Source organism: Sabethes cyaneus, chromosome 1, assembly GCF_943734655.1.
Source record: "Sabethes cyaneus chromosome 1, idSabCyanKW18_F2, whole genome shotgun sequence".
In the NCBI taxonomy this organism is placed as follows: Eukaryota; Metazoa; Arthropoda; class Insecta; order Diptera; family Culicidae; genus Sabethes; species Sabethes cyaneus.
The window spans coordinates 65195248-65339426 of record NC_071353.1 but is presented as its reverse complement, the minus strand read 5'-3'; the positions used below and the strand labels follow the sequence as shown (position 1 = coordinate 65339426).

General features: G+C 39.0%; 3 protein-coding genes across 20 annotated transcripts; 2 read left to right on the top strand and 1 right to left on the bottom strand.

Annotated features, from left to right (window-relative positions):
* Positions 1–7065: 7065 nt before the first annotated feature.
* LOC128745773 (chorion peroxidase-like) lies at positions 7066–9728 on the bottom strand. Its single transcript, XM_053842849.1, has 4 exons — positions 9566–9728; positions 8894–9512; positions 8534–8694; positions 7066–8474 (listed from the first exon to the last, which is right to left on the bottom strand). The coding sequence occupies exons 1-4, from the start codon at positions 9726–9728 to the stop codon at positions 7066–7068; spliced, it is 2352 nt and encodes a 783-aa protein (XP_053698824.1).
* Positions 9729–23593: 13865 nt separating this feature from the next.
* Positions 23594–33867, top strand: LOC128745772 (chorion peroxidase-like). The gene is made up of 5 exons (XM_053842848.1): positions 23594–23904; positions 31908–32999; positions 33059–33359; positions 33418–33737; positions 33801–33867. Exons 1-5 carry the CDS (start codon positions 23594–23596, stop codon positions 33865–33867), a joined length of 2091 nt encoding a protein of 696 aa, XP_053698823.1.
* Positions 33868–40091: 6224 nt separating this feature from the next.
* Positions 40092–142152, top strand: LOC128733200 (afadin). 18 transcript variants are annotated; one of them, XM_053826881.1, is made up of 19 exons: positions 46731–47173; positions 47232–47394; positions 74444–74726; positions 74794–74902; positions 74972–75165; positions 75385–75535; positions 75979–76262; positions 76380–76461; positions 106230–106582; positions 113205–113326; positions 113644–114081; positions 123195–123401; positions 123465–123930; positions 124023–124547; positions 125953–126313; positions 135757–135883; positions 135949–138205; positions 139924–140042; positions 140105–142152. In XM_053826881.1, the coding sequence occupies exons 3-19, from the start codon at positions 74613–74615 to the stop codon at positions 140283–140285; spliced, it is 6090 nt and encodes a 2029-aa protein (XP_053682856.1). In that variant the 5' UTR covers positions 46731–47173; positions 47232–47394; positions 74444–74612; the 3' UTR covers positions 140286–142152. The 18 variants fall into 18 exon arrangements, with proteins under 18 accessions (XP_053682859.1, XP_053682855.1, XP_053682858.1 ...); XM_053826884.1 differs by lacking the exons at positions 46731–47173; positions 47232–47394 and adding an exon at positions 40092–40505; XM_053826880.1 differs by lacking the exons at positions 46731–47173; positions 47232–47394 and adding an exon at positions 40092–40802.
* The last annotated feature ends 2027 nt before the right edge of the window (positions 142153–144179 follow it).

Sequence of the window (144179 nt, the reverse complement as noted above, 5' to 3'; positions counted from 1 at the left end):
AATGACTGCCGCCTTCAAGATGATATGGAAAATGGCGCAGAATTGTCTCACTTGGTGGCGCTAGTGTATATGTAGCATTCTTATACAAGCTGTATCTTGCGCTGTTGACTATCTAGAAAGTTGTGGTCTTCGGAAAAGTTGTTCAAATGACTGTCACCTCGGAGATGACATGGGAAATCGCAATGTGCGGCGCTAGTATATACGCGACTTCTGCTTGACAATGCCACATATCACGTTCAAATTGACCATGAATGTGTCAAATTTCTCTTTTTGCCACCTAACACCACGTCAGTTATAGCCACTTGACCAGGGAATAATATCGACAATGAAAAAAATATTATGTCAAACAAACATTCAAATTTATCCTTGAAAAAATTGAGGATGATAGAACAATGTCGGTTACAGAAGCGTGGAAAAGATTCACCATAAGGGACTGCGTTTATTTTATAGGAGTGGCTGTAGATGCATTGAAGCGAACGACTTTGAACGGCTGTTGGAGGAGTATTTGGCCAGCCTGCGTTTCCAAAAAGGAGCAGGAATCTGATATGGACATACAAATCATTAAAATTGGTCGAGCAGTCGGAAAAGGAGGCTTTGAACAAATAGATAAGGATGATCTCGATGAAATGATAAAGGAGACTTCACTTGAAGATGAGGAATTAATTCAACTAATGATGGAATCAACTAATACTTCTATTATAACCGAAGAAGAAGACGTAGGTCTATTACAGTTTGATCAGACAAAACTAGAAGAGCTCCTCGAACTAGTAGAAAAAATGGGAAACCTTGCTTTAGATTATGATCCTAGTGTAGAAAGAGCCGTACAATTTCGCAACGAACTGGAGAAGTTAATGACTCGTTACAGTGAGCTTCAAAAACATCAATCAGCTAGTGTTACATCTCGTGACAGCCATCAGTCGGAGACTTTGCAACTAATTACATCAGGAAATTCTGCTAGTGATCAGACTGCATTCCTTGGAAACGACGAAGAGATATTTCCGCCGATTAGAAAGGCACCGCGCATTTATAAGTGTGATAGCGAATAATTCAACTATAATAAACATGTTACAATATGTATAATATTCGTTTTTAACCAATGTTTAACAAAATAAACATGAATACTATTAAACAATGTTGTATTTATTAATGTACCTTTAATTTGGTGTCTGGAAAAATCTGCTACCATGGAAGGAAGAATCCCTTACGATAGAAGTGAAGGAGGTTATGATATCCAACATTCTGGATATGCAAATTATACCATTGGTCTATTTGGTGAGGTGAGGTAACAACGACGGTCGCTTTACCCGACGTCGTAAGTGTTGTGGTGAAAGAAGAACCTATGCTTCTGACATCCTCGATGCAGTCGAGAAAGCAGAAACGGAAACGCCTTCATTGGCGTTTGTAGCAGCAGAAACATAGAAACTCGTAAGAAACCGGCACAAGAGATGAACTAGGTCCAAATATCGCTTGACGCTTGCTCAAGGATGGTCAAACGTCAACCTGTTCAGTAGATAATATTCTAACTACCACCGAGAAGTCGTCACAGCAGAAGCAATAAGTCGGATGCCATATGTAGCATGCTAAAAATGGCCAAAAACTTGTCTAATCTAAGCCCAATCCTCAACCCAATTGTCCAAAGGTTTTTAAACTTTGTATCTCGGATAAATTCAACGGTTTCTTCCGCGGAGAGGGGGGGGGACTAATGGAGTATCTCATCGCGAAATGTAAATCACTGCTTTTCCCAGTGTTGTCGAATGTTCTGTTTTGTAGTTTGCAGTGCATCGGTTACTGGAATTGGGTCTTCTGGGGGTAGGTTTCTTGTATCGTTTGCGAGTCGATCGGCTTCCTCGTTGATTTGATATTTGTTAAAAGTTCATGTAAATAAACCAGCCAGATTTGTCATTTAGTAGCTAAATGACATCATCGTGATTTCAAGATTTCAGTCCAAAAACGCATGATATCATGAGTAAGATTCCACTTACCAGAAAATATATTGATAATTCTAAACTGAAAGATTCATGATTCCACTATTTCACGAGCAAGACAAGGCGGCCTGGCGAAGGGTTAACATGTACATTCCAGAACCTTTGTTCACCAACTTCTATCCCTACCTCAACGTGGTGCCGGCTGACGTACGTAACCTTGGTTGTCGTACGCTAGCAGGGAAGGGGGCACAGTGGCTCCCACAGTGGCGCAAGATACAGCTTGATTAAGAATGCTACATATACGCTAGCGCCACGTAGTGAGTCAATTCTGCGCTATTTTCCATACCATTTTGAAGGCGGCAGTCATTTAAGTAACCTTCCCGAAGACCGCAACTTTCTAGATAGTCAACAGCGCAAGATACAGCTTGTATAAGAATGCTACATATACGCTAGTGCCACGTAGTGAGTCAATTCTGCGCTATTTTCTATACCATCTTGAAGGCGGCAGTCATTGAAGTAACCTTCCCGAAGACCGCAACTTTCTAGATAGTCAACAGCGTAAGATACAGCTTGTATAAGAATGCCATATATACGCTAGCGCCACGTAGTGAGGCAATTCCATAATACATACAATCCGACGAAAAACCCTTGATCTGCTAAACAACTATGACGAAGACACCAACGTTCTATACGGTCAGGATCACGAGTTATTCCAATTATTGACGTCTTCTTTTTTTACGTCCAAAACTTGAATTAACGTCCTCTCGTTTTACGTCCAAAATTTGAATTAACGTCCTCTCGTTTTACGTCCAAAATTTGAATTAACGTCCTCTCGTTTTACGTCCGAAATTTGAATTAACGTCCACTTTTTTACGACCGATTTGATTTACGTCCCCCCAATAGTGGACGTAAAACGAGATTTGAGTGTATTCAAAAGATGGCTAAAGCTGGACGGATACGATGGGCAGGGCATGTTGCAAGAATGCCGGACAACTACCCTGCAAAGATGGTGTTCGCCTCAAATCCGGTAAGAAAAAGACAACCAGGAGCGCAGCGAGCAAGACGGTTAGACCAGGTGAAGCAAGAGCTGGCGAAGAGTACTCGGTGTCCAAGGAATTACATAGCGGTAGACCACAGCCGAGTAAATTGGACAAACTTTGTTCATCATGCTTTATCTTAGGACGGCAAGCCCACTAACACATCATTCCAATATGCACGATAAAATTGTATAAATTTATTGCGCATATGCTGCACTACTACAGAAACTGCTGACAACTTTTTATTTATTCTTTCGAATATTTTAGTTTGGTCGCTAAAACACTAATCAATCAGGATGAACTGACACTAAGCCCTCAATCACATTAACCCTTTATAAGGCAGTGGCAACTATATTGCCACCAACAAAAATTTTTTATTTTGCTTCTATAATTATATAGATGTCATTATAGACGCAAAACAAATATTTTTCGTTGGTGGCAAAATAATTGCCACGGTCTTATAAAGGGTTACAGGGTGTCCCACATCAAATTACATCACGGAAAAAACGCTGTGGAAAATTACCCATTGGGCATTTTCTCTTGAAAATTTGGGTAGAAATAGGTTAGAGTGTATCGTTTGCGCTGTATTTTTATCGCTGTCAGTTTTTCGAAAATTGGAAAAAATGGCGTTACCCGCAAAGCAACGTTGTGAATTGATTTTACGCAAGCACCTGGAAAATCCTCAACTTGCGCATCGGGACAACGGAAAACAACTCGAAATCGTCTAGTCAACGGTGAGTCGTGTGATTCAACGTTACCATGAAACCCTGAGCATCGAACGGAAGAAGAAAAGCGGTTAGAATAGACGTTCTATTAGTGATCAGAATCATAAGCGTGTCGTGAAAGCGTTGAAGCGGAATCCCAACGCTTCGATCGCTGCCACATCCCAGTGACTAAAAATCAGAGGGGTTGTGTAGACACGACCGCATAGGTGACGTACACACATAAAAAAAGCGCCGAAGTCGGCTAAATTTTGCAGAGTTGGACAGCCGAGCGTTCGGTAAAATTTTTTGTGATGCCAAACGTTAGTAAAGATCCGTAAACGTCGATTTGCAAAACCGAAATTTTTACCGAACGCTCAGCTGTCCAAAATCTCGGCAAATTTTGCCGAGTTTTTTAAGTGTGTTGAACTACGTAAGTCTCTGTGTAGCGATAGTACGATGTATCCATGTATGTAATAATACAATTCTTCATGCATGCATGCTACATGCGTTGTACGTAACGTTTATCAAAGTAGGAACATTGTATACGTTCAATCCTCAACAGATTTAGGTGTTATTTCTATGAATTGAAGTAAATCAGTTTTCAGGATCTGTTTCTACGTTGAATAGTGCTTTTCCTCTGGTAATCGGTAGACGGTACGCGCTAGTGTTCAGAAAGCTGAAAATTTTACGCAAAACTTTTCTGTGGCTTACAAAAGAAGAACACTGATTTACAAGCTGCAGACGTTTTGGAAGTGGTAGAAAATGTCGTCCGTGGCCAGAAAACTTATTCCCGCCATTTGTTGGTCGTCCGTAAAGACGAAAAATTCAGCTTTTCCCTCGTTGCCTGTGTTATTATCGTATTAACTGGACAAGAAAATATAATAAACTCTTCAATTGTTGCGTGGTCCTTAAAAGAACCGATTGTTTGATTATCATAACTCCAGCTTGCAATAAACTTATACTAACGCGCTTAACGTAATTTTCTAGTCCTATGTACAAATCAGAGATTCTCTTCATGTCTCCTCTCTTCCGCTTATTATAAACTGTTTTATTCGTACACATTAGGCCGTCATCATGGATGAGACTTCCGGCAGCTTCCGGGACTGCTATTCTTTACCGCCCAGCACAAGTTTGATGTTCCAGAGGTAATAAGGAAGCAGAAACTTTCAAAGTTTGCCAAGAAATTCATGATGAAGAAATGATTCAACCGCAGTTGACAGTCAACTTCAACGTCTGACCTACGCCTCGCGGACAATCTTGAGAGTTTCCTTGCACCCCTCAATTTATTCACACCACAGCTCTTTTAGAATAATCCGTCAGTCCCGCCAGCTCCCGAGCCGACGCTGATAGATTCTGCAAGTGACCGCACGTGATTGCTTTCATTTCTCCTCCTGCATGATGAATATCTCAAACCCAAAATATTCTTATAAATTTTTGTCCACTGAATTCAGAAAAAATAATAAAAATTGTCCATCACGTTACGTTTTTATGCAATACTTGTCGAATAATCTTGAAAGTTGGTTTTCGACATAAAGCAGCAGAAATATCCCGGATGTAATTTACAAAAAAAAAAAATATTTTTACATCAGGATTGTATTTATTAATGTAAGCCCTTCCATGTTTTGGAAGAAAACCATATGGGATGGAGAAACTATGGAGAATATTGTTTTAAAGCAGATTTGGTGCGCTCAAATACACCCACTTGTGCTCAGCCAACTGTATTGCCTTATAGAAGCAAATTCGGTAAAAGTCATGTATGAAACATTTGTGGAGCTGAATGCAATCTACAATATTTCTGAACTGAGTACTCCATTATTTATTGTATTCACGCCGTAATAGTGTTGCAACTTTATCCTTAACGCGAGCAAACATTCTATTTATATAATAAGGTTTAAAGGCCGTTTCTACTATAAATGGAAAAAATAAAGCAATACTCTGTTCAGAAAAATTGTAGATTACATTCAGCTATACAAATGCTTCATACATGTATTTCACAGATTTTGCTTCTATGAGGCACTGCACTTGAATATGCGTAAGTTAGCGTACCTGAGTAAAGCAACCCTGTATTGAAGAGAAAAAAAATAGTAAAATGCTACTTTGTAAATGTCACAGTGATTCGTTAAAGCGGTTTAAGTTTTACTACGTAGGGTATTGGATGGTATTTTGGGCATGTTTCTAATTTTTGCACCTACTCTGTTTTCATCTTACCTGAACCTGAAGAGCCAATTTGAAACGCCAACCATGAAACGAATGTGCAATCATTGTAGTGTTGCATATTAGTATCAGCATTTTTGGCTCGAGCAGCACGTATATTGGTAAGAATTAGTAATAATTTTTCCCCTAGGATGCGTAAAACAGACGATAGACCCAAAATAGAAGTAGGCTGAAAATCTAAAGCCGTACCTTATCTATACTAATACCAAAACGAGCATGAGAGAAAGGCAGAAAGTGTCCATATCTCTTTCACTGTTCCATCTCCACTGTTATTTTTCATGTTATTGAGTAATGAGCGAGTAATGAGACTGTACTTGTAGTTTTTGTCATGTACCAGACACGAGGGGATTAGCTTTCGTTTGCTCTGATCGATTCATATTTTGCTTCTGAAATTAATTCTAACTAGAGCGAGAAGCTAAATTGATTAAATAAATTGGCTTCATACACCTGCCATGAACGATTAATATTGACACGTGTAGCGTTTGAAGCTGTCTTATCGAATATGCACTAATTCATATTGTAATTCGAATATTTTTGAAAATATAGAGTGATATTTGTTTACGTATCGAAAATAATTAATATCGTCAATACTATCTGAAATATGAATTAGTAAAATGTGAAAACTATTACAGTGTTATGTTACACGTAACATAAAACAATATAAATAATATGTCAAGAAACTGAATCAAAAATAAAAATTTTATTATAATTTTTCAATATATGTATACTTACCTCTCAATGGAGCTCTTTTGACGAACGTTTTCCCAATTATAAGCACATTTTCAAAGTGAAACGGATTTTAAATTTAAAAAGTTTTAACGGCTTATTTATTGGGGAATCACAGACCAACATTCTCGAACGATGTCGAGCAATTTTTATTCTACTAGTAAGATAACGCTAGCAAGATGTACGCGCATCACTGCAATCACCGAACCGCTTGAATCTGGAATAAACACAGCAATTAAACTACGTTGAATGTGACGAATATTTCTTGATTACTTGACGATTGTCATTGCTGTTTATTAAACAAACAATTTCTTGTAAACGAAGATTTTAAATTTTATTGTAATTTCACAATAGGTTGATACAAACAAAGAAAATAAATGATACTGTTACACACGAATGAGTACAACAATGTGCAGCTAAACTGTACGGGCATGCAAAAATTCTTACTCCACTTTAAAATTAATGCCTCCAAGCATCAAAATCTAAACGGTGATACTGATTGCATGGACGAGGCAGATTATGTGGCCCAGACTTCAAAAAGGCACGCGGAGCTTGATAAAAATCTCTACGCTGGTCAATGTTGGCACAAATCACACTAGCCAAACTTATCTGCTGGATTTGCTTCAATTGATGTAAGGTGAAGGCGCCCGGGTTGATTTCTGGACTGTTGGCGTAATAGTAACGATCACCGTATTTAAGACTAGCAAACTGCTCCGCAATCAAGTGAGCAAATGTTTGTCCTACCAGTCCATCCGACAGTGCAGTTTCCAAAAGACCTCCAATCCAAAGATCAATGTCATCAGGAGATTCATAGACCTTGGCAAACTCACTGCCAATGGGACCAAGGTCATGGAAACTGCGAATTTTGGGTAAGCCAGCCCATGCACGGTAATCATTGTAGGGACGAACGGCATGATCGCGACCTCGTTGAACATTTAGAGAGGGTAAATCAGAACCAAAAGGAGCACGACCTGCAAAAAGTAATCCTGCCAGTCCAGTAGTAACGAATTCATCCAATTGCTGCTGTGCTTGGCTCCCAAGGGAAAACATGTAATCATCGAAGCTGGTGGGATGAAGTAATCTCGAAGGATCGTTGAACACTGTATGAATAGGAATATCTTCTGCTCGAGAATGCCGATGTTGGATATGAAGATGGCCATCTACAGTGGAATGGCCAAAGCGGAATGCTGCCGCGCTTACTTCGGTCAGTACGCTTGGTTCCACGTTATCATTGTACAGCTTACTATGGCCACGTATGTCGTCCACCAATCCATATTGCTTTGCTTTTGTTACCCCTAATATTATCGGCAGATACTCATTGTAAACAATATACTGAATTTCGGCAATAACGATTTTGCGTGCCTCTTGGTACAGTATTTCATCATTCCAGCTAGGATTTACTTGGCTTAAAATATTAGCTATGCGGTTATGCTCTCTCAAGAATAGAGTGTGAACTTGAACTAACGAAATGATTTGATTCGACCGATCATCTCCTGCTTCGAAGCAAACTTTTGCCCATGGTTCACATACACCCGGGTTTTGATTAAATGGTAACATTTCAATCCCTACTGGGAAAGAATTTCTAAGCTGTCCCTTCTGAAAGGTTCGAAGGGAAGCGGCTAGGTCCTCATTGGAACCATAAACCGTGGATGCGTCAATGAAGTGTGTCACCTTGTTGACCTGTTTTGCGTATCCCATTCGACAGTGGCCCTCGCTGGCCAAGGCAAGCCGAACGAAATTTAGACAACGAACGCCAAACCTCGCGTAAAATGGATCATTAGGACTAACGTCGATCGGTAAGCAAGCGAAGTGAGCTTGATCTAGCGCTCGTGAACCATCTGGCGCACAGCATTGAATCTCCTCGTTTCCTAGAAGAAATGTAAAATTCAGTTGACGCGTATGGTTTTTTAATTTGTTTTCTAATTACCCATTCTAATACTGGAACTTCTGGAGAAATCATGAACAATGAACTGACCAAATTGCATCAGTAGAAGATTCAAATGAGGATCCGGTCGATCAACGTCGTGTAGTATAGTGGCACAGATTGTCCTTGGGCTAGCCAACAACCTTCCGCTGACTGAATGTAACCTATAACAAGGAAATTACCACTAAATAAATATTGAACAACAAGCTAGGCCACCAGATATACCAGCTTGAACGATTTTAATTTTAATTGAGTAGAGCAACATACATTAACCTCAAAACCTATAGTTTGATAGTTTACTTTTAGAGCTACTCTGAGACTGTAAGAGTAAAGGACAGTAGCCACTGAAACATTTTCACTTACCTTGGTGCCCAAATACCATCCTCGTAAGCAGGTGGGAGAAGTTTTTTAAACGGTTGACCTGCGGCACCCCATGAGGTCCGCTGTGGGTGTGGATTGTTGCAAGTACCGTCAATGGTACGGTAGCGATTGTGTGGATTGCACTCAACTGCGGGAATGCAACGTTTCTGGTGATCCTTGGGTATCGATTCGAATCTATCTAGCTGTCGCTCTACAATCGACATATTGGTCATTTCAGCAAATTGTTTGCTAGTGAATACATTTTCATAGACAGCTTGCTGATCTTCTTCCTCCTCTACTGCGTAATGCCCAGGTTGTAGTAATTGATGGAAGGATGAATATGGCTTTTGTTGGTCCTGAAGCGTTTCACTGGGAATTTTGGAGCCTCCTAGTTTTTTGGCATACATCTGACGACCATCATGTAATGCATTTAAAAATACCTGGTCGAAATTCTTACATTGAATAGAGCGCTTATTTCGACCACGTAATAATCGATTTTCATCCAGCAAGCAGCACACGCCAGCCGTTCTGAACGCCGTTAAACATTGTCGAACGTTGGTCTTTACAATGGATTCTATTAGACATCTCTCAGCCAAGATGCATTCTTCGTTTTCATCACAATCTGTAGAAACAAACCAATTAATTATGGAAAAACAGGTCCAATTTATGACATACTATAGTTTAAGCTGTGTTCAGATTCTGCCACGTGCTCGTCCTGACTTGATGACAAATCGTCCTCTGTTCCGATCTGCTTAATAATCCGATCGCTCGGTACACACTGGCACGGCAGGTAACCAAGGGCCGTACAGAGACTAATTAGTAAAAGTTTTATTAGCATTTTCGCGTCTTTAAAAACTATTTTAACAAACACAATGCGGTAAAACCAAGAAACCTGGGCATTAGTATCGAGACTAGTAAACGTGTACCACAAGGACAAACTGTGCTTGTCCGCCACTTACGCCGCACAATAGAGAACTGTTGTAACAATGCGAAACCTACACAGTTTAGATCCATTGGATGTAAACCACTACCAGCTTAACTTATTCAAGGTTAATCATCCATGAACGTCAAGAGCTACATAAAATCGATTCCCGGAAGTATTCGAACGCTTCGACCGGTCGAAGGTGTGTGTATGATCTATCTAATGAGCAAACGTGGGCATTGGAAACGCAACGAGGGATTTTGGTTCGATTTATTTCCTGCAGTAGACCGTTATTTCAACATCGTTATCTATTCTAGTAACGGTTGGCCCATTCTAATTTCACAGAATGTTAATGTTAATATTTGTTAACGAATGTTAATATTCCACAAATCATCAGAAATAGTAGTTTATAAAATTAAACATATTTAAAAATGTTATTGTTTAGTTTAAATAACATTGGTGCACAAATTTCCGAAAATAAAATAATTTTCTACATTTCAAACTAATATATTTACAAAACTTTTTGGTAACAATGTTAATAATAGGAGACAAAAACGCATACCCACTCATCGAGCATCTACCTCCCAGTTGGCTTCGAGGTATGATGCTGATTGTACATTTTAATTGAGTGGAAGGTATGTTTCATCTCAATGTTCAGGAGTCCTTTTTAAAACGTTCTGTTAGTCTTTGTAGTTGCTTGGTGTACGGACTACCATCCTCCAGGAGAGGATTGATGCACTAGAGTAAGTTTACAATGTGTGAAGGAAATATTCCTTTTTTGCAGCACTGTATTAGGAAATTTTTGCGTCCTATCATGTTGCATAGTTTCATGTTATGTGTCGCATAGTGTGACACATATATATTCGAACAAAAATCATTTTATGCTTGCAGCGGCATATCCAATTAATACAATCAAACTAAGACCATGTGTTTGTGGCATCATGACTTAAGTCTTACTTGACATAGTTTCATTTTCGTATTGTGTCTCGTTCTGAGTGCACGTACCAGAGTTACGGTCGTTGATAATAAATAAATTGTGAAACGGTGCTACATGCGGTACTATTACGACCTCAAACATCACGGCATAACAAGAAGATTTGTATACCATACACTAAAAAGATTTGTCGAAACGGGATCTGCTGTAAACCGTAAAAAAAACTGGAAGAAAACGAAGTGTTAGAACTGCAGAGGTCAAAAAGGTTGTTCAAGAATGAATTTGTCGCATTTGCGGACCGGTCGCAGCGTACGGACAGTGGCAGTTCAGCTAAATATCAAAAGGAAAATTGGGAAATTGCTTGCTTTTAAACGCTGTATCTCGAGATCGGCAAAGAATACCTCAGGACGATAAGTGATTCTTATGTAAAAAAAATCTGCAAAACATGATGTAATTGAAATTTTTGAGATTAAATTGTGTTCATTGAGAGAAAAATGTAAGTTTAGTTTTCAAATTGAGTTTCAAAATATTTGGCAGCAATGGTGCTCAAAAATAATATGTTTTTCGAATTCCTTGGGTAATTTCCTTTGAAAATGTGGAAATAGTGTCTTTCTGAACCTAATATTTCCCAAGGCTTAGAGGTTTTGACAAAAACGGGTATTTTCCTTGAAAATGGAGGTGCTCCCATTAATCGATTTTTACTTCCTGACCCAAAACGAACAAACTGGCAAAATTTGGTCCAAATCCGTGAAGGTCGATTACACGGATCTCGGACACTTCGTGTGGAATGACCCATATGGTGTTCTTAGCAAAAAGGTACGTAAGTCTTCAATCTTTAAAATGCTTTAAACAGATTCAAAATTGAGTAATCCGATCAAAAAGTAGGACCAAAAAAACAAAACCTGTTTCACAACCGGGAACATTCCCCCTACTGAGTCATGATGAATGGTAGTTCGTTACTGTCTTAACCTATCATTAATTTTCACAAATTTAGCCTAGTTCACTTTCAATTTAACTACATGAGTTCTAGTATATGTCATAATATGTTTTCTCGGGAACACAACATTTGGTAAATGCATCAAACGCATTGAACAGATTGACAGATGAACATTGATCAAACGCAAACTTGAACAGATATTTAGGTTAATGAAGATAATTGTTTACTGTATATAACAATTTTATTTAAAATGATTTATAATATTTGGAGCGAAAATCATCGGATCGATGCTGTAAATTATATTTAATGTTCCAATGAAATTTTACAGTAATTATATTATCTGCAAACGAAGACAAGCTTTAACAGTGGAAATTATTTGTGTTATTTGAATAAACGATGTTGATAGGTAACATTGTCGTTTCAACCTAGATATTGTGGAAAGCTACTTTGCACGGTACTCACTCGAAAATCGACTTACGAACGAGCCGAAAAGGTTTTCAGCGAGATTCAATTAGCATAGACGCAAAAATTAATACTCATAAATTTATAATTGTCCCACCGAAAGCTAGCTTCATATCATCGAAATTGCCGCACCTGTCAAACTCATCCTGAGAAAAATAAAATATCATAATGAATCAACGCGGGTGCAACGTTCTGCTTTGTTTATCTTGGCAAAATTCTAAAGCGTTGTGGAATTAGTAACAGGATGTATACGATTTGTACTTTACACTAAGGGTAGGGTATTTAAAAAAACATTACACATACTTTGCGCTTTGATGAACTCTCAGTAAAGTTGAACTGAAAATATAACGTTAGTAACGTCAGCGTATATCTTGTTATTATAGCTTGTCTGACAACTTACACTTTGGAAACAGAACAATACCATTTGTTTTTGCTCTATGTCGCGTGCTTTAGTGTTAAATAAGGAATCGTTTCGTAAATTACAAATGTGCTAAAAATAACAAAAATGAGTGCTTTGAATCGAAAGTGGCCAATGGTAGTAATACTGGGTACGTTGCTCAATATTGCAGCGCTAACACAAGGTATGGATTCGGACAAAATATTGTATAGTATAGAATAGTGTGGCATAAAAAATGTCGATCAATAGCATTAAGTAACAATGTCATCTTTGAATTCGTGTATTTCAAACGTCAAACAATATCTACGATTCCTTCGATGCGGTTTATCCCGGAAATATTTACGTATTGGCGTTACTAGCAATATATAAGGGATACAAAAAACATGACCTGATTTAATGGTTTACGAGATATACAAAATAGTTCCTCTCCCCCACTAAAGAAGTAAACATAAAATTGCAGCACGGAAGAAACGCTGTAGAAAATTACCTAATTGACCGATCCTTTTCAACCCTTCAGATAATCAAATATAACCCATTGTTGCTGCTCACCAATTTCGCACAGCACAAATCCGATAAAAGCAAAACCAGCAGCAGACGAACGAAAGATACGCACTATCACTGTGCTTATCCAGCTTTCAACGGATAGCGAAATGGGACAAGTTTTCGGCAGAATAAAACAGCGAGTGATCGTACTTGACCATCTGTATTACGCAACTAACAATCTCAGACAACAAAATTCTATTTATACGGACGTTACATTGTTCTAATCTTCCTATATTTAACAAAGCCATTTATCTCGCAAAGAACCCAGTCATAGATTCCGTCGCACTTAATCTGAGATCCAATAAACTTTTGGCATTCAACTTCAATATCATAACCGTATGCTCGCACCTTACGCTTAACTCTACTCATAAGATTGTGTTCAACATCTGGCTGCAGCAACTTCTGTACGGAAACCCACTTTTTCTACATGTCTACATCAGATTGAACCTCCATGAAATGCTTCCGTAGTACCTGCTTCATAAAAGCCCAGTATATTCCTATGGGCCCTAGTTCCGGCACGTTGAAGCTTCATGTCCTTGGGCACGAAAGTAACCTAGTTGGTTTCGTGCCACTCTAGGACATCCTTTGAATAGTGGCATGAAGCTAGATCCGGCCAAAAGATCGTAGATGTGTAAATCGCTTGCCAAATCATGTAGGGTACGGGAGGGTATTTTCAGCAGGTTTCTAAATTTAGCGTATTTGCCTCTTCTTTCGCCAATAAAAATACTTTGCCGATATGCAATTTTAATATGTTATAGCTATTTCCTCAAGAGTCAAGACTGTAAGTAATCTACTATTTTTTATTCAAAGAACGTCAAAACCATCTGTTCTTTCTCTAGAACTAGGCCATAGGCCGAAAAAATAGATGCCATCGCTTAAAGGGCTGAAAACACCCTCCCGTGCCCTATTTCTTGGAAACTTTGAAAGTTTCTGATTCCTTATTGCCTCCGGTACATCAAACTTGTGCCGGTCGGTGAAGAACAGTAGCCCCGGAAGCTGCCGGAAGTCCGCCTGAACGCAAGTCTCATTATCCATGATGAGACAATGAGGCTTCGTCAGCATCTGGGTGTACAGTTTCCGGGCCCGTGACTGCATTTTGTACGTATGTAGTCCCTCCCGTTCCTTGGCTCTCTGAACGAAAGACTTGGACAGATTCAACAAGCCACATCCATGACCGAAGCATCGGGATCAGGGGCGGACTGGCCCACCGGGCAACCGGGCAAATGCCCGGTGGGCCAGTAAAAATTTCGTTGTTACACAAAATGAGATTTTCCAAAACTTTTATTTCAGTTAAACTCTTTCTACGACTCACGAATGTTCAATTCCTGGGGCCCCATGATTCATGAAATCAACCGATTTGTTGATTGAAAATTCAGCTTCAAATGGGATTGTTGGAGCCCCGAACTTTAAACCAAAATTTCTTTTTGAATTAAACTTTTTCTATGACTCACGAAAGTTCGATTGCTGGGGCCTCATGATTTATGAAATCAACCGATTTGATGATAAAAATTCAGTTTCAAATGGGATTGTTGGGGCCCCGAACTTCAAACCAAAATTTCTATTTCAAGTAAACTTTTTCTATAACTCACGAAAGTTCCATTGCTGGGACCCCATGATTTATGAAATCAACCGATTTGATAAATAAAAATTCAGCTTCAAATGGGATTGTTGGGGCCCCGAACTTTAAACCAAAATTTCTATTTCAAGTAAACTTTTTCTATGACTCACGAATGTTCGATTGTTGGGGTCCCATGATTCATGAAATCAACCGATTTGATGATTGAAAATTCAGCTTCGAATGGGACTGTTGGGGCCCCGAACTTTAAACCAAAATTTCTTTTTCAATTAAACTTTTTCTATGAATCACGAATGTTCGGGGCCCAGCACCCCATGATTCATGAAATCATTTAAGTTGAGCTTGGGGTCCAAGCTCCGAAAATATTACCAGCTTCAATTCTGAGTATTTAAAAGGAGAATTAGTATTTCATCTGCAGTTATTTGACTACTTATAAGTATTGAACTGTCGGCTTAAGCTCCATACTCAGTTTACTTCAGTGGCGACGGTCCGTTGTCGATCCTGCGCCGAATGAATTATGGTCCTACCTTTCTTCAAACCCCTCGAACACCAGCTGAACGTGCATCATCCTCGATAGCGCACATATATCAGTGCGATGTCTACTCCGAAGTCTACGGCCTCTTCTTGATTCTCTGCTTAAAATAATTTTGGCTACTCTTTCGTCGGGCCTTCTAGACACGTGACCAATCCAGCGCAGACTGCCACACTGTGCTAGCTTCATTATAACAGCATATTTGCATTCTTAAGATAGGTCGTGGTTCATGCGTCTGCGCTACACTCCATTCTGGATTTTGCCAAATTTTACGCTAAAACCCCAAGCATTCGTCGATCAGCTTCTTTTAGCGTCCATGATTCATGTCCATAAAGGGCCACCGAGAGAATTAGTGTTCTCTAGAGCGTCTGTTTTACGCGAATTTGCAAGCTACGGGACTTCAGCTACAAAATGTAATGCCTGCGTAAAGGCCAATTCGCAGTTGTAATTAGTCGTTTTAATTTACGACTTACATCGCTGTCACATATCACGAGCATACCAAAATATATTCAGTTCCTCTTCGACACCAACACCATTTGGATTTCCACGCCATGTACTTCGTTTTGACGGTGTTAATGGTAAGTCCCAATTTCTCAATAAATGACCTAAAGGCTTCTTTCGCTGCTCTACTTTTGATTTTGGTATATCGACGTCATCCGCAAAATCAAAAAGCACGTGAGGTCTCATCTGCTATTCTGACTCATAATTTTTACTCATCCAGCGTCACACGAATCAACGTAACTAGTCCTGTGGGAAAACCATGTCCTAGCGTTAACTGTCACAGCTCATTTCGTTTGACTGAATCGTATGCCGCCTTGAAATCCATATAAATATTATGAGTCTGCAAGTTGTACTCCCGGAACTCGTCAGTTACTAGACGCATGGTAAATATCTGATCCATCGTGAAGCGACCCTCATGAAAACCAGCTTGATACTCGCCAACGCAGAACTCAGCTAACGGACTCAGTCTAAAACACAGAATAGGGAGAGCACCTTATAGGCAAAATTGAGTAACGTAATGCCTCGATAGTTTTTACTCTCATGTCGATGTCCGTTTTTAAAATTATGGTAAATGAGGCCAATCAACCACTCCTCCGATATTTATTTTTCTCCCATATTCTGTTCCTGACAATGAGGTGGCGAATTGTTTCGTACAACTGCTCGCTCCCCGTTTTTAGAAGTTCAGCCAGGATACCATCCTTTACAGCAACCTTACCGTTTTTCAGCTCACTGATTGCTCTTTTGATCTCCTCCTGTGTTGGTGGCTCCACAGTTTGGCCTTCGCTCAAAATTCTTATCCTGTAGCTGCTGATCTTCGTGTTTACTTCTCTATTCAACAGCGTCTGGAAATACTCTTCCACCTGGCTGCTACCGTCATTTGGTCAGTAAGCAGGTTGCCAGCACTATCATTGCACATCACAGGCATGGCAAAATTCTTGCACCTGACCGTTTTGTGGAAACTCCGTGTGTTGTTGCTGACGAACCTCTCCTCTGGACTGGCGAGCACGTGCTCTTCGTACTGGCGTTTTTAGACGGTGGGTTCTTTTTTCCGCAGCTCTACCAGGATGAACCAAAGAGATTCGCGCAGAGTCTCGGGCATTCCTCACATTGAAATCGTGTGAAGAAATTCTACAGAGGATTCGCACAGAATACCTTGCTTATAGAAGCATGATTCTTACAGGAGAATCCAAGAGTTGAATCCCAGGGATAGCTATAACTCGGCACGGGAATCGCCTGCACTATGAGCTTTTCTGTTCTGACGTGTAGACGCAGTAAGCTACTCATATATATTGAACTATTGACATCATATCATTTATCACGCAAATCAAATCAAATGTTCACGCTGCGGCAGATCCTCAAAAAGTCCATGAATAGAGAATTCAACGGACAATTATTTCATTGATTTCAAAGTTGTGTATGATACCATCGATTGTAAAATCATGGCCATTCTAACTTCGCAGGGGACTTTATCAACGTGATGGTTCCTCAAGTGGGCTGTTCAACATGCCGTTACAGGATGTTATCAAAGAAGCAACACACAGGCACAATCTTCAGCAAATCTAGTTAGTTCGTCTGTTTTTCCAATGAAATGGATATTGTCGATAGAACAGCATCTGGGGTGGTGGCTGAACAAACTAAAACTCAAAGCAGCGAAGATTGGGTTGAAGAAAAATGCGTCAAAACTAAAGTACCGTGAACCGCTAATATGACGCACATGCTAAAAGCTGGTAACTCGGTTCTAATAACGACTGAGTTTGTTTTGTTTCGAGCATCGAGCCGCTATGCTGCCCGTTCTCCCGATACTCGACAGTGCCTGAGTCGAGTCGAGTTGCACGACATGACTTACAAAATAGAGCCCATATTCATTCGATTTACTGTCCTTGTAACGCTGATGTCTTTTGAGTAGATGTCTTTTTTTGTGTTAATTTACTATCATGAGAATATTGCAAACTGGGGCCCCTAATATCAAAGGTCCGGTGGGCCCTTTGGCTCCCAGTCCGCCCCTGATCGGGATTCTCCTTAAACGCTTCCACGACAGGTTTGTGATCCTGATCACTAATAGAACATCCATTTTGACTGCATTTCTCCTTCCATTCGATGCTCGGAGTTTCATAGTAACGTTTAACCACACGATTCACAGTTGCGTGCACGATTCCGAGTTGTTTTTCAATGTCCCGATAAGATAGTTGAGGATTATCCAGGTGCAAAATCAATTCGCGACGTTTCTTTTCGGGTGACACAATTTTTTCCAATTTTCGAAAAATACAGTGTAAACAATACACTTCGAACTACTTCTGCCCAAATTTTCACAAGAAACTACCCAATGGGTAATTTTCTTTAGCGTTTCTACCGTCGTTCTATCTGTAAAGAGAGAATCAAACGACTATAACGGGTGACAACTAAAATTTTGGAATTTTTTTCTCAAGCCATCAAAAAAAGACAAAGGTACACGAAGATGATCTGATTTACCGAAATTAAAGATACATTATCCATTGCTGAAAAAAAATTAGTGTACATTTGAAAACAGTCCGTAATCGGCTGTTCGGCGAAGCTTCCGTTTGATTCTATTTTAATTCTATCAATCAACTGTTTGCATTTCGTGGCTCTCCAGTTATTTTTGTACACCAAGGAACTAAACATCCTGAAGAAATCATCGATTGGGCGCACTGAGGCAAGTTTTTCGGGTTGTGGTTTTTGGTTACAAATAGCATCGAATGGGTATTCAGGAACGAATATATTTTTCTGGCTTAATGCGATGATGCTCTATCCGGCCAAAACACGTATTGTCCATCTGCATGATATTTTTGTAGAAACGAGATCAAAGTTTTCTTCAAACATTCGTTTGGTGCATCTTTATTGATAGCCAAACCAGAGGGCTTGTTGTTGAAAAGACGAGAAAGAAAACGATGTTCTTCTGCGTCTATAATTTTGGCTGGTCTTTCTTTACCTTGCTTGCGAATAGTTGTTGGGCATCTTAGGAAATGGTAAACAGTGGCAGTCGCAACATATTTGCTTTTTAAATGTTGTACCGTATACTTTTTGCCGAGATTTCTGTGGCAGTTCATAGAAGTGTACAACGCGCTCCCGAAATGCTTCTTGTTTCGACGTCATTTTAAGCAAAGCAAGTCAAGCATAAACAAAACAAAAAGTATTGTTAAAAAAAGGAGAGAGAGAGCTAACACATACATACTCTCATTTTTCTCTGAGCTCGTTTGTTGTTGAGTATAGGGGCCTCATAAAATTCCAAAATTTTAGATGTCACCCGTTGCAATAGCATAGTTTGGCATGTATGTTTACCGTGACGCAAATTCAATATGAAACGGTTTTTCTGTATTTTGTTGCTCTAAAATTTAAACTGCAATCTGTAATTAACGACAAAAGTTTCATTATGAATATCTGGACTTTTAAGCAGCGTTTAGGTGATACATAAAATATATTATAATAATTTAGCGAAGCTTAGTCTTCCAGTTATACTGATTACGCCAACTCTAGTACGAATAATCAACAAGAAGATCCGGGGGGACTGCTGACAGGAGAAGTGGGGTTTCTTTTTCAGGAAGGAGTGTTGGGGCTCTGCCCAGATCCTGATAGAGTTCGGGGCTTAAAACTGTAGCACCACGTTGGTTCCCCGGCGAGGCAGTGCGATTGATTACGTGCCTTGCATGCCATCATCACTAAAAATACTCAAGCAGCGAAAAATATATTACAAACTGGGTTTTTTTCTATAACTGTTGCTTTTACGGTGCTTTTACAATTCTGCTATCCCGTTGGTAGCCGAATAAACGTTCATTTGGTTACCCACGGAGTAGCAGCCATATATCATTATAAATACAAGAGATACACCCTAGTTCTACAACTTTTTAAAATTTTACTCGGCTGAGACAATACTGTTAAATGAATCAAAATTTAATCAAAGTGATCGAACCATCCCTGATAACAAGTATTTTGAATTGGAAGGAAAATAGACCAGGTAATATAATAGGTTAGACTAATAATATAGTGAAGCGTTGTGACTGTTTACCATATTTGTAGAACTCAACTGGCAGTTGAGCCGCTCCGAATTATAGTGGTCTATTGACCATTTAGTTAATTTTACAGGAGACGCAATTGTCTAAAAAACTCTATAATAAATTCTATACAATTATTTTCTCCAAACCAAGTGTCCTAATGTGTAGTGTATAAAGTGATTCAACATGAGAATACATAAAATTCCCAACTTTTGTCAAAATATACGATTTATTCACACCAATGTACATAGACCACTATGATTTCATATATATTTTCACCGTAATCCCCAAAACGTTCCGCACCATAGTGGTCTATCTCCATGAGATTTGTAAATGGCTGTATCTTGCGCTGCTGACCGTCTAGCAAGTTGCGGTCTTCGGGAAGATTATTCAAATGAGTACCAGCTTTAGGGTGGTATGAAAAATAGCGCAGAATTGTCTCACTACGTGGCGCTAGTGTATATGTAATATTTATATACAGGCTGTATCTTGCGCTGCTGACTATCTAGAAAGTTGCAGTCTTCGGGAAGGTTAATCCAATGACTACCAGCTTTTGGGTGGTATGGAAAATTGCGCAGAATTGTCTCACTACGTGGTGCCAGTGTATATGTAATATTCATATACAGACTGTATCTTGCGCTGCTGACTATCTAGAAAGTTGCGGTCCTCGGGAAGGTTATTCCAATGACTACCAGCTTTAAGATAATATCAAAATAGTACAGAATTGTCTCACTACTACAAGGCTATGAGAATTAGTTAACTTCAACACTCAATTTTTTTTCTAGCTGCGTTAACTGCCTGTAAAAAATTCATCTACCATCTATTAATGGTACTTCTAAAAAGGCCAAAAAAATCCCACCAACTCACTTAATCTATTGGTCTCAGTCACGTGAACACATTCCCAGTTACTTTCTAAACATTTTGCACGATTCATGAAAATTGTATAATCAAAGAAAATTCGGTACCAAATTTTCAAAAGGGTCAATCTGCAAAATGTCAACAAACCGAGTGAGAGTTATTTTCTGCTGGACTAGCATAGGAAAAAACCCTCCATACCATCTTGAAGGTAAAAGTAATTTTATAATTTGAGTCATAACAAACCTTTTGTTATAATTTTTTCACTGATGATAATGATGATCATTTAAAAAAAATTCTTCACCCGGTTAATCGAGTCTGAAATGCGGATAATCTTGTACGACAAGGTAGGTGAGGTAGCGTCTCAGTTGGCCTCGAGGTACGATGCTAATCTAATAAGCTAGTCGTCGTATATTCGAATCTCGGTTGGGAGGCGCTGTTAGAGTCAATAATCAATAGTCGCAGCAACTTGCCCTGCAATTGTCCTGTACTCTAACAGCTGGCTGCGAAGTTTGTCGTGTAAAAACTGAAGGTCAAGTTTCGATAACGGAATGAAAATCAGGAAAATATTGAGATAGAGATGAAATAGACGATAAAGTGAAGAAGAAAGATAACTACACTGTTACACTTAGATTTGTGTAAGAATACATCTTATTAAAGTTTCCAAACGATTTTATATCTAAATACTTTAACTAGACTATTTTCATAGATTATAGAGGGCAAACTTGAAGCGGAACAGTACATTTCATTACTCTGAGTAATTTCATATTCGTTCGAACGAAAAATTATCTCATACACTTTTGTTTGAATTGCAATTCAAATTTTCCTTGTATTATATTGAAAAGAATGTTAAAATATAAAATAATATTGAATAAATTGAAAATGGGTCATTCCACGTCAAGTGACCAAGAAAAAGTAAAACTTGTAATGGACCTTCTTGGATTTTTACCAAATTCAGTCAGAATTCCAAGTTTGATGCCCCGTTTTTATAAGCAAAAGCCGTCCCAAGTATGTTACTTTTACTGCACTCTTATTGCGGTTTTTAAGACCAAAATTGGTCATATAAATATTGGTCATATTGGTCATATCATAAGAGTGTTATAAAACCCAAATTGTTACTTGGGCTGTTTACGTCAATTCCACTTATTTTCTTTTGCTTATATCCCCGAAAACATTAAGTCTAGAAAGGCACTATTCTCATATTTTCAAAGAAAACTGCCCAATGAATTTGAAAAAATAGTATTTTTTTAGTATCAAGGCTGCCAAATATTTTTCGATTCGATTTAAAAACTATTTTTCTCCCAATGAATACAATTTCATCTCAAAAATTCCAACTCCATCGTATTTGCCAGATTGTTTATAAAATCCAAAAAAAAATTGACAGTGTTGACAAATTCCACAATTTAAACTAAAAAGCTGGCAACACTGCTCAGGAAAATGTAATATCTAGTAACATATACATGCTTTCACAACAGGGCATAGAGACTCACTGCTTCTTGAAAAAAATATTTTGCTCTTGGTTTTACATAAGAAATTGGAGGCCGCTTGCTTCAAAACGTTGTCTCTGGATCGGCAAGGAATACTTCGTGACGATAAGTAATTCTAATGTAAAAAAAATCTCTGGAATACGATGGAATCGGAACTTTTGAGATTAAAATGTATTCATTGAGAGAAAAATAGAACTTTAGTTTTCAAATCGAATAAAAAACTATTTGGCAGCAATGGTGCTAAAAAATACTACTTTTTTCGAATTCCTTGGGCAATATTCTTTGAAAATGTGAAAATAGTATCTTTCTAGACTTAATATTTCCGGAGATAAAAGCAAACGAAAATTAGCGGATTTGACGAAAACAAGACTTTTGTTGATTAGGGGTGGGGGGGGGGTCTCTAATAGAGGGAGGGGGAGTTCAATCGGCACAAAAAAAAACAATAGTCGACTTACGCTTATTAACTACTTTCATCTAATTATGGGATTATGGGAGTTTTATCTCAATCTCTGTCACAAGTAAGTCCCATGCACATAGACCACTATAATGCGGAACAGAATGGTCATTCTGTTCCGGACCTAAAATTCATCATGAAAAAAAGCAGGTTGGAAACCTACTATTTTGTAATTTTTAGTGTTTATATAGTACATCTATCGATAAAGATGCGATTGTTGCAAAAATCTCATTTTTGACAAAAATGGTCAATAGACCACTATAATTCGGAACGGCTCAGTTCTAGGTTGAACCACTTCTATTATAACGTCATGAAGGTGCATGGTAGATAGTTCTTCGCTAGTCAAACTGATAGAACTAGGCGTAATGTTTACCAAAGCTAACCCTTCTGTTTTAACAAACCTGGATTTAAGGTCAAAATGCAGAAGAGTTCTCGGCTTTCAACCCAGCAGATATGACGACAATATTTATCTACCCACTCCTTTATTGATTAGCATTGGAATGCGGCAGTGCTGGTCCGATATTGCCTATTATGAAGGCCAAGGATAGCAATGTCCACATAGTGATAATGGACTAACATGTGTTATTAAATCTCGAAAATCAATCTGGCAGCAACTGAAAACAATTTGCAGGCAGCGAACAATGCTGTTGCTTGATTCTTTATTTTCTCTGTCCTAAAAATTTTCATGGAAAGCATTTAAGATCATATTTCTCTTGTCTGCTGGAAAGGTTTGCTACATAATTCTGTTACACATTATTTAAAAATTTATATTATATATTATGCAGCAGTCTCCAGTACATAGTGTACCATAATAAAAAATCTCCTTAGTCTCCTCTTAAAATGATAATTATAAAATGTGCTTTTGGCTATTTTTAAATACTTGTGTATCCTTTCGTAATGATTTGGTAATGTAAGCTGTTTCCAAAAACTTGATATTAGTTTGATTTGAGCTATAGGTGTGCTTAAGTTTTGCAGACTAATAAAGTATATAAGCGAAATAGACGACGTATTTAATGATGATTTTTTTGTTTTCTTAACTAACGCAGACTCTAGATGTCCATTCGGAAGCACGTGTGTACATCCGCAGAGATGTATAATGATGATGGAGCAAGCTGGTTTGAAATCGATCACTCCGGAAAAGCACATCCATCAAACTAAACACTGTACGCTGAGTGCAAAGTTCGAGGACGGAGTTTGCTGCCAGACAACCGGCGACATTGAGAGCAACAACGATGCCGTACTTGATGAAATATCAGCTCCCGGCCGACCACCGCGATGGCGAACGGCGGCCGATGATGGTGCCGACGAGGATTCCTTGCTTTTTCTTCCAATTGGCAATAACCGTACCATCAATCATGACCGCAAAATACACAAGAGAGCAATTTTGGATTACGAGCAGTTATTCGGGTAATTAAACTATCGTTTTGTGTTGTTCGTTTAATCGATCGATGTGTTGTGATCAACTATGACTTAATTTATACGAATATCTATTTTCAGACTGAAATTGAGTATACGCGTTAAGCAACTTTTATTATATTACTAGCTGACCCGACAAACTTCGTATTGCCACAAATTAAACTGTGCTGTACATAAATCATGAATCTTGAATAATCTTTTTCACAATCTAGAGTTTTGCAAGTTTCTGAGGATTTCAACCTTAGATGATTCATTTAGGCAGTTACGTAACGTAACTGTGAAAGCATGGGTAATTTAAAATGCAAATTTGCAATTTTGCCTCACAGCAAAGTAGAAAACAACTCCCCCCATTGCTGAGGCAGAAAGCGGGTGGTAAATCGGATATCAATATTCGTCGTGATTGTATAACATTTCACCGAATACCATTTCGCGTTAAATCTTAAGCGGAATGTACCATTTCAAGGAAAAAATTTTCGCGGAAAATACTATTTCGCAGAGGTGATCCTCTCCTTACACGCTGTCGCTCGTTTGGGCCCAACTGAAGGAAAGTAATAGACGTCAGTAGCCCTAGGAAAACAAATAAACCTAGACAGAGGTGATTTCTGCGGGGGGGCTACCTTCCGACGGCGGGTCGCCAGCAAATTATTAGTTTTAAAGTTTTTGAAATTGGCTTCAAAAATCGGAGGGCAAAAAATAATTTGTGGGATGTAAGTCGAATTTTTTTTAATAAAATCAATTGTCTGTGGGTTCTATAGCTTAAATAACTTGGAAAATGAGTGTATGCGTCTAACACCAAACAGAAATGGAAATTCAAACTGTAGAATTTGCAAAAATCGCCATTTTTTCTTTCTTTTCGTAGGTTTTTGCATGGAAAACAATAACATATAGCAGGAACAGATTTGGTTTTGACGTTTAAACTTTAGGTAAAAATGCATTAGTTTTGTTCGATTAAAAAAATCTCCTTCCGTTCAGTTGCCCAACACGGGAAGGACAAAAACTTGATAAAATATTTGTAGTAGCCTTATTGACTAATGTTTTATGGAAGAGTCTAAAATTTCTCGAGTTCGATTAGTTTTTGAGTTGCGCAAAAATACCCGTTTTATTTGTATGAGAGTCCTTATCCCACTACCACAGAGGTGAGGAGTCTCAAACCATCATAAAATAAATTCATGCCTCTAAAATCATCCACATGCTAAATTTGGTTCCATTTGCTTGATTAGTTCTCGAGTTATGAGGAAATTTGTATTCCATTTGTATGGGAGCCCCCCCCCCCCCTCCTAAACAGGGGAGGAGTCCTAACTCATCAAAAAAAATTCTTGCCTCCAAAAATCCCCGCATGCCAAATTAGGTTTCATTTGTTTGATTATTTCTCGAGATAAGAGGAAATTTGTATTTCATCTGTATGGGAGCCCCCCCCTCTTAAAAGGAGGAGGGGGTCATAACTCCCCTCCTAAAGAGGGAAGGGGTCTCAATTCAACATAGAAAAAATTCTTGGCTCCAACAACACCCACATGCCAAATTTGTTTCCATTTGCTTGATTAGTTCTTTAATTATGCACAAATTTGTGTTTTATTTGTATGGGAGCCCCCCCTCTTAGTGGTGGGAGGGGTCTCTAATTATTATAAGAACCTTCCCAGGCCCCAAAAACCCCTGCATGCAAATTTTCACGCCTATCGGTTTAGTAGTTTTCCCGGCATTCCGACAGACAGACGGACAGACAGAAATCCATTTTTATATATAAGATAAATCCTAAATTAAGTTTGAATTTCATTACAACTGCACCGCAAACATGGACACAAAATGATGTGAAATTGAATTTACATCAATACATCAGACAGTTATACACATCAGAATATACATCAGACAGTTTTGACTGAGAACAGAGATCCAATAGGTGGTCATCTGGATGAAATATGTATCAAGCTTAGTTGAAAAATTAAACTACAGATAAGGTTGCTATCCTAATAACAAAATAGTTAGAAAACAGATGTGGTAACTAACATATGACTAATTTCAGTCATAAATAAGTTCCTGTAACTATTTGCTGCCTTGAAAAGACGCATATAAGTTTGCTATAATGCAGAGCCGGCGTTTAGGCCGACAAACCCGTGCAGTCGCACAAAGCCTCGCATTTCGGAGGAGCCTCGCGCTTGGTAATGACTAGAGAAAAATGTTTGAAAAAATCTAGTGGGCAATCCCTGGCTGTATATATATACACCATAATTGGCTATTCAGAATATATTTGCATGATTTCCATTGTTTCTTTTTCGCTTTTATTTAAATGCAAAGTGTAGTGTTAAGAAAAAATCGATGAAAGTAGGCCTCGCTGCTTTGGATTGGGTCGTACATAATGTGCCAAGCTACTCGGCTCAGCTTGTACGCCGATTGTTTACGGAGGTTTCGAGCAAATGGGCACTTAGATCTTTCGAATTAATAAAATCTCCAGGCTCAGATGGCATTCTACCCATTTTGACGTAAGACTATGTCTTACGGCAAGTTTTGAGATAGGGTGTCATTCCAAAAAATCGAAAATTGCGAGCGTCACGAAAAATGAAAGGTTTTGAGCGCTAATAGCTCAGCGGTTTTCCGATAGATTTTCAATATTCTTACATCAATCAATCGGAAAATCTTCTAAGAATTGACCCAAATGAAAAAAAGTATGGATTCTTGATGTTGAACTATTGAAAAATTGAAAATAATGAACCTATGTTTTACCAGAATTATCGCTTCGTGATTGGTTGGAAGATTCTTTGCAATGATCTAAACCTATACAAATTTGATATCTGTGCTTGGGAAGTAAGCTAAAACAAGTCACAAAGTTTCCTCATTTCAACAAGATTTCTTAACACCGCGGTTAAACCTAGACCATTTTGATGTCCTTGCTTGGGAAGTACGCCAGAAAGAGTGACAAAGCCCTCTCGTGCCTACAGATTTCTTACGAACGCGATTAAACCTAGTCCAATTTGATGTCTGTGTTAGGGAAGTGTGCCAGAAAAAATGACGCAAGTTCGTTCTCCCAACAGATCGCAAAATCTTTACTACGAGACGATTAAACCTCGGCGAATTTGATATCTGTGTTGGAAAAATGTGCTACAGCTGTAGTGTTCGGTTATAATACGACTCTGTATGAATACGCATGCTTGTCGTTTCATTAGAAGTGTAGTGAAAAGATATGCTGTTGATAAAATAGGATTGAACTGGTAGAATCTCTTCAACGGTGGGTAAAAAAACAGTCTTTAATTTCAGTAAGGTAGCAGGAAAGCAATAGTTTGTGTTCTTGATTTCGTTAAATTGTTTTCAAATGCAGAATCTTTTGAAAATTGAACGTATGCAATGTTACTACTTGGATAAATGTTACATACAACGCATGTAGCATGTATATATGTTGCATATAGCATGTACACATGGAGAATCGAATGATTACAAGCAAGAATATATGCTACTATCACTACAAAGAGACTTACGTAGTCCTGCGTCACCTATATATGCGGTCGTGTCTTGTACACAACCCCTCTGATTTTTTTTACAGAAAATCACTAAAATATCAGGAGACGGCACTTTGTCCTTTCCCTGATATTGAAGAAGCTTTCGATTACATGTCTTTCATTTCAATTATTACGGTTCTTTTTCAAAAAGGAATTCACCACATTCAATGAGCTAGATTCAAGCAATGCTCCCGAGCAGAGAAATCACAACATCATTGGAAGATACGTCGGTCACGATTTCGGTGATCAAAGGATGTCCACAATGAGTTCTCTCCCTGATAACCAAGCTGTTATGAGAGTGATGCTTAGGCCGTCAACACTCAACGTAGAACTTATCGTCAGAGGAAAGTTTAACGTAGTACGGTCAAGTTGTTTGTTAGCCCGCCAGTAAACACAAAGTTAGATTAAAACTTCTCGGTCGGTGGTCTCTACAGTAGGTGGAGGAAGAGGCACAATTTGTGTCTAAAAATAGCCCAACCAATGTCGCTACGTTAATAAGGGGGATTGTCCAGCGCCTCTGTGGCTCATAGGTATCAACGGGTACCAACGAGCCACATGCCCTGGCAGGTGTTGTGGGTTCAAATCCGGCTATAATCTCAGATTAGAGCTTGGTTCGACCAATACACCTTCCAGCATTGGACAAAAGGTAGAAGTCACAACGACAACTTGTTAAGCGTAGCTGCCTATTACACCCCCCCCCTCCCTCCTTCCTTTCCACTCTTTCTCCTCCATTCCCGAAAAAATCCTTCATTATTTTCCTTACCGTCCCTTCATCAATTGTAGAACCATCGTTTCAGAAAAAATATTAATATATGCCTGACCGCATATCAAGGTCATGACTAAAATCACGAAGTTTGGTCAATAAACAATCAAATTTTTCATCTCGTGCCAGAACCCATTAGCGGAACTAGGTAGGGGGGGCTAAGCCCCTCCTAACAGACTTTTAGCCCCCCCTAGAAAAATGGATTTGGCCGACCAAATAAAACTACGAAAAAAATGCCGGAGGCTACAGCCCCCCTTGAAATGAGCGCTAGTTCCACCAAAGCCAGAACCTTGAATACTTGTGGATATAATTCCTTTAAAAACTCAAAATAAAGTGTGAATCGTGATTACGTGATCGTGAATCGTGAGTTTGTAAGTTGCATGTTGTATGTATGTTCCGCCAACTCCAGAACGCCTGGACCATTCTCCACGAAACTTGGCACATATGTTTCTTGACATAAAGGAATCAGCACTGAGGAGTTGATAAAAGGGGGCGGTCTCTAATAAGGGGAAGAGGTCGAATTTAATAAAAGACGTTGCGTTTCTCTTGTATTTAGACCGAGTAGCTGGAAGACCAGTCGCGCAAGGAGCTGGAATGCAGGACGGACGGGGTTAGGTCCATCGAGGTAATATATATATATGAAAAAAAAAGAGTTTGTTTCTTTTTTTGACGTAGGACTACGTCTTTGTTTACTATACTGGGACTGGGTAGCACTTTGTGAAAACGACAATAGAAGTGTAACGTTTGAATGAAAGATTTCAAATGCTAATAACTACTAAACTACTGAACGAATTTGAACAATTTATATGTCGTTGGATAGATAAAATGACCAACAATTTTATAGAGGGTAAGAGAGTAATTTTAAGGAGGGCGTAAGAGGGGGGGCTCCCATATAAATGAAACACAAATTTCCTAATCAACTAATCAAGCAAAAGGAACCAAATTTGCATGCAGGCGTTTGTGAAAGCATGAATTTATTTTAAATTTATTTATTTTATGATGGTTTGAGACCCCTCACCTCTGTGGTAGGAGGATAAGGACTCTCATACAAATAAAACAGAATTTTTTGCGAATATGCCATATTTTCTGCTATGTAACAAGCGATAAGCTGTGAAAGTAAACTAGTAAACCCTTCTCGAAGCAAAAGACAGTGGATCGAAAAGAGAAGGACATTCGAATGGAACGTCATATTTGCGATGAACGTGCTTTGGCTTCAATGTTATTTGTCACCAATGGCTCTTTTAAAAGCGACAAGCTAGCTAAAGTAAGATTATTGAAACATATCAAGCTACGCATAATCATATTGAATACATTAGTCTGTGGACTGGTCATTCATTACCATTTCAAACTTTATGATGCACACAAGTGATTTTCAAAAGAAATCTCTATGTCTCAAAGGTTGCAGGCGTTGTACTTATGAATCCTCGTTCACGTATTATAGCCTCCATTGCATTCAATGAAGAATTGATCCTGAATATTTCGCTCTTTTCTTTTAAACATTCACTTAAACAATAGCACTCACAGTTTCTTATAAACAAACATATGCGAGAAATGCAGTTTACATTAGTCTTTGATCTGATTATCTGATATAGTCCTACGTCACCCTTTCGTACAACCTTTAGGGCCGTATACCTTGGAGTTTTTTATATGGATTTTCAGAGAACAAACAGATGCATAATTGGCTACGTGACAAAAGGTGAAGTTGACTGGGATAAAGCCAACAAGGCGCCGACGAGGAGCGTAAATATAAATGCTTCTTCCACCATAACTTCGGAACTCCTGGACGGTTCTTCAAACTTGGCGCACACGTTCTTTAAAATAAAAGAAACAGCGCAGGGTGGGACAAAAGCGGAAGTGCAGTTGGGGCGCGTTTCGCTTGCGTTTGGATCGATAGCAGTTGTACAAGCGGCTGGATGGAAAGAGAGGGTTTCTGAAAGGGAGGCATGGAATGGCCATTGACAAGGGAAAGGTGTAAATACTTAGAAAAGACTGTCTCGCTTTATAGGTAGCTCAACTCTGATACCAGAATACACTATGGAAGCCCCTTCCCCTCCGCTTCAGTCAAGCGAAATCATTGGAAAACTCCTACGCATCTCGTCTATGATGATATTAATTTAACTTATTCGAGCTATCCCAGTCTTTCAGGCCCTGAAGTCGGGGATCGGTAGATGGGCTTCCAGCATCCCTTCTCAGGCAAATGTCGTGATATTCCTTCATCCGGACTGCCTGAATTGATTCCATCTTCCAGCAAATTTCGTTCTGCCAGCTTAAAACCATACTCTCTTCCCAGTAAACCATTTGGTTTATATATCTCGATTGCAACTGAGAAATACGACATCATATCTGAACGAAAAAGTTATATTTCACGCCAGAACAGATTTGGAACATATATGTACCAATGTGGAGGCAATATTCGTGCGAAGCGTAATTCTATCTTGCATTTTATACAGTGGTTTTTATAACACGCAACTTAATACTCCTGAATATATATTAAGATATAACTTAATGTTGTAAACATCTATACTGCTTTATAATTCACAGTCATTACTTGTATATGAGGACACACACGACTGCAAAACAACTTATTGTTCACTTTGTTTTGACATACTCTAATCATTCTACAATTCCAATGTAAAATTGATATGAAAACGATTTAATGTGAACTTTCTATTACGATTTTGTGTTATCTGGGAATTGTCGCTTGTTTAGACGAATCGTTCGATGTCATCGTTCTTACGGATATTTGACTCTGTGCGCGTACCTTGTTATGCCAAATATTTGGAGACTACTACGAAGTTTTTCGGTCTGATAGGAGCGCACAGAACAGTTCTAGATCCCACGGCGGTGGGGTGCTAATTGCTGTTCACCGATGAATCAAGGCACAAGTCGTGAAGAAAAGCGCTTGGACAACCATCAAGCAAGCCATTGGGTGTAACTCAAACTAGAAGGCTATTCACTTTACCTGAGCGTGCTCTACCTGCCACCTGACCGAACGCGCGCCCTCGCGCTCATGAAAGCTCATACTGAATTGCGGCGTGTTATTTGTACGCAAGCACTGTCTGTCGACGAACTATTGGTCCTCGACGACTTTAATCTTCCCAGCGTAAAGTGCCAGATCTCCACTGATATATTCTTGTATGTAGATCCATTACAATCTACTTTCCATAACGGTATGCACACACTGCTGGACAGCTACAATCTTAACCTTGCATATGTGTCAGCATCTCAGAATACGACAATTTTTTTTGTTAGATTATAGTCACTTTAACAGCTTGGGTTATTCATGACTTCTGCAGGGCTGGGATTTGAACCCGGGTCCTCGGCATGAGAGGCGTGAATGCTAACCACTACGCCGGAACTGACCCCTACAACGACAAATTGTTGTGAACATATCTTTTGGTTTAAGCATAAAAACTGCTTTTGAAATCCCAGAAATCAATGACACGTGTATGGATTTTGAAGTATTTTTTCTCGAAAAGACTCTTTTGGAACTGCATTGATTTTATTTCAAGAATATCATTTATATTTTTATTAGATAAAAGTTATCTATTCTATCCGATTGAAATGTTGTTGGGAAAATGACATATAAGCGTTACGTGTACTTTATCGCGACCACTTTCATTTGATTTTGCCGTAAATGTCCAAAACAGGATACGCGTAACGTCTGTCCGAAATAGATAAATCACCCAAGTAAACAATTTTTGTTCTACCATATTTAACATAATTTTGGTTTACTTTCATTACAGAATCAATACAACCGATTATGGAATATATTCGATAACTAATCATCGCAGAAAACGTTGCATTATTGGTCCGAGGTGCCGCGACGAGCACCTTCGTTACCGACGCTTTGATGGACGCTGTAATAACATTGGTCCTGGTCAGAGTCTTTGGGGCTCGGCAGGATATCCAATGGAGAGAATACTTCCACCAGCGTATGGCGATCGTGTGGCTTCAGCGCGCACATTGGCCCGATCCGGCAAACTACTGCCGAGCGCTCGCAAAGTTTCCGCTCATCTTTTCGATGACATGCATGTTCCGGACAAACATCTCAATGTATTGATGATGCAATTTGGTCAGTTCATTGTACACGATATTACTAAAAGTAAGTCAGCAGCCGAGAAAGTAGAATGCTGTCTTCATGGTGGAAAACTTGCGTCATCTAACCTACACGTGGCTTGTTTTCCTATAAGCGTCTCCGCAAATGATCCGTTTTATTCCCGCTTCGGTGTTAGATGCATGGAATTTCTTAGAACTGCCACTGTGCCAAAACATCGTTGTCAAGCAGGACATGATAGACAAATATCATCAGTAACGCATTTCATTGACGGATCTGGAATTTATGGAAATTCTGCGAGTGAATCACATAGTTTACGATCGCATGTTGGAGGTCGTTTAAAGTCCTTGGTGCATCATCAACTTAAAAATGAGTTACCTCCTCTAGAAACAACAACGAATGCCTGTAGAATAAGTGCTGACATGTGCTTTAAAGTTGGAGATGATAGGGTGAACCAGATAATAACTTTGGTTGCTGTTCATACACTTTTTTTAAGGGAGCATAATCGAATTGCCGATTTTCTACATCGATTGAACCCACACTGGAATGATGAAATAATTTTTCAAGAAACACGTCGTATCATCGGTGCTGAGTTGCAACATATTGTTTTCAACGAATACCTTCCTAAGGTAGTAGGGCCACGCTTTATGAAAAAATATAATCTACACGCACCGAAAGGACACAGCAAGTTTTATAATTCAGCGATAAATCCTTCAATTACAAGCGAGTTTTCAGCAGCAGCATTCCGATTTGGTCACTCAACGATCCCTGGCCAGCTGGAGTATGCATTAGCTGGTTAAGCTACTTATACGTTTATAACAAAGTATATGAACTTTTCAGGCTTCCGAAAGGTGTGCTGGACACACATAAAACCTTCTTCAATCCTTCACTGATGAGTGATCCTGAATTTTTCGATCGTCTATTCCAAGGAATCCTTGCGCAACCGATGCAGAAAGTGGACGATAAATTTTCGCACAGTATATCTTGGTTCTTAAACTCGCAAGAAGGAAAACAGTTCGGAAAAGACCTTGTCTCCATTAATATACAGCGTGGCAGAGATCATGCTGTTCGGCCTTACAACCATTACCTACGTTTAAGCGGTAAACACATGAAACTAGATTTTAAAGATTTCGATTCGAAGGTGAATGTCAATCATCAATTATATTATATCATACCATATTTATTAGTCTATTTAATAGATTGGATCGAAATTGCACCAAATCTACGATTCTCCTGAAGATGTAGATCTTTTCGTTGGGGGAATCCTTGAGCATCCCGTTGAGGGTGGAATTGTTGGTGAAACATTTGCTGAAATTATCAGTGACCAGTTTTCGCGACTCCAGCAAGGAGATCGTTATTTTTACAGTAACGGAGAGCAAACGAATCCGGGGCATTTTACGAAGTTGCAGATAGATGAACTTCAAAAAGTAACGTTGGCTGGCATCCTGTGCGCCAATATGAACAATCAAAATAACTTTGACGTTCCGTTGCATGCTTTTAATCTACCACATTCCAATCAGTGAGTGTGATAGTATTGAGGTACGGGGTATTAATTTTTATTAAAATTTATTTTTATTTTTAGCAACCCACTGGTACCGTGCAAATCCAACAAAATTCATAAGATTGATTTGAGATGGTGGAAAGATTAGTTTTTGATTCAAAACGCTTTCACTACAAATAACATTTCCAAACTGTAATAGAAATGTTATATCTTCCAATTATAAGTTGAATTGTAAACGTTCATATATGTTTGAAATAGTAAAAGTTCTTAATAAACTGCAAGTCTTAGTTTCAACATTGGAAAACTGAAGTGTATCTAAAAAAATAAATAAATCTGAAATTATAATTTTCGTTAGAATTGTTACTCAATCCGTTATACAAATTAACCCACCGCTAACCCTCACCACCAAAAAGCACTTACAGAGCCCCCTGGTGACGGGCACCAGGGTAATAGTAATAAAAAGAAAAAGGAGTTAAGATTTATCTATATTATTATACTGCTACCAAAACAAACTTTGAATATATTTAAAGCAGTGAAACAATCGATGAGAAATACAATGAGTACCCAGTGGATTAGTAATCCTTTGAAGGGTTTGATGATTTAAAATAGTTTATAGAAGTTGAAACGGTTATAAAACATACTTCTTCTATCTTAGAGGAATGTGTTTAATCTTAACTTGAAAGTGTTGTAATTTTGAATGGATTTAAGCTCGCTGGGAAGAGAATTGTACAATTGCGGTCCTTTAAACGTTATTCGCCTTTGACCTAGTCAGTAGTAGTAGTAGTAGTAGTAGTAGTAGTAGTAGTAGTAGTAGTAGTAGTAGTAGTAGTAGTAGTAGTAGTAGTAGTAGTAGTAGTAGTAGTAGTAGTAGTAGTAGTAGTAGTAGTAGTAGTAGTAGTAGTAGTAGTAGTAGTAGTAGTAGTAGTAGTAGTAGTAGTAGTAGTAGTAGTAGTAGTAGTAGTAGTAGTAGTAGTAGTAGTAGTAGTAGTAGTAGTAGTAGTAGTAGTAGTAGTAGTAGTAGTAGTAGTAGTAGTAGTAGTAGTAGTAGTAGTAGTAGTAGTAGTAGTAGTAGTAGTAGTAGTAGTAGTAGTAGTAGTAGTAGTAGTAGTAGTAGTAGTAGTAGTAGTAGTAGTAGTAGTAGTAGTAGTAGTAGTAGTAGTAGTAGTAGTAGTAGTAGTAGTAGTAGTAGTAGTAGTAGTAGTAGTAGTAGTAGTAGTAGTAGTAGTAGTAGTAGTAGTAGTAGTAGTAGTAGTAGTAGTAGTAGTAGTAGTAGTAGTAGTAGTAGTAGTAGTAGTAGTAGTAGTAGTAGTAGTAGTAGTAGTAGTAGTAGTAGTAGTAGTAGTAGTAGTAGTAGTAGTAGTAGTAGTAGTAGTAGTAGTAGTAGTAGTAGTAGTAGTAGTAGTAGTAGTAGTAGTAGTAGTAGTAGTAGTAGTAGTAGTAGTAGTAGTAGTAGTAGTAGTAGTAGTAGTAGTAGTAGTAGTAGTAGTAGTAGTAGTAGTAGTAGTAGTAGTAGTAGTAGTAGTAGTAGTAGTAGTAGTAGTAGTAGTAGTAGTAGTAGTAGTAGTAGTAGTAGTAGTAGTAGTAGTAGTAGTAGTAGTAGTAGTAGTAGTAGTAGTAGTAGTAGTAGTAGTAGTAGTAGTAGTAGTAGTAGTAGTAGTAGTCAGAGCTCTAGTACGTAGCAAATGATTAGCTTGCCTAGTGTTTAGTGAATGATTTGTCTTTGAGATTGGGAGATTGTGATGCCTGTTATTATTATGCAGGCAATTTGCTACCTCCAAGTTTCATTTGCTGTTTTTTTTGCATAATATATGCTTTTTTAACTGCAGCGCCTCAGTGAAATAGAATTTAAAACAAGTGGTGTATAGAGAAATTATAGAGTTAAGTATTATCTACAATATTGTTGAAAATAATCTAGCTTTATCTTTTGTATTTATGGTGTTATAGAGCTGCAATACCGTTGCTAGCTAAAAGAGCGCACGAGCCTGAGAGGAGAAGTAGAGTTTGAATCTGGTTATAATTGGTTTCCATTATAGCTTGGTACGATCCGTGGATCCCCCAGCTTAGGTAAAGAGGACTGGTACACATACTTAGTAAGCGTTGCTTCAATAACCCTCCTTTACCTAATTTTTCGCTCTTTCCCCTTCACGCAAGGGAGTGGCAACCCTATCCTTACCCTATGTGTTTGACAGTAGCCAACATCTACTGTCGGTACGGGTATTATTTTCAAAAATCTGGCTGAGATTTGAAAATAATACCCATCTGCCAGCATACCGGCTTTGCAGAGTGAAACGAACAGAACGTATAGTAGTGTCATGTTCTCTCATTTACGCAAATGGTTAGATGTTGACTGCAAAAACATGACTGCCTAGCAATACCTTGCCTTCACGTCTTGTACCACTCCACCATTTTGATACTATCCAGCTTTTTACGAACCATAATGGCGAACGTCCCAAGTAACATTCTAAGCTTTATGAATGCCTACAAGAGCGCTACAAAACAATCTACATAAAACCATGGTCAAAGCATTAACGTCTTTATTGTTTCCACAAAAACGTCATTAAGAGCAAAATCTGCCTAGTAGGCCCACCCTTGCAAAGGTTCTGGAGAGCATATTTTCGAGGTACTTCAAGAATAATTTAAAACGCAAAGGTAGTACCACAGAGGCATTTAAAGTGGTTTGAAAACGTTACGCACACTATAATAAAAGCAAAATGGTATCTATAAAAGTCTCTTTCAAGCCAATTTCCTTAGGCGCTTGTCAAATTTACTAGGAAAGTCTTTATCGAGATTAAAAATAAACATTTTTAAATTTCGTCCAGCCTCAACAAACTCTTTTTAGCAGAATCAACTAAAACAATTTGACAGGGTATGAAATGGGGAAGGCAACTGGGAAAAAGCGCCCAACATAGCTCTAGCCATCCCAAGCCCCTACCTAGCGCCTCCACGTGGCCATACCTGGAAATACTTCAATTTGTATAATTGAGTAGCCAAGCTAGGAGGTGCGGGGTCGTGCGGTTTTCAGTTCCTAACCTTACAAATGTAGTTTTAGGCAACCATTAAACCACGCGACTTTATTTTCAAATATTATATAATTTAAACTAGAACTCAGAGAGCGAAATAAGGCGCTATATCCTTGGCCAATTGCAGCCTGGCTTCTGGTCTAAATGCCATTAGTTCATCCCTGAGGGTCCGGAGTATCACTTAACCTTTATTAGCAAAGATACTCCCAACGACTGTAAATAAATCATTATCTATGTATATGGGAAGCGTTTGGTACGGGAGGTCCACGCTTTCTTCCTTCCCCTTGATTTCAAGGAGTTTAATGGAATTGGGTATTTTTCTGATTCCACTTGATTCCTTGGAATTCTCTCTGCGGTACATGCTGCGCAGTTGGCCTGGCCATTGACAAGAAAAATGATTCAAGTAATCGTCAATTTCCAGGATGCCTTCAAGAATTGGCTGCGTTAGTGTGAGATTAGATTAGATTAGATTAGAATCAACTAAAACAATTTGACAAACAAATTCAAGTTTCCGTTTATATTATTGAATATTTATTGATTATGATTTTTGAATCAGTATTTAATGTATAACCACAGACGTAACACTGAAGCTTCATTCCATCGTCGATAAAAACGATCATTTCAAATTTACGCTTAAGCCAAGACCCAAACAACAGTCGCTGCGCGAGAACGTCGCTCGCCTGTGCTGGCGCTGTTGTCAGATAATATACAAGTAAATTTATAGCATTGCTAAATTTATAGCAACGTATTCTGCGTAGCGCGAAGACAGCACCAGGTGTTGCTAGTGTTTTTTCCAAGTTTTAGGGGTGTCATTGAAACGATGTTTTGTTAGAAAATTTGTTCGAAGTGTTACGTCTGTTAGTCTGTGGTTGATGTTTTGAAGTGCATTTATGTATTATGTTGCAAAAATATTCCAAGTAACTCAGGTGCTAATGGTCAACCCATTGGCGGAACTCGCGCTCATTTCTAGAGGGGGTTATACCCAACAAACATTTTTGTTTAAGAGCAGCTTATTCAACTATTATATAGCTAAAATCAATGGAACAAGCGCTTGATAAGCTGCTAAACAACAAAAATGTTCCTTGGGTAGCCCCCGGGATTTTTTTCGCCATTTCATTTGGTCGGCCAGATCCATTTCTCTAGGGGGGGCTAAATTTCTCCTAGGAGGTGGCTAAACCCCCCTAGTTCCGCCAATGAGTCAATCTGCAAAAACAACATAAGTATTAGGTACAAGTTTTTTTGACGGTATAATTCAATATCCGAATTGATCAATTATCAGTACTCATCGCGATGAGTCAAAATGCGAGTTATTCGTGTTTGATTGCTATCACTAGCGATCAATTCATGCATGAAAAAGAGTGAGTGGTAATTCGCTTTTCACTCACTCTCATAAAATAATTCTCAGCTAGAAAAGCATTGCCAGAGAATTTGACGTTATGGAATCACCTTTGAGAGTATTGCGAACCGAATCAGTACTTTTATCGATGAATAGCTACATTGCATTGAAACGATGCTTTGTTAGAAATTTTGTTCGAAGTGTTACGCCTGTTATTCTGTGCGTAAAATACCGATTCTACGATCTGCGCGGGTTTCAAGATCATTAAAATCGGTCCAGCCATCTCCGAGAAAAGTCAAGTGTGCTCATTCTTAAAGCGTAACATACATACATACATATATACGGGCTGGTACCGAATAGCCGAATCACGAATGGCCGAAATCCAAATGACCGAATTTCAACAATAGTCACAGAAGGCCGAATCACGAAAGGCAGAATCACGAATAGCCGAATCACGAATGGCTGATTCACAAAAGGCTGATTTTTTTCGGAATGCCTAAATAACTATTTAATAAAAACAAGAATTGGCAAGTAGCAAACCAATAACTTTAATCAAACAAAAACAAAACAAGCAACAGAACTATTTACTATAGAGTATAAATGATTGATAGTTCTTTGTTCCCCTTAGCGCAAATGAACTTCGTTCATTATAAGGTGTAAGACCTATTTACCGTATTAGTAGCAAATATTTCCTAGACGATTTAGGGAGAGACGGCCGCAGGCCGCGAATGTGCGCCGGTGACCCACCGTCGAAAGCGCCGGCCACTGCGGGGGGCAGCCCCTCTGCAGAAACCACTTCTATTTGGGTGCATGCATTTTCCTAGGTTTACTGACTAGTAGGGATTATCCCTTAGTTAAGTCCGAACGAGCGATAGCGAGTATCGAGTAAGGACAGCATGTACCCAACGTTTTTGCAGGTTGAAGGCCGTGAATATTTTTGGCCGACTAGGACATTCGGTCATTTGTATTTCGGCCTTTTGTGATTCGGCCATTCGTGATTCGGCCATTAGATATATTATGCCATTTGTAATTTCGGCCATTTGTGTATCGGCCATTCGTGATTCGGCCATTTGTGTTTCGGCCATTCGGTACCAGTCCGAAATTTCGATTTTGGCATGCCTCAATTTAGCAACACAAGTACTCGCATTTAGCAACACAAAATATTTTACTTTAAAAAATATACCTAAATATTAATCAATTGTCGCATTCTTGTCCCGAATGACGAAAAATGATAACACTATGCGTATAAAAAAAGTTTGGATTTATTGAATATTTCGAAAGGTAAGATTATTATTATGTGTTATCGCAAGGTCTCAAAAGGCTTGCGACAGCTCCCACCAAGCTTTTTGAAAATATAATCGTAATATATACTGATTTATTCGAAACTGTATTCCACTCAATATTCCATTAGAATATATTATCGAATAACGTTCATGCGCAAGTAACATTTTTGTTGTATAACAGCTTATCAAGCACTTGTACCACGGAAATCAGCTGTACAATAGTTTAATAAGCTATTATACCACACGAATGTTACTTGGGTGCTGACTCTAATGCAAAATTATTACAAGGAGCGATATTGAAAGGTGTTGAAAGCTGGAGAGCCGTTCCGTAAACTGTAATGTTATATGATTTAAAACTGCGTTTCAAAATTTTTAATTTATGAATCTTTTGACAGCAGTTCAAATAAAACTCATGCTAATTTCATGGATGAATCAGATTATTAACGAATTTAATTCAGTATAAAGTGATTCGCTTTCCTTAGAATGAAGGTATCTGGCATCACTTGTATTGTACTCAATACCCAAAGCATTCAGTGACGTTGGTTGACTTTGTGATGTTCAATCTAGATGCGCACGCGGCCATATTTGAGATTTTGTCGGACACCTACTGCATCTCTGGTGGTAACTAGCAGAAGCTATTTAGAAATTTCAAGGTGGTGACTGTCAGTTTTGTATCGTGAAGTAGGTAGTTTTGTGTGCTCAATTTTTCGAAAAATAAAACTTGTTAAAGCTTTTATGTTTTACGAATTTAGTGTTCAAGTGTAACTAAAGAGTGATTAGTGCTAAATGCGATAGTTTTGCTCTTCGATACTTTGTTTTCCACGTCTAATTTCGCGAAAATGCGGTCTATAATTTGAACGTTATTGAACCATTGCATATTTTGTATGTGTATCGTCTTTTATGCTATGCTAGTTCTCACTCTCGCACTATGTTTCTCATGCCCGCGTTTCCAGCTGAAATCAGGTGAAGAATAACAGCAGCAGCAAAATTACAACGTAAACAATAATAACAGCAACATCATATTTAAAGGAGAAGGAATCAGAAAAGCGAACGACACAAAATACGAAAATACCGTCACACTTATACACGTTCGAAGTCGGTGCGACGCATTTAGGTGGAATCAGTGGAATTGAATTGAACGAAAAAGGTGTGTTGAAGAGTCAATAGTGATAGTGAACGAATGAAAGCAAAGCAAAGTGATAAACAAAAAAGGTTGGCCAAAGAAAAACCTTCGGAAGAAATGCAACGAAACGGAGTGCCAATCCATCGTATATGCTAGCTACCGATTGTTGTAGTCAAAAGTGAAATTGCGCTTGTGTGCTTGATTGTTGGTTGCATGGTTGGGTAATTTGCAAACTACTGCGAACGAAGTGCATATATTTCCAATCACACATCTGAAACTACAGCTGGCTTAAGGATAACATTACCGATCCTGTATTCTGAGGTAGAATAGTTTTATTAACTTTGTGAGACCACCTACAACACTATTTAACTTGCATTATAACTATTATTTATTTCGTGAACCATGCATTTGTGAAACGAATTCAACGCCTCAGTGTCATTTTGAATGCCACTTATTTCTATCCTAGCAGTTATTTGCTGAAAACTGGTTTCATTCAGCAGTACATCTCCGTTTTTGAAGCATAATTTCGTTTGGTTATCCTCGTTACGTGGACGTGGTCAGAACAAGTGGAATGCGTGCACCATCACTTAAGTGTTCAGATTTACTATAGCATAGTATTATGTAGCTTGTAAGGCATACCTGCAGCACTTTTGCATACTTATCTTTATACGTCGTAGGCGGCAGTACTGTTAGAGATGGAGTTTGCATTCACGTAAATGAGCACAGGATATTACAAAATTAAATAACCGGCATGAACGGTGCAAAAGTCCTTCTGATATTAGTTAGCGAGACCGGATGATGCCGGTGTCAAAGCATCGAAAAATAGTGCAACACTGTTACTAGCATTTTGTCGGTTAAACGCTAAAATTTTCAATTCAGATTCTTTAAGGATGCCAAACAACAGTTTCAAAGAATGCAAAATCTACAATTTCTAATCGTATTCTCTAACTCTAATCGTAACTCTAAATGCAACACGACTGGCACCCCAATATGGAGCACGGGAGGGTATTTTCAGCCCATTTATGGCATCTATTTTTTCGGCCTATGGTCTAGTTATACTGGAAGAACAGGTGATTTTGACGTTCTTTGAATAAAAAATAGTAGATTACTTACCGTCTTGAGAAAACAGTTATAACATATTAAAATTGTATGTCGGCAAAGTATTTTTATTGGCCAAAGGAAAGGCAAATATGCTGAATTTAGAAACCTGCTGAAAATACCCTTCTGTACCCTAGTGAACAAAAATCTAGTCCTGAGTAAAAATGACAAAAATATTTGCTGTTAACAGAAATAAATGTTTCCAATAGAGTAGCGCGGGGCACAAGTGCAATGCTTGAAGTTGTCATCAATTTTCGTGAGATATAAAGCAGGACAACAACATAATATATTTTATAATGATACAGTAACTCAATGTCTTCACACTCAACTATAAGTCAACTGGAATAATAGTGTTATACAAAATAAATTCTTCATTCTTCTGATCAAGTGCCGATTCGCACTTTTACCCCACTAGCGGGGCAAAAGTGAGAAGCTCGAATCCATGAAATTAGCACAGCAGTAGTTAGCTAACAAAACCATATCTTCAATCTGCGGTATGTTTCGGTAAGGAATATTCTCAATTAGCACCTTTCCTATTTTGCGCTGGTGTATCGCAGCCTCCGTCAGATCTAAACTTCTCCAAACGTTTGTTTTTTGTTTCATCAGCGGATAAACATTGTTTTCCTTCGGCCAACATCTGTAGAGCACACAGTTTTCCGAAGATCTTCGGTTTCTAGTATCTGTAATATAGTGCCTAAAGCTGTATATAATTAGCTATACATTTTTGTCTCGTCCATGAATCGTACTTTTGCCCCATCCGTGAATCGCACTTTTACCCCACTAGGCGCTCGACGGGTTTGATTAAATTATGGAAAAGCGAAATATATTTTGTAAATTCCATTCACCGTATTTTCAAAACAGACACGTGAGTGATTTAAAACGCTGCTACAAATTTCCAACAAGTAATATCCTCCTGTTGATATCGTATTTGCCGAATAACGAAAAATTACATCAAAACCGCCCTAAAATAACATTTGCGCATAACTCAGCTTCGTAAGCAACCAAAGTTTACGTTAGATTCAAGCTATCAAAGTAGTCACCCATCCATACCAATGTAGTCAATTTACTCGGAATCTACACCGATAAATTATTGAATCGCACTTTTACCCGCGTCGCACTTTTACCCCTCCTTACTCTATAGTTGTTGACAAGGAAGGTTTGTTGTCAAATTCACTTTACGGTTATAATCCTCACGACTTTCCGATAAGTGTTGTTGGGTAACACTGGTGTCAAAAAAGGTGGGCACTTTTCACGTTTAACATAAAGTGAATGTCCTGGTTCCGGAATACTCTCGAAGTTGTGCAACTCGGTTATGTATTTTAAAATACACTCAAGTCGTTTTTTACGCGAAGGATACGTTTCTCGTAAATCAAAACCGCGTAGTTACCAAAATTCGCGTAATTTTCAAAACCGTATAAATTCCAAAAATCGCGTAAAAAAAGCTGAACGTAAAAACTGAACGTTAATTCAAATTTTGGACGTAAACATAAAAGACGTTATTTTAGGTTTTCTAAAACCACCTAATGATTTCTGACGACGACGTTAATTCCAATTCTGGACGTAAAAAAAGAGGACGTTAGTTCAAATTTGGACGTAAAAAAAGAGGACGTTAATTCAAATTTTGGACGTAAAACGAAATCATGTAAAATGAACGGATGTAAAAAAGATTCAAGTGTATTAGACCACAGATTGGAAATTATTTTTTAAGGGTGGAAATTTTGACAGTTGATCATCAGCTGATGCAAACTCTTAAACTGCGGTGAAAGATTGATATCAGTAGCTCATCTATAGTGTGATAAATTGTCTAATAATCAAAATGAAAACCAGTGAATTTAAAGCAATGTCAAATAAATAAGCATTTTGCAGCTCCAGTCGGCACTTGTCGTATGGTAACTGGCATGTAATCGTGCACCGAAATATCAAAATTCCGAAGGAATATCTGATATTCGTAGAGAATTAGTTATATTGCAATTTGCAAAAAAAAAAATATCAGTTACATCCATGGGTATAACCTCTGAAATTCATAGAGTGGATTACTTTCGTATAAAGAGATGAAGCGGTTTGACCACTACTGAGTAAATTCCTGTGGGGTCAAAGATAAGCCTTCAGGATTTAATATAAAATCTAGCGTCATGGATATCAAAGTTCATGGAATTGGTTCAACGGATCTTTTGACGTTTCGAAGTGTTTTGCATTGTCATTTCGGAACCACAGGATCTGAGGTGGTAGTTTAGAATACAAGATATAAAGCTTAATAATAATTAGACCACCGGTTAAATTGCAGAAACCCGTTCCGAAATGATCAATCGGAACTAAACTGCTCATAAGCAAAGCAAAGTCTAGGTGCTACATTCCGTTTTCGAAACTTGATCTTTTGTTTTTATTCGACAGATTTCGCAGCCAGTTGTTAGAGTACAGGATAAGTGCGGGGTTAGTGCTACGACTATTGACTCTAACAACCGCTCCCAGCTTAGACTCATAACATACGATTTACTAAACTAATTTTAATTTTGTCATGAACCTACGAGAGCCGATTGCGAAATGCTAAATTCGATTTTGAGTGACTGGTTTTCTTCGATATATGAAAGAAGGGTCAACATTTTCAATTTCAAGACTATTGATAAAACCACATGGCTGTTATCTTTTCTAAACAAGCGGTTCCTCGCCACATACTGGACACTCGCTCGTAATTGCAGATTACCGGGAACTCTGATCGTTTTATGGTCAAATATTTTAGTATATCAAAAGTAGATAAATATACGAGTCAAATGTCACTAATACTGTTCAAATTGGATGTAAATTGGCAAAGTTATGATAATATCCAATTATGGGACTGTTATTATACGAGTATTGAAAGTACTGAAAGATAGGACCACATGACTTTGGTAGTTTTTTTGTACTTTGTAAAAATAAACAGGTCAAGTTCAAAATGTTTTTAAAGTTTAGTGTTAGTAAAAATGTTACTACTTATTCACTTAACTCAAAAACCGCGAAAATCGATGTGGGACCCATATGCGAGTGAGGGCAGTATAGTTCTACGTCCACCTTATGTATTGTGCCTGGCAGCTAAATCTGGATTATTTTTCTTAATGCCAATGTATATGTCGAAACGAAACAGCAACATTGCCGTTGTTGCTCTTTCTCTCTCTGACTACAGTAATTTCAGTATGTCGCAGTTTGATCGCAGTTAGGTGCAATCGCAGTTTCAAACTGCTGAGTCCAGTTTGGTGCGGAATACATCCCATGATAATGACCATATCGTATCGTATGTTAATGGATCATTGAAGATAGCTGGTTTAGAAGTAACGACTTTCTTTTGGCGCTAGTATATTAAGACGGTTTAATGTACACTAGCGCCAGAAACAAGTAGTTGTCACTCCAAAACAACCCACATTCATTGATCCATTTTAATAAACGTCCAAACTAGTGTGCTTTCTTAAAATCGAATTCAACAAAGGCGAGATTATCCATTATCCATATAAAACGAGTGGCGTGTAACTGCTTATACTGCTTTAATATTCTAGTACAATGGGTTTTAGAATTTGGCATGTTTCGATTTTGGCATGTTTCGATTTTGGCATGTTTCGATTTTGGCATGTTTCGATTTTGGCATACCTCGTTTTTGGTAATTTTGGTTGAAGGCGAGACAAATTTGGGCGCTGCAAAGTCAGCCTTAACATGTACGGATGGGATTTTACTTGAAGTCATTTCGTTACATCTATATAACGATTAAAATAGCACCGTGCTAGATGTTCAGGTGAATTTGATAAACTGAATAATACAAATCTGCATTGTTCCCACGTTGTCGTTGCAGTTAAATCCGGATGGTTGAGAGCTAAATTTTTATTGATTTCATGTTTTTAGATAATTTTCAATTGAAAAGTATGGTTTTGATACCCGTGTCATGCTTGATTGGGTAGAAAAAAACGATAGATTGACATATTTCTACGATTTGATATGGTTACTTTCGGTGCAATCTTCTTAGTTAGTCGCTCAACCTTCAGTTCGGTATCCCGGACGTCATAGTCAATCGACTAAACAAAGTCACAAATACCGCCATAGTTGAAAGAATTCTCATTTATTGTATCTCCATTATTTGCCATTATTACTATACTCCGCTGCGTGCACCGTTGCCTGCCTGCTTGTGTAGCCAGTCAGGCTGATCGAGTGGTTAAATGTCTTCAGTTGCTTGACTTAGATGGCGACAGGGGACAGCAAGGAGGGTGCGGTAATGGGACAGTGGGACCCAACAGGTATATGAAAGAAGTAGGAAGCGTATAAGCAACAAGCACTCCGGTCTGAAAGAACAGCCAGTTCCCGTAACAATAATAACAACATGTCTAGAATCCATGACGCGTGACTATGCACAGCGGAGTCACCCCCGATGAATTGTCGGATGACGGCGTAACGATTTCCTCGGCAGCTCATTGGTGGTTGTAAGGGAATTTGCAACTTCTGCGGCATTATTGTGCTTTTGTAGGAGCTACGAACAAGTCGAATTCATTGAGACTAAGTTTTCGAGTGCTTAGCATAGTTTTTTGTCGATTGTAAAAATTGCTCTAAATAAGTTGAAAATTGTTATCGCGCGATGATCAAAATACATCTTGCTGTAGCCTATAGAATTACTTTTTCTAGTTTGATAACGGATGGCACCATCAGTGTATAAATAAATTGTTTAATCCGTTTAGTATCTCAATTGTTACAGTACGCTACTCAGTTTGCAATTATCAGTTAAGCAGAGCCAGATTGTTACTTGTTTCAAACCTGACTGGATTGTGGTCTACGGAGTCCGCAGGTACGAACCAGCAATAGTAAGACTGTGCAATAAAACCACATATTTCTGCTAGTCCCTGTCGCTGTTTTGCGACCATGGCTACGGACAACAACAATGATATCGGTACCTTTGCTTCACATATACAGCGCCTTTGATCGTGTGGTAGTGTGCCAGGAGGACAAAATGCCTTAGCGTACGACGTTGTCACGGGCGCGACGTTAAGCATTACTTCATCGGTACCACGGTACCCTGAATCGTCGATGTACGTGTGAGTGCAATGTTTTCATACCTTCGTAGAACTGCGTTGCGTTTAACGTTGTATCGAGGAGTTAGTGACCGTCGCGTTGCCTTTCAAGTCAGTCGAACAAGAGTTAATCGCCGTGATTCGTTTCGAGTGATTCCGCATTGCCACCGCCCAAAAGTTATCCGTGGTGACCAAAAACATCATTTTTCAGATTGGGTTTCTGAAGTTTTCTTCGTTTACAAGCTTTGAACATAATTTATCTTGAAATATGAAGCACAAGGAATGCAAGGTCGCGTGAGTTGGCTTATCGTATCAAGAATTGATGACCTCATATTGAAACTACGGAAACACAAAGTGAGGAGCATAGTCTTGAATCAGAAGGTGGTTAACAGGTGTATACCAAACGGAGTTAAGCAACCCGTGTTACAGTGTTCACTGAAGTGAGGTGCCCTAGAGAAGACCAGTGAGATATCAAGATTGCAACAAGGTGATAATAGCTTGATGGCACAGTCGTCTTTTAATTTGTCTTGTCTTGGGGAATAGAGCAAGAAAGGAATCAGTGCCTGTCGCGAATGAGTGCCGTGAGCGTTGAGTACGCGCATGTGTGAATGTATTAATTGGATTATCGTTACAGTTTTTGTTCCGTCTGCCGCTGGATACGGTACATACTCTCAGAAATGTGAAGGCATAAATTAGCATTTTTTTAGTGTCTGTACTTTTTACGTTGAGCTTATTTTGCTCCCTGCCTTGGCCGCCGTTTTCGTCTAGCAACGAGCTCACCATCACCGGTTGTACAGGTTTGTACTTAAAACTGGTTCACTGTCGTTCTTGGTTTTCATGTTTATGCGTGATATTTCCATCTACCGAACGTCAACCGGCGCGTGCAACGGTTCCGTATGCCATGTGTATGCAAATGAATACATACTTCCTTTTTGCGTTTCTTTTACTGACTAATCTATGAAGCAAGGCATGGACCGGTAAATTGCGAATTTTTCAGCTGCTGATGAAAGAGGCTTCCTTCTGACTTCCATGAACTGATCTTATTTATTGAATGAAAACTGTCGCCCATTTTTTTAAATCACGACTGTCAGTACAAATTGAAGTAACATTTACGAAGCAAGGGTAAAGTGGAATTTCGAATTTGGCAACAAATGCGCGTCGCCCATGATGCCAAAATCGAAACCGTGCTAAAATCGAGGCCCTTTGATAAGAAAAATTTGAATGTAAGTGCGTTAGAAATTGACTAAATATGATGAATCAACGATTGCAACCATTTTATGTTTAAAAAGTTCGCCAAGAACCATCCGTTCGGTGCAAATAAGTTTTGGCAACGTACGGTAAGACGTAGTCTTACGGCAATAAAAATATGATTGTTCAATTCGACAAAGCTTGTTCTTTTGCAAATGTTTATCACGAAAAATTTTATTTTACTATATTGTAATAAGGTCATTGCAAATCATTTTTAAAGTTTTTGTCACCCCCCCCCCCCTCTCGGAAATTGGCTTCAAAAATCGGGTGCAAAAAAATAATTTGTAGGACACGAGTTAATTTTTTTTATAAAAGCAATTGTCTGTGGGCTCTATAGCCTGAAATACTCGAAAAATGAGTATACGAGTTGAGTTAATACTTCTAGCACGAAATAGAAATGAGAATTCAAACAGTGGAATTTCCGAAAATCGGCCAAAAAATTTTTCTTTCGTTTTTGTCTTTTTTTCGTAGATTTTTGCATGAAAAATAATTACGTACATATTAAAAACAAGAATAGATTTGGTTTTTGCGTTTAAACTGTAAGTAAAAGTTGTAAGTAAAAGTATATTTTTGCTCGATTAAAAAATTCGTTTTATTTTTTCAACCCCCCCCCCCCCCCCTCCCCCCCCCCCCCTCCCCTTCAGTGGTCCAACACCGGAGCGACAAAAACTTTTTACAATATTTGTAATGGCCTAATTACTGATTGAAAAAGAATATTACAATAGAAACCACACAATTGCTACGTCTTTTATGAGTCGATCGGTATCTAAACCATGAAAATCCATTCATAATTGGCAGAGCTATTAGCGTTCAAAATCTTTCATTCTTTCGTGACGCTAGGTTAAATCCAAATTTTGAATTGACACCCTGCAGAAAAAAACAACGATTTTTTTAATCGAACCAAAAATATATTGATTTTAGGCATTTTTGCTTTAAGTATAAACGTGAAAACCAAATCTATTCTTGCTTTTAACATATACATACGATATTATTTTCCATTCCAAAAATCCGAAAATTCCAAAAATCTACGAAAAAAGAGAAAAACGAAAGAAAAATTTTTCGGCCGATTTTCGGAAATTCCATTGTTCGAATTTCCATTTCTGTTTCGTGCTAGAAGCATTAACTCAACTCGTACACTCATTTTTCTAGTTTTTCAGGCTGTAGAACTTACAGACAATTGATTTTATAAAAAAAATAACTCATATCCTACAAATTATGTTTTTGCCCCCTGATTTTTCAAGCCAATTTCCGGGGCGGGTGAGGGCCATCTTATCTGACAAAAACTTAAAATTATTTGCAATGGCCTTAGTAAAAATTACCGAACAGTTTCAAGGTCAAATTATCCCATACATTTTCTTTGTGATCGCTTTGCTCCACAGCAGCGTTGCCAACCTTCCAGATTTGTCTGGATTTTCCAAACTTTTTGATGCCTTATCAGACAAAAAAAAAAACGTTTTTCAAACGTCTTCCATTAGACCAAATGGCAGCCAGATTTTTTCCAGACATTTTTATTCTCGTTTTCCAGATTTTCGTAAAAACCGGTTGGTAACGCTGCTCCACAGGCAGGGACGACACTTAAATACACCATCTGTTTCCTGTGATTTCGATTACTTCATTTTTAGAAAAAAAGCAGCAAACCCCCCTCGTCCCAATAGGTCGAAGATTCTTTACGACGTTTAAACATGTACTAATTTGATATCTGTGCTTGGGAAGTATGCCAGAAAGAGTGAGAAAGCCCTCTCGTCCTAACAAGCTTTCTTAGGACTGCGACAAACCTAGTCCAGTTTGATGTCCTGAAAGTAAACAATTTTGTAAAAGCATAAAACCACCCCTTCCTTTCAACCTAGTTCATTTTTAAACATTGAAGCTAGTTCAAATCGATGTCCTGAAGGTGAAACGTCACAGAAAAGTGAGCAGCAATCCTTTCCTTTTGCCAGATTGTATCCACATTCGCGGCTACGAAGTTGCCAATATTTGTTTGGTTTTTACGTGAGAAAAAAGAGAAGGAAATATTTTTGCTTTTGTTTTCACGGAAGTTTTGACAATAGGTTTTCGTGTAAGTGCGAACAGGATTAAAAATCTCTTTAGATTTCGCAGTCGCGAATAGGTACTGCAAGATTTTTTTCGGAACTGTTGTCTTACAAGGAAACACGGCTGAAGGGATAATTGTGCATGTGAAGTAACGCAGCAATTCTCAAAGTGAGGAAAATCAGTGACTCTTTTATCCGAGAATAGTTATGAATGTTTCAATTGCTGCTTTGCGTCAGTTAGTTGCCTGCAATTCTTTACTATTCAATAGTAAAGCATTAATTTCTTTCGAAAATGATGGAGAAGACATGGCAGGAGGGACCGGTAGTGGTGCTAATGTTTATTTGATCGTCAACTCAGTATAAGGCAGTAAGGTACAAAACATTTTGCAAACAACTTTAACTTACTGAGTAGCCAATGATTAAATGAATAAAAGGATCTGAAAAATTATTGACTTGCAAAACTTTGGATTTCTCAACCTATAGCATAGTCAAGCCATTTTAACATAACAATTTTTTGATGTCATCCAAATACATATGTATACATGTGAAGAGTGCTTGACATTAACGAGAGAATTTTGTTAATAACATTAACAAATAGTTAAATTGTTAATTTGGTTAAAGGGTGCGTGAGGGAGATGCGGTTCGTTAATTGGGTGTTCGTTAGTTGGGCCATGCTCCAACTAGGTGTGACTAACAGCGTACGCTAGGTCATTTGAGAAGTATTTTTTCCGTGTAACACCGTGTTATTTACCAAGAACTCGAATGAACGCCTGGCGTTTAAAAGTCCTAATAAACTAATAACACCAACAACAATTATATACCACTTCCACTATTATTTATTTACCGCTATTTTACGCTACACACATGTCAATATGGTGTGAAAGACAAGTCAAGGTTTCTTCGCAAAAACCCGCCAAACGTAGTTCTACGCCAGCTACGCGGTTGTGCCTGGAATACAACCTTTTTTTTATAAATGTTCACTTTCAGGACATCAAATTGGACTTTATTTGACGTACTTCCCAAGCACCGATATTAAATAATTATAAGCCTGAACGTCGTAAAGAATCTTCGACCTGTTGGGACGAAGGGGCTTTGTTGCTTTTCTAAAAATAAAGTAAACAAAATCACATTAAACAGATGGGGTATTTAACTGTCGTCCCTGCCTGTGAAGCAAGGGGATCACGAAGAACATGTGTGGGGATATTTGGCCTTGAAAAAAAGCATAGCAAAGCCTAGGTGCCACATTTCGTTATCGAAACTTGACCTTCTGTTCTTATACGACAGACTTCGCAGCCAGTTGTTAGGGTGCATGACAATTGCAGGGTCAGTTGCTATAATCCCATTGACTCTAACAACTTCTCCCAGTCGGGATTCGAACGTACGACGACTGGCTTAGTAGGCCAGCGTCATACCTTGAGGCCAATTGGGAGAATTTTTCGTTAATTTTCACTCATTCGTGATTGAAAAAGAAAGCTTAAATAATAGAAATCACGTAATTCCTACGTCTATTATGAGTCGATCGGTATATCTAAACCATACAAATCCATTCATAATTGGTAGAGCTATTAGCGTTCAATATCGTTCATATTTTCATAACGCTCGCCTTTTTTGATGTTTTGGAATGATACCCTATTTCAAACCGTATCGTAGGACTTTTATTTATTCAATTAATTTTTAATTTTAAAACCATTTCATACTCAAAACGCCCGACGAGAGCTATCAGGCCAACTCAAGCAAGTTTTTGACATTCCGCAGTATGGCGTAGTCCTACGTCATTGAAAATATTACCTTTTACTCTTAAATGAGTTTACCCGTAAATTGGTTGGATTTAGCTAAACCTTGGTTAAAACTACTCAAAATGCCCTTAAAGAGCACAAACTCAGATTTTCAGAAGTTTTTCAACCAAAAAATTGGTAGTAGGATCTTAAAAGTGCGATATTTGTCACAGAGAATAATTCAATTATCGGCAGCTTGTAGTCAAAATTGGTTTAGTTTTTTACCCAAAATTTGAGTTTGTACACTTTAAGGGCATTTTGAGTAATTTCAATCAAGTTTTAGCCAAATCCGACCTATTTACTGGTAGAATCGTTTAAGAGTATTCGAACCATTCTACAACTACAAACCTTTTTCATGCACATAATGATGTCATCATTTTGAGTCATTTTGAACATGTATGCGGAAATGTATCACGCCCAGTTAGCTTCGTGGTATGTTCGAATCTCGGCTGGGAGGTGCTGCTATACAATCAGTAGGATCGTTGCACTAGCCCCGTGATTGTCTATGATAAAGTCTTCCGATTTTATTCTAGCTTTGTGTACTTGTTCGTTTTTTTGAAATTGTTAAATCCATATTTTTTTATTTGAAGCTTAGGATACTCTCCTGACTTAGGGTGGTATCGAAAATCATTATCCGTGCTATTAGATTTTTTTTATTCATAATTTGGAATCACGGGATCGATTTTAATTATTTTGATGGCAAATGTACCTTTATTTTTTTCTGCAAATTTTAAAAGCAGTTTTTGGTTTAAAGTAAAAATCATGAAAATATATTAGCTGTGTTCAGATTGGCAAGAAGAATTCAAACATTTCTATAAACAGAACCCTGCTTTTGAACCCAAACACTGCTTCCGAAATTGGGTTCTTCGGCGAAAAGAAAATGACTGCTAGTTTCTCGTTAAACATAATCGAAAATTAGCATAGCATAGTTTGACCGCCCGTGAGTTGCCCGTGATTGACCTAGATCAGCTGAGATTGCACAAAGAATCATCAGAATGATGCTTGGGAGTAGCAGATCATTCTCACTGTCTATTTTCTGGTGATCTAATTCTTTGTGATGATCAATAGCAAAGCTGGCCACGCCCATGCAGGCCAATTTGGGAGGGAAAGGAATGTTAGTCCGACACGTACTGCTACTAGAGACTGAGGAATCCTTTGCATTATCCACAAGTGTCACAGGAAGGAGTTGTTGTTAGTAGAAAGGAATTGATCTGGATCCACCGAGGCATGTGGTGCGATCACTGTTCCTGAAACAAACGTATCTATTTGGCAAATCATCAAAAACACTCACTGTGCGAGATACCTTTTGGCCTTCTTCGATCATAGAACTTGCTTAAACACTCTGACTACTTCATTAGGAAGTTGTATAAAAGCTATCAAGCTTTTGATATTTGATAATCATAAACTGATAGAAATAACGCGCGATGTTCCTAGGTAACTGATTTTACGATTAAAATGCACGTTTATAAGATTTCAATAAAAGTTCCGGTTTGTAAACGCACAATTGCTAAGTGTGCTCAAATGAATTCAAAATGGCCTTCTGAAACAACCGCTGTCGAAAAATGCAACGAGCGAGACACGAAAGCAAACGATGCTAAATTACTATACGAAACGATTCTCAGTATGTAAGCACCGGTTGTATGAGACTAACCTGGATATTCGCAAATTTTCTTGTAAAGCCAGTAAGGCCATTGCAAATCATTTTCAAAGTTTTTGTCACCCCCCTTGGAAATTGGCTTGAAAAATCGGGGGATAAAAAAATAATTTGTAGGATATGAGTCAAATTTTTTTTTATACAATCAATTGTATGTGAGCTTTACAGTCTGAAAAACTCGAAAAATGAGTGTACAAGTTGAGTTAACGCTTCTAGCACGAAACAAAAATGGAAATTCGAACAATGGAATTTCCGAAAACCGTCCAAAAAAGTTTCCTTCGTGTTTGTCTTTTTTCGTAGATTTTTTCATGGAAAATAACGTATATATTATGAGCAAGAACAGATTCGATTTTCACGCTTAAACTTTAAATAAAAATGCTTAAACCCAAGTTTTTTTTGCTCGATTAAAAAATTCACTTTGTTTTTTTTCGCCCCCCCCCTTCAATGGCCGAACACCGGACGGACAAAAACTTTATAAAATATTTGTAATGGCCTAATTAAGAAAATTAAGATCAAAAATAAACCTTTTTTATAAATAACATATAATAGTAATGGTACTACATAATGAACTATACCTAGTTTGAAAATTTATATCGAGAAATATTTTGCACATGCGAGATTTACGGTGGCTCGAAAAGCTCGTGACAAACTTAAATTCATTATACCTTAAATAAAATCAGGCACAATGAAGCGTGCCAATATAGTCCCTAAGTTGATAAGCATTTTCCCCTATCAACACTAATACGCAGAGATATAGCGCCCTGCACGTGTATTCCCGTTAAACATAATCGAAAATTCAGTAAAAATTAATTTTTTTGTTTAAAAAGCATCTTAAGCGCCAAAAAAAATGGGTATGATCTTTTCTACAAATTTTGAATAAAATCGGAGCAGCTTTTCGTGGAATAACAAATGTGTACAAGGGTACCCGGTTGATCAATTGGGATTAAAGCAAATAATAATTCATAAAACTATAAAACGCTTTTTCGACACTTTGTCCCATTTGTCATGTTGTTTTAAAATATAGCGATTGAAGCTGTTGTTTATGCCTCCATTATAGTCACATAATCACCAACTCATACTATGCCAATATACACTTGTCTTATACTATCCAATCAATGTTTATCGTTTCCGGTATACTGCATGCTTTCACACACGATATCACCGAGATTTTCACGTACTTTCCCTTTCTTCCAGTGGCAAACGATGTGAGACATAGTCGGACCCTGATATACTCGCATGACACAACCATGTCAGTTATTTAGCTGCGCCACGTCAAGTGGATCAATCAACTGTATGCCTTGTTTACTGCAAAATGTTCGCTGACTGAGCGAGCGTTAGAAAACATTGCCAGGATTTAATTACATTAGCAATTAAATAATGCTTTACCTAATAGCAACATCGAGTTTTATCGAAGTACTAAATTAGGCTGCACCATTATATCTTAAATTTATTAATTTCATCTATATTCTTCAGATGTACGTAGACACATATTCACGATTCTCTCATTGGATCTATTTACAGTTTCTCATATATTTTATATCTATCTTATATCTGACCAGCATTGCCATCTTTGTTATTACTGTTTTAAAGCTATAGCAGGTATATTCAACTGGTTTGGGCTGAAACACTCCAGAATTTAATGGAATTTTATATACGGGCATGGATAAAGGATTTATGAACTTAAAATATATTTAAATAGTTTAAGGTCTTCTTTTTTGCATGCGTTGTTCTGGGCAACGTTCGTCCGGTGGAAAGGTATTGCAAGTAACTGCGCATCGCGAAACCGGCGAGGACGTACATTGATTGGTATTTGTTCAAATAATGCTGGGCAGTTAATGTTTCCCTGCATTAGGTCAAACACGAACACTGTAGCTTTTGGAGCGTCTTAATAGAATACGAAACCTGGAATTAAATATTTTGGAATTATTTAATTCCATACAAACGAACATCCTTTGTTGATTGGTACGTCTATCCGACAGTAGATCGAGTTTGATCAGCTAACACCGAGCTCGATAATGAGAAATATTGATTGGATCGTTCCAGGGCAGATTGCGCAAAGCAAAACGTATACCCGCCCGGTTTCAAGGGTTTGCGTTACCTGATACGGGCACCAAACGGTAAAGGCGTACTCCAATATGCTACGCACCGACGAGTTGTACAGTGTTTTGAGTAGAGATGCCAAAACCGGGGGGTATTTTGAAAACCGGTTTTTCGGTATTGATAAATGCAATACCGGTAAAACCGGTAAAAACCGGTAAAAGTTAACATTTGAAAACTGCATTTAAAAATTATATGATTTGAAGAGAATCTTTCCATAATCTATGGTACTCAATTTTTTTAATTGAGCTAGTTCATTAAAATAATAATATTTAACAATGCGAAGAGTATTTACCGTGTTATCTTTTAAACGAGAACAAATTTTAATGAAAATCTTCCGGAGGCAGAGAATCTTCTTTCGGTGTCCACAGAGAAAGAAAGAACAATTCCTAGTGGTAAATTAGAAATGTATCTAGGAAAACCCTTGTTCAAGAGTTTACTGAATACTGACATTTGTGATAAATTATAACTGGAAGTTCAGCTGATTTGGTTCCTCTGCCTACTCGGTTTCTGAATTTATTCCATTGACTTTTAAAATAATAAAACCTTGCAGAATTTTGTTTTCAAAACATTCTTGAAGCCTTGAAGGATATTACAAAGTCATCCCGAATAGTGCGGTTAATTATAAAACGAATAAATTTAAATATACGAGCTCTCTCTGAAATTCTACCAATATAGTAACTCGAACAGCAGTTGTGCGGTACCTGAAAGGTGTTCCGAGAGTAGTTTTAGAGCTCGTAGTTCGTAAAGTTTGCAATTTTTCCGGTACAGCAATTCGACAGCAGCAGACTGGTTCTAGCACTGCGACAAGATCTTCTTTCTTCATGAATTCCTCATCGCATAAGTAAAGCGAATCGTTGCTTCTCAGATCGGACAGAAACGATCGAAGCGATGATTGAAGCCAGCAGAATTGTCTCAGCCCTGCCAACAGGTTATTATAAGTAAACATAAAGTTATTTCTATTCCAGTTTGTCCTAGCAACTGAAGATTTTCTGAATAGCTTCACTGATATCGCACATTTATTCTATTACGCAATATTCTTAATTATTTGGCACATACAAGCAAGAAATTGGACCTGCTTTGCTCTTCGCAAAACGCTACGATCAAGAAGCATACGCCGCCGTACGAAGCAGACAATGTACAAAACCCTTATTTAACCGGTAGTTCTTTACGGACTTGAAGCTGTGACATCGCTCACGGTGGAAACACGCGCCCTTGTCGTGTTTGACCGGAAGATGCTACAGATGATATTTGGTGGAGTACAAACTGAAAGCATAGAGTGGCAGAAGCGCATAAATCACGAATTAAAAGCATTGCTCGGGGAGATTCATCGTACAGCTGACGAAAGTCGGTAGGCTACGGTGGGATGGACACGTCAAAGATGCCGGAAGACAGTTCTCTTCAACGACCCCATCGGCACCAGGAACAGAGGGGCTCAACGTGCAAGATGGCTCGATCAAATTTGCGACTTCTGAGGCAAATGGGAAATTGGCGACGAGTAGCCCATGGAGTGGAACGAGTTGAATGGAGACGGCTGCTTGAAAAACACGAGGCACTCTGGTTCAATCATGAAATTAAGTTTACTCTATGCTTCAAAAATTTTACCAGCGATTCAGGCTTCTTGAGTTATTATTTGATCATGCAAAAAAAATCGAAAATACCGGTTTTTGATCGTGGAAAAACCGGTAATTCGGTATTGGAAAATAGCCCGGTAATACCGGTAAACCCGGGTTCGGTGAAACCGGTATAGCATCCCTAGTTTTGAGTGCATAAATGTCGCTAAAACTGGAAGCATGACGGCGAAGGAATGTGTGGTGAATGCCTTCACGGTGATAATCTCAATATGCTCGTTGAATCTGACTTTGAGTGACGGGTCAAATACGAGACAATTTAATATACTTTTATATCGTTTTGGAATTTTTCAATTCGGATAAGCCCCCCAGCGCCAATCCATGGTACCGCAATTCATGTTTTTTTAATGACTATCTTCACGGAGCCGTAGGGGAAAGGGGAAGAGGTTCCCATATGAAAACCAAATTGTAAATCTAAGTATGACATGCAATGTTTTGAATGCAAAAAACCTGATTCGATTGGCTTTTCGCATTATCGAGAAATAAATTTTTGAAATAAGGCAAAAAATGTAGTGTAAAAGGTTCTATGCACCCTTAATTGATTGTTAAAATCCTCGTCTGAAACCGACAGTACTGGAGAGGGCAGATAGGCCCAGATCACAGCAATGGTCCGAGTTCGCTTCCTTGGGGTACGCCGGAAAGAATAAGAAACGTTCGATAGCGAGCGGAATTCGCTCCAACGTATACCGTGCGGCCCGTCAGATATGAACTAAGCCATTCTGTAATCCAATCCGTAAGGCCCATGTGTTTCAACTTGGTGATAACGAGAATGTATCGTACATTATGGACATGAAATAAGAAGAAAATTGATGAAAAATCAAAATTCCTATTGTATAGCACCTCTTAAGAAAACTTACAAGGTGCGAATATTGACAGATAAGACGCTACACGTATCACTTTTACAAGGTGGTGCATTGAACGTTCATTAACTGGCATAATTTTTGCTACTAGATCGATGTCACTAAAGAGCCATCATCCATTAATATACGGTGCATCCCATGTCGCTTAATTTTTTCATTAAATTCGAAAACTAGATGTTTATGGATTCGTAAATTAGATAAAAACCGCCTAGTGCCTTACTTTCGACAGAGTTATTAGGTAAAAGACCCGAAGTGGACTTGTTTATTGAAAATTGAGCTTAAAAATAAAAGCTTAAGCAAGATGTTGCTGCATTGATGTATATTTTACCTGTCCAATAAAGAAGATGATGAAAATCCATTCCTACTAAACGATAATTCTGAGCATTTATAATCATGATGGTTTATTTTGTGTTTCGCTGTACGCTGCTGTCCCACATCAAAAGATCATTGAAATACAGCCATTTGTCAAGAATGTTGTATTTTCTGAATAATGATATCTATTTTTGCCTTATAAAGACATTCACTGATTGGCCGTTTCTCTGGAAAATGATAAAAGATCGCGTGTTCTATAGGCTTGCATAGTCTTCCAAATTGATTCACATAATAAAAGCATTTCGTATGGTCTACTTTATTGTTGTGGTATCCAGTGTATTAGTTTTTTCCTGCCTATTTTTTAATTGTCAGCAAAAGATAAAAAATGTTTATACAAGCTAAGCTACGATCTACCGAGCATAATGTATATTTTTGCCATATTAAAGTATCGCATTCCTTTGTATTTGCTTGAATGGTTCCATATCTTGAAGTAGACGAAATATTTCTGTCGGCGGCGTTGGCTTTCTAGATACGATGTTTGCTTATCCAGTACAAAATAAACAGCAAAAAATGAAAACAAACTAGAAAAATCCAGCAGTTTCATACGTTGCACCCTCCGCTTACGTAGTGAAAACCGCATCGTGTCAAGGTGCAGAAGAGCGTTTCTACCGCTCTCCAATAAGGTCTTTTCTGCTTGTATAGAGTATAAATTGAACCTGATTTGACATAGCGTAGCTGCTTCTACCGGTGTGCCTACCTACCTGTGCAGTAAATTGAAACACTTGTCTACCGGAAATAGGCACTCTCTCTATCATTAGGGATTACTAGCCGCGTTCACATAGAGGCTATTGGTCTTTTTTTTAAATATTATCTTATCACTAGCTCAAGTGAAACGACACGCCGCAATCGCGTTCAGCTGAATTCTAAGACGAAATGAATATATAATCTGATTACAAGATTTAATTATAAAGTATTATAAACATTCTTTCAAACTTTCAAACATTCTTTCAAATATTGCTTAATTGCGTAAATAGGATTTGTTTCCACGGTCCTGCTAGGCAGCCATGTTTTTGCAGTCAACATCTAACCATTTGTGTAAATGAAACAGCATCACACCGCTATACGTTCTGTTCGTTTCACTCCGCAAAGCCGGTACGCTGGCAGATGGGTATTATTTTCAAATCTTAGCCAGATTTTGCAAATAATACCCACGCCAGTAGTAGATGTTGGCTACTGTCAAACACATAGAGTCGGGATAGGTTTGCCAGTTCCTTGTTTGTTTCAATATAAATTTTACAACCATAGAAACATTCAGGTCTCACGCTCTTATTTGAGAACACTACAAAGACTATAGATTACCGAGACACTCAAAATTCAAAGACTCAAAGACTATAGGCGCCGAGACACTCAAAATTCGCTAAATTTTGAACGAAACCGGAGAGTTACCTTTATTTATGTTGGTACTCTCCGTTTTGCTTCAAAATTTAGCGGATTTTGAGTGTCTCTGCGTCTCTGTAATCTATAGTCTCTGTAGTAATTCCATATTAACCACCATGTGGGGCTTGCTTGTTTCAGGCTTCATTTTCGGTTTTTTACTCAGTAGATGTTCATTTGACTACAACGCATCAATGAAACATAATTCAATTCAATTCAAAATATAGAGTCAATTATCTATAATATTTTTGAAGAAAGTACAATTTTATATTTTGAATTTACGGTGCTATGGGGCTGCTACCCCTTCTTCTTCTTCTTCAGCAGCATAGAGCCGGGGTGGCTCGTGTTTTTTCAAGCACTCGTCTTCATTCAACTCGGTCTTGGGCCACTCGTCGCCAATTCCCTAGTCGTCTCAGAAGTCGCAAATCGCTTTCGACCTGGTCGAGCCATCGTGCACGTTGGGCCCCCTGTTCCTGGTGCCGGTGGGGTTATTGAAGAGTACTATTTTCGTCACACTGTCGTCCGGCATCCTTACGACGTGTCCGGCCCACCGTAGCCTGCTAACTTTCGCTAGATGTACGATGGGAGTCTCCCCAAGCAGTGCCTGCAGCTCGTGATTCATACGCCTCCGCCACTCTCCGCTTTCAGTTTGCACTCCGCCAAATATCGTCCGCAGCACTTTCTGCTCAAACACGGCAAGGGCACGTATGTCCTCCGTAAGCAGCGTCACGGCTTCAAGTCCATAGAGAACTACCGGTCTAATAATGGTTTTGTACATTGTTAGCTTCATGCGGCGGCGTATGCTTCCTGATCGTAGCGTTTTACGAAGGGCAAAGTAGGCTCGATTTCCCGCTTGGATGCGCCGCTGGATCTCCTTACTAGTGTTGTTCTCCGCGGTCACCAGCAATCCCAAATACACGAACTCCTCTACCACTTCTAGTTCGTCGCCGTCAACGGTTACCGTCCGTGGGAGGCGCGCATTTGTTTCCTTTGAGCAGCGTTACCAACCGGTTTTTACGAAAATCTGGAAAACGAGAAAAAAAATGTCTGAAAAAATCTGGCTGCCATTTGATCTAATGGAAGACAACGTTTGAAAAACGTCTTTTTTGTCTGATTAGGCATCAAAAAGTCTGGAAAATCCAGACAAATCTGGAAGGTTGGCAACGTGCCTTTGAGCCTCTTCCTTTCATGTATTTGGTCTTCGACGCATTTATTTTTAGCCCAATTCTCCTAGACTCCGCTTTCAGTCTGGCGTAGATTGCCTCCGCCGTCGCGAAGTTCCTGGCAATGATATCGAAGTCATCTGCAAAGCCTAGAAGTTGGCAACTCTTGGTAAAAATCGTGCCTCGCGTTTCGATGCCCGCTCGTCGGATCACCCCCTCAAGAGCGATGTTGAACAGCATGCAGGATAGACCGTCACCTTGTCTCAACCTTCGTCGCGTCACGAAGGGACTCGAGAGTGTCCCAGAGATGCGTACGAAACACATCACTCGATCCAATGTAGCTCTGATCAGTCGCGTCAGTTTGTCCGGAAAACCGTATTCGTGCATTATCTGCCATAGCTTGTCTCGATCGACTGTATCGTATGCTGCTTTGAAATCAATAAAGATGTGATGCGTGGGCACGTTGTACTCCCGACATTTCTGCAAGACCTGTCGGATAGTAAAAATTTGGTCCGTAGTTGCGCGAGCCCCCATGAAACCCGCCTGATAATTCCCTACGAAACCTTGTGCTATCGGTGACAGCCGGCGTAACAGGATCTGGGAGAGTACCTTGTAGGCGGCGTTTACCAGCGTAATACCACGATAGTTGCAGCAGTCAAGCCGATCACCCTTTTTGTAGATGGGACAAACCACTCCTTCCATCCATTCCTCCGGTAGCTTTTCCTCCTCCCAAATCCTCGAAATAACCCAGTGTAGAGCCTTTGCTAGCGTTTCTCCGCCATGTTTATAAAGCTCTGCCGGTAGGCGGTCCTTCCCAGCGGCTTTATTGGTCTTCAGCAGCCTGATTTCTCGTTTGTCTTTTTGGAGATCAGGTGCTAGGACATCACTATCTTCCATGGGCGCTCCTAGGTTAATTTCCGTCCCGCCTCCTTCTGCGACTTCGCCATTGAAGTGATCATCGAAGAACTGTTTCCACCTGTCGACCACCTCGCGCTCGTTTGTAATTAGATTCCCTTCCTCGTCCCTACACATGTCAGGTTTCGGTGTGTAGCCCTTCCGAGTTTGGTTCACCTTCTCATAAGACTTGCGCGTGTCATTAACTCGGAATAGTTGCTCTAATTCTTCACGATCTCTGTCCTCCTTTTGGCGCTTTTTTTCTCCTCAGGATCGTGGTCAGCTGGTTTCTAGCTCGTCGGTATTTGGCCAGGTTCTTTCTAGTGGCAATACTTAGATAATTTTTCCAAGCATTTTTTTCTCCTCCACCGCTTGTTGGCATTCCCCATCAAACCAATCATTTTGTGTACTCCGAGGCTTAATACCTAGTGCCGCGGTAGCGGCCACTCCGATGGCCGAGCATATTCTGCCCCAACCGTCTTCGAGGTTTGAAGCACCTAACTCCTCGGAAGAAGGCAGTGCCTCATTCAGTACTCGCGCGTAGTTCTCGGCAGCTTGTGGGTTATCTAGCTGCCTGATGTTCAGCCGAGGAGGCCGGCTTTGACGTGTCCGGTATACGGTGGACAGCTTTGAGCGCACATGTACTGCTGCTAGGTAATGGTCAGAATCAATATCCGCACCCCGACGGGAGCGTACGTTCGTGATGTTAGAGAAAAACCGGCCCTCTATGAGAACGTGGTCAATTTGGTTCATTGTACGTTGGTCAGGTGATCTCCAGGTGGCTTTGTGGATATCCTTGCGCGGGAAAAAGGTGCTTCGGCTATGGGGTCCTACCACCGGTCTATACATTTGTTACCTACCGACCTGGGCGTTCATCTCCCCGATGACGATCTTGATGTCCCGTGACGAGCAGCTGTCGTACGTTGCCTACAGCCTCGCGTAGAATGCTTCTTTCTCATCGTCGGGTCTACCTTCGTGCGGGCAGTGCACGTTAATGATGCTATAATTGAAGAAACGGCCCTTTATCCTCAATACACACATTCTCTCGTTGATCGCGTTCCAATCTATCACGCGATCCTGCATTCCGCCCAGCACTACAAAGCCCGTTCCCAGTTCGTTGGTAGCGCCACCGCTCTGGTAAAACTGGGCCTTTCCGCCACGGATCTTCCAAACCTTCTCTCCTTTGCGACAGATTTCCTGCAGAGCTACGATGCCGAGTTTGCGGGGTTCCAGCTGTTCAATCAGCACCCGCTCGCAACCTGCTAAAGTTAGCGATCTGCAGTTCCAAGTCCCGAGTCTCCATTCGTCGTCCTTGTTCCGTCGCCTAGGTCGATGCCGAATATTCCGCTCCGAATATGCTTGAATGTTGTTAGTTTAAGTTTAATTTAGGTGTGTAGCCGTACTGGGGCAACACTACCGAGTCTCGTGATGGGGCTGCCATTTTATAGTGCCGAGACTCACTATACCTCCTCCCCGGTTAGTATACGACCTTAGTTTCCACCGGGGTTAGTTACCCGATCTCCGCAAAAGTTGCTCGTATTTCGGCTGGTACCACGAGGAGGTCGGGATCGGAGTTGCTGGATAAGAGGCTAACGACCACTATGGGGTCTATATTCCGCATTATCCAGCCGTTTACCAGCCTGCTGGTACGGGGCTGCTACCCCGTTGGTAGCAAAAAGAGCGCTCATTCCGCTTAGTTTAAAATTTGATGGAACATGCGAATAAACCGTAAAGCAATGTGTATCGATGATTCACTGAAATTTATCATCATATGGTGATCCAGATCCAGACTTTTAAAGCTCATTTTAAAGCTTTTTTCTACATGGTGCGTGACGAATTTTTTCGGTAAATTACATGTTTTAGAAAATTGGCACCAGTTAGTCACATATGCAAGGAATGTTTTGTGGTTTATTTTCTTTCGTTACATATAGGAATTGTAAATTATTTCATTCAAAAAAATCGCCTTCCTTTTCGAAGCCTGTTGATAGATACTTCCGGAAACTGCCGCATGCACGTTCTACCATGTATCGATCCATAGACATTATCACCTCGATGAGCGACCTAAGCGTGGTGTGATGCATCCTATTGGTATGCCGCTCGATGACGCCCCACACAAAATAATCCAAAGGATTGATATCGGGACTGCTAGGGGGCCAAATTTCCTTGTTTCAAAACCCCACAACATTTTCAACAAACCATTTTTATGTTTTGTTAGCATTATGTGCAGGTGCTCCATCTTGTTGGAAGATGAACTAAAGACCAGCAGCAACTTCTTTCATCCAGGGGACAACAACATCCTTCAGAAACTTCAGGTATACATCGGCTGTTACGTTTAGTTCTTGTTCAAATAAATACGGAGGCGTTGAATGCCTTTCGCTGGAGACTACGTCTAGAACCGTCACATGGGTCGGAAACTTTGTTGACTTGACGATAGGAACCTGACTACGATATGGTGCAAACCACCTGTCATTCTTTCGATTCAACTTCTGATCCTGATTAAAGTTTTTTTCATCAGAGAAAAAGATGACAGAATCATTATGATGAGGATGCTTCAACCGACTCGGAAGTTTTTTTAGCTTTCTCCAATCGGCGTAATTTGGTCGCAGCATTCATAAATTGAACTCTGCGCAACACATACGACCTATAACTAAGGTTATGGACCATTACTCGCCGGATTGAGAAGTCCGAACACCCGATTTCCCGAGTTATGGACCCCCATTCTTTCCCCTTTTTGACTCTGTTCCGTTCAGCGGTAATGAAACGGCACTTGCATGCCTTCCGGGTAGGTGTGTAGGATAGCTTATCACTTTCCCAAGCCTTCTTTAGGTACACTGTTCTTTCCGACACTTTTACCGACCGAACTATCTCCTTTACGCTTGCTCTGGCGCGCAATAAAACGACGACGTCTGACCTATTATTTTCTTGTTTCGACATCTTTCAGTTTACTCAAAGCTGTTTGTTTACATCTGACATTCAAGTTTAGTGAGGATTTCCAATCCAAAGCTAGTGTTGCGAGGCCCGCACTCGTCTGGTCCGATTTTTCCTATGTTCGTTCTTGTTCTAACGAGCAAACATGCATGAGCATCTCTTTCGGATTCCTTTTCTGATTTTCCTATGCACTGCGACAAGTATTTGCAAGTGTTTATTTAGCTATCAACCACGGTAGTCGCTCTTGTTCGTCATTGCAACCCAGCGTTGATACCACATCGCTCGCGAGGGCCTGCACTCTTACCCGCGTGTTTAAGCAAGGGTGTAAGGCAAGAAAGAAAAGAAGAAGTAAACCAAAATCTGTATCCATACATCCTAGTCCTTGCTTCGTGAAGCTATGCAGAAAGACACTACGGGGCTGTACGTTCACAAGTGTGTAGATATCACAATGTATGCCCACAGTACCAGGTATTGTTTGTCGCACGCTAGCGTCAGTGGAGTAAGCGTTGGATGCTATTCTCACACTCGCTTGCGTAAGAGTGAGCGAGTAGGGTTTTCTTCTCGCACGATTCTTACTATTATCGAAAACACATGTATAAGTGGCTGGAAGACAAAAAGAGGGTGGCTTCTGATTAGGGGCGAGATCCAAATCACGGTCATTCCCGTCGCGGGTAGATAAGTAGTTAGATTAAACTTTTCATTCGGCGGTTGACTACAATAGGCGAGGATGACGCACAATTTATGTCTTAACCCTCTAACGGGTAAGACCGTCTGTAGACGGCCATCGCTTCTGAAGCTACAGAGTCACTAAAATTTGTTTTTATTGACAATATGAAAAATGTGTTCAGGACAGATTTTTTGACATTACGTTGAAACATACGTGACATTCGATTAAAGGCAGCTGCTTGGACAAAAGTTTTATAAATCCACTGGTCAAAGTGATATTCGCAAGTTCAACTTTTTTTGCCGATAAATTCGCATAAAAGTTTATCTTCTAGCAAGGTATTTTCAGCTGCGGACAAAAAACCAGGTTTTCGTGACAAACAAGACTATGGATTGTGAAATGTACAAGCGGATGAATCTTGAAAAATGTATTCTTCCGTGCGTCAAAGCTCACAATGAACCTGTAAAGTTTTGGCATGATTTAGCAAGCCACTACAGCGGAGAGGTACTACAGTGTTATCGAGACAACATGGGAGTATTTGAGCCGAAAAGTTGGTCAAAAGTATTGTTAATCATTTTTATTAGAGTAAACAAGCGGTAATGAGTAAAAAATAGTATCTATGTTATTTCTATGAAGTAATTATTTATGGAATTATGTAGTTTGTATCTACCTAGTAGTGTAGCACATCTTTTCTGATATTGCTTTTACTGTAATTGAACAATGGAAACTTTTTTAGAAATTGTGTGAACAAAGGGAGAGATATATATGAGAGAGAGGTAAGATAGAGAGGTGAGAAAGACAGGTGTGTATTAGAGAGAGGTGAGAAAGAGAGATGTGTGTGTGTGAGAGAGAGAGGTGTGGAGACACACAGAGAGAGAGAGAGAGAGAGAGAGAGAGAGAGAGGGAGAGAAAGAGGTGAGATCTTAAACACTTGCCTTCGTTTTCCTGCGCATGCTTCTCTCTCGGTCCATTATTGAATTCCTTCGATGGGTGACCCTCCGGAAAGTATCACAGGAAAACCTTATTCAGATCCAGCATGTACTAATTCTTCTTACAAAACAGGCCTTTTGACTGATAACACGCTTATCGAATGAATTATGTAATGAAGAGACTCAAAGCATGCGCAAAGCAGGCGAATTTTTCTTTTAATACCTAAAATTTTTTGTTCAATTACTTTATAGAGCATTCCTCTGCTGTCTCACAAGCACAATGACATAAAATTTATCTTTCAAATGCTTGAAATTGAATATTTCATCACTTAGTAAAAAGTTTTTATTTCATAAAATTGCAAAAAGTTGCAAAAATTTCACTCACAACACTCTTCCTGGGACTCTAAGCTATCAAATGACATCAAAGATTGTGATGAGGAAAGGTGAGAACATAAACATATAACACTTTAAAGTAGCAACATATTTGTGCTAATTTGCTATAATAAATACTGCTCGCTTGTCATCATTATATTAATTGAAATCTAAAGGTCTACTATATCAACAAATAATTGTAAAATATTTGAGTTTCAAAAGCCTTTTTACAGCTGGTCGATAGGATATATATAGCCTTAGAAATGTGAAAGGCAACATCCTTACCCACATGAGCGAAAATATATGGCCCATTTTTACTCGAAGTTTGACAGCTCTATGCAAGATGTAAATAAGACAAATGGTTTCAAAATTAACGTTACATTGTGTGATAGGTATCTGGGAAGACAGCGAGGTTTAAACGAACGAAAGGGGATTGAACGAGTTTCATCTTTCGTCATTTTGACCAGCTTTTTGGTCCAAATACTCCTCTGTGCAACGGGCAGGATTCCTTCGAAAAGGTTATCAATCCACCCAATAACTGCCCTTAGTTCCACTCAGTTGGAAAATATTGGGCATTATTGTCAAAAAGAAATTCAAAAATGACTCGGGATGCGACAGAGATGAAGGGGTGATGGAACAAAATGACTGCTCAGATATTAAATGATTCAAACTTTACCATTAGGTTTGTGAGATTTGCTTTGGCAAGCCCCCCAAATAACTTTCTACTAACGTTCGATGACCCCTCAGGATTTGAGTATTCGGAACTTAACTGGTGGGCAATATCTATAGATCAACAATACAGCTCCATATAGCCACGATTTCATCTTGGGCCTAGTGAACGCTTAATGTCGGTTAAAATTATGCAATTTTTAAATTAGGTTGACTTGGCCCATCATATTTTTTGCAAAAATTTTCTTTTATATAACGCAAACTTGCTCAGATATTACGTTGAATTTGAAATGCTGTTCTAAAATCTGGTCACCCTGCTGAATTTATATGCTTTATACGAAATGTGATTTACGGATATCTCATATCATCTGTTTGCTGAGCAAGTAAATCATCTCTTCTCATTCAGCTAGTCTGAGTCGGTAGGCAGACTATTGCACTAATCTGAGCATGATCCGATTTTCCTTTCGCTGCGCTGGTTGTATGATACGTTTTATATCATGCGACCAACGTAACGAGACCGTGTAAACAATTTGATTATTGAACTAATCGGTTGAATAAGTGACAAGCCATTATTATGGCAAGCGGGAATTGTGAAACCATGTCTAACAGGTCCTGGCGGGGTGATTGATTGAAGTTTATGGACCGCATGTATCTAATTATTACATAACTTTACAGATGTTGGCAATCATATGAATCTCAAAAAAGTATTTCTACTCTACTTTGAGACCGCCAAAATAATTATTTAATTTTAAATTTTTTTTGGTTCTACATTCATTTTATATATATTGATATCTTTTATTGTATTCAAACAATAAACCAAATCAAAATTCAAACATAAAAAAAAATAATTTACTGAAAAATTGATCTCTACACATTTTTCTGTACCCTTAGCGCTATATGTCTAAAGTACGAGCTTTTGTATAATTTTAAATTCGGATTGCATCTCAAAAACAATAATATCTTAAGTATTATACACCCTAAAAACGGTTAAACGGATGTGTCGACTCGCAACCAGCGAAGTTCTTTCAAACATAACAAACACTAGAGCCATTCAGTTGTGATTGAATTTCGAAGTTTTAAAACTCAGTCACTGGAACACACAGCAACCGAAGAGCATCGTCGAAAGCTGCAGTCAGTCGGCATATTGAGTTACAGGCAAACAAAGATAATAACAATAATTGCAGTGAGAGCGAAAATGTGTAGCTCACCAGCTTGGATGGTTGAATGGAATTGGGTTAAAAGGCAAGACCAAAACACTCCCACTTTATAAGTGTGTATTTGACAGTACATTTTTGTTTGGATACAGCATGAACATTTTAAAAGGCAATCAGAACTTTACCTAATGCGTCTGGTATATGCGCTAAACATGTTTCCTTTTCTTGATGATTTTTGCAACTGAGTTGAAAGTGTATACTCACTGTTAAAATAGTTTTTGGATAACATATGTACAGTTTATATAAACAATAAGAGCTACCAATTTTTTTTTAACGTTGCAATTTGAAGGGACGGCGTATTGATATCTATTTCAGCCGAACCAAATTTGCGCATCATAATTACCTCACAATTCAAAGAACTCGAGAATGTTCTGGCGAAAGCTAAGTTAGTGACTGAATCACATGTTTTTATGACGGTCTATTCTACTCCAAACAAGATGCGTAAGCAAATTTATCAAATGTTTTGTTGGTTGTTTTATTTCAGACATTGAAAATGATAATATTCTTTTTCCGGATGCTTAAAACAAATGGTATGGACTGTTTCGATGATCATGTAGGGGGAAGTTTTGTATGGTCGGACAGGCCTCTATGCCCGGACACTAGCGATTTATCAAAAACAAGAAATGATAAAATTGTTTGGAAAAAATAGGCCTAAAATAAAACCTTTAAAGCACTATAATTTCATTCTTCCCAAACATTTTTATCATTTTTTGTTTTTAAGAAATCATCAGTGTCCGGGCATAGAAGCCTGTCCGGCCATCATGACTCCCCCCTATACACTAAAAAATAATCGCCATTTCATGTATCGTGCAGTATTCAACAAAATTTCGGCGGGGTCCTGTTAATTATATCCAAATGAAACTTTTCAAACAGAAGTTTGAAAATGAGTGGCCTTTCTCCTGAGCAAAGAAAATGGATTGTGCTCGCATGAAACACCGTCAGTCGTCTTTCGACCACAAAACTAGTTAAGGACGAAGGCGTGAGCGGCGGTGGCGTTTAAACCGCGTTGGATATGTGTAGGGGAGAGTAATCAACAGTGAGACAACAGGAACAATGAGTCAACGGGAATAGCTACGTGATAAAACATTCAAGTTCCATGATATTATCATGGAAAGTGAAGTTTGTGAACCTACATCGCATAGTCTAGGAAAAATTAATTGATATTTTAATATATTTTTCAATAAAGATTAGGGGTCAAAGTAAATTCTTCTGCAATCATTTTCAACTGATTTTCAATAACAAAATACATATTAAATTTAAAATAAAATAACTGCATGGCATCACATAGTAATAAGAATATGACAACCGAATTGTTTGCTAACTCCACTAGTTCATTATATTCCATAAAACATTCCTGTAGGCAACGGTGAGACACAGAGACGTGGGTGACACTGAGACATAGCTTTCGCCATGCAAATTTTTTGAATTTTTTTTTTGAGTTTGCAGAGTTTGAGTTTGCAAATTTATCCATAGGGATTGACTGGAATCAAATTCTGAAGAGTAAGTTAAAAGTCAGCTGTCCAGGATTTGTCCTTTATATGAGTATAAATGTATATTTGAAAATAATCGAAATTTTCAATGATACCCAACAATAATGCATGCTTTATAGACACAATAAACAGCACGACCTCTAAACTATTCTATATCACCCAAAAATATGGTTTAAATAGATTTAAAATAGGTGTCTCAGGAAGCAATACTCGTTATCTCACTCTTCCCACCTATTGGTGAACAGTGAGACAAAATTGCACCTTCACATTGGTGCTTATAACTACTTTAACTTATAACCAAAACGATTGAAACTTTTTTTCAAACAACTAGAAGGATACACCTTTCAAATAGATTGAAAAGCTCACTGGTAGCTATCATGATTTTTTTTTAAATTTTTGGAAAAAAGTGTCACTCTAGACGTCTCTCCCCTACTTGTATAGGAAGATAAGATATTATTACTAGAAGTGGTATCCTTCAGCATCAGAACGAAATGTGTCAAAAAAAACTAGGTACCTAACGTATGCATTAACAAAATGGACTTTTTTCGGATGGTGATGAAAAAAACTAAGGCAGCTTATTCAGTTTGATAAATTTTCCCATGAAGGTAATTATATTAGCTTGCTTGCAAAACAAATTTACAGCTGTATCAGTCGAACTCTAACCGTGATGACGGAAACACAAACAGTGAAGCTACTCCATTGAACGCGCATTCAAAGAACGATACCCCGCCGCGTCGAAAACGGACATCGTGCGGCACTTTGTGGACGACCGTTACGCCCGTTCCGGCATCTACAACATCTTGGAACTATTGGACAACAATCAGAGCATCGAAAGAAAGCCCAGTTCCGGACGGCCGACGACCCTGAGCGACAAAAAGCTCCAAAAGATGCTGAAGAGGGAAATCGAGGAAAAAATGGCTACATCGCTACGTGCGCTTGACCGGGAAGTCGGTGCAACCGGCCAAACAGTGAAAAAGTTCCTGGCGAACATGGACATACATGTCAGGAAGTGGCAGCCCCGTCCATTGGACTCGGAGCTGCAGGCAATGACGCAGCGGCAGCGACTGAATAAGATGGCCAAGACGATTTTCCCGGCGAATTGCGACGTGGCGGTGGTGATGGACGACGAGTCCCATCTCACCCTGGATGGCAACGACTGGCAGGGCACGTATTTTACTCTTCCCACGAAGGAAGTGAGCTCCGAGGTGAAGTACATTTCACACACCAAGTTCCCCAAGAAGGGGATACTAAAGCCGCTCTTCTTTCGCTCCGGACTGGCCGTGAACGGGGAAATTTATAGTACGAAGTTGCCGGAAGTTGCGTTGTTCATCAAGAAATACCATAAGGGCGAAGACGCGGTATTCTGGTCGTATCTGACGTCGGCCCACTACTCGAAGCAATCATTGGAGGAGATGGAGCGGCTGATAATCGAAGCCGACGAACCCGCTCAACGTCACCCAACTGCGCCCCATCAAGAATTTTTGAACAAACCTGACGCGTAGGATCTACTCCAACAATTTTGTCGCGTGAACTGAGGAGAAATCGATAAATAAAACGAAGAAAGAACTCGAAAATATTCCTACACGCATGTTTTCGTCCGCCATCGCGAATGTTCCGGTTAACTGCTGGAAGGTCGCTCGCAAGGGCGTAGATTTTTGGAAGTGAGCGAATATATACTTGCCATGGAAAATTTATCAAACTCAATTAACTGTCTTAGTTTTTTTTCATCACCATCCAAAATAGGTCAATTTTTTTCAATGCATACGTTAACTCAGGGACTAACGATATGCGTGTCAAAAAGAGAATGGGTTTGTAGACACGTCGAAAGCAGATGCTACCAAAACGAAGCACCAAGGACACATTCCAGCGTTAGAGGACACAATTAGCACCCATTTTTACCCTGTGTATCGCCTCCTGTTTCACCAATTTTTTGGCAAATACCTTGTAAAATAGTTGTTAGAAGAGTACTTCATTTTCCACTAGAATGCCAGGAATTTAACGAAACAGGAACCGATCTGCATAATAGGGATAGTGTCCCGTATCGCGGGACTGTGTCCAAGCAGGCCAAATTTGTAAAACCTCGGAAGATATACGAGAAACTACTGAGCAAGAAATCAGGGTGTATTATATGGATGCGCAACCTATATAAAACTGGTATATAAAACTCTACCGAGACCGCAGTTTTATACTTTACCGAAGGTGAAAGATTCCTGGATTAGTAAAGGCCGTTTACACCGAAAAGTTCGGCAGGAAAGTTATGATTTGGCAAACATATGCGAATGTGGAAAAGTGCTTATCTAATCATTACAACCGATACAATGAATGAAAAAAAACTATGTATGTATCTAGATCATACCGCCCACTTAGCTTCGAGGTACGATGGTGGTCTAACAAGCCAGTCGTCGCATGTTCGAATCTCGGTTACCCAACCAAACGTGTCGCATTCTGGATAAGTGGATTTTGCAGTCTCCTTTTGTCCAGCGCCTCTATGGTTCAAAGGTACAAGTACCAGCGAACCACATGCCCTGGCGGGTGTTGTGGGTTCGAATCCGGTTATAATCTCAGATTGGCAGATCAGCTTGGTTCGACTCATGCACCTTCCAGCATTGGACAAAAGGTAGGAGTCAAAATGACTACTTGTCAAGCGTAGCTACCAATACCCCCCCCCCTTCCTTTCCGATCTTCCCCTCCTTCACCAAAAATTTTCATTTCTTTCCCCTACCGTCCCTTCATCAATTGTAGAACCATCGTTTCCAAAAAAAAATTATTTAGGTTATTGTTATTGTTGTAGGTTATAGGTTGTTTTCCGTACGAAAACGTACCAAAGGAGAGACAAAATCGAAAGAAATTTTTTTGGACGCCTTTCGATCATCGCATTGCGCGATCCTCCACTTCTGTTCCGTGCTAGAAGAGTTGACACTCCGTACACTCATTTTTCGGTTATAGAGCCCACTGACAATTAATTTTAAATAACAAGTTTAAAACAAAAAAAACTTTGAAAGTAAATTGGAATTGCAATGACCTAAATATGGCACTTATTATAGCGAGCCTAACCTATTTAATAAAATGAGGTCTGAGATACATGATAATAACATGATAATAACATGGAAATACATAATTATAATTATTAAGTCTTGTTATTTGTGATACATTGAAGAAGTTTTACTTTCATTCGTGCTATTGATTATAAATGTTCATCTTTTGACTAAAATATAATACGTATTTCATATTCAGTTGCCAGTAGTTCTTCGTCTATATATGCTTGAAAGCTTTTACATGTGCATTTAAAATCAGTGCAAAACATCAAACATAAGGAGGAACTTGATTTTTATCCCCAGTAGCAGTAGACTTCAGTGTCAACCAGTAAATTTCTATTATTGCAGTCGTAATGTATCGTAACCTAATGGTCGTTCATAAAGAGTGTATCAAATTAATGACGCATCGTAGGTACTAAGAGTCGTCAGGTGAAGTAGAAATAATTGAAGAAATTATCTTCATGAGCTAGCGAGCTATTTCATACGATGTAATACATACCTAGTTCATTTCAGTTATTACGAACGTCGTTGTTTTTCTCTCTTCATTAATTTTATTTGACAATATGGCAGTACGAGAACTCATGACTTCCGATTGCTTGAGTGTTCAATTGATTGAAGCTACCTACATACTTTAAAATATACAGTACTCTGATTTTTCCGAATTCAATCTTAGCTATTTATGCTTTTTGAATACAAGCATTTGCTAAGGGATTGCAAAAAATATGGTCTTGTATTTTTGTACAATTAGGCCATTACAAATATTTTATAAAATTTTGTCCTTCCGGTGGCGGGCCACTGAAGGGGGAGGCGAAAGAAAAACAAAGAGATTTTTTTAATCGAGCAAAAAAAAGGGTTTTCAGCATTTTCACTAAAAGTTTAAACGTGAAAACCAAATCTATTCTTGCTTTTAATATATACATTATTATTTTCCATTCAAAAATTTACGAAAAAACGAAATAAAAATGATTTAAACGAATTTCGGAAATTCCATTGGTCGAATTTTAACTTCGGTTTCATGCTAGAAGCGTTAACTAAACTGGTAAACTCATTTTTCGAGTTTTTTCAAGGTGTAGAGCTCACAGACAATTGATTTTATAGAAAAAAATTAACTCATATCCTACCAATTATTTTTCCCCCCAATTTCCAAAGGCGGGAAAAAAGTTTTAAAAATAATTTGCAATGGCCTTATTGTATTTGCAATATATAAATACGTGATCGCCAAACCACATTAGAGAATGCTGTGCTATCCAGAAAAAATGCAAGAAAAGTGCAAGGAGAACCGGTCATTATGTTTGGTTATGGTAGCAAATATAATTTTTAGAAAACATTATTTTTGGGAATGAAAAGATATCTTTCTCTTTATATGGGCAGCATAATTGTAAAACAAATATTAAAAAACAACTCATCACGTTTTCTTAAACATTTTATGTTTTCGTTTTGTTTTCAGATATTTTAAGAAACGACCGGTCGAGAAGTTGTGTACTAATTAGATCCGTTTAAAGACTCTGTCATCCATTGTCATACAAATGTCTCGCGCCATCCAGCATCCCTGGGCGTAGATCAAGCCTTGTGCCGCAACCCGTTGCCGTTCCTTCGGACTAAAGCCGCATCCTTCTATGATAATGTCAATGAATGAAAAACGAATGTTAGACCGAGAAACGCTCCGTTCTGTAATCCAGCAATGGAATACGGTGCGACTGGATATTTTTGCTCTATCAGAGCCGAACGAGGTAAGAGCTGCTGTAGTAGGTGGCGGACAAATTTAGATAAAATAGGTAATATGTTAATTTTTTGCAGAACTTGGAATTCCATGGCGTAATGCGGTTTTACTTTCAAGATGAAGGACAAAAGGTAGCAACCAAATGTATTCGTGTGGCTTCTGATGCAACTGTATCCGATGTTATCGGTGAGTGGTTTAGAATAATTGCGAAGCATGTTTGCTGAATTATATTCGTATTAATTTCTATTACTACAGAGACCTTGATAGAAAAGTTTCGTCCTGATATGCGGATGCTATCCCTGCCAAACTATGCGCTTTATGTAGTACATGCAAACGGCGAAGAGCGCAAGTTGAATCCCGATGAGAAACCCCTGCTGGTTCAGCTCAATTGGCACAATGATGACCGGGAAGGACGCTTTTTGCTGAAGAATTGCGCTCAAAAAACAAATGTAAGTTTATTCATTAGAAATGTTTGTTAATGCTTCTACAGAAAATGTGAACTACAGAGGCGATATGAAAGGCATATTACCATAGATGTCTCATTCACATCAATAGTAATTCGTCGTTTAAGTTTTGATTTAAACGACAGCGATATGGAAACTTTGTCATTTCTGTAACAACGTAATGTTTACTAAAGTTTTATCGCAATTTTTCATTTTCCCAAACAGACTCTCGATAGCATTACCGATCAGCCTAGCTTCAAACGGAAGCTCTCGAAGCGGGAAAAGAAAGAACAAAAGAAGAGGGAAAAACTTTCCAAATTGCAGTCAAGTGGAGGTCCAGGTTCAGAGAATCATGTTGCCGAAAAACTTTATACAGGTGAGTGCCTTGTACCACTATCATAACAGACGTTATCAATGAACGTTTGTAAATTACAGAACAATAAAGCAATTTTTTGCAAATTCCGCCACATTGCAAAGAATGCTTAAATACTTAGGTCTATCGTGACACTTGTTTGATTTTCAGTAAACGTAACTAAAGATACATGTCAATGCCAAAAGAATAAATCAAGTATTGGTTTTTTGTTTATCTTCTTTTCTGATATCTTAAGCTTGCGTTTCGTAAGTTTGATGGGAGTTATTACTGGAAATACAATTTCTACAATTTGTATACATAGTTAAAATGTTAAACCTCATTAGTAGTGTAAACGGTTCAAACGTTTATCATTCGTAACAACTTTTTCTCTGTGGCCTTTAATCATGGTCTACACTTCCGACATCGTCTTGCTATAAGAGAATAATGCAGCATTATTATTTTTTTAGAATTGCCTGAAACGTCATTCACCCGGTCTATCTCGAATCCGGAGGCGGTGATGCGCCGTCGAAGGCAACAGAAACTCGAGAAAAAGTTGCAGCAGTTTCGGTCACGTGATGGAGGTCCCGACACCGGCGGGACGCTAAAAATTTACGGTGAAAGTCTATGTCGCGATGTGCCTTATAAAACTTTGCTGCTCTCGATACGGGACTGTGCTCAAGCCGTAGTTCGAGAGATGCTCTCAAAGTACGGCATGGATAAGGTAGACCCGCTGCATTACTGTTTGGTACAGGTAAGTTTCGAACCGTACACGAAGAGGCTATGACTTATGTCAGCACGTCAATGTTAAATCGGATTTAAAATCAATTTACTTCTCAGTTCACTGTAAACTAATTTTTTTTGTTTGTAGGTGAACAGCGATGGGTCGGAATATATTCTGGACGATGATGAATGCCCTTTGTCGATATTGATGAACCATCCGACATCCCGAGGTAGGTCGAATGTTTATTTTAAGGATCTCGCTACCTTGAGTAACGTTTCGTTACTGGTTGTATTTATATGGCATATTTATTTTTGTTTGTTGATTGTTTTTCAAACATTAGCTTAATTCATAATTTGTGCATTTTCGCGTTTTTTTTTTCTTTCTGTTTTTTTTTTTCAATTAAACGGTTGAATTAAACATATTCGCGACAAATTGTGCTTTTAATGCATATTTTGCGAGTTTTGAAAACATTTTCAGGGGTCAGTCCCGGCGTAGTGATTAGCATTCACGCCGAGGACCCGGGTTCAAATCCCAACCCCGCAGAAGTCACAAATTTTGGGTCATTTGTCACTGATTAAAGTGACTATAATCTAAACACCACCAGAAACATTTTCATCATTGGCGTGAACCAAAAATTTAACAAACAGTGGTTTACTTCCTGATTAACCATGAATCAGATACGACCAGATTTACACGAATAGAATCAGGCGTGCTGTAATGCAAATTTTGCTCCGTGCAAAATGAACAGGCTATTACATCCTTCATCATCTTTACACTATAAAATTTATTATTTAACAAAGGAATCTCCTATTTATTCACCATGCAGGTTTCAGTTCATCATGTTCAATAGACAGTTTCTCTTGTAGTCGCGGATTGATAAATGTTAAAGCAATCGTACTCTGGAAAGTCGAAAAAATCAAATTTTTTATGTTTGCATTTTCGGGAGGCTTATACCTGCAAATATATCGTGGATTTTTCGCTATCTGATATCGTTGAAAAGTTAGGTACTGCAATTTACAATTTACTTCATTAATTACAGTGCATCGTTGTACGAAACTTTAAACGCGTTTTCCCGAAACCACGTTTCTTCAGCTGACGGTACGTGTATCTCACGTACGGTTAAAATTTAGATTCAATTAATTATCTAAATTATTACCTAACCGTTTTTTAATAACTCAGATCTCAGTTTTACGATTGTTTATGAGCTCTTAACTGGCGATTTCTGATAACAAATTCTTTGTTTTTGAAAAAATTGCCGCCATTTTGATAATTTTTAAAATTTTCAAAATTCCCTACGTAACAATTTATGTATTGACCTAAAGTCTCAAAATCATCGTTGAAATCAAACACTGCTGGTTCCCGGCACGTACCGCCAGCAAGGAACTGTTTCGTAGAAAGCAACTACGCGCCAAGCTCCCAACAGCATAATAATCACTATTTTTATATCCAAAAAATTCAAGTTGGTAGTTGTAGACTGTTTGGGGATAAATTCAACGAAATGTAGGGGAACCTGCTGAAGGTTGAGACTAGCTGCAGGATGAGAAAATTCGATAATTTTTAAATGAATGTAAAGAAACTATAATTTTTAAATGAATGTAGAAGAAACTAGCTGCATATTTTCTTTGTGAGCCGAGCGGGTCACAAAAAATGGTGAAAATTTTTTTATTGAAAACTTTTCGAGCAAATATTTTTCTGGTTTTTCCTTCAACTTTTGGATTTGATAAGTTATGGATTGCCTCCCAGTTGATTTTCGAGGTATGACGCTGGCCTAATAAGCCAGTCGTCATATGTTCGAATCTTGACTGAGAGAGGCTGTTAGAGTCAATAGGATCGTTGTAACTGGCCCTGAAATTGTCCTGAATTCTAACAGCTGGCTGCGAAGTCTGTCGTATAAAAAACAGAAGGTCAAGTTTCGATAACGGAATATAGCACCTAGGCTTTGCTTTGATTTGCTTTGCTAAGTTGTGGATTTGGTAAGTTTTAATGTGCTTTTCCTATGCTAGTCCAGCAGAAAATAACCCTCACTCGGTTTATTTACATTTTGCAGATTGGCCCTTTTGAAAAGTTGGTGTCGATATATAAAGCTTGCTTCATTTAGAATTGGAACAATTTTTTGCTCATATTGTGGCGCTCTTGGTGGACGGATTTGGAAGTTCTTGACGCCCACATGTCGGAAATTTTGTTAGCTTCACCTATGTATTTTTGACATTCCGCAAAACGATTGTATTTTGTGAACAAACAACATGGAAGCCGAGAGAATCCAAAAAGTAAGATAGCGAGACTCAGGAGAACGAGAATTCCGAGCAGCGGGTCTAACAGCTGAAGCCTCGTTCATGTACCATATCTACTACAGTGGCGGCGAAAGTACAGAGACAGGCAGGCGTTGAGTTTATGGTACTGGGCAAGCAGAAGAAACGAGTCATTCGATGGAAGCCTGTGAGTGACCGTGTCTGCCTGTTGAAGTTCAATTTCTTCAACTATAGCTTGATCAGTACATATGCTCCAACGAACGACTAACCCGCTGATGTGAAGGAATCGTTTTATGAATCCCTTGATAAAACATATGGCGAGTGCCCAAAACATGGCATCAAAATCATTAATGGGGATACGAATGCACAGGTCGGATGGGAAAAGTTTTTCCGTCCAATCCTTGGTAAAGAGAGCTTTCACTCGAGGACCAATGATAATGGCCTGAGCTTGATAAACTTCGCTGCAGTCAGAAGTATGGCAATTTGTAGCACCTATTTTGCACGCCGAAATATTTGAAACCACACCTGGAGACATCCGAATGAAATGCGCTCCCAAATCGACCATGTCTTGATTGATGACCGCCACTTTTCTGACGTCATAGATGTCAGGTCCTTCAGAGGGCCCAATATCGACTCTGATCATTACCTGGTGGTATGTAGGATTCGCAATAGGCTGTCAAGCGCAACAAGTTCCAGAAGACATAGAAGTATGTGGCTGAACATCCAGCGACTATCGGCTTAGGGCGTGGCCACAGAATATGCCCAGAAACTTGATGAGAAAATTGAACAACAAATGATTGTGGACACTTTGGATGCGAGGCGGCGGCGACTGGGCATCGGAACAAGCCGGCCAAGAAATGGCTGGTTTGATGATGAGTGACAAAGAGCGACAGATGAGCAGAGAAGGAGTCGCATGGAGTGGTTAGGAGTCATGCTCACTGCGGCTACACGTCAAAACAGGAAACGATACAAAGAGCTACGAGCAGCAGAGAAAAGAACCCATCGGCGTCGTAAGCGTGAGTACCAGGAGCAGGTGCAGTGAGGCAAAAGGTTGTTTTGCCAGGAAAGACACGAGGAATTTTTATGAAATAGTCAACAGTATGGCGAATACGAGCATCCCGCTGCCAGTGATGTGCACGACAAGGATGGAAACCTGTTGACTGACGAGGCAATGGTAGCTACTAGGTGGAAAGACCACTATGAAGAATTTCTAAACGGTACATGTAATGGAGAAACCGTCAGACACAGAATAAAATTGAGGAAAAAGCTGCAAAGCCACCCACGCTGGTTGAAACTAAAAAAGTGATAAAAGAGCTTAAAAACGGAAAGGCTGCTGGAAAGGACGGAATTCCGGCTAAAAATCTGGATGGAAGAAGAAATGTTTTCAAACTGGCTTAATGATCTCATTTCCTCGATATATAAGAAGGGACACCGACTCGATTGTAGTAACTATCGGGGCATAACACTTCTAAATTCCGCCCATAAGGTACTCTCCCGTATTCTGTTCAATAGATTGAGATCGTTTTCAGAATCCTTTGTCGGCAATTACCAGTGTGGTTTTCGAGAAGGAAGATCGATTACGGATCAAATATTCACCTTGCGTCAATTCCTTGACAAATTTCGGGAAAACAACTTGCGGACGCACCATCTGTTTGTGGATTTTAAGGCAGCGTACGATTCAGTGAAAAGAAATGAATTATGCAGATAATGCTCGAACACGGCTTTCCAACCTAGCTAATGAAACTGCCGTACAACGCTAGACAAATCAAAATCAAGCGTCAGATTACCTGGTGAAATATTAGATGCATTCGTGACGTTAGACGGACTGAAACAAGGCGATGTACTCTCTAATTTACTGTTTAATATAGTACTTGAAGGGGCGATACGAAGGCGTGCAAAGGAATGGAACCATTATCAGTAAATCGCACATGCTCTCAGGCTTTGCGGATGACATCGACATTGTTGGTGCTGGTCGTATAGCTATTGTAGAGGCATTTGTGCCTTTCAAAAGAGAATTTGCGAGAATCGAACTGATCATAAACACTGCCAAGACGAAGTACATGGTTGCGGGCGGAGAGCCTGAACGGCTCAATAGCAAAACGTTACAGTCTGAATGGTGTTGGATCTGAGGTGGAAATAGATATGGAACGGTATGAGGTTGTCGACGAGTTCACATATTTGAGAACTCTGGTAACATGCGACAATAACGTCACTCGAGATGTAAAGAGACGTATTGCTGCTGCAAATAGGGCTTTTTAGGCACTCCGTAGCTAAAGTCGCAAAGTTTGCGGATGCGTACAAAATTAGCTATGTACAAAACATTAATATTGCCGGTGGACCTCTAGGGTCATAAGTCATGGGCGTTGAGAGAAGCAGCTCGGCGCATACTTGGTGTATTTGAACGAAAAATTTTGCTGTCAATACTTGGCGGCAAGATGGAAAACGGCGAGTTGCACGAGGTGTATAAATATGATGACATTGTGAAGCTGATCAGGCGCCGGGGGTTACAATGGACTGGACATGTAGCCCAACATGTCATGTCAGAAGAAAGGTCAGTGAAAATAGTGTTCAACAGAGAACCTGGGCGAGGTCGTCGGGTTCGAGGTAGACCACGCATTCGTTGGTGCACGCGCAGCAGGAGTGCAGGGAGACTGGCAGCCCAAACCCGAGAATCCTGGAAATCACTAATACATTCGGCTAGGATTCGCTAATATGGATCGTCGGACATCAAAGTAAAGTAAGTAACGGAGTTTCTGAAACCCTACAGTCTACGCGTAATTCAGCTGATGATTCTCGCTTTTAATTCCAACGGTGCTACATGTGTGTTCGCGTGACCATGCTGATGTAAGATCGAGAATCGATCGGAAAGAGAGAACAGTGGGAGTTACGCTACCAAAAGATCATGCTTAAGCTGAAATCACCAAAAATAACAATTTTATCTCTAGGCTTTAAAAGCGACAAAGCCCAGTTGAGTGTTTTCGTCGTTTACTCAATACTTGATCGGGGGGGGGGGGGGGGATACTACGCAGCGATAGAGTATTGCGTCAACAATGGTAATCACGACTCAAAATTGTTCTACCGCCGAGTTGTCTGGAGGATAAACCATGCGGGACTTGCAACCCGTGCGAACAACTAACAAAACGCCACCTCCTATCGTTAGCTTCTAGGTACGATGCGGGTCTAACAAGCAAGTCGTTGCGTCATATATCTCAGCTGGGTGGCGCAGCTAGAGTCAGTAGGATCGTTGCACTAGCCCCGTAATTGTCTTGTACTCTAATAACCGGCTGCGAAGTCTGTCGATAAAGAATGGTAATGTTATTTTTTTTTTATTTTTATGGCCGACCACATCAGAATGGTAATGTCTAAAGACAGTTATACTCAAGGCTTTTGATGTTTCAAGCAGTCCCCTCCATTTAACTCGATCGTAGGCCACTTTTGATGAATTTTGATTCAATATCAAAGTATTTTTGACCTAGTCGATCAATTTCGCACGTCACCCCTCTGTTCATGGTGCCAGTGTCATTATTTCGGTCATTGCATTGTTCACTTATGTTTCGTGCTAGAAGCGATAACACTCCATTACCTATTTTTCGAATTCTTTAGGCTATATGAAAAGCAAAGCAAAATAAAGCTAAAGCTTGGGTGCTACACTCCGTTTTCGAAACTTGACCGTTTGTTGTTTGTTAAACAGGCTTCGCTGTCAACTGTTAAAGTACAGGCGGGGCTAGGGCAATTCCAGCGTCGACGGGCTTGTTAAGACCAGCGTGATACCTTGAAGCCAACTGGGAATTACTCTTTAGGCTATATAGCACACAGATAATTGATTTTACATAAAAAAGTTTTACTCATATCCAACAAATTTTTGCTTACAATTTTTAAAGCCAATTGCAAAGGCAGTGGGTAAATCGGACGGCTGGGGACGAATTAAAAATAATTAAAAATAATTTGCAATGGCCTAATTGCGATAGAGTTCGACCCTACAGTTTTACAAAAACAGTTTGCTTCCAATCTGCCACATATGAACTGAGTATACTAACTGCACTAACTTTAAATTAAAATTGCGTTCGTAGTTTCGTGCAAAGTCTGTAATGTTGAGCTGTATTGTATCAAACGCTTTAGAGACTTCTATCAGTAATACAGAACTACCTTTACTATTAAATGCCGTTGCCAAATCATTAACTACTGTTTTGGTGGATCAGCTTTTTTCAGAATTCAGTGCGATATTCCGATAATTGGTTAGTTTCCGTTATGTAAACAGTCGTTGGTCAGCATACAGTATACCTGATGGCCGCACGCTATGTCCGAAGGCACTTATTATTTAACTTTCATGCACCGCAGATTTTTCTTCACAGGATGTTAGTATTGGTCAAAACGATTAATTTTAGAAAGATCCTGAAATATTCTATCTTGGGTTTTTTGAAAAATTCAATTTTTAAGTTTACATAGGAGTCATTTTCTCTCAAGTGATCTCACCCGTTGTAATCGGCCACCTCCGATTTCAACCAAATTTGGTATAATTACTTACTCATTCCGACCTCACATTCAATTTCTCAAAGTTTTGTACGGATTGATCAATCCGAAAATGAATTTTTCAAAAAAACTCAAAATAGAATATTTTAAGACCTTTTCTAAATTAATCGTTTTGAACAATACTAACATTCTGTGAAGAAAAATCTGAGGTGCATGAAAGTTAAATAATAAGTACCTTCGGGCATAGCGTGGGCCGCATTTTAATCGTAATTTCAAGCGTTATCAAAGCTTGTTGAAAGAAAAAATAAAATAAAATCACGCGATAACAATATTTTAATATATGCAGCTTTTTGTCAAGACTAAAATACCTTCCCGGTTTTTCTACGACACGGCTCAATAGCAAAACGTTACAGACAAATCCCGTTAGATGGCATTCACACTCAAGTAAAAGCTTTATGAAAAGCCACATGAAATGAAGACGCTTGGTCGTTTGTAGTTCAACATTTCATGTGACTGTAGTATCTTCGGTTTTTCGCTCACTGTTTTCACTGGAGAGGAGCAACCATTTCGGTCTCTCTAAATGAGAAGAAGCAGCTGATGGTTATGGTGTCAAGTGGAAACGGCCAGATGCTTTAGAACGATTTCTTTTTCCATTGCTGCCGGTCGCTGTGTCCTTATACGCTCGGGAAGTGCTTCTAGGTGTAGGTGCGCCTATCTTTGGTTGCTCGTATTGTGTGCACTTAAGGGTTTTATCAGATTATGGAGATAATTGTTTGCATTGTTTGTCAGATAAAAGAGTTTTTTCACAAATCGATAAAATCGCGTGTGATATTCAGGATTTGATACGTGTCATTCAGTTCAGATGTGATAAGAAAGTAAACACTTTTACTTGTAACAAACAAAAAGAAAAGGGGTTTGTTAGAAAAAAAATTAACGAGAGGATATCGTAGATAATAATATCCATAAGTATTTACGTACCGTGGTGCGAGCTAAATAGAATTAAAATTTAGATTCCCAATATAGTTCGCAGATCAGTGACACTCGAAGTTCAATAAGTTCAATATTATTCTATCAGCTTTTAACACATTGATGTTACGGTAACAGGGTGGTGCTCCATCTTGCAAGCAAATTTCATTCAAGCATTTTAATTTCCTTCGCAGTTAACCTTTAACGTACACACGAATAATTTTGAAATATAGTTTCAATCGTCATACCTAGACATTACATAGTGACATATCATCATGACATAGTGACATCGTGGATCGTTTATGTCTATATACCAGTAACCTCCTCCTTATTCGAGTGCCACATGGCCTTGCGGCCACCCCATTCTTGAACGTATACTATATTTCGTGTTGGAGAAAGCTAGGTAGCAGAACCAGAGAAATTTTCCATTTAGAAAGCAACGAAAACCGCAGCTCCCTGTAAAAAAGAGTGACTTGTGACATGTACAAATACTTAGTCAGTGTTTTTACCAGGAGCGCAATAGTACGTTGATACGGTAGTGGCAACATCGGACGCAAATAATTAAAACTAGTACCTGAGCCAGGTGATGAAAACATCCAAACAGAAATATATAAACATTTATATAAGGTCATGCAAGTGCTTTTGGCTGCTTTTATTTATCAGAGGTTAATTTATCAATAGTAGCGAAAACTTTAATATTTGAATTTTACTAGCGCTGATTTATGCTTTTCACATAAAAAGATATGAGTATTGAAACGCATGTAGTTTGTTCACTGTGATGGCTCCATTCGAATTAGAAAACGACATTCAAAGGATGATAGTAACCTTAGGAAACCAACAAAAAGAAAAGTGAGTGTGCTGCGGAGAACGATTCGAATTGTCAATAATTTATAACAAATCGAGCGATATGGGGTAACGTACTAATTAATAGTGGTTCGTTGAATAAAGGACAGGAAAACGCCGATTCCACGTCGGATACATCAGCGATTGAATCACTCATGCTGTTAATATTTTCGACTTCGACAATATGATGGACTGGGGGATTCGCCGTAAGTTTCTTTCATCTTACTTCTGTTATATCTGATTTGGTGTATAGCGTCCAACTCGTTTATTAGTATTCCGAGTATACTTTTATGCCATATGCAATGAGCGCTCGTCTGTTTTTGCGTCTTTTCATGCACGGAGTGACCGACGGTGGGTGATTTATAAATCCACAGTAACTGTGGGCCACCGGGTGGTGTTGTTTGGTAAACAAATATAAAAAGAAAATGCCTCAACTTTCTTCGTCATTGCTGGTACAGTATGCCTCTGTTAAGTAATGAATGTTATATTTGCCGAATCTTGTATACTTGAAGACATTGGAACCTTGATAATTATTCGTGGATAAGGTTTTTCAACAGCTTTATAATTTCATGTGTAACTATGTATGATGCTCTCCATAAAAAATAGATTATCGTGTTAGTTGTTCATCCCTTAGCGATTCCAAGACGCTAGCAATCTGTGAGTGTGTCCATTATATAACAAGCTTCATTAGCTAACGATAGTATTTAATGATGGAGACTCATAATCCAACAGGCCATAATTCGCCGTTGCAGTCTATGAACAGTGATGGAGGAGCATGGTCGTAGACTTGACCATCCTGCCTTTAAATACAAGACGTCAACATCATCAATAATACTTCAGATTGAAGATATGTGTGAGTGTAATCTGAGCCCTCCCCAGCAATGGTTTGCTTTTTCTATTATTTCTCTTTCCTACTGTATGTTTACATTTGCCTAATGAATTTATCGTGCCTTTATTACTTAATTCACCCATCTTTGGTGACTGTTGCTGCCACCCATCTTTGGTGACTGTTCTTTCTGCGAAGATTACGTGCTGTAGCCGCTATAAAACTAAGGTGAATAAGTCCTTGCTCCTTGCTTGCTCTCTTGGAACACTAAAGGATAGCGAGAGAATGAAAAGTTAGTGGCATGCCTGGATCGATATTGATGCATATTGAGGAAAATCGATTTGAATATATTTTTTTAACTGTTCTTTGCAAATGGCTTGTTAATGAAATAGAGTAGGGCGGGGCATAAGTGCGATGTTTGAAGTTGTCATCAATTTTCGTGAGATATAAAGGACAACAACAAAATATTTTTTATAGTGATGCAGTAACTCAATGTCTTCACATTCAACTATAAATCATCTGCGGTAATAGTGTTTTGCAAAATAAATTCTTCTTTTTTCTGATCAAGTGCAGATTCGCACTTTTACCCCACTAGCGGGGCAAAAGTGCGAATACCGCGGGGCAAAAGTTCGAAGCTAGAATCCATTAAATTAGCCCAGCAGTAGCTAACAAAACCATATTATCTTCAATCTGCGTTATGTTTCGATAAGGAATATTCTCAATTTGTACCTTTTCTATTTTGTGCTGGTGTGTTGCAGCCTCCGTTAGATCGAAACTTTTCCAAACGTTTGTTTTTTGTTTCATCAGCGGAAACACATTGTTTTTCTTCGGCCAACATCTGTAGAGCACACAGTTTTCTGCAGATTTTTCATTTCTAGTATCTGTAATATAGTGCCTAAAGCTGTATATAATTAGCTATACATTTTTGTCTCGTCCATGAATCGCACTTTTGCCCCGTCCGTGAAACGAACTTTTACCCCGCTAGGCGCTTGACGGGGTTAGATTAAATTGCGGAAAAGCGAAATATAATTTGTAAATTATTTTCGCCGTATTTTCAAAACAGATATGTGAGTGATGTAAAACACTGCTACAAATTTTCAACAAGTAATATCGTCCTCTTGATATCATATTTTCCGTATAACGAAAAATTACATCAAAACCGCCCTAAAATAACATTTGCACATAACTCAGCAACTATGCTTCGTAAGCAACCAAAGTTTACGTTAGATTCAAGCTGTCAAAGTAGTCACCCATCCATGCTAATGTAGAAAATTTACTCAGAATCTGCACCGATAAATCATTGAATCGCACTTTTACCCGCATCGCACTTTTACCCCTCCTTACTCTAATGCGTATAGAAATATATATGGTAGAATTTTTTATAGTTTTTGGCCCATTTGTTTTGTCTTAGAGCCTTAGAGAATGGCTATAGTTACCCTATATATGTTAAAATGTTGTTTTTATTTTGCCATTTGCATGCATATTTTGAATTTTAAGGAGAAAAACTACAAGGTATACAGCCCTAAGGGTTATACGAAAGGGTGACGTAGGACTATATCAGATCATCATATCAAAGACTAATGTAAACTGCATTTCAAGCATATGAATGTTTATAAGAACCTGTGAGTGCCATTGTTTAAGTGAATGAATGCTCTTCTCTGTTAAGAGCGAAATATTCAGATTCAATTCTTTATTTAATGCAATGGTGGCTTTAAAAATACGTGGATGGGGGTTCATTAGTACAACGCCTGCAAGCTTTGAGACATAGAAATTTCTTTTAAAAATCACTTGTGTGCATCATAAAGGTTGAAATGGTAATGAATGACCAATTTCTGTTTTATTTGTATGAGAGTCCTTATCTTCCTACCACAGTGGTGCGGGGTCTCAAACCATCATAAAATAAATTAATTCAAAATAAATTCATGCCTCCAAAAACCCCCACATGCCAAATTTGGTTCTATTTGCTTGATTAGTTGTAGAGTTATTAGGAAATTTGTATTTCATTTCTATGGGAGCCCCCGCCTCTTAGAAGAAGGGGTCTCAGTACACCGTAGAGAAACATCTTCCCTCCAAAAACCCCCACATGCCAATTTTGGTTCCTTTTGCTTGATTAGTTCTCGAGTTATGAGGAAATTTGTATATTATTGTATGGGAGCCCCCCCTCCTAAAGAGGGGAGGGGTCTCAATTCACCATAGAAAAAATTCTTGCCTTCTGAAACCCCTATATTCCAAATTTGGTTCCATTTGCTTGATTAGTTGTAGAGTTTTGAGGAAATTTGTATTTCATTTGTACGGGACCCCCCCCCTCTTAGAGCAGGGGGAGGTCTCAGTACACCGTAGAAAAAAAAATCCTGCCTTCTGAAACCATGCCACATGCCACATTTGGTTCTATTTTCTTGATTAGTTCTCGAGTTTTGAGGAAATTCATTTGTATAGGAGCCCCCCCTCTTACGTTCCCTTAAAATTTCTCTCTCACCCCCCTATAAAATTGCTGGTCATTTTATCTATCCAACGACATATAAAGTGTTCAGTTTCATTCAGTAGTTTAGAAGTTAGGCCATTACAAATATTTTATATAGTTTTTGTCCTTTCGGTGTTCGGCCACTGAAGGGGGGGGGGCGAAAAAAAACAAAGTGAATTTTTTAATCGAGCGAAAAAAAAAACTTGGGTTTAAGTATTTTTATTTAAAGTTTAAACATGAAAACCGAATCTGTTCTTGCTTATAATATATACATTATTATTTTCTATGCAAAAATCTACGAAAAAAGACAAAAACAAAGGAAAATTTTTTTGGACGATTTTCGGAAATTCCATTGTTCGAATTTCTATTTTTGTTTCGTGCTAAAAGCGTTAACTCAACTTGTACACTCATTTTTCGGACTGTAGAGCCCACAGACAATTGATTTTATAAAAAAAAATTGACTCATAGCCCACAAATTATTTTTCTGCCCCCCGATTTTTCAAGCCAATTTCCAAGGGGAGGGGGGGGGGGGTGACAAAAGCTTTGAAAATGATTTGCAATGGCCTTATTAGCATTTGAAATCTGTCATTCAAACGTTACACACTGATTACACTGGTTATACGATCTTCGCCGTCGTCGTCAGCAGTTTAGAGCCGGAGTTGTTCGTGCTGTTTTAAGCTTCATTCAACTTGATCTTGGGTTATTCGTCTCCCATTTCCCAGGCGTTTCTGAAGTTGTAGTCCACCGTCCACAAGGGCGCGTATGTCCTCAGTGCGCATTGTCAAATCCCCAAAAACTATCGGTCTAGAAGGGGGTTTATACATTGTCAGCTTCGTACGGCGGCTTATGCCTTTTGATTGTACCGTTTTACGAAATAGGCTTGATGTCCTGCTTGAATACGTTGCTGGATCTTCTCATTTGTGTTGCTGTCCGAGGCCACCAGCGATCCCACAGACGAGCTCATCTACCACTTCTGGTTCGTTGTTGCCAACAATTGCCGTCCGCGAAAAGCGCACGTTGCTCTCGTTTGAGCCTCTACCATGGTGGTTTGGTCTTCGACGCATTTATTTTCAACCCAATCCTCCTAGCCTCCGCTTTCAGTCTAGCGCAAATGGCCTCCGCCGTGACAAAGTTTCTGGTTTTAATATCAAAACGCGTAGCCTGCGTAGTTTGCTACATTTACAGAAAATCAAATTCCTTTTTTCGATATCCGCTTGTCGAATTACCCCCTCAAGAGCGATCTTGAAAAGCATGCAGGAAAAATTGTTAGCTTGTTTCGACCCTGGCCGAAGAGGCTCGATCTTTGGACTTTTACAGCCTCCCCCAGCCGAGATTCGAACACACAACATACCTCGATGCCAAATGACAGGCTTAATTTTAACATTTGTCTGATTTTATTTCAATTTTATTTTTTTGTCAAATGAAAAACACTCAATTTCAACCTAAATAGCTTTAACCTGAAAATAATTTCCCAATTCTTGAAAAAACTGCTTAAGGTTAGGTTATGTCCGATTTTTTTTTTTGTAAACCCTTGTATTTCTAGTGCCGGTGAGGTGCTTGACTGTCTGTGAAGCCAAACGCGGTCTTCTCTTAAGGTAGTAGTTTGGCAAAGACTCTAATAACGATAATACTCTTCCACCGTCTCAAACAGTATCCTCGTCGGCGGCAAAGCAGATAAATTGACTGGATTTATTAAAAATCGTGCCCGCATTTTGATCGCTGCTCGTCTTATAACACCTTCAAACGCAATGTTTAATAGCAGGCAGGAAAGATCACCTTCTTTTCCAAGTCATATGCGGCTTTGAAATCAATGAACAAGTGATGTTTAGGAACTCGAAATTCGCGGCACTTCCGGAGGGTTTGTCGCACGGTGAAGACTTTCCTCGGATCTATTAGCTATTGGTGACAGTTGATGGAAGATGGGTTTGAGAAAACACTTTGTAGGCGATATTAGGGATAGTGGTCGCTCGCTAGTTGTCACAATTCAGCTTATCGCCTTGTAGACAGGGCAAATAACAGCGTCTTTATATTTCTCCGGTAGTCGTTCGGTTCCGTATTCCAAATCTTGACAATCAATTGATGCAAACAATTGTTTAACCTGTCCGGGCCCATTTTAATAAGTTCCGCTTCAACTTGTTATGCTTTTGCAGGGTACAGGGTTAGAAAAAATTCGGCACACAATCGTGAATCATTGAATCTTCAAATTCAGCAGAAGTAACAATAATTTACTTTTGAGCTGGCACACATCTGCGACGATCACTTTGACAATCTCTTTCTTTGTTTTTCGCTGTAAAATATTGGTTAATAGGTTAGCAGCCTGACAGCAGTATTGAATGATAATTCCTGGAAAGTAGAGCATGACCTGAATCGTCACTCCTGGCGCCGTTACTTTTCAAGCAGTTTCGACAATTTCAGCATTTTAATAAGGCCATTACAAATATTTAAAAAAGTTTTTGTCCCTCCGGTGTTGCGTCAGGCCACTGAAGGGGAGGGGGGCGAAAAAAAACAAAGAGAATTTTTTATTCGAGTAAAAAAAATGGATTTTAGGCGTTTTTACTTAAAGTTTAAACATGAAAATCAAATATATTCTTGCTTTTAATAAATACGTTGTTATTTTTCATGCAAAAACCTACGAACAAAAAGACAAAAACGAAAGAATTTTTTTTTGGCCGAGTTTCGGAAATTTCACTGTTTGAACTTCCATTTCTATTTTGTGCTAGAAGCGTTAACTCAACTCGTACACTCGTTTTTCGAGTTTTTCAGGCTTGAGAGCCCCTAGATAATTGATTTTATAAAAATGCAATATGCAATCGCAACTCATCACAGTCGACTGCAAAACAGACCACTTAATCTATTCAGATATATCCTATGTACTATATGTATTGTGAAACTGTTTTCGTTTTGAACAAGTAAGAGATGACTAAGCATAACATCGGCTCATGAATTTTCTACTTTAAAATAGCGTTTTATCTCAATGCATTTCAATCAAATGCCTGAGCTCGTCAAAATTGAAAAAAAAAGAGATTAAATATTTAAAGCTGATAACGTTCGCTCTGTGGCACTATGCTTTGTAAACTAAATGCAGAACATTTAGTGTAGTCTAACCAAGAAACACATAAAGCTATTGTTCGTATGGCTGGATAGCATAGTGGGAGCAACCTTGATCCACATTACGAATTAGAACCAGGAAAGCAATGGCAATTGATATGATTTCATCGTCAACTAGATGGTAATACGTATAATAGCAAACAATAAATTTTCTATTTCAAAATAAAATTGAGTTATGACTGTTCATAAAAAGTAGAAATTAGTTTCGAAGCTCTGTTAGATTCGTATTTATTTGCATGATCATTATATGTCGTGCTCTGTTAACCTATCAAAAACCCGATTTAATCCACCCATTGGTGAAAGAAACCTTTGTTATACCATCTCGTTTGTCATTTGAGATAGAATTCGACACGTCTTCGAAACATAATTCAACTTTTTGATAGCACTATGGTGGTTTTCATCAATACATATGCATGTGTATGTAATATACTGACAAATTTGTATGATATTTGAAAGCAATCAAAAAATGTCTTCCTTATATTTGTTAGTTGTTATTTCTGGCCGTTTTCCTGGATGTATTCGGAACGTTCCCAGAACGTGTCCGACTGTGGCGAATATAATCCTGGAAACTTTATGTGACGACAAATGAAATTCTTTTGCAATTTTGAGTACTTAAAGATGTCACATGTTGTATTTTAGTTCAATTCAGAACTGATCCGGAACATTCCCAGACATGTTCAGATGTAGTCGATGATGTCTTGAACATTTTATACGACTACCAATGGTCTAGTTATGCATTTTCGAGTACTTGGAGGTGTCGCATGACATTCAAGGTGTTTCTATGTACAAGTTTCATATATTCCGGATCTTGTTCCGGACATACTGGACATCCGATCCAAATTCTGTTCAATAGAATTCTTCTAGGTCACAAAACTTTCCGTTTGTTAGGAATATCTAGGCCACAAAACTTTCCGTTTGACTGCAATATCAAATCGGTCCAGGCATTTCCAAAACGCAGATGTTTATTGTTATACTAGCTGACCCGACAAACTTCGTATTGCCACAAATTAAACTGTGTTGTACATAAATCGTGAATCTCGGATGACCCCTTTGTCACAATCTTGAGTTTCGCAAGTTTCTGGGGAGTTCATGGGTGTTTTAATATACAAATTTTGCTCACAGTAAAGTAGAAAACAATTCCCCCCATTGCTTAGCCTGATAAAATAAAGCGGATAGCATTTAAATATTCGCCTTCATTACAAACCATTTCGCCGAATACCATTTTGCGGAACACCAATTCTCGGTTGACCATAACGCGGAATATGTATAGAGTTTCGCAGAATACCATTTCGCGAAAAACCTTACGCGGGATGTACCATTTCACGGAAAATCTTTTCGTAGAAAGTACCTTTTCGCAGGGGTGACTCAACTGAAGGAAAGTAATAGAGGTCAGTAGATCTAGGAAAATAAATAAACCTAGATAGAGGCGATCTCTACGGGGGGCTGCCCCCCGCAGTGGCCGACGCTTCCGACGGCAGGTCGCCGGCAACACTCGCGACCTGTGGCCGTCTCGCGCTGAATTATCTAATGTTACTATAGATAGTTTTGGTGGTCTTGCTATTGATTAATGTTTCATGAAAGAGTCTAAAATTTCTCAAGTTCGATTAGCTTTTGAGTTACGCAAAAATTACTGTTTTATTTGTATGAGAGTCCTTATCCCCCTACCACAGGGATGAGGGGTCTCAAACCATCATTAAAAAAATTCCTGCCTCCAAAACCCCCCACATGCCAAATTTTGTTCCATTTGCTTGATTAGTTCTCGAGTTATGAGGAAATTTGTATTTCATTTGTGTGGGAGCCCCCACTCCTAAAAAGGGAGAGGGGTCCTAATTCGTCATAGAAAAAATTCATGCCTCCAAAAACTCCCACATGCCAAATATGGTTCCATTTGATTAATTAGTCCTCGAGTTATGCCGAAATTTGTATTTCATTGGTATAGGAACCCCCCCCCCTCCTGAAGCGGGGAGAGGTTTCAATTCACCATAGAAAACATTCTTGTCTCCAAAAACACCACCACGTCATATTTTGTTTCATTTGCTTGCTTAGTTCTCGAGTTATGAGGAAATTTGTATTTCATGTGTATGGAAGCCCCCCCCCCCTCTTAAAAGGGAGAGGGGTCATTATTCTCCTCCTAAAGAGGGGAGGGGTATCAATTCACCATAGTAAAAAAATTGCCTACAAAAACACCCACGTGCTAAATGTGGTTCCATTTGCTTGATTAGTTCTCGAGTTATAAGGAAATTTGTATTTCATTTGCATGGGAGCCCCCACCCCTCCTAAAAAGGTAAGGGGTCTCAATTCATCATAGAAAAAATTCATGCCTCCAAAAACACCCACATGCCAAATATGGTTCCATTTGATTATTTAGTTCTCGAGTTATGAGGAAATTTGTATTTCATGTTTATGGAAGCCCCCCCCCCCTCTTAGTGGGGGGAGGGGTCTCTAACCATCATAAGAACCTTTCCTGGCCCCAAAAACCCCTATATGCAAATTTTCACGTAGATCGGTTCAGTAGTTTTCGATTCTATAAGGAACATTCGGGCAGACAGATAGAAATCCATTTTTATAGGTATAGATTTGTATGGGAGCCCCCCCTCTTAGTGGGGGGAGGGATCTGTAACCATCATAAGAACCTTCCCTGGCACTAAAAACCCCTACATGCATATTTTCACTCCGATCGGTTCAATAGTTTTCGATTCTATAATGAACATAGAGCAGACAGAAATCCATTTTTATAGGCATAGATTTGTATGGGAGCCCCACCCCCCCCTCTTAGTGGGGGCAGGGGTCTTTTGCCATCGAGAGAACAAATGCAAATTTTCACGCCGATCGGTTCAGTAGTTTTCGATTCTAAAAGGAACATAGGGACACAGACAGACAGAAATCCTTTTTATAGGTATAGATTTTCACTACTGAGACTGTACATTTATTTGTAACTTGTGACTGACATAGTTTGATTTTTTTATTATAATCTTTTGAACAAACATAACATTAGGGGAGTGTCGTCGTAATAACTACTAATAACCCCCTGCCCCTCTCTCACCTTTCTGCTCTTTCACCTTCACTATAAAATTTTCATTACTTTCTTCTACTGCCCCCTCGTCAATTGTAAAAGAACTGCCGTTTCAAAAAAATATTAACTTACAACTTCATAATTTGTGATAGCTTTCTTGCAAAATGAAAAAGGCATTTTAATGAGCTTTCTGAAAAAATAGTAGGCTTAAGCTTTTCATTGATGTCTTTTTTTAAGGATTTGCTGCTAAGCTTTATAACATAATAATATTATAGGCATTAGATCAATAAATCATGAAAATATTCAATCGTGAAGCTGCTAATCCTTTTCTTCGTCAAAATAAAATCAACTTTGTCCTTGTTCATCATACCAACTAACCGCAGAGGGCAAAGGGCACACACGCGGATACGCTTTTGTTTGTTACGCTGTATCACCAGCACGATGTTCGTCCTTTTTCGCTCCATTGTATCTGCGCGTCTTATATTCAGTCGTAAGTGGACTGTCACATGTATTCTGTCTGCATGAATACTAACACTGTCTGTGATACTACAGCACTATGTGCTGAACGAAGTGCTACTCTCAGCTGAGTTATAATGATGAAGATATATATAAATATGCATATATCGGCGGTAGAGCTGACCAAAATTTTCTCTAAGTTTGTTATATTTATTGCTGTGCAATATGTGATCTATTACAATTGTAAATATAACCTGCACATATTGCCTTTTGCCTGTATGTTTTCATTCCCTTATTTTACCTATTATATTAAAACAATATTGAATTACAATTAAACATATTGAATTTTGTCAAAAAACACGATTGTTCCCTAATTAAAGCCTTGTCCACAACATCCACTGAAACTGAAGCACATCCAGGAGAACCGCTTGGAAACTATGTACCAGACAAAAGCGGACGAGTGAAAAACACTCGAAAAGCGTTGTTTCAAGTTCTTCGCTGTTCGTAATGTAGATGTATTTTCCGTTCACTCGCAAGGCCCTCAGTCAGCGGCAGATTACAATTCCTGTCGGACGCGTGGCGATGCGTTCTTCCGCGGTTTGTTTTTAGTTTCAAGCGAACGAGTGATTGCACTTTGCAATTACACAACGCGTTACGCCCCCAATTATCACCAGTGTCGAATGTTTACACAGCCAAAAATGCATCATTCATCCTACTACTCAATATCTGTTGCATACACTTAAATCCGGTGCTGCAGTTTATCTTATTTACCGCGGTGAGCTAGCAGCTTTTGCTAATTAGGATGCCAATTTCACAATCGTGGTAAATAATAAGGTATTCAATTAATTGACGTATTTACGCTTTGTTCACAATTCACACGCTTGCATTGTGATAGGTCACCATCATCGTACTTGCTTCCTAATATCAGATAAAAATGTGCTCGCTTGAACGACATTAAACTATCGATTTTTCATTGATACAGCTGTGGCGTAATTCACCATGTGAGACACATGTCGATTACAGAGTGATAATGGTAGAAATATGGAAATTTAATCGTTCTCTTTAATAAGCGTAAGATTTGCACTGAACTGAACATTGATGCAACCGCTTCATTGATGCAAACTTCATTCAAAAGAAGAATCGCTTTTATTTTAAAGTTGATCTAATTTCCGAGTTGAGCTTAAAATGTGGTACTAGAAGAGAATAACGTATTTAGTATGAAGTGCAAAGTGATTCGTTCTATATTTTGTATTTCACACGAGATTATCAGTACTAGCATTATTTGACATATGTGTACGAGATTGGAGTAGGATAATTTTGGATTTTTGACAGGTTGATTCCGTCTACGTTATCTTTTGCAACAGGTTATGGTACTTTTTCTTTAGAGGTCTAACTATTTAGTTTCAAATCAATTAGTTTTTTTTTGCTAATTCGACAGCCGCAAACTAAATTGGATTATCATGATCTCATCAAACATTAAATATGGGTCATTCCACCTCAAGTGACCACACCGGTTACGATCAACCATCTCTGATTTCAATCACATTTTGGTTGAGCCGATTCATGTGCTATTACTCTCGTTTGTAAGATGTTATTACCTAGCTCAGTGGTGCCCAGGCATAGGCATGGTGCGGGCCAAACGAGATCACCCCATAAATGTCGCAGGCCGCAAATTTCTCTCGCCATTCCTGCGCATAACAAAATGCAAAATATGCGGCAATAAAAACCATTTTCTGGGAATTACCACAAGATTTAAACCGGAAAGCATTCGAAACTACAAAATGCACGAGGCATTATGACTAATTTGAGTGACCCCTGTGTAATCAAAAAGTTACTCATAAGTCCTCCATCTCTCAAATCAGTCCGCGAGCCGCATAAAACATCTTGAAGGGCCGCGGTTTGGTCATCACTGACTAGTTGATTTTTTTTTTTTGAAACGATGGTTCTTCAATTTTTTTTAATTATAGACGCTTTAGCCCTAATGGTCATTCGCGTCTAAAGTTCTACAATTGATGAAGGGACGGTAAGGGAATGTAATGGAGAAGGATTTATTTTGGGAATGGCAGGGAAAGAGTGGAAAGGAGGGGGGGGGGGGGTAATAGGTAGCTACGCTTAACAAGTTGTCGTTGTGACTCCTACCTTTTGTCCAATGCTGGAAGGTGCATGGGTCGAACCTAGCTATAATCTGAAATTATAACCGGATTTGAACCCACAACACCCGCCAGGGCATGTGGCTCGTTGGTATCCGTGTACCTATGAACCACAGAGGCGCTGGAATAAAAAAATATTAATATATGCCTGACCGCATTTCAAGGTCATGACTAAAATCACGAGGTTTGGTCAATTACCTAGTTGATTATTAGAGTAATTTGCCAATTTTTGACAAAAATAGCCGGAACTTGTGACTGTGGTAACATTGATATTTTCAAATTACCCTATTGAATTGTTTCGTAGTCTGGCGTATCGTTTAAAAATTATAAGTAAACATATCGAAACGAATTGACTAGATTTGTTGAAGTTCGTGCCCCGCGTGTTGATATCCGCTCGGTTCATAACACCTTGTAGTGCTATGTTGAACAACAGGCATGAAAGACCATCACCTTAACGAAGTCCTTTGTGTGATTCGAGTGAACTTGATGGTCCACCTGAAATCCGAACACAGCACTGTGTACCATCCATCATAGATAGCATCAGTTTGATGAATTTGATAGCTTCCTGGGGAAGCTATTCTCATACGTGATTTTTCATAGCTCTTTCCGGTCGATGGTATCATATGCGGCTTTGAAGTCAACGAACAAATGGTCCATGTATTCACGGCTCTTTGGAGGGTCTGCGGCAGTGTAAATACTTGATCCGCTGTAGACCGACCTCCGACGAAGGCTTGATGAGTTTCTACGAATCTGTTCGCAATTGGTGATAGTCAGCGGAAAATGATTTGGGACGGCATTGAGAACGGTGATCACTCGATAGTTCTCACAGTCCAACTTGTCGCCCTTTTTATAGATCGGGCAGGTAACCCCATCTTTCCACTCCTCCGGTAGCTGTTCCGTATCCTAAATTATAACATTTAACCAGTGCATTTAAACAGCCAGTTTTTCTGGTTCCATTTTAATAAGCTCCGCTTCGATGCAATCTTTCCCAGCTGACTTGTTGTTTTTAACTGCATGATGGCCTCCTTAACTACACCTATCGTTGGGGCTGGCACCTCTTCCCCGTTTGTTGCACCGTCGAAATCGCTTTCTCCGCCTTATAGCCATTCAGATGTTCATCGAAGTGCTGCTTACACCTATCGGTCACCTCACGATTGTCCGTTAGAATACTGCCATACTTATCTCGACACATTTCGGCTCGCGGTACAAAGCCTTTGCGGGATCCATTCAGTTTCTGATAGAACTTTCGCGTTTCCTGAGAACGATACAGCCGCTCCAACTCTGCATGTTCCTGCACTTCCATGTAGGGCTTTTTCTTCCGAAAGATTTGGTTTCGCTGCATCTTCTTCTGTTTGTGTCTTTCCCCGTTCTGACGTGTGGCACTGCGCATTTTGACCTCCCGCGCAGCGTTCTCCTCATCCATCACCCTCCTATAGGATTCATCGTCAAGCCAATCGTTCCGCACATGCCCGATGGAACTCTGCGCTACACTGCTGATAACTGTTTTGATGGTGTTCCAACAGTCCTCGAGAGGGGCTTCGTCCAGCTCGTCCTCTTCCGGCAGCACAGCTTCGACTGAATGCGCGTAGTTTGCGGTGACATCTGACTGCTTCAGCCGCACGAAATCTAACCGAGGCTGGCATCGGTACCGAATGTTATTTACAACGGAGAGTTTTGGGCAGATCTTAACCATCACTAGGTAGTGGTCCGAGTCAACGTTAGCGCTTCAATATGATCTGACGTCGATAATATGTGTGAAGTGCCGCCCGTCGAACAAAACGTGGTCGATCTGTGATTCTGTCCAATTTAGTGCCCTCCAGATGTACCTGTGAATGATTCTGTGCTGGAAAAAGATACTACGTACGGCTATGGTCTTGGAGGCGGCAAAGTCGAGTTTTTGGCCCATTTCATTGCTCAGATGATGTGCGCTGAACCCTCGAATTACTGGTTTGTATTTCTTCTCCTGGCCGACCTGAGCATTGACATCCCCGATGACGATCTTGATGGCAGCGGTCGTATTCACGCTCCAACTGCGCGTAGAATTCATCCTTGTCGTCATTGATACTTCTGAGGTGTGAGGGCTGTGCACGTTGATAATGCTTATATTGAAGAACCGACCCTTGATTCTCAACCTACACATTCGAGAATTGATTGACCACCACCCAATCACTTGCATCTGGGTTCAATTAGTTTAGTATCAAATGGGAGATTTCAACGCTTCAGATATATTTGCGACATTTAATACCCAGCTAGCACCAACTCGTATATCAATGTACGAACACTATCGTAAATATCTCCTAACAAACTCGAAATCGTAACTAAAGCTGGATAAAGTGGGATCAAGTTGATTTTCTGTCGTATATAATGATAATGACTGACATACATACGATTTTCAGCACAAAATCGTAGAGTAGTACGGAGCGACTCGCGCTTAATCGGATATTATCGTATATAAATACTTATATAGTCGTAACGCTCAAAATTATTCGCAATCACGTATATCGCCTCCAAAACAGTACGGATATGCCAATTTTGCGCATGAAATACGATTTATTTAGCATGTATATCTGTACGTAAAGCTGATTTTCACCTTTTTTATACATATGAAAATAGCTAGCTGGGTAAGAATTGGTATTACCGGACAGAAGTTATTTAATAAAATTTTGATGAAATTTATTTTAGAAAACTATATTGATATGAATCAAATAGAATGGCACTGCAGGAAATTGTGAATAGTTCATTATTATCGAAGACCTATAAACTAGACCTTTAACAGGCTATAAAAAATCAGAGGGGTTGTGTACAAGACACGACCGCATATATAGGTGACGCAGGACTACGTAAGTCTCTTTGTAGTGATAGTAGCATGTATTCATGTTTGTAATCATTCGATACTTCATGTATACATGCTATATGCGTTGTATGTATGTGATTTGAAAACAATTTAACAAAATCAAGAACACAAACTATTACTTTCCTGCAACCTTACTGAAATTAAAGATTGTTTTTATTATCCATGGTTTCCCACGTTGAAAGGATTTTACCAATTCAATCCTATTTTATCAACAGCACATCTTTTCACTACACTTTTAATGAAACGGCAAACATGCGTATTCATACAGAGCCGTATCATAACCGAACACTACAGCTGTAGCACATTTTTCCAACACAGATATCAAATTCCCCGAGGTTTAATCACGCAGTAAAGAATTTGCGATCTGTTAGGACAACGAGCTTGTATCATTTTTTCTGGCACGCTTCCCTAACACAGACATCAGATTGGACTAAGTTTAAGCGCGTTCGTAAGAAATCTGTTGGCACGAGGGGGATTTGTCACTCTCTCTGGCGTACTTCCCAAGCAAGGACATCAAAATGGTCTAGGTTGAACCGCGGTATTAAGAAATCTTGTTGAAATGAGGAAACTTTGTCACTTATTTTGGCCTACTTCCCAAGCACAGATATCAAATTGGTATAGGTTGAGATCATCGTAAAGAATCTTCTAACGAATCACGAAGCGAGAATTCTGGTAAAACATAGGTTCATTATTTTCAATTTTTCAATAGTTTAACATCAAAAATCCATACTTTTCTTCATTTGGGTCAATTCTTAGAAGATTTTCCGATCGATTGGTATAAGAATATTGAAAATCGATCGGCAAACCGCTGAGCTATTAGCGCTCAAAACCTTTCATTTTTCGTGACGCTCGCATTTTTTGATTTTTTTGGAATGACACCCTATCTCAAAACTTGCCGTAAGACGTAGTCCTACGTCAAAAAGCAAATCGATGGGTATTAACGTCTTTAACCTTTCATTACTCGCGTCAACTTCGATTTATAGGCATGCTAAAATCTAACAGAATTCACTCGAATACTAACGCCACTTGATGAAAGACTTATGAAACTATTTCCACCGCTTGAAAGATCTTGGTATGCGGATCAACTTTACTAAAAACAGTAATTTTCTTTATTGTTGGAATCCCGAGATATACCGAGATAAATTTAACCGTGCACAGGCGTTGTACAAAATACAGCAGTGCGAGTAACGGAGGGTTAAGAATTTTATCCTTCTTTATCGACAGACTTCGCAGTCGGTCATTAGAGTACAGGAAAACTGCGGGCCCGTAAAAAAAATTATATCAAATTTTGTAGTAGAAACAATGCGTTTACAACAGTTTTTATTGTGGACGTTGAAACTTATGGTAAATTTATTGTAAAAGTGTCTCAAATTCAATTTTTTCATATTATTGTTACGTATTTTATGCAATAGAATTGGCCATATTTCATTATGAATTTACTGCTTTTATCAATTATATTTTATTTTTTCGCTTAAAAAAATTACCATGAAAGGACGATAACTTTCACTGTAGATGAAAATTTTTGTTCGTGAAAAAATAAATAAAGATACTTAACAACCTGTCATTTTTATGGTAGAATCTCTCAAAACCATGTAAGTTATGGTGGACTACAATAAGTTTGATGGTTTGGTCTCCTTCGATGACCTTATCCGACCAATACTACACCGCATATCAAGAGAGACTAAAAATAATATTTTAAAAATGTTCATTAAGTACATCAACTTTGTAAATGCTAATGTTACAAACAGGATCGATGTGAGTGAGCTAGATTTCGTTTTGAATTTGATAGAATAATTAATACTCTTAATGACTTAAATATGTTATTTAATCAAATGAACTAAATAAACAATATTTTAAAAATAAAAAAAAAAAAAAAAAAAATAAATCTTTTCTGACGATTGTTTTTACTGCATTTTGTATCCTACTGTTACAATAATTTTTATCCTCGTGTTACGGTTTTTTTCGGGGGGTTATACTGTAAGGATCCTATTGACTCAATAACGGCCCCGCCCAATCGTGATTCGAACATACGATGACTGGCTTGTTAGACCAGTATCGTACCCCGGAGCTAACTGTATATGTTAAATATCTTACAACTTACTTTTACTGGTATTGATACATCATACTTTAATGCATTTTTTGTAGCTTTCGGTAAATAATTTAGGCATTTTAATATTTTTCCAAGAAACATAATTGAAAATACTTGCTAAAGACACATACCATGTAAATAAATGTGTTATTTTTCAGTGAGGACTCAAAGATGAATCATGCCTTAAGTGATCGGAATTAGGAGCTTTCACGGTACTAACTGTTGAAAATATCTTAAATCGTAATATGATTTTAAGTAAACAAAAATTTCCGACTTTCTGTTCTGCAAGCTAACTGCACAATTTTGTTTGCTTCTTGGTGCCTATTCGTGTTTTAACCGTGACCTTTTGAAGCACACAATCAATTGCTTACTGCTATCGATTGGTAGGCTGGCGATTCATTATGCTGTCCAGTAGTGATGCAATCTCAGCTGATAGCTACTCTTTTTATCGATTCATTTCACAGATAACAGGCAATAAACAGCTATTAAGGCACACGACATTGAGTGCCAAAGCAAAAATAATTACGAATTCATTTTACATTTCATTCATTCAGTTCATTCAGTTTTGCACGAATTTCACAAATAGTGTAACGTAGATTCATATCATTACTTCTTCTCCGCATTGCATCATTTTGCTTAAATTTTCAGATAAAACGATTGACCGCTTTTGACGTAGAATTACGTCTTACGGCAAGGTTTGGCTAGATAGGGTGTAATTCCAAAAATTCATTCTCGAAAAGTGGTCAGGTTTTGAACGCTAATAGCTTAGCGGTTTCCCAATTGATCTTCAATATTTCTGCACCAATCGGAATCAATCAGAAACATCTTCTACGCGTTGGCCCAAATGAAGAACGCTATTATTTCATAAAAGTACCCTATTGAAAAACTGAAATTAATAAAGTATCTAGAAGTTCTCGCTTCCTGATTAGTTGGAAAAGACGTCATGAAAGTTCAAACGTGTTTTTTTTGCAAAAAATTGACAGGAACTCCCCGTACCAACAGGTCGAAGATTCTATACGACGTTTAAACCTATACCAATTTGATATCTGTGCTTGGGAAGCACGCCAGAGGGTAAACCAACCCTTCTTCTACAAACGTTAACATCAGTTGAACATCAGTTTGAACATTTAAGCTAGTCCAATTTAATGTCCTGAAAGTAAACAATTTTGTTAAAATAAAAAACTACCCCTTTTCTTCAATAGAGTTTATCGTTAAACATTGACACCCTTTTTCTGTATTTCGAACGAATCTTTATTTCGTTCGACTTGCTTCGAACGTGATGTTTTGCCCATTTGATTTTGCTGGCGGAAATTTCGTTCGAAAGAACTTTCGTTGGAAATACCACGTCGTTCGAAATATCGAATAGCGGTGTGAATCTAGTCGAAATTAATGTCCTGAAAGTGAAACGTCGTAGAAAAGTGATTGGTAATCCTTTCCTTTTGCCAGATTGTATCCATATAGGTACTGCAAGAATTTATTCTGAACTGTTGTCTTACACGGAAACAGGGCTGAAGGGATATTTGCGCATGTGACGTAACGCAGCAGTTCTCAAAGCGAGGAAAATGGGCGACTCTCTTATCCGAGAATAATTTTGAAACTTTCATTTGCTGCTTTACGTGAGTTAGTTGCCTACAATTCTTTACATAGTTTCAAATATTACATTCAGATTAATTTCCTTCGGAAAAATGATAGACAAAACAAGGCAGGAGGGAATTTTCGCTGCGTTAGTATTATTACATACATGCTGCTATCGCTACACAACTTCTTACGTAGTCCTGCGTCACCTGTGCGATTGTGTCTTGTACACAACTCCTCTGATTTTTTAATTTGCTGTCTGCCAGAATTAAAAACAAAGTTTTGCGTTCTAGTTCCACTATCAAGTTCGGTTGACCTCTCATTGCAGGCAATAAATTTTCCAAAGACATACTTTCTTCATGTTTTATATTGAAACACAGAACTCACCGACGCTAAATATTATCTATAGCGCCTGTAAAATTATCTTGAAATGGCCATTCTGGAATGTCAGCTTTTTGTATATGTGTGTGTGTATAACCTATCTATCTCCCACTGTCCGGCAGTGATATTATAAAAAAAAAGCTAACTGCATTGATGGTTAGTCTATGCAATTATCTTAGTTTCCGGTTATAGATGGTGTTAGCTCTACTGACTATCCAAAGACCCATGAAGAATGACTGAATACTTGCAACGCATTCCGGAATCATTTTCTAGTCAGCAAGCCCCGCCAGAAGGTAATACTAGAATCATATGGATTATGCTATTACATTCGGACTTTCCACTCGTTTGGTATGTTATTACCAAAAGAGTCGACCCGTATATAGTGGCATGTAGAAAAATTCGACTTGAAACGATCTTACCAAATTGCTGATTGGGTCCATATTACATTTTCTTACTTATCGCGTCATTTGAGTTTCCATCAGTGCGTCTAATATCCAAAAATTAAATTAATTTTTCCATCTGATATCCATGTGTATTATTTAAACTTATTACGGACAAATTTCTACTGTATAGGTGTTTGATGAGCTAAAAAGAAACAAATAATAAAATTAACATATTAGGTTTACCCGATAACTAGGCTGTGCGGCTCAACCGTCTGCCCATAATCTCAGTTTAAGATCAGGCATCTGGGAACCACGCAGCATCGCACCTCCTAGCTTAGCATTGTCACGTGGAGGCGCTGGGCAGAAACTTGGGCTGGCGAAAGCTATGTTGGACGCTTTCTCGTTTGCCTACCCCATTTCATACCCTGGAATGTCAGCTTTTGGTATAGGCTCCAAAATCGAGCCGTGTCTAAAATTGAAAATAGTCAAATTTGGATACAGTTATAAAAGTTAATCACAAAGAAAAACTTGTAACCGGCTTTAATAAAAATAACTTCAAATAATTTCAGCAAAGTAAATAGATAAGAGTTTACAATATTTATTCGTTTGTATTTCAACCGTAACCTAAATAATAACAATGCAGGAAATTAATCTGAATGTAATATTTGTCTTCAACTTCTTTGTAGTTTACAAATCGAAAAATTTAACTCAAACTCATTTGTTTCAGTATGAACTCCGTGAATTTCGATTTAATCATATTCCAACTTCACAAATTTAAACTGGGAGTGCCGTTTTTTCCTGTTACATCATTTACTTATTATTACTTAATACTTATTGGTCCATGACAGCCGGTCCAGCAAAACAAACGGACGAAATCAGAGATCTCCAATGCCGATGATTACATGGCATGGCTTTAAAGCCACTAGGACAGTTCAACAGCCGGAATGTCATTGGCTAATTTGCGTCACCATGTTTATAAAAGTTTATAAATTACCCGTTATGTTTGTTTTGCTAATTATACTAATTTTATTGCATTTAGTGAGAAGACTAGAGCGTAATTCAATTTTTTTGGATATGTATAAATGTTTATATTGTCTTTTCCAATCTTCTATGAGATTTAGTGAATGTAACAAATTTATGTAAAATGAAGGGCAAAGGTTTTTTGCAATCTCGCCGGTCCCACCACGTCGGTGCCTTTTTTTCAAATAAACATACAAAATGCTCAAAAATGCATCGAAATAATCACTTTTATTAAAAGTACCTAGTATACGCGCAAGGCAGCCTCGAACCCATTTGTTGCACCAGATAATTACTGTTGATGTAGTTTTTTCACATTTTATATGCCAAAGTGTATTTAATAGCTGGCTATTTTACACGTTACACGCAGTTGTGATCGAATGTTATAAATTCGCTGGATTTATATGTCTCTACCACAGTGTTATTAATTTCCTTCTGTAGCAGGCCCAATTGCGACAATAATGCAGTAAATATAATTGTTTGATTACACTTTTTGACGAAATATTTTACTCATGGCATGGCATTTCATGGAACCGTTTTAGTTAGGCATTTAATTTTGATTGTTGAGCGGTTTTTCCTACAGTTCAAGATAAAAGATTATTTTTATTACGAAAACAATTTGTATTGCAATAGTTCGGATGTCCACCAGCACGCTGTTATTGAAACGCGATGAAGATCTTATTTATCGGCATGTTGCAACAATCACGTTGGTTCTTCTTCGAAGGCACTTGTGATCGCCAGAAGCGCGGCTGCTTTGCCGTATTTTTCCTCTATTTTTAACTTCTGATCTATCACGTATAACACGTGTTGGAAGAGTAAATCAATTTCCAATATGGTTCAGAAACCCCACCGCTGCATTGCCATGATCGATTCCGATGTTTGCGTTTTCCACATTGCCAACTAATTAAGACAAATCCGGCTGAAAAACACAACCAGAACATTTGAAGAGGCATTTGCATCAGCTATTTCGCTTGCTTCTGAAAGAATGGGCGGAATAACTTTGCGTTTCACTGACTGACTGCATTGATTTCTTTTAATGCATATATTTTATTTTATTTTATGTTTTGTAGTCATAGGAAAATTCTTCTGCCCACGTTTCGAACAGAAATCGATCTCAAAATCCGACAATAGAAATAACAATTTATTTTCTTTTCAGGATCCATTATGTTCCATGTTCGCCGGCGACCAGCTGATTCTCAACCGCGGAGACGAAAGAAAAAACCGCTGGGCGTTTCGAATGGTGGAGGGAATATGAGCGGCGACCGAGAAGGTCCGATGTTGATCGAAATAACCCACAGCGGCGACGGTGGACGGCGAGTTAAGCTGGGTAGCGAACCTATCGAGGTCGGTTCAGCGAACACCAATGCGCTGCAACTGTTTGGACCGTCCATTCAGGCGCGACACTGTCTAATTTCACTGCACGATGGCGTGTGTACTGTAACACCCCTGCATGCCGATGGAACCACTTTTGTTAACGGCCATCACATCCAGCAGCCTACGATATTACATGTGAGTATTTCATGAATTATAAAAATAAAATAAAATTGTTCAGAATCTGTGAAATGTAAATTTTCAATAGACGCTTCAGTCACAAACGATATTTATTTCGCGTATTTTTTTGTATGTGTATGATTACCAAACCAGTTTTTTCTTATTTGGTTAAAAACTGTCAACGTTTTAATTAAAATATATACGAAAAAATTAGAAAAATTATAAACGTGCCTTGCTCCAATAATAATGGTAATATTTCTGTAATAGTGTAAGGTGTTCCAGTAATGCTGGAATTTAAAATTCTACTCTTGAAATAGTTCATCTACGTGTGCATTCTGGATGAAAAAGAATTATGAAATCAAAACGGATTTGTCTACCAATAACTTACTTTTAAGAAAATAACGAATCAGCAAAACTTTTGATCATTGCTATTACAGGAACATGGATACTAGAGTTATTCCAGTAGTGCAGGTAGAGTTTTGATTCTCAAACTAAATCAATAAAATGTCATTTTATTATGAGTCGTAGAAATATTTGAAGTTAACAGAATCATAGACTATCACTGGTGCATCTACCCTACGATTTTATGCTAATGAGCGGATAGATCTTGTAGATTGTAGATAGTTCTTATATGGCACTTGCTTAGTACCTGGATAAATATTGTTCGCATAAGAAAACTTGTAAATATAAAACAGTTAATACCACAATCAGTGAAGATGATTCAGCTTGACGAAGCTCAAAAGATATAAGGTACCCCCGGGCAAGTGGGACCTAAAAATTGCATAGTTAGAGTTTATTCGACTGTGTAATCAACACCTAGGATAATTTTAAAATTCTAGCGGCACAGAAACTCTTCAGTGGTATCACTTCGAAGGTTTAATTACAAAGAAGGACTATCGATTTACACAAAAAGAATCTGAAGTGAATTTTTTAAAATCATGGCGATAGGTCCCACTTGTCCTGGTAAATGGGGCGGGCAAGTGGGACTTATATTCAAATTTTATTAAAAAGATTAATATAACAAAAATTTTTGCATATTATTAAACAGCAACGTGTAGGCATTGAAAAAAGCAACTAAAGACAATGTTTCCACTAATGGTTCATTACGCAGTACTGTAACGCTGTATGTATGGACATGTAGTTGTATCCAATTCTTGCAAGACTATTATAGTGAAACTATCATAAGAATTAGTTACGTAATAACAACCATAACGCTTTATTGTTTGACATCTAGCTGCAGATTTGCTTAATTTTATCTACTCAGCCTTCCCAGAGTCAATTAGCATCGTTTATGAATCTTCAGAATGTGACCAAACCGTTTGCTCCCTCATAAGCCATGTTAATGGACTTTCTTTTTGGATCCTCTTGATTTAGTCCTTTTCGGTTTTATTTTAAAGCTTTACCGATATAAATATTATGTAATTGAAATGGAAATGTTCGGTAGTACATCTAAACAAAGGTAAAAATGTAAGATAGGAAGTTTTGTTCTGGAACATTTTATTTATATTAGGTCCCACTTGCCCCGGGTGCTTTGAAGTGCCGCCCTTATTTCGACGCATATATTTAATGCCGTTTGTCAAATTATACGACTAGTTTTCAGGTGTAACTTGTTAATACATTCATTATGTTTACCTGCTGTCAGAAAAACATGTACTTTTACGAAAGCCTGCGCCCAAACTATCATTCATAGAAAGGTGCGTCCAACTTGCAACGCAAATTGGAAATGACGCCCAAATTAAAAGTTCAATTTTGGAGTTTTGAAAGCCAATTATAATTAAATTATAATTTTAATGTATGCGTTGGAGTTGTATCTTCCGTTTCTAGAAAGGTTCAGTTGGAGAAAATGAGGTTGAAGAAAGTTATGAGCGTCGTTCTCACTTACCTTGTATTCCCGCTTGTCCCGGGGTACCTTAGTAATCTTTTTCAAGCTTCTACCAACAAAAACCTTGTTCCTATCCGTTGATTAGTTTCCGAGAGAAAGCTACCGAACCCATTTCGATTCTTTGGACTTCTTTTCACAAAATTATTAGATTTTTAAGTTTTATTTTCTTGAAATCTAGCTTGGTATAGTCCAATAAGTGTGAAAAAATGTCAAAAATAGCGGAAAATGAGCACCACGAGATTCTCTGGAAAATTTTACATAAGATCATCTATATTTTATCAGCCTGCATGCTGTATTTTAATTACGTCTATTTTTTCGCGTGTTTTTGCCCGTAGTGCGTAGGCTCACTGAATCTTTGTTGTAAGAAAGAGAACGAAGTCCTTCTGCGTCCATAATTTGGGCTGGTCTTCCGCTACCTTGCTTACGAGTAGTTAAATGTTGGGGATCTTCTTAGGGCACGTTAAACAGTCGGAAGCCGCAACATTTAAGCTTTTAAAATGTAGTATATACTTTTTGCCGAGATCTTTGTGCACGCCTTTTTGAATACAACTTGAGAGAGAGAAACACTAACAAACACATTCGATTCGATGCGAAAACTATTTTATCAGGAGAGTTGTGCAGTATTCTATCAATATTTCCTTCCCGACGTATCCGTCCTGCTTTAGCCACTTGCTGAATAATGGGCTCTCCACAGAGACGCGCGCATTCGTGATTCATCCTTCGTCTCCAGACGCTGTTATCTAACATATAACCAAAGATGGTTTTTAGTACCTGTCGTTCGAAAACTCCTAATGATCGTAGATTTCCTTCGAGCAGTGCCCACGTTTCATGTCAGTCTAATCAACGTTTTGGGCAAAGCGCTTTTTGTACAGAGGCTCATATTATTCGACCGCTAATGCTTGTGGATTCCATAGTAGGCATGGCTTCCACTAATAATACACCTTCTAATCTCACGCCTGCGATTGTCTTTCGTTATCATGGTGCCAAACTGGAAAGATCGTCATCTTGTCGAAGCCCCATTCATTCGAACGGGCTCTGCACTTTCAAGCTTGCATATTTCACAGCCAGCTGTTGAGTGCACAGGGAAGTGTACGGGGCTGACTGTACGATTCTCATCGGCGTCGTCAGCAACTTAGAGCCGGGGTGGTTCGTACTGTTTTAGGCTCCATTCAACTCAATCTTCTCATCACCCTTTTCCCAGGCGTCTCTGAAGCTGCAGTTTTTTCCCGGATGACCTGGACGAGCCATCGTGCACGTTGAGTCCCCTCTATGCCGGTGCCGGTGGGGTTGTTGAATGGAACAGTTTTCCGTACGACGTGTCCGGTTAACTGTAGTTTACCGACTTGCGCCAAATGCACCTTGGTAGTCTCCCCCAAGCGGTGTCTAATGCGCTTGATTCATGCAACACGTACTCCGCCAAAAGTCGTCCGCAAAGGCGCGTTAGTCCTCCGTGAGCATGGTCTATCGGTCTAATTGGTGGTTTGTACAAGTTCGTATGGTGGCTTATGCCTCTCAATCGCAGCGTTTTGCGAAAGGCACGGTAGGCTCGATGTACTGCTTGAATATGCCGGAGGATCTCTTTATTTGTGTCGTTGTCCGCGGCTACCAGCGGATTCCACATAAACGAGCTCACCTACCACTTCTGGTTCGTTGGTACGATTACCGTCCGCGAACGTTCGTCTCATTTGAGCCTCTGTCATTCATGTATTTGGTCTTTGATACGCTTATTTTAAGCCCAATCTTAGCCTCTGCTTTCAGTCTAGCGCAGATGACCTTCGCTGTGGCAAATTTTCTGGCTTTAATATCAAAGTCACCTGCGTAGCCAAGAAGTTTGCTACCTTTACTGAAAATCAAACCTCTCGTTTCGATATCTGCTCGTCGGATCACCTTAAGAGTGATGTAAAAGTAAGCAGTATAAGCTGTATAAGAAGTATAAGCAGTATAAGGAGCACCTTCGACGCGTCGAATCTATGGATTTTAACAGCCTCGCCCAGCCGAGATTCGAACATACAACGTAGTTGGCATTGAACAACATTGAACAAAATTTTAACATTTGATAAAGAACACTCAATTACAACCAAAATAGTCTTTAATTAAAAATAATTCCGCATTTGCTGAATAAACTTACTCCTTACGGTTAGGCTATGTGAGATTTTTTCTTGTAGATAGGGGTAGGGTATCGATAACAGGAAAACTAAGGTTCGTTAAGTGGAAACTGCATAATCTGCAAAACGATCTTTTTGCTATGACCGCTATTGAGCATACGATATGCTTATTATAGCTTACTAGATGACCCGACAAACTTCGTATTGTCAAAAATGAAACTGCTGTACATAAATCCTGGGTGCTACCAGCCGCAGTGGCCAGCGCTTCCGATGGCAGGTCGCTACAATACTCGTGACCTGTGGCCGTCTCGCCCTGAATCATCTTGTGTTACTATAGGTAGTTTGTGGTGGTCTTGTTATTGACTAATGTTTTATGGAAGAGTCCAAAATTAATCGAATTCGATTAGTTTTTAGTGACGCAAAAATGTCTGTTTCGCCCCTACTACCACAGGGGTGAGGGGTCTTAAACCGTCATAAAATAAATGCATCCCTTTTAAATCCCCCACATGCCAATTTTGGTTCCACTTGCTTGATTAGTTCTCGAATTATGGGGAAATTTGTATTTTATTTGTATGGGAGCCCCTCCTCTAATAGGTGAGAGGGGTCATAATTCCTCTTCTAAAAAGGGTAGGGGTCTCAACTCACCATAGAAAAAAAAATAGCTTCCAAAAACACCCACATGCCAAATTTGGTTCCATTTGCTTGATTAGTTCTAGAGTTATGAGGAAATTTATATTTCATTTGTATGGGAGCCCCGCCTCCTAAAAGGGAAGGGTTCCTAATTCATCATAGAAAAGATTCTTGCCTTTAAAAGCCCCCACATGCCAAATTTGGTTCTATTTGATTGATTAATTCTTGAGTTATGAGAAAATTTGTATTGCATTTGTATAGGAGCCCCCTCCTAAAGTGAGGAGGAGTCCTGATTCACCATAGGAAAAAACTCTTGACTCTAAAAACCTTCATATGCCAAAGTTGGTTCCATTTGCTTGATTAGTTCTCGAGTTAAGAGGAAATTTGTATTTTATTTGTATGGGAGCCCCTCCTCTAATAGGTGAGAGGGGTCATAATTCCTCTCCTAAAAAGGGTAGGGGTCTCAATTCACCATAGAAAAAAAAATTGCTTCCAAAATCACCCACATGCCAAATTTGGTTCTATTTGCTTGATTAGCTCTGGAGTTATGAGGAAATTTGAATTTCATTTGTATGGGAGCCCCCACCCCCTCCTAAAAAAAAGTGGGGTCCTAATTCATCATAGAAGTAATTCTTGCCTCCAAAAACCCCCACATGCCAAATTTGGTTCCATTTGATTGATTAGTTCTCAAGTTATGAGGAAATTTGTATTTCATTTGTATGGAAGTCCAATTCTTAAAAGTGGGGGGGTCATAGTTCTCTTCCTAAAGAGGTTAAGGGTCTCATTTCACTATAGAAAAACAATCCTGCCTCCAAGAACATCCACAAGCCAAATTTGATTCCATTTGCTCGAGTAGCTCTAGTTATATAGTTATGTAGTTATGTAGAAATTTGTGCTTCATTTGTATGGGAGCCTTTCCTCTTGGTTGGAGAGGGGTCTCTTACCATCATAAGAACCTTCCCCGACCCCAAAAACCCCTACATACAAATTTTCACTCCGATCGGTTCAGTAGTTTTCGATTCTATAAGGAACATGCGGACAGACAGACAGAAATCCATTTTTATAGGTATACTTTATTATTAAAAAGTGCTTGAGTGACACTGAGGCTGGCCCTTCGTTTAAAACTTGCTCTAATTTACCTATTCGTTTCTCACGTCCGTGCTATTCCCACTTATGGCCATCCCTGGCGAGGACCACTGCGCTCCTCTGACCTGAACGCTTAACTATACGAGTAAATGTTTTGCACTGTCAGGAAGCATTCTCGGGGTAATGTAAAAATGAGCATAAAGAAGGGTTATGAGAGGCCTGAGACTAAATCTATGCTAAAGTTACTTAACCCCGGAAGGCCTGATTCTGATAAAATTCGAACCTGAACTTGCGACTACGCATTCACTCTGATTAAAGTAATTAGATCATTGAATTCAAATTTCATCGATTATCAACATAATCATCCAGTCCAATGCTATTTCCGTATCCTACTTTTCTTGAAGTGAATGTGAAAAGAACGATAACCATCATTGATGATGCGGTTAAATGACTATCCGCTGAAACAGAATTAATTGTTGCAATGATCCGTCCGTCATATTGAATGGGGAATACGGGCATCACTTCCGTGGACACGGGTTTATGCTTATGTTCGATCATTTGAGCAGAGGAAATTATGCGATAAGTGATTTATGCTGTGAGCGTTGTGTTTCTACTAGAGTGCCCAGAGTTCAAAGAATTAACTTAAAAAGCTGGATTTTTTTCGCACTAAAATTTTTATATTAATTATCAAAGTTAGGCTATAATTGGGTTAATTATTACTGCTTCGATATTATATAAAGTATGTAGGTATATTATTTCCTTATAAAGTATTTAACAATATTTTGAAATCGAAAAACATGGTCAAATGAAGTTTACTGTTTATTAAGGTTAACAATATATGATTTAAATAGATTAAGTGCGTTAATGCCTAGTCAATCGAACATTTAAGGAGAACTTCTTCAAACCTATAACTATTTGGAATTTTTACTTTTTTCAGAACGGTTCAGTGGTGATGTTTGGACGAGTAGCATCCTATCGATTCGTGGATTCTCCTTCTGACGGTCGTTACAACCTGGCTCTATCCCAGTCGCAGCTTGATTCCGCTTGCTTATATGAAAGGTACGTGTCACACCGCCTCGATGACAATCGATCGACTTAAATAATGAAAGCAATAATGTACTAAATAGTAGCTTCAGTACGCTTTAAATGATGTTGTGTTAACAAGTGTAATGTCGAATGTCATTGTTGTTTATTTTACCCAAGTACGCTAAATGAGTGATTACTGATTTTGTCTATAAATGTGCTTTAGTTCGTTTCTCATGCTACTGTTTTATGCACTATTTTGTATTTTTATGTTCATCATTCGTTTGACATCATGTCCGTCATTAAATTCATCCACACCAATACACAAAAACTACCAAATAACATCCGAGTAGCAGATCGCCCACCTCACCTACCTCCTGGAATGAAGAGGAAAGCCGTCCTATCAGCCCGGTAAGTTCGGTGCAACCAGTTTCAAACCAGAAACTGACCAGCTACTTGGATTCAACCGATGGCGGAAAATTGCTAGATCAACAACAAATAACCAAGCCACCATCGTTCGATATTCAGCATAGTATGCAAACGTCTACCGTACAATCTTCGACAATGCCAGGAAACGTGAGTTCATCTCATTCTCACATACATCAAACGCAAAACTTACTTATGACCAGCGTGGATTCAGTGGATACAGTATCGACTGTTGGTGGTGTAGCGTTAAACGATGACACCAAAAGTATCGCTACTGCTGATTTCAACGAGAACGATATTGGCAATACTGAAACAGAGACTAAATCGATTTCTAGCTTGAAATCTATCGGATCTACACAAGACAGGTAATGATTAAAATCTAAAATCAATTCGCAGCTCAAGGATGAGATTAAAGCTTCGATCCGCAGCTAACGCTCCTTACTTTAACTATATTTTCCTTTGCTTAAGCTGACGACAATCAACACACATACCAATTCTGTAAATGGGCTAACATTTTCTAAATGTCGCTTTCTATTAGTTATGTATTACTTCCTCCAGGATGCTATCCATTTATTTCTGAAACACAATTTATGTTAATTCTATTAGCAGTAGCTTTTCCTTTTTTCTTTTGTTGCGTCCTCTTTGATTACAGCTAAGTTTCTAGGTTGCTAGACGCTTTCAAAAGATTATCCTTTTTTTCACTGCATAGTCCCAACAGAGATTGATTGAGTAACCTTGGTTTCATATTCGTTAAGAGAATTCGATGAATCTAGGCCTCTTGAAGGTCATTAATCTGAAGTCTACGTTGCATTAACTTTTAAGGCACATCGTATTGAATAACAGTTAGAGCTATGTAACACATGACTGCTTCCTATCGTAACTATTTCTTCGAAATTTGAATTAATTAAATGTCTGTTCAATTTTTTTATACATTTAATTCAAAACATTTATTGTGAGCGCTATTTATGTGGGCTTAAGATACATTCTATTAAGCCACATTTGAAGAGCTACAAAAAAGAGCTAGCCTGTCAGTAAGTGCACTTATTTGAAAAAAATTCATCAGTATACTTTCACATATAAAATTCACAACCAGTTTATCGAATTAATATTATAGAATAAGTATGAACTCATAATAATCTTTGCATGTATGCTGCAAGAAGCACGTATACTACTACTAACTGCTTTTCATGCTCTGCCAACATATGGATTTTATTACTTTCAATACTTTTTTATTCTCAATACGTTGACTACTATACTCTGTCTTAATAGGTGTTTATATTTTTTTTGTGTGGATTCACTACGACCAGCATTTTGATCTATTGTGATCTTATCCAGGTGTTGTTCCGCACGTCGTTGTTATTGCAGTATCGCTATAGAGTGATCGAACTGCTTATTATCCGTGCTTAAAGTGTCGGTGTGTTTTCACCCCTTTTCTCCTCTACGTTTCTTACTACTTTTCACAAATCTAGCTCTAGAGCCAGGAAGTGCGGAGACTAGTTACAATTTGTCCTTGGACAAGAGGCTTCGTTCGCACCTCGAGCAAGTATCATTCTTATAACCAGTCCCGGCTAAAGGCTTCATGGTCGGTAAAGCAGAGTTAAGCACATAGTGAGGGTGTGTATGTGTGAATGCATGTGTTCCTTATGCATTACCAATCTCGTTCCTAGAACCAGGAAGCGGAACAAGCTATAATTTGCCCTTGAACAAGAGGCTTCATTCGCACCTCAAGCAAGTAGGGGAAATGTGTATAATGTGCCCCCCCTAAGAATAAATGGATATATCTCCGTTATACTTCCCCAAATTAACGTTACAACTACGTGTATATGTTGGTATTTAGGCTGACAACCAATAGCAATTGTTTATTTCATTTAGTATTGTGGATGTGGATATAATGTGCCCCCCCTAAGAATAAATGGATATATCTCCGTTATACTTCCCCAAATTAACTTCCCCAAATTAACCCCAAATTACAACTACGTGTATATGTTGGTATTTAGGCTGACAACCAATAGCAATTGTTTATTTCATTTAGTATTGTGGAATGCTAGGAAACATGCTAGGAATTATTTAATAAAAGCACCTAAATGTTGTGTTTCTCGTCTGCGCGGGGTAAAATGCCTCACCTGCGGTATAATAGCCCAATGCGGTAATTTGAGTATTTCTACCAGTTACAGACCAACTCTATTTTGTAGAAAGTAAAACTATTTCCTTTGTTTTGCAAAATATCGTTATTTTATGTAAAATAAACCTAGTTTCGGCCTTCTGGGCAGTCTTTCTTTTCTGCATGGGGCACATTATACTGCAGCTGTGGCGTTTTGTACCGGGTAGTTGAATTACCTAGAATTTGGACGTTGGTAATAAATAATTCCCACCACGGTTGCTCTACAATACTAATTGAATTAAATAATGGCAATTGGCTTCAACTTAGATCTGTTTACCTATGTTTATAGCCATATTTGCAAGGGGGCAAATTGCACCACCGCAAGTGGGGCATATTGGCCTGCTTTTACTTATATGAAAAAATATTAAATGCTAAAGCAAATCAAGCGTTTCATACCGTTATTTTAGGCAGGGATGTCTTTTTGAAGTTCACTTTACGCAATCGAATCACAACAACCGGTTATTTACAGATTTTGACAAGAAAATAGCTTATGGAAATGACGCCAAAAGTTACATCGGAAGCTGCTCAAAAACAAATTTATTTTTGTTTTGTATTTACAGCATGTGACAACTGTCATACTTGCATAGTAGGCTAGTTCCATCAAATATTATGGTTTCTGGGTGGTTTTGCATTTTTATTACGCTTGTTTAGCGAAAAACGAAGGGGGGCACATTGGCCAGGGGGGGCACGTTATACACAATTCCCCTACCACTCTTACAATAACTTGCCCTGGCAAGAGGCTTTCATTGTTAGAAAATGCGTAATGCAGTAGGAAGGATGTGGAGGGGTCTGAGAATAAACCCATGCTAAAGTCTCTTAACATCGAATGGCCTGATTCTACTAAGATTCGAACCCACGACCACTCGCTTGTCAAGGCAGACTCGGTAACCTTGCGGCTACAGGGTCCCCCAGGTGTTTATATTAACATAGTGGGTATTTAGAATTTGCCCCACCCTTAATGGTTGTTAACAGTCAGCCACGAATTGAGTTTTCGCGAAATAGTATTCGGCGAAATGTTATACAGTTCCTTTAAATGATCGCCCAAACCCAATATTACACGTTGCGCGCACATAGTTCAGTTTTTGGATAACTTTTTTGTCATTCGTCTTTAGTTTTGGAATCAACCAAATTTTCGTTGCACAACTGCTGCACCAACTTTGCTATAGGGTGATTTATGTATTTTGGACAGGCGTTACGCGTACGCAATTTTTGACATTTCCATTTGATTTTGCTGTAAATGTCCAAAATAGAGTACGCGTAACGCCTGTCCAAAATACCCAAATCACCCTATGACGAGAAGCAAAGCAAAGCAAACCTAGGTGCCACATTCCGTTTTTGAAACTTGGTCTTGTAACCAGCTGTTGGAGTGCAAGACAATTGCGGCGCTAGTGCTACGATCCTATTGACATTAGCAACCTCTCCTTGCCGAGATTCCAATATGTGACGACTGCTTGAATATAAGACAGCTTGTTAGACCAGCGTCATACCTCTAAGCTAACTGAATACAGGAAGCACTGTTGTTTAAAACAGCCGTGTTCATCCCGGAATAACTTCTTAAAACTTCTAAAATATTCAGAAATAACAACTTTTCTGTTTCTCATCTTTGAAAACAGTGTGTTCCACGTACGAAGCCAAGAGGGTGGTTACGTTATTTTATTTTATTTTGATATAACATACATCATCTGACTTAATAGTAGTCTTAATGATAAATAGTACGAACACTATGCAACTAACAGTACAAGCAATATGAAAACATACAAAGAACATAGTTAACTACGAAGCCGTTGTTTGAACGTTGTTACGGTTAAGTTAAAATCAAATATATCGGCTACGGCATTAAAACTTGCCGACATGAAGCGGATTGGGTCATGTTGCCCGTACGTTACATTCCGCTGAGGTAATAACAGCAGATTTCTGGGTCGCAGGGTTCTCTCCGGTGCGTACAAATTAAGCTGCTGTAAAATATTCGGAGCATCGATCTCGCCAAGCAGAATTTTTCCCACAAAAACAGCTTGAGCTTCGAACCGCCTTCGCTCCAAAGTCTGCATTTCAAGAAGCTGGCAGCGCTCTACATACGGTGGTAGCTGATGATGATTCCGCCATGGAAGGAATCGTAAAGCATAACGTACGAATTTTCGCTGAACGGCTTCAATTCTTGCTATCCAGTTAGCATTGAATGGGCACCATACAACCGAGTTGGTCTCAAGGACGGAACGCACTAGGGAGTAGTAAAGTGATCGGAGGCACCTAGGATCACGGAATTCATTAGCTATTTTGAATATAAATCCAAGCTGTCGATTTGCCTTGGCAATTATTTCATTGTAGTGTGGCTTGAACGTTAGCGATGAATCCAAGGTAACGCCCAAATCACGAACCTGGTTTACTCTGGTTACTGTGAGACCAAACATTGTATAATTGAAGGTAATCGGGTGAGATTTCCTATGAAACGAGATCGCACAGCATTTCTCAATGCTAACCGTTAGTAGGTTACTAGAACACCACTGGAGAAAAATCTCAACCATGCGCTGGAGCTCCAAACAATCTGCATTATCGTTGACGATCTTGAATAGTTTCACGTCATCTGCAAACATCAGTCGGCAATCCTCCGGGATTAAAAACGAGACGTCGTTTATAAACAGTGTGAAGAGCAATGGTCCGAGGTTGCTACCCTGTGGAATGCCTGAGAGATTCGTGAAATGTGCAGACTGCTGATTTCCTATCTTCACAAAAAGCATTCGATTTAAAAGATAGGATCGAAACCATCGTATTAGCGCAGAAGAAACCCCAAGCTTTTCCAGTTTTGCTAGTAGAATGTTGTGATCGACTCGGTCAAATGCAGCTTTTAAATCGGTATAAACCGCATCTATTTGGGCACCTACGCTCATGTTTTGCAAGCACGCTGCGGTGAACTGTACAAGGTTTGTAGCAGTTGAGCGTTTTGCATAAAAACCATGTTGCTCTAAGGAGATGTAGTGTTTGCAGCTTACAAATAGAGAGTCGTGTATAATAATTTCAAACACTTTTGAACATGCGCATAGTGATGTAATACCTCTGTAATATTTACATCACGTTTGTCTCCCTTTTTGTGTACAGGAAACATAACGGAGAGCTTCCAAGTTGTAGGGAATACACCCTGTTGAAGCGACAAATTATACAACAAGCGTAGTGGGCGTATTAGTACAGTTGCGCATTTTTTCAAAACGCATGATGGAATTCCATCCGGACCAGCGGCAAATGAATGCTTGAGTTTCATTATTGCAGCTTCTACGTCACGATCAGCTATTGCGGGTAGGTTGAAATCAAGGGCATCGCTCGGAGTGCTACTTACTGCTGCGTTGATTTGCGCGATTGTAGCAGCGGAGTCACGGAAATTGTGTTGGAAGTGTTGGGCGAACAAATTGCACTTCTCTAGCAACGTGCTGCCATGACAGTCACCCAAAAACATGTCTTTGGGCAATCCTTCTTCTTTTCTCTTTTTGTTAACGAATGACCAGAAGATCTTCGGGTTCAACCTGATGTTACGCTGCATTCGATGTGTATACCGTCTGTACAGATAGCGGTTATATGTGCGATATAAGCTACTGGCACGATTGAAACTCTGCTTCAAGTTAGTGTTACGTTGTCTGCAGTATTTACGTAGTGCCAGAGACCGCTTTCGTTTAAGTTGCTGTAAGCGAGAATTAGACCACGGTGGTTTGCGCAACGGTCTGCGAGTAGGAACGCAATTTACAAATGCATTATTAATAGCATCATTGAAATAAACGATAGCATCGTCGAGAGCAGGATTAAGTTCCAAAAACCGCCAGTCGATTTGCGAGATAGCACTATTTAAAGAGTCAAAGTTCGTTTTACGGAAGTCCAAACACATTTCTATTGGAGTATCTTCGAATTGTACGGGCAAGGTTTGACGTACCGTTATAATCAGCGCCGGGTGATTAGAGTCGAGTGGTACCAGTGGCTCACCAGCCTCGAACAGCTCACACAAAGTAACGTTGTTAGTCAGTACCAAATCGAGAAGGCGATCGTTGCTATTTGACACATGGTTAATTTGAGTTAGACCGTGCAAACTGAAACCATCCAACAAGTCGGAGCTAGCAGGAGTAATATTTGAATGGAGATAGTCAATAGCAGGTACATTATTGTTCGACCGAATCCACCGCAATCCCGGCTGATTGTAATCGCCGAATAGCAACGAAAAATCATCAGGCTGCAAACGTGACATAATCGACCCGATAGAACTGATATGCCGCTCGACGGCGGTGGCATCGTTTCGACGATCAGGAGGCAGGTAAATTACACCGACATTGATTTTGCGAATCGGGGTTGCGATAATTACCCACAGTTGTTCAATTGTGTCGCAAACCGGAGCTGGATCAACAAAGCTAACTAATCGTGTAGAAACAGCAACCAAAACTCCCCCACCACGTGCCTTGGTACTATTAATGCGATTACGATCACAACGATACACATTGAACAGATTACCAAACAGCTGCACAGAGTGTACTTGATCGTCTAACCACGTTTCAGTCAATACAATGACATCGTAATCACATTCGGTTGCAGCCAAAAAGAAGTCATCTAATTTGGTCCGAAGCCCACGGACATTTTGATACAGTATCCGAAATCCAGAAGCGTCATTGTCAAGTTGGTGAAGATTGGCATGTGAATGTCTGGAAGTTGCAGGGAAATCAGGTGTCGAATTACTGTCGATAGAAATATACTTGCCCATGCTAGCAAGCTGGAAGACCCCTTCTCCGTACTCATACACAGGACCGGGACGGCTGATGAGCGCAGGCTGCAGTGGCACGACTGTGATGAGCGGATTAGGGGCTTCCAAATTGCTTAAATCAGTGCGCCCCGGGCCTGAATCAACCAGTGTATATCCAGAAAAAGTTGAATCGGTAACAGTGTGAAGCGAGTCCATCGTGACAATTAATCCTTCATTCAAAACATTTACTCCATCCTCGACTGACGAACTGCGTTTTTTGGCTGGTAAAGAAACTCTCGAAACATCAAACCCGCAGGCCATGAAGAGGGATCCAATGCAATCTCTTTCAATGCAGGGTCAATTCCGATTTTATATGATACAAATGATAGGCTAGTAATATCTTTGTCCTTTGGAACTAGCCGTATCACCTCGATAGCATCAGAAACGTCCAAGCAACAAGAGACTATTTTTTGTACGTCACTGTTTGTAGCGAGCGGGTTTAAGCCGGATAGATATAGCCAAAATTTATTCTGTGCAGCCGGGAGAATAGAAGGAACAGAAAGATCACTCAAGCAGCTGATGTCTTTTGTTCCGCGCTCAGCAGCGGCACGTATGATGGGCTGGTGTTCATCACGGCGTCGTTTTGCACTACGTCCAGGCCAAACTGGAGTATCACATATGGATGGAGTTATAACGGGCATAGGTTTAGATGTGAAACCATCAATTTTATTGCTTAGCGCTTCGACAACACCGCATAGTTGCTGAAATTGTGTAGCCAGATCAGGCATAATGGGCGGCTGTGACTGGCATGGTTTAGTTTCATCAATATAGCAACTAATACTGCGGCCTTTGAGCTCAGCCCTGCAGGTAGAGCAAATTAATAAGATTTTTCCGGTAGCAAAGGATTCCTTTAATCCACGTGCATTAATTCCGCAGCACTGCTGGTTTATGTGCAGAAACGCTTCGCAGAAGCCACAACGAAGTGGCTCGAGATCGTTGATTTCACACTTGCATTCCCCGCACTGCTTTTTATCCATCGCGCTTTGATCGGTCTACTTTGTTATGAAACAGTAGGTACAATAGAGCGTGTGGCTATCGTAGATAAAATGCGACAAAACGGTCGTGCCGGTAATCAGCAAAATAATCAACCAATAATATCACGAACAAGTATACTTTATAGAAACTCGTCACTAAATAAATCACTGAACACGTTTGGAAACAAACTTGATGAAAATCACTTAATTTTCGACGAAAAAAGATAAAACTTCTTAGCATCAAAAACAGACGACTGTCTCACTCGACCGAACGATTGATTATCAATAATATACGGCCTCGATAGCTACAAAAAGTGCGCGAACATTGGACTTCCGCCGAATCAGCCAAGGCAGCCGTATGTCGGAGTTATCTTCTAAATAGGTCGACTGCTAAAATGCTGGTGACTCAACGGTCAGCAAGTGACACCAGGACTCTTTTTGTTTTGGTTGTTCATCGAGCCGCTATGCTGCCGATTCTCCCCGCACTCGAAACTCGACAGTGACTGGTTTGAGTCGAGTTGCTCGACGTGACTTACAGAATAGGGTCCTATAAAAAACTTTTTTATCTTAGCTTGGGTACTATTCGCATAGACGAAGAAATTTTAAACCTGCTCGGACTTCTGTACCTTCACAACCGTAATATTCGCTTTTTAGCTTATGATACGTACATATAATTAAAAAAATAATTTGTTAAACCAGTGTCGTATCTCGATGTACAGACAAAAAGTGTGCAAAGGAATGTTAAAATAATAGTCTTGTAATTGAAGCTCAAATACTTCTTTCAAATTATCGGTTTTGGAGATCGGATCTTACCCTCCTCAGCCAAATCCTGGTTACGGACACTGGTATATTGGCTCTTTTATTGGACATACAGATGGCAACATAAGAATCGTATTGAATCCTAGAAAATGACCGAGCTTTTCTGTATATCATTTCAAATGCATATGAACGCCATTGTTTGCTGTCAATCATTGCAACAATCATTACAGTTTATCAATCTACTGTTTTCCTCGTTAATTGTTGTTAATCAATCGATATAAGCTATTACTCAGAAAGAGATACACGCAATTTGGCTGCGTGCTATAGACTCAGACGTACTGACAATACTCGTTCAACATAGAGTTCATTGGTATGTGACACTCCGCTTTCTACCGGCTAATTAATATTGTTTATTCATCAAAGTACGAAAAAAACAATCTGCGCATATATGTTTCTTTTCGACTAACAGATTTAAATAAAAAAAATTAAATAAGTTAAAAATGTTTTGTAATCTTTTAAATATATCGATTAACGTCACAAAGCCATCGTACGGAAACTATCACAAGTTGTCGATTTATCCTTTTTCTTTTCAGATTCGATGAAAACATAAACCTATCTCTCCAAATTTCTTCTTTTTATTCCGTCTTGTCACCATTTCTAATAAATCACTGTTTTCCGCTGTAAAACAAATAGCACACCTAACTAAATTTACCGCTATTCATAAAAACGACAGACCATATAAAACACGTTCCGTCTGATGAGATATTTTTTGCCCTACTATTTCTTATTTAGACTATTTTTTTCTATTTTATTTAGGATCAGCACATTCCCAAAGCTGCAACCATCGCATGCGGCGGCATCCATTTCAAATGAGCCCGGTGGTCAGGAGCCGATACTACCCGCTGTTCTGGAGTTTCCCGAGCAGCACCAGGAAGCTTTTCTGCAGGCTGTTATCAGTGAACTGGACGTCAATTCGCCAAATTTTAAGCTAGCCCCAGTGTACACACTTTACCTTTGCGCCAGGTTAGAACTTGCAGCAGCATGACTTTGTCGTTCAATGTTTATTATGTTTTTCCTCGAACCCAGATACCGCGCCTCCACTCACTATCGTCCAGATTTACAACCAACCGAACGTGCCCACAAGTTAACAGTATTCCTCCATCATGTTGCCAATCTGATCCAGAACGTTGTTCAGGAGCAGTACACTGATGCCAAAATTTTGTCGTTTTGGATGGCCAACAGTTCCGAGTTTTTACATTTCCTTAAATCTGATCGTCACATATCGGCCTTCAGTGTTCAAGCGCAGGAAGTCCTAGCTGAGAGCGTCCAAACAGCATTCCGAAATTTAGTGTCAATTTTCCATGTCGAGCTATCGCAAACGCTTAACCAGTTTCTATCCGAAAATATCGACCATGATTCTGCAGCTGGTTTAGTGCTTTCGGTGTTAGGTTCAGCGATGGCTTTATTGCGACGGTGCCGAGTCAACGCTGCTCTTACGATTCAACTTTTTTCTCAGCTATTCCACTACATAAATGTGGTATGTTTCAACAAGGTGAGTACCTAATTGTATGCTATCAAGGAATTATGACTGGAGCTATGTATATTGAGCTTGACTGTAAATAAATTTGTCTCTGTTTTCAATAGTTTGTCACGACGTCGCACATGTGCACCAGTGCCTGGGGTAAAGCTTTAAGCGAACGACTTTCACTGCTGGAGTTATGGGCCGAAAAACAAGGCCTAGAGCTGGCGGCTGATTGCCATTTGGCCAGAATAAACCAATGCGCACAGTTTCTGCAGGCACCAAAAACATCTGTAACCGAAGTTCAGCAGCTGGTGTGTTCTTGTTTCCGGCTAAATTCGCTTCAGATGGCTGCACTGCTCTCACAGGAAACTATTCCGCGTAACCTGATTGATGCCACCGTGCGAATGGCTGAATCGGTCGCCGACGAATTGAGCCGAGCGGATGGTCGAGAAATTCGGTTAGAAGAATCGCCCGAATTGCATCTGGCACTGCTTCTACCGGACGACGGGTTTAGCTGCGACGTAGTTCGAGGTATTCCTGCTGGCTTGGTCGATTTTCTGAGCCCGTTTCAGATGGCCAACATGTGCCGGCTTGCCTCACAACCCACCAGTATCGGACTATGGACTGTGTATATGCATCAGTTTAATGTGAGTATTTACAATTAATATTAACAAATTAACATTAACAAATTCCGTATTAACAAATTCCGTTTACTCAATCAAATGGTCGATTATTGTGAGAGGTCATTCGTCATTCACAACTTTTTATACCAGACTAGAAAGTCTCCGATACTTGTTTGTTCATCTTCTCCGGTCTTCAGAATGATCTAGTAGATCGCTTCCAGCAAGCATTTTCCGCTTTCAGGCTGTTTCGTGTTATCCTTTGCTTCCCCTCTGTACGAGAACAAATCTAACAATCGAAAAGAGAGTAGTCGCTATTTGATACTTGAAAACACTCTCATCGATGATAACCGAAAAATGTTAACCGACAATCGGGGTGTGTTCGTTCTGATAGCCAACTTCTGCATTTAAATGGTTTCAGCTGAGCTGAATATTCAAAGCGCGAAGTATCTAAATATTATTGTTCAACGACGACGCATAATGTTGTCCTTCCAATCTGTATGTTCATATATCCAATTACAATTTTCACAACACCCGAACACGGTGAAAAAAAAAAAGATTTTTAAAGTCACCGTATTTAATTGCGTTGATATATGCACCTACAAAAAATAGAAATAATGAATTTTCAAAGCTAGTTTGTTGCATATATAATTTTCGGTCTGGAACAGAACAACTAAACTCTGTTCACTCTGTGCAAAACGTTTTTGGGATTGCAGAAAAATTATATATGGAATCAGAGTGGTCAATGAAAAGAAAGAACATATTTAGCCGTAAATTCGAATTTTGATATATTCTTATGATATATAATTTCATACCTTGCGCATTAGAGCATTTGGAGCTAACAGTCGATTAAGATCTTTTCTAGAATTTTTTCGATTTTGCGTCTCCTGTAAAAATAACCTCAATCAACCCACTCTGTTTCAGAACGGCTTATATAGAGCGCTTAGTGACGACAGTGTCAAAATTAAGATAATCTGTCAGAATCATTCTAATCAGGCAGACGTCCTACCAAAAGCACTGGTAGAACAGCGAAAGGAAATATGCATTTAGCTCTTGATTTACCCTCTTTGCTTATAGACACTTTTAGGTAAAAGACAGTTTGTATGGGTTTTGTGGTGTTGCTGAGGAAATAGGAACGCGTAATGTTTCGGCACAGGACTAGGTGGAATATTCGCGGTCGATTTTGACTTTTGGTGAGATTTGAGATATTTCCAGTATGGCGAACTTCCTGAACACCTGCCATCTCCTTTCCCATTCGATGTAATTGTCGAACGAGCAAATCCTTGGGCTCTCAGCCTGCGTACCTAGGTTTATGATTCCCCATATCGTATTAAAGAATTAATTGTTTCTAACGTTAAGAAATAGCTGTGTTATACCCATTAAATTAACTGATTATCTAACATTGACTTTTCCATTTTACGTATGTTGACAGGGTCGATCACCAAGTGTGATGTCCAGTAAATTACCAGAAATTCAGATCATAAAGCTGCACAAAAACGCAAATGGTATGGGTCTGTCGATTGTGGCTGCTAAAGGAGCTGGCCAGGAGCGCCTAGGAATTTATATCAAATCGGTGGTGACTGGCGGTGCAGCAGATTTGGATGACCGATTGCAAGCTGGTGATCAGTTGCTGGAGGTAGATGGACAAAGCTTAATCGGTATCACCCAAGAGCGAGCAGCCGATTACCTGGTACGCACCGGACCGATTGTAACATTGAAAGTGGCAAAACAAGGGGCCATTTATCATGGGCTCGCTACCCTGCTACAACAGCCTAGTCCAGTTATACAACGCGGTAAGTAAAATTTTAAGACAATTACGATACAGAAATAGTCATTCACACGCACAATAGACAGGTGATGGGATAGGTCATTGCTCGCGTGGCTAAAATATCGACCCCGCTAGTGTACTAACATTATAACATTTGCTATAATTTCCCATGCTGCTTTCAAATTGTACGCTACCTCTGGCGGCCGCTACTCTTACGCTACACGGTAATTTCTAATATAAATTGCATGTCTCATGTATGCTTAACCCATACTAATTCTAATATCTGGTTAGAAGCAGAAAACGAATTTAATTGTAATGTGTACGATAACGACGGTAATCAACGATACCATTTTGGTCGTTCGAATGAAAGTCTCAATTTCCACGGCAGCTCGCGATCTCTTTCACGCCAAATTTCTTCGCATCGTCCGTTACAGTCGATGATGAATCATACCTTTTCTACGCCTTATCTATCGTACGAAGATACTCACCGAAGACTGTCCAATCCGGATTTGATCCAACCACGACGGTTCGGATTATCTTTTTCGAATGATGACATACTCTCTAACGATCAGCTCCAGCAGATTCATTTTGACCCGCGCTATCGAGATTGCAGATCTACTGTTAGTTTAACAAGTTTTCATAATCGTACAAGAAGCAATAGCCTTGGAAGTATAGGCAAATCAAATGGAATGATAAGTTGTGGTGGCATGGCTCCGTCGTCCGCAAGTATTGGTAGCTCTGTAAGACCAATTCGATATGACACACCACCATCGATTTATGTGGAAGACTACGATTCGAGGGCAAGCAGCCATAGCAGTCGGGAAATGATTAAAATAGAAGAAACGACAGAGGCAGAAACCCCGGAAGTGGAGATACCGGTGTTCGAAGTTAAACTGGAGTTACCTTCAACAGACTCGAATCTGTCATTTGTTGCCGACGTAAATCTCGACGACATCCCATTCATTGACGACGATGATGATGAAGAAAGGGTAGGATCGATGTTCATTGTTTACCATGTTTATCAAGTTACAATGTTTGCTTAAGGATTTATTAGAAATATTTTATTTTTCACAGTCACCGCAGAATAGCAAAGCTGTGGTTTTTAGTGTACGTGGCCTGATGCTTTTTTGCATTTAGATGCAATCAAATTATGAATTGAAATGATATTCCCTATCTATGTGTCTGTGATTGTTACAAATCTGCTAGAAATCGATTACCTACGATGCTTTTGTTTTTCAGTGATAGTCTCTGTTTTTATATTTGTGTGCCATAAAAACACCAATCGCAACGCAGCTTCAAAAACTCATGTTAACCCTCTCCGTCCTACAATGTTTTCTGCAATTTAAAAATCGAAATTTTCTATGCATTGTCTAGGCGAAAGTGTTGAATTTAATCTATATTTTGCAATAGTAAATCACTAGTAATGCCTTAGGTTGTTGGTGGACTTCATAATTATTTCACTAACGTTTATCCTACGAAATCAGCTTAGACCATGCAAATAATTCAATTTTTAACGTAAACGATATCAACGAAATCATTATCAAATTTTATTCAAGAATTGATTTGATGTTAAGATTACGATAGTCGTTTCTGTTCACATAAAAGAGAATTAAATTCAAAATAAACGGAGAAACCGAGATTTGAAATAACTAAACTGCGATTTTCTTAAAATTATTTTTGACAACCAAGTTCCCTCTACCAACACAATTTTCAATATCAAACTGTGTTTATGGGACCTGAAGAAACAGCATTACATCAATCTTGTTGGAATTGAGTTTCTATTTAACGATACGATGAAAATCTCTTTTATTTTTTCTTAAAAAATCTCGAGCGTGGTACATAACACGGGTTGAGAATATCTTAGAGTAAAAAAACTTAAAAGTTTTGTATTGATGCATACTTATAATTATAGAGCACTACAGGCCAATTCAAATTATATTATGGGTTTTACATTCATTAGAATTAATTCTTCACGCAGAATAAATTATGTTGCCAACAATTGTTCATGTGAGATTTTAAATGCAGTTGAAAAACATTTGTCGTTAATGATACTAATGTTGTCAACAAATCGTTTACTATTAGGAAACCAGATTCTACACCACCGTAGATAGTGAGCAGCAGCTTCCATCAGTACAGACCGTGCCCAGTACATTTTCCACCACCAGAACATCTCCTCACAGTGCCACACTTGGCAACATAGCTAGTATAATGATTAATCCTGGCAGTCGTCGCGGCAGCAACTCATCGTGCCGTAAAACGGTCAGCTTTGATATCATTACTGATAACAACAACGAAAGCAATAATTTTAATAAATATGACCATGACACCACCCATCGCACTATTGGGGACAGTAGTGAGGCCTATGATATTTTGAACGATGTCGAACGGTATAGCCATGGGACCAAGAAGTTACCAAGTGATCCTTTATTCAAATTTTGTACAGCAAGATCCGGCACTGCTAATATTGACGATGGTTATAAAAATCAAAGCCTTTATTTAAATAGTCACAATCAATCCGTCAATTACAACATCAGTCATCCAATGTCATCAAAAGAAGAAAGCAACGATTTAACCAGTAATGCGAGTCAAGCAGCAACTATAAGAGACCATGTGTCTCACAACTGTACTTCAACAAACAAATCGCTATCCGAGACAGTCTTTCGAAACTTTCAACAAACTCAGAAAAGTTTTGCTACTAACAGTGAAGAAAACAGTGCCATCAACGATTCTGCTAGTGAGCTACGTATGTCGAACTATTCGACATTGCTTCCGGATTATGATTTCATTGACAAATCAGGTGCTGATTGTTTTAACAGTAGTGTTGCAGGTAATCTTGCCAGAAAGGAGAGCTGTTTTATGACTGATTAACCCACAAACGGATGACGATAAAGTTTAAATATACAGACAACACCACGCCAAAACTGTAGATTATAGATTATTGCTAATGAAGTAAGTGAGAGAGCATCCAACAAGTCTTTAGTTGTAATTTTATTAATTCTTCCATATTTCGATTTTGATAATGCAATGTTTTGAATGTGTACTAAGCAAAAGTTTTCACCAGTGTATTTTTGCAATTGTCATTTGTATTAATAAATTATACTTCATCCACACCCTTCAAATCGTACACTATTATATGCTGGCTGTTTTGTTTACAATTTAAATGAATATATATATATATATACGATTGCAAATTTCTCCTGTATTGCTAGTGTCTTAGTCCGTATGCTCTCAATTTTAACATAGTAATGCAAATGAATATTTTCGACCTGCACTCAACCGAATTTACACCAGAAAACTTTTTTGTCGAAATTAAAACCTACTACTTCAAGCAGGTCGTTTTGTGTAACATAACAATCAGTAATCAAACAGTTCAAAAGTCTAAATCTAGCATTGCTCTATTTATGAGAATAAAAAATATCCTGCACGAAGATTCCCAACTTCTTGTCTCCACTCCATTTTTCAGCCAATGAACGGCCATCATCGTCACCAGTTCCTACTGCATGCTTACTGGTCAAAAAAATATTAGAGCAAGACTTTGCTGGCCATAATGTGTCTGGATCAGATGGCTCCAAAAACCTTGCAAATGCGTTTGAAGCAACGGTGCCCAATGAATCGATTCAGTTTGGTCACGGCAAAGTCAAAGCATTAACCAAATTTTTCGACTCGTTGAAAGAGCGGGACAACAATTGGCTGGAGTGTTATGGTGGTTTGACCCAGCATAAATCTCGTTCTCTGTCAACTCCGAACCTTACGAGCTTAGGCGAAGAAAAGGACATGTGCGCTTCCAACAACAAATTATCCGCTTTCGAGGAGGAGAAAGTCCTAAACCAGCTCAAACAGTGGAGTGAGTTTGGCTCTATGAGTGAAGATCTCGACATAGAAAGCATATTACACAATAACAAGTTCTCTAAATACCTCGAAAAAGATGCCAACAAGGTAGATGGACAATTCACACCGTTATCCAAAAGTACATCAAATCTGAACGACTATCATATCGTAAATACCTGGAGCGATGCACCGCCCGATGGCTTTATTTTGAGAAAAATCAAAGTTTGCAAAAATAATTGCAGGAACATTGAAAACAAACCAATAAGACTTCAACTGTTTCATAATGCTAGCTATCCGATGTTGAGCGCTACTCAGTCATCAACCAAATTGAAAACATTTAGTCCATGTCATTCACCACCTAAACAAACACTGCGGCAGCTGAAGAAGCAGCAAAATTTGTTCAAAATACTTAAATCGGTTAATCGCCAATATGCACCATCCCGAGCTGCAATAAAGGATACTAACGGGAATATACATTCCGTTGGGCAACCGGATGACGACGAGACGCAAACGACATCGGACGAAAGCTGACCTCCGGCACTGTACTTCATTGGTACCAAATCTCAAGTTTTATCAATACATAAGCACATGTTTTGTACTCACATGCATAGATTTATACACTTCTTAGGTAATTGTGCAGAGGTTACTCGATAAGTTTTGAGATATAGTTTTATGTATGGATGCAACCGAATGGTTACATTGCTGGTATGTATGTTTTTTCAACTTTTTCCGTTGGAGCAAGATATATCAATCTTCCTCTTAGCAAGTCGGAAAAAGGCAAAAAATAACAGTTTGATCTTCCCTAGACCTCGTTCCTCGACCCAACATCAGTCTTACAACTTACCCTGGCAAGAGGTTCCATCGGTGACAATGTAGTTTTGAGATATAATTTCGGGTGCATGTGCGGTGACCGTATTTCCGCGCTGTGCTGGTCATGTTCACGCCATTCTGAACATTTTGTTTAGTTAATCGAGATGAGATTTCTTTGACTTTGACTTTTTCTGCTGTGTCCAACGCAAATGTTTCCTTCCAACGGCCAAGTTTATATACCATATATAGAAAAGAAAATAATGCGCGCACGTTTCTCAGTCTCACGATATTGTCATATGATGGTCCATCAATATGGACTCTTGTATCAGAATCAACGTCCTTTGGCAGGGTAGTTGATTTAGAACACCCTTTACAAAATTCGTCCTAATGGTCGCCCGACGATCGGCCTTAAATTCGGTTAACCAGTCAATCATGTTGGTTCATGCCATCGTGCCATCGCGTGTGGTTGGTATTCTAAATTCATCTCCAAAAGTCCAAGCGAATTTATCAGCACACTGTTGCTGATTGGCCGATCTTACTTGAGGCCCTTTTGTCTCACAGCCACTTGTGCATCTGTTATTGTAGCGAACATAATCCAAGAAACAAAACCCTTTTTCTTCATTTGAATGTTTTCACTCGCTTTATTAGTTCCCCACCCCTGTTGTCCACCAGCCACTTGTAAATCTGTTTTTCCGTTATCCCTATAAAGGAAGACAAAGGCTTTTTTTCGTTTTTGAACCTTCCCCTTGCCAATGGCCACCCTATCCCCCCTTTTAAAAAACTTGTCATTGCCACTGCTATCAGTCCAAATGCATAAAAAAGTACATTTATAGCCATTTAAACTTTCCTCCTGCCTCATAAGATACTGGAATATACATTCATACTCACGTTCCACGTCCCCCTGTGTTGGTGCTTTCTAGTCAGCTCCTTTTACCTTTATTACTTTATTACTAAGTCTTTGTTTTTTCATATATCCCTCTTCGGTGGACTCATAACCTCCTTCATAACACCCCTCCCGCCTTCTTGTCTCGCAACCACTTTTTCTTGCTTGGTCCTCCCCATCTAGTTAGGGAGCTATCACCCCTTTTGTCAACCCACCAATGCTGATTTTATTAATGCCAAGTGTATGCTAAGTTTAAGAATGGTCAAAGCGCTCTGGAGTTATGGCCGAACATATATACAAACGTACAGTTTGTACAATCACTTTTATAGGTATAGATCAATAAATCATTCAAAACAATTCTTAATTTTTTGCTAGCGTCTTAGAAGAACTTACGGAAAGACGTGAAAAATATCTGTGGGGCTTTCCTTCAATTCTGCTACTATTCCCCATATTTCTAATAAGAATATTGGTAAAATTATGAAAGTGAATTTTCACAAAAAATTACCTTCAAACGTTAATGATTAAATTTCGTTACATCAAAACATAGTTAAAGTGTTTTTAGATCTTTTTTATTGGCATAGTTTCTATATCTCACAATTTATCGAGCAACCTATGTAATATAACCTGCAAAATAAACAATGATTGATTTCGTAAGTTAGCTTCCAAACAAAATGCTTTATAAATTTTAGTTAATGGAAATATTCATTTTTCTGGCGTTATCGTTACCGATCTTCTGCTTCCATCTAGTTGTTCAGTATCGTTGGTGTTGGGCAACCGTTCTTCAACAACTTCAATCGTGCATCTTCCTCATCCGCGTCTGTTGCTAGATGAGAGGTCTATCCCAGGAGATAGATAAGAGGTCTAGAGTTAACGACCTCTTGGTTTATTTCGGAAATATATTCGACTGCTCTTTCGTTAGGCATACTGCCTCGGGTCCATTTCACTACAACAGTCTGTCACGTTGTATTACCTTCACTATCTCTGTATGTTCGTATACCTACTATTACAATTACAATTCGTCGGCGCCACAATCCGTCTACCAGTATACTGTCAAGCATTGAATGCACCTTACTCTCAAAAACTCCTGGCACAGGTTGATCCTGTTCCATGCAACATGGCCGTAAAAGAATGGATAAGAATTTTACACAACGCTACTTTTGCGCGAGTTTTCAAAACAACAGGACCTCAACTGGTTACATAGTTCCTATCCAATACTGCAACTCGTCGTTAAATATTACGTCCACACCATTGTCACATACCATGAGTGTGTATAAATAACTAATTCAAAGACTTTTCCTACCAACTAGTCGTCAATGAGTCCCAAGCTCGTAACTGACCTCTTAAAAAGCTTGAACCTCTCCTTGGCAACCCTCCTAATGATATGGATGTAATCTACAGCACCAACAAGCATGCGAGATTTCGTAAGAATGGTGTCGTTATTTACACATTTGATCTTCGCACTACACCTTCGAGAGGAATGTTGAATTAAAAGTTTGAGAACGCATATCCTAATTCCAGCCCCTTCTACGGCTCTAAAGCATCTAATCCCCCGCCATTGCATTAGCACAAAGAAAAGACATCCAAGCAAAAGGTCCCCACTTGGATAAAACTTATGCCAAATTAGTTGGGAAACTATAGTGGTGGTGACGCTAGCGTATTAGGTGTTTTTAATTTGAAATTTTATCCAAGAATTCCCGAAAAATTTGTTCTTGAATGGATATCTCTTCTCTGTGGCATTGGTACGCATGATTTTGAGTGCTCGAACTCAATAGAGATGGGGAGCTTGCAGGCTACACTTCCTGATCTGTCAGAGTAAACACTAAAGCAAATAGCACTTTCCAGCCAGTCCTCTGGCATTTGTCCATCCACACAGCAGCTACCTGCTTAATATGAAGACAAACAATTGCCAAAATGCCCAATATGCAAGTTATTCCTTTCTGGATTAGCACTGTGACGACACGTGACTTCTTTGTCTTCTTTTCAGCAAACTTTCGATACTTTTCACACGTTACCAAGCAGTTTTACCAAAAGTTATGAATAAGTTGACACGTCTTGTCTCAGGACTAGCATAGGTATATGAACTCTTACTCGGTTTATTTACATTACGTAACCCCATTGCAATTGTTAGTCTTCATATAATTCAGTGGATCATATCGTGCAGTCGCTCGCGTCTTGAAATTCGACCAAGATGCCATCCTTCCCAGCCACGAAACAGGTTTTCAGCTCGCTGTTTATGTCCTGACTTGGTCATCACTCTGAATCCTTTCCTGTTCCTGCATGTCTGGATCCCATCGAGCAATATTTGGCAACGCTATTTGCACCTGGCTTCAACCATAGTGTGACAGTAAGCAGCCGTTTTTATCGTTAAATAAATATTCCCGAGATCTTCTGACGCTCTTCTGCGCCGCACTGGTGAGCACGTGCGCTGTGTACTCGCGCTCTTTCGGAAGATGGATTCTGCTTTCATCAACTCTGGCTTTCTTGTATCTGTATCTGCTCGTTGTGACACGTAATCGCAGTGAGCATGCGATTTCTGGCCTAGTTCTTCACGTTTTTCGCCCTCTGAGGCTTTGTTTTGCTTTTGTTGTTTTCCACCGTCGTACCTACCTACTTCATCGCGATCAATCCAATGGAAGCGTGAACAGCTAGCTGCCTCTACTAGCAGCGGTAAAATTTGTCAATCTTCCTTCCCATGGTCATCTCTGATGATGCTGATTGTTTTTTTAACTACTACTAAGCTGCGGTACAGACGCCTTGTTGAATAGTTTTTCTGGCGTGTGCCAGGTTACACCACGAGATTGCAAACTACCATACAACCCCACAAGATAACGTAATATTCCTTTTGTAATATTGTCGTTTTTGTGAAAGCTTTCTGATTAGATGTTACTAATTTTTAAGCGATAAGTTTTACGTAAAGTGTAAAATACTTGAAAGGGGTTTAAATCAGTGGTGTTTAAAGTGAATTTTATTTTACTAATAGGCATGTGATTCATCTCGATGGTAGTAGATAACGTAGTATGTACAAATAAGTGAGATATTATAAAGTAAAATAGTTGATGAAAATACAGATTTTTCGCAAAATTGACGGTTTAACCTGTAGTTTTGATAATGATTAGCTTCAACGATGTTAGTAGTACGATTAGTAATTTTAGTTGCTTTAACACTGATTAAATAACGAACGAGTCTAAAGAATTTGGTTACTGATGCTTCGTTGCTGATAGTTTATAGCATATTTAATCTGGTAGAAATAAGTCTTAACTCATACCGGAATCAGACGTCTCCTAGTGAATGAAAAGTAGGTTAATAATTTTGCATGCATTTGTTACTAGTTCAGTTCAATGTTTTACTTTCAAAGTTTCACAAGTATTTTCCAACACTTACTGGCTCACAGCCCAGCACATTTGCCATAAACCGTGTTCGTTATGAAATTCGTTATTTCAAATTCAGGTGGCAGAGGAATGTCCGAACGAGACATGACACGCATAGGCACCAGCGACCCTAGTAAACCACCCATACCTACATCCTCTGGGCAACAATTAATCAACAGCAAATCAGTTCCTGCCTTACATCACGTTGGCAATATTGGTAAGGATCAAATTGAAAACAGTACTGACAGTTTTCTTTAAAAAGTGTATTTGCCCTTATTATACCAACATGATTTCCTCCATTCCAACAATGTTACATATCACAGCTCTCTCAGTATTCATATGCAGCACTTGATCTCATACTAACAAAGGGTTGCACCCACATTGCTTCCGTAATATAAATACCATGTTCTGTTGCAACATATATTTTGTGTACCTATTTATGCAAGTTTGTAATAAGTTCACCAACAACAATTAATGCCAAACCAGAGTTCAGTTCCGATGCTAGGTGCAAACCACCAAAAAATGCACAAAAGTATATACTTTGGGTTGAACAAATGATATTGAAAGTTAACTTTTTAGGATCTTCAGCAAACAAATCTCGCAGCATCCATAACCTAGCGGGAGGGAGCAGTCAAGATCAAGGATTTTATCAAAATCTTAGTGTTTATCGTGCACAGAATCAAAGTCATCCCAACTTGGGCGAAAGGTAAAATTGTTTATGTTATGTTCAGATTCTTGTTATATTCTTACCTTTTTTTTAAATTATTGAAGACCTCCTATGCCATTACAAACATCACTCAATTCACCGGGTGCATCAATTAGCAGTGGAAATAGCAGCCTGCAGCAAACACAGCAGCAGCCGCTCCTAAGCCGTCCAGCATCTGCCTATTTTAATAGCAATAATAATACCAATCCAAATACCTTATTGTTAACAACACCAACCAGCTCGATGTCGTACGCAATGCCTAACCAACCGCAGCATCAGCAAGCCATCAGTACTAATATATCACACCCGAACCTCACCGCTGCTGCCGGTTCTGGTACGATAAACAATCGTTTCCAAAAAATACAGCAACAGCACCAACAACAGCCCAACGGAAACAATTTCGTGCGCGAATCACAAGGACAACAAAGCCTCCGATTGAATCAAATAATGGCCCCGTCGATGCCCAATATCGCCCATTCCTTCCAACAACAACAATCGACGCAGCAGCCTCATCAGCACTCGACTCAGCACCCTGGTGGCCTATCAGCGAGTCAGAGCATGCAGAATGTCAATATGATTGCAAGTGGCGGCATTGGCTACCAAAATGCCAGCCCAATGATGTCACCACAATTGTATCTGAATGAACAACAACAGCAGCAACAACAGCAAGCCTCGCTACTTCGCGGTCAAGCGAAGATAGCAGAGATGAATGAGCTGATCAAACGACGCAATCAACCTGCACCTCCGCAGCAGCGTCCCCAAAATCAAGATTCTTCTATGATGCCATCCCCCTCCATGCCGCAGCAGCTTAGCTACAGTGGTACTAGTCCTCATCCAAGTACTCCACTTGCTTCTCATAAGCAGCAACTGCCTCCAACGACAGCACCGAAACCGCATCTACGTCCTGGGACATCAGATCAAGAACACCCTCCTTTACCTCCAACTAATACACACCCTCTGTTCAAAACTACACCAGGCACTAATACTAGTTCCACCATTAATGCGTACAGTTCATCCGATCCTCCAAAAGTTGGTTTCTATCCAACAGTGCCACAGCAGTCTAAAAATATCACTCCGGGAAGCAATCCTTGGGAACGAGAAGAAAAGGAAAAAGAAACGGAAATGCGCCGGGAACAAATGCGGGCATGGAGGGATCAGCAAATTGCGGAGTTACAATCTATGCCTCAGCGATCGCTCCAGCAGGATGAACAGTTGCGCACGCTGATGCTCGATCGTGATTTCGAAAAACGTGCTATGGAGGAGGATGCCGATTTTGATAATGATTCTTCCCCCTATGGGAAAGACTCCTCGGGAGTTCAAGAAGTATTAAGACTTACACAACCGCAAAGCACAATTTCGGCACCGTTAACCAAGATGAAGCAAGTCGACATTAAGCCTGCTCCGACGCAGGGCTCCGAAACAGCTTATAATGAGGGTCAATCTACAAACACCGTAGCAAACACTATCGCGAGTTTCCAGCAGCAGGTCGCTTCCGCTAGTGCATCAATTCAACCGAAGAGCATCCTTAAGCATAACAATAGTACTCCGTCATCTCCCTCAAAGAGTACTGTAAAATCAGCTAGTTTCGCTCATCACGATAAGCAGCTTAATCTCAGTGAAATCACAATGAACAACACCAATGCAAATCAGATGCTGTCTCAAATGGCCATTGATATGGGCCAAATGAGTCTGATCGATCAGGGAGAAGAAGAAACTACCGAAAGTCAGTCGAATGGTTATCCTCAAGATGCACTTATTAATGACCTTCAAGGGACGGCCCCTCCTCCACCACCTCCAGAACGTAATAGCTCATATGTAATAATGTCCCAACAGCAAAAGATTCGCAACAGTGCTACAAAGCTAACATTTAACAACACAAACATGATTATGACAGACCATCAACAACAACAACAACAACAACAACAGCAAAATATCATCAATAACAACAGTAATAACAACAACACACTTGGAAGACACAGCAACAATCTCTTGACAACTGCTCCAACATCTGGGGCTATACTGCCTAACTTTGGAATAACACCCACCCTAGGCAATGCTCCGGTAAGCTCGAGTAATAGTATCAATAACAACTACAGCGCTGCTAGCCTGGCTGGTGCCGCATTTAGGGACAACAAGCGCGTTTCGTTCCACGACGAGGATGCCGCTGCTAATCTACTAAACAACAACAACGGTGGCGGATTTTTCTCCGGAAACACCAGTAACATTGGAAGTAGCTACACTGAGGCTGGACATTTAATAGGCAGTAGTGGAACGACAGAACAGGGTGCATTGGGAACCATCATGGAGCGGCCAGATCCTGATGTAAGTATATATACAGCAGAATTTTGCTAGTCCAGAACAATATTAAATTGTGCAAAACTCGATCCAGTTCCATTGAATTTCAAGTACCTATATTTTAAGTTAGCTTGATTATGAAATTTTTTCATTGAGGTGTCTAAATCATATCATCGTTATGATGTGTTATCGTTAAGACAACCTCTCTCGCAGTTGTTTCAATGGCATGAGGTTCCTCTACAACTCACTTATATTTTCTTCTTGCTGTCCTGCGATTCGTTAATCATGTACAATACACCAGAAAGTGTTCCGCTGCCGCGCCATTTGCCGTCAACCGCTGGATGTTGAAACGTAGCGTCCTCTTCGTGCGAATTTTACACACGACAAGACAGTGGTCAGAGTCGATATTTGGTCCCCGAAAAGACCGTACATCGATGACATCCGAAAAGTGTCGACATGATCACCGCTATTCTATATTTCGAAGCGATTAGTATTTCGAACGAAAGTTTTTTCGAACGAAATTTCCGCCAGCAAAATCAAATGGGCAAACATCTTGTTCGAAACAAGTCGAACGAAATAAAGATTCGTTCGAAATACAGAATAGGGGTGGATTATTGATGACATGATCGATTTGTATCCTACAGTCTCCATTTGCATGCTTCCAGGCGTGTTTCCGAATATTCAGACATGGAAAGTAGCTGCTACAGATGGCCATTCCTCTGGACGCGCGCCATTTATGAGCCACAGCCCGTTATCACCGGTCGACAGGTGAAGGCTATCTCTTCCAATGACAGAACGGAAGAATTCCTCCGTTTCGATCTGCGCTTTTGCATCTTCGATGATAATTTTCACGTCATGTTGTGGGCACTCTTCATGGGCCTTCTCAAGCCTGTTAGAACTCGTCTTTAGCATCATCGGATTTATCATTTGTCGGTGCGTTTCGTTGATTAGGCTGTAGATGAAGAATTTGCCCTTAATTCTCAGCACACATATACGGTCATAACGATGACTGGTTGCTTTTGTTTTCCCAACACTACGAAACCGACCCCACGTTCTGCCTCTCTACCGCCACACTTTTTTTTAGAACTTAGCTATCAAACTTCGTAAATAGCAGCGAGTGGTGGAGTTGATGTAGCTCTCGAGCAAGCAAGTCTGCTCGTGCAGGTCCATGAAGAGTTCAGACATTCCAGGCACCGAGTTCCCAATCATCCATTGATCGCTTCCTTCTTCTTCGTCGTGTCCTGTACCGATTGATCTGTTCGGTATTTCCTTTTTCGTTGTTTGTGAGCGTTTCGGTATACTACTTTACCGGGGTCGCAAAACCTATATCCCGCCGATGGTCTGCCGATGGACCTTGCGGGATTCAGCATATCATATTCAGCCACTCGCTCCGAGATAGTCGCTGTTTAAGCCGCCCCTTCCCTGGGGTACAGGCGCTCAAGTTCGCACCACCTACCCCACCTACCTGTTTCTAAATAATCGTCAGTAAAATGGCTTCTGGCGGCACAAGGAAGTAAATTGATAAATTAATTTGTAAATTCAATTTTGTCTGTCTATTGCTGATGTCAAACCGTTGCCTTCCAACCAAACAAGCAACACTGGACATGATTTTATAGCATGAATGCTCTTTCGCATAACTCACAACGTCACCACGCGAGGCGCCACTTTCGAAAAACAAGCTTTATATTGTGCTATAATCCTGAACTCACGTGTGTCTTTGCTACTATTCTCCTCGCGGTTTGCAGCGCTTCATTGATGAGACCATGCCTGCCATGCTGCACACACCTACTACGCCTGAGGCGGAAAGTTGGAATATTCAAATGCAAGCCACTCCAGGTGTGATTGGTGCGCAAGAAGTGTATCGGTAGGTTTTTAAAAAATTTGTTCCAAAAATTATCCCTTTGCTTGAATGTCTTACTTTTTCAGTGATCCCCGCACTCGTCGGCTAGCCGAACAACAGCAAAAGCAAAAATCCGAACCAGTACCGGAGAAGTTGTCCTTCAAAGAGAAAATGAAAATGTTTGCACTAGAATCAGGAGAGAACAATACGCCGAAGGATAAACTTAAAATTTCCCGCGCCCAGCGTGACATCGATGCCGTGCACTAAAAATCGAAGTTTAAACGTATATAAGTAGAGTAAATTTCCTTCAGACTCTATATAAATATTTGGTGTGAAACCAAACGCTATCAAGAGAGTAAGAGTATTGTATTTGTTTTAGAGTAAAAAATTGAAAAGTTATTTTTAAGTACTTTAGGACATTACGCGATTATTGCGTAAATCGGTTATTTTGTATACATTTAGTTGAATCAGGAGCATTGGTTTGTAATGACAAACACGTTAGGGATTATGGTGCGCATTTTGTTATTATTTTTTTAGAAGTGTTTATACGAGGAAATTCTTACAAAATGAAAAATAAACAGACAGCTCTATCTTATTACTGTAAAACGAAACTAACGTCTCTTGATGTAAGACCGGCAACATACGGATTAACCCCTCAATTATGGTGATTAGGAAAAACATGGAAGTGATAAGCTCACTAGTAAGGAACCCATTGGACCAAAAAACAAGAGATATATTAATTCTTACAACTTTTGCGCATATACTAGACGTGTTTTATTGAAAGATGTGTATTTCAAGCAAAGGCGTAAATAGATAATAACTTGTATAAGTAATAGGCTTTATTCCCACATAACAAGTGTAGCAAACGAAACTGTGGTAAAGTGTGGAACAAGTACAGAGAAATACCCTTTCTACAAACAGATGTTGAAGTGATTCGTATCGAAGTCCTATTTTGACTAGAATGATAGTTATTTTGTATCACAACTGTTTCAAATAAGTGACCTAAACAACGCATACGAGAGTTGATACGAGGAAGTTATAATGTGTACTTTGCCCTACCCCAATTAGCGCTCATAGACTACCCAGAGTGCAATGCATCTTAGGGTATATGGTCAATTTCCCGAACCTCACTTGAATTTTAATGTTTAATAAATAAAGCTATCTTTAACATTCGCTAAAATAGTCACAGACACATTGTGTGATTCGAATACACATTTTATACATGTTTACATTTAAGAAATCACTGTATAGTACTATAGAGTATGTTATTAAAATGTTTTCCAACTTTGCATTTTATGTTTGAACAGACCATAAAACGTGTGAACGCAGGTAAACATGGAAAGTATGAAATAGAAACAAAGAAAAACAGTACATTTAAGGAATGAACGTTGAAACGATTATCTAGGTAAATACTAAAATGTTGAGGAAGTATAATACAGTATATTGTTGCAGCATTTTAAGAATATTTCTACATTACCCTAAATGTCGGCTATATGCAAGTCTACTAGCAAAAAGTTTCTAGCAAGTTTTACCCGATTCTAATTCACTAATGATGGAATAGATAATACGCAGTAGTACGCATTTTTCAGCAAAGTAAATATTTTAAATCATTTTACACGAAGACAACAAACATACAGACATATTCTTTAATAGTAAGAGTGTTTATTGATCAATAATACACAACACGCGAAAAACACTTAGCGATGCACATGCGATTCAAGCAACACAAATGTAATACATTTTCAATATTTATCAGATGATAGCGTATAATAACTCATAGTAGATTTTTAATAGGATTTAGATAAACACAATAACTAACATTCACTACTTTAACAGAAAATACAACAACCATACATATGTTATTACATTGGTTTATTTGAGAGAAAATTCAGGATTATGAGTGAGAGTGACAAGAAAAACAAGTACGTCCTAATTCCCAGCACCTTCAGGTAATGCATCCAAATACGGTCGGTATTACATTGGAGTGGTTCGACTGAACACTGAACAAGGCTTCGAGCCGCAACCGAATTACGCGTATCTGTAAATGTCTAGAAATGGAATATAGCAGAAGTAAAAGTATTTTTTTCAATTTTGTCTCCTCTATTCGCGATTTCTACTAAGACGCTTGAAAATAAATCACAATTATTCTGAAATTTCATGCGCATCTGTCTGTCAAATATTGTGAAATATTGTTAAATATAGTGTTTCCTGGAAAGCTATTTGAATAGCAGATCAAACTATTCATTGTACCGCTAAAAGTACATCTAATAAAGCTGCGGACAAATAGCGCATCATGTAACCATAGCATAAAGTGAATTGCCGGACAAAATGCATGTTTGTCATCGTCTTTAACTTCAAACGGGGCCTCGACATTCGCCAAGAATACGTGAATAGTGCAATGAATAGACTACCACCGGCAGTCTGACTGAATCAACTAGACTGGGCCGTTCCCATCACGAACTGTTTTCTTTATGTCAACCTCAACCAATTTGATGTCTTAAACGTAAAATATGTTCATCAAGCATACAACCATCCCTTACGTTCAACAGTTTGCATCGAAGTTCTATTAGAAACTGATCGAAATTGACGTCTCGTGCGAAAACGTGAAATGTTTAGTGCATTAACGTATGTTAATAGTAATGCTTCAGGGGTTATATACAGTTAGAATTGTCGAAAAATTGATTTTCTGTTTATTTAGTGATCAAAGTGTATAGAGTAGGGCGGGGCATAAGTGCGATGTTTGAAGTTGTCATCAATTTTCGTGAGATATAAAGAAGGACAACAACATAATATATTTTATAGTGATGCAGTAACTCAATGTCTTAACATTCAACTATAAATCATCTGCGGTAATAGTGTTTTGCAAAATAAATTCTTCTTTCTTCTGATCAAGTGCAGATTCGCACTTTTACCCCACTAACGGGGCAAAAGTGCGAATACCGCGGGGCAAAAGTTCGAAGCTAGAATCCATGAAATTAGCCCAGCAGTAGCTAACAAAACCATATTATCTTCAATCTGCGTTTTATTTCGGTAAGGAATATTTTCAATTTGCACCTTTTCTATTTTGCGCTGGTGTATTGCAGCCTCCGTTAGATCGAAGCTTTTCCAAACGTTTGTTTTTTGTTTCATCAGCGGAAACACATTGTTTTTCTTCGGCCAACATCTGTAGAGCACACAGTTTTCTGCAGATCTTTCAATTCTAGTATCTGTAATATAGTTCCTAAAGCTGTATATAATTAGCTCTACATTTTTGCCTCGTCCATGAATCGCACTTTTGCCCCGTCCGTGAATCGAACTTTTACCCCGCTAGGCGCTTGACGGCGTTAGATTAAATTACGGAAAAGTGAAATATTTTTCGTAAATTATTTTCGCCACAAATATTCAACAAGTAATATCCTCCTGTCGATATCGTATTTACCGTATAACGAAAAATTACATCAAAACCGCCCCAAAATAACACTTGCACATAATTCAGCAACTATGCTTCGTAAGCAACCAAAGTTTACGTTAGATTCAAGCTGTCAAAGTAGTCACCCATCCATGCCAATGTAGAAAATTTACTCGGAATCTGCACCGATAAATCATTGAATCGCACTTCTACCCGCATCGCACTTTTACCCCTCCTTACTCTATATATATATATATTTAAGCATGCACACAGCAAACTTCATGCCAGTCCGGCAAATATTAACGGAGTTATTCGCATAATTGTAAGGACGTGTTAGAGCAATTGACGACGGATCGCGAAACTCGAACGCGTGTTTTTCAAAACCGGAGAGCAAGGTTTCTCGAAAACGGCTGAACCGAATCACTTCAAACTTTGTGTTCTATGGATATATTCTAGAGAATAATCGAATGTTTTTCCTCACCGATTAATATTTTTTATTTTATGAACATTTTAAGAATAAAATTTATCCCAAAAATCGATTTTGTATGTTTAAGAAGCCGCTATTTCGTCGAAAATTATTATTTTGATAAATCCCTCGATCAATCTATAGATAATAAATTTTATTACCGATTCCTTTTTGGATTTTCGATTGCCGATGATTCAGTCCAAAGATATCGTGCTCACCGTAAGACGCCTCATTTTAGAAGAGTTCCAGGAGATTAACTATAGCAGCTATTTAAATAGCTTTTTTCATAAACAAGATATGTTTAAAT

Coding starts and splice junctions, on each gene's coding strand:
- LOC128745772 (XM_053842848.1), top strand. CDS start 23,594: ATGATGATGGAGCAAGCTGGTTTGAAATCGATCACTCCGGAAAAGCAC. Junction 33,000..33,058: donor ACGATCCCTGGCCAGCTGGA/GTATGCATTAGC, acceptor TGAACTTTTCAG/GCTTCCGAAAGGTGTGCTGG. Junction 33,360..33,417: donor TTAAAGATTTCGATTCGAAG/GTGAATGTCAAT, acceptor TCTATTTAATAG/ATTGGATCGAAATTGCACCA.
- LOC128733200 (XM_053826884.1), top strand. CDS start 74,613: ATGATAATGTCAATGAATGAAAAACGAATGTTAGACCGAGAAACGCTC. Junction 74,727..74,793: donor CTCTATCAGAGCCGAACGAG/GTAAGAGCTGCT, acceptor AATTTTTTGCAG/AACTTGGAATTCCATGGCGT. Junction 76,462..106,229: donor GAACCATCCGACATCCCGAG/GTAGGTCGAATG, acceptor TTTTCTTTTCAG/GATCCATTATGTTCCATGTT.
- LOC128745773 (XM_053842849.1), bottom strand. CDS start 9,728: ATGCTAATAAAACTTTTACTAATTAGTCTCTGTACGGCCCTTGGTTAC. Junction 9,513..9,565: donor TGAACACAGCTTAAACTATA/GTATGTCATAAA, acceptor TTGTTTCTACAG/ATTGTGATGAAAACGAAGAA. Junction 8,695..8,893: donor GATGGTATTTGGGCACCAAG/GTAAGTGAAAAT, acceptor TCCTTGTTATAG/GTTACATTCAGTCAGCGGAA.